The following is a 144,179-nucleotide window of genomic DNA, read 5'->3' on the forward strand; positions in this document are numbered from 1 at the left end:
TGTCTGAGTCCTAAATGACACCAGAGAGTTAGACAGTGTCTGAGTCTAAATGACACACCAGAGTTAGACAGTGTCTGAGTCCCAAAGGGAACCCTATTCCCTATATAGTGCACTACTTTAGACCAGAGCCCTATTCCTATATAGTGCACTACTTTAGACCAGAGCCCTATTCCCTATATAGTGCACTACTTTAGACCAGAGCCCTATTCCCTATATAGTGCACTACTTTAGACCAGAGCCCTATTCCCTATATAGTGCACTACTTTAGACCAGAGCCCTATTCCTATATAGTGCACTACTTTAGACCAGAGCCCTATTCCCTATATAGTGCACTACTTTAGACCAGAGCCCTATTCCCTATATAGTGCACTACTTTAGACCAGAGCCCTATTCCCTATACAGTGCACTACTTTAGACCAGAGCCCTATTCCCTATATAGTACACTACTTTAGTCTAGAACCCTATTCCCTATATAGTGCACTACTTTAGACCAGAGCCCTATTCCCTATATAGTACACTACTTTAGACCAGAGCCCTATTCCCTATATAGTACACTACTATAGACCAGAGCCCTATTCCCTATATAGTACACTACTATAGACCAGAGCCCTATTCCCTATATAGTGCACTACTTTAGACCAGATCCCTATATAGTGCACTACTTTAGACCAGAACCCTATGTAGTGCACTACTTTAGACCAGATCCCTACATAGTGCACTACTTTAGACCAGAACCCTATGTAGTGCACTACTTTAGACCAGAACCCTACGTACACTACTTTAGACCAGAACCCTACATAGTGCACTACTTTAGACCAGAGCCCTATTCCCTACATAGTGCACTACTATAGACCAGAGCCCTATTCCCTACATAGTGCACTACTTTAGACCAGAGCCCTATTCCCTATATAGTGCACTACTTTAGACCAGAGCCCTATTCCCTACATAGTGCACTACTATTCCATCTGTTGTAAACAGGAACAGATACTGATGAGACAGCATGTTACTCTGATGTGGGGTTTCAGCCGGGGTTTCAGTCACGTCAGATTTTCGCCGGTGTTTCAGTCACGTCAGATTGTAGCCGGGGTTTCAGTGACGTCAGATTGTAGCTGGGGGGTTTTATTCACGTCAGATTGTAGCCGGGGTTTTATTCACGTCAGATTGTAGCTGGGGTTTTATTCATGTCAGATTGTAGCTGGGGTTTCAGTCACGTCAGATTGTAGCTGGGGGGTTTATTCACGTCAGATTGTAGCTGGGTGGGGGTTTTATTCACGTCAGATTGTAGCCGGGGGTTTCAGTCACGTCAGATTGTAGCTGGGGGTTTTATTCACGTCAGATTGTAGTTTCAGTCACGTCAGGTAGCCGGGGTTTCAGTCACGTCAGATTGTAGCCGGGGTTTCAGTCACGTCAGATTGTAGCTGGGGTTTTATTCACGTCAGATTGTAGCTGGGGTTTTATTAATGTCAGATTGTAGCTGGGGTTTTCAGTCACGTCAGATTGTAGCTGGGGGGGTTTTATTCACGTCAGATTGTAGCTGGGGTTTCAGTCACGTCAGATTGTAGCTGGGGTTTATTCATGTCAGATTGTAGCTGGGGTTTCAGTCACGTCAGATTGTAGCCGGGGTTTTATTTACGTCAGATTGTCGCCGGTGTTTCAGTCACGTCAGATTGTAGCCGGGGTTTCAGTGACGTCAGATTGTAGCTGGGGTTTTATTCACGTCAGATTGTAGCTGGGGTTTCACCGACGTCAGATTGTAGCTGGGGTTTTATTCACGTCAGATTGTAGCTGTGGTTTTATTCATGTCAGATTGTAGCCGGGGTTTTATTCACGTCAGATTGTAGCTGGGGTTTCAGTCACGTCAGATTGTAGCTGGGGTTTCAGTCACGTCAGATTGTAGCTGGGGTTTATTCACGTCAGATTGTAGCCGGGGTTTCAGTCACGTCAGATTGTAGCTGGGGTTTTATTCACGTCAGATTGTAGCTGGGGTTTTATTCATGTCAGATTGTAGCTGGGGGTTTATTCACGTCAGATTGTAGCTGGGGGTTTCACCGACGTCAGATTGTAGCTGGGGTTTTATTCACGTCAGATTGTAGCTGGGGTTTTATTCACGTCAGATTGTAGCTGGGGTTTCAGTCACGTCAGATTGTAGCTGGGGTTTATTCATGTCAGATTGTAGCTGGGGTTTTATTCATGTCAGATTGTAGCCGGGGTTTCAGTCACGTCAGATTGTAGCTGGGGTTTCAGTCACGTCAGATTGTAGCTGGGGGTTTATTCATGTCAGATTGTAGCCAGATTGGGGGTTTATTCACGTCAGATTGTAGCTGGGTGGGGTTTTATTCACGTCAGATTGTAGCTGGGGTTTTATTCACATCAGATTGTAGCTGGGGTTTTATTCATGTCAGATTGTAGCTGGGGTGGGGTTATTCATGTCAGATTGTAGCTGGGGTTTTATTCACGTCAGATTGTAGCTGGGGTTTTCATGTCAGATTGTAGCTGGGGTTTCAGTCACGTCAGATTGTAGCTGGGGTTTCATTCACGTCAGATTGTAGCCGGGGTTTCAGTCACGTCAGATTGTAGCCGGGGTTTCAGTCACGTCAGATTGTAGCTGGGGTTTTATTCACGTCAGATTGTAGCTGGGGTTTTATTCACGTCAGATTGTAGTTTTTGAATAAATAGAGCTGAGACCAAACCCTTTAAACCGGGTCTGGACACGTGTTCAAAGTGCAGTCAATATATAGAATACTGGGACCTGACTCACCTCTCTCCACTGAGTGTCTCTGGCTCTGCTGTGGTCTTGGCCGTCTGCAACAGTCAAATAACAATCTCCATCACACAATATGCACTCAATAACTAACATATATTTAATACAGACGTCTCAGGAGAACAGACCTAGTTCTGCTCTGACATGTAGAATCTAACATATCTATAATACAGACGTCTCAGGAGAACAGTCCTAGTTCTGCTCTGACATGTAGAATCTAATATATCTATAATACAGACACCGACACGTCATTTAACAGACACTCTGGAGAGAGACCCTCCAGATAGACCAGAGTCCCTCCAGACAGGCCGGAGACCCTCCAGACAGACCAGAGACCCTCCAGACAGACCAGAGACCCTCCAGATAGACCAGAGACCCTCCAGACAGACCAGAGACCCTCCAGACAGACCAGAGACCCTCCAGACAGACCAGAGACCCTCCAGACAGACCAGAGACCCTCCAGACAGACCAGAGACCCTCCAGACAGACCAGAGACCCTCCAGACAGACCAGAAACCCTCCAGACAGACCAGAGACCCTCCAGATAGACCAGAGACCCTCCAGACAGACCAGAAACCTCCTGTCTTTTATGTGTGTTTATAAATATATCCGTGTGTGTGTGTGTGTTTACTGCCTTCCTGAAGACAAACAATGTATACGAAATGCTTCAGTCTGGTTTTAGACCCCATCATAGCACTGAGACGGCACTTGTGAAGGTGGTAAATGACATTTTAATGGCATCGGACCGAGGCTCTGCATCTGTCCTCGTGCTCCTAGACCTTAGTGCTGCTTTTGATACCATCGATCACCACATTCTTTTGGAGAGATTGGAAACCCAAATTGGTCTACACGGACAAGTTCTGGCCTGGTTTAGATCTTATCTGTCGGAAAGATATCAGTTTGTCTCTGTGAATGGTTTGTCCTCTGACAAATCAACTGTACATTTCGGTGTTCCTCAAGGTTCCGTTTTGGGACCACTATTGTTTTCACTATATATTTTACCTCTTGGGGATGTTATTCGAAAACATAATGTTAACTTTCACTGCTATGCGGATGACACACAGCTGTACATTTCAATGAAACATGGTGAAGCCCCAAAATTGCCCTTGCTAGAAGCATGTGTTTCAGACATAAGGAAGTGGATGGCTGCAAACTTTCTACTTTTAAACTCGGACAAAACAGAGATGCTTGTTCTAGGTCCCAAGAAACAAAGAGATCTTCTGTTGAATCTGACAATTAATCTTAATGGTTGTACAGTCGTCTCAAATAAAACTGTGAAGGACCTCGGCATTACTCTGGACCCTGATCTCTCTTTTGAAGAACATATCAAGACCATTTCAAGGACATCTTTTTTCCATCTACGTAACATTGCAAAAATCAGAAACTTTCTGTCCAAAAATGATGCAGAAAAATTAATCCATGCTTTTGTCACTTCTAGGTTAGACTACTGCAATGCTCTACTTTCCGGCTACCCGGATAAAGCACTAAATAAACTTCAGTTAGTACTAAATACGGCTGCTAGAATCCTGACTAGAACCAAAAATTTGATCATATTACTCCAGTGCGAGCCCCCTACACTGGCTTCCTGTCAAAGCAAGGGCTGATTTCAAGGTTTTACTGCTAACCTACAAAGCATTACATGGGCTTGCTCCTACCCATCTCTCTGATTTGGTCCTGCCGTACATACCTACACGTACGCTACGGTCACAAGACGCAGGCCTCCTAATAGTCCCTAGAATTTCTAAGCAAACAGCTGGAGGCAGGGCTTTCTCCTATAGAGCTCCATTTTTATGGAACGGTCTGCCTACCCATGTCAGAGACGCAAACTCGGTCTCAACCTTTAAGTCTTTACTGAAGACTCATCTCTTCAGTGGGTCATATGATTGAGTGTAGTCTGGCCCAGGAGTGGGAAGGTGAACGGAAAGGCTCTGGAGCAACGAACCGCCCTTGCTGTCTCTGCCTGGCCGGTTCCCCTCTTTCCACTGGGATTCTCTGCCTCTAACCCTATTACAGGGGCTGAGTCATTGGCTTACTGGGGCTCTCTCATGCCGTCCCTGGAAGGGGTGCGTCACCTGAGTGGGTTGATTCACTGATGTGGTCATCCTGTCTGGGTTGGCGCCCCCCCTTGGGTTGTGCCATGGCGGAGATCTTTGTGGGCTATACTCGGCCCTGTCTCAGGATGGTAAGTTGGTGGTTGAAGATATCCCTCTAGTGGTGTGGGGGCTGTGCTTTGGCAAAGTGGGTGGGGTTATATCCTTCCTGTTTGGCCCTGTCCGGGGTGTCCTCGGATGGGTCCACAGTGTCTCCTGACCCCTCCTGTCTCAGCCTCCAGTATTTATGCTGCAGTAGTTTATGTGTCGGGGCTAGGGTCAGTTTGTTATATCTGGAGTACTTCTCCTGTCCTATTCAGTGTCCTGTGTGAATCTAAGTGTGCGTTCTCTAATTCTCTCCTTCTCTCTCTCAGAGGACCTGAGCCCTAGGACCATGCCCCAGGATTACCTGACATGATGACTCCTTGCTGTCCCCAGTCCACCTGGCCGTGCTGCTGCTTCAGTTTCAACTGTTCTGCCTTCTTATTATTCGAACATGCTGATCATTTATGAACATTTGAACATCTTGGCCATGTTCTGTTATAATCTCCACCCGGCACAGCCAGAAGAGGACTGGCCACCCCACATAGCCTGGTTCCTCTCTAGGTTTCTTCCTAGGTTTTGGCCTTTCTAGGGAGTTTTTCCTAGCCACCGTGCTTCTACACCTGCATTGCTTGCTGTTTGGGGTTTTAGGCTGGGTTTCTGTACAGCACTTTGAGATATCAGCTGATGTACGAAGGGCTATATAAATACATTTGATTTGATTTGTTTGTATGTGTGTGCGTTTGTCCTACCTCGGAAGTCTCTGCGGTAGAGGTGTCTCCAGAGGGCCGGGTCTGTGGTGGTCTGGTGGAGGTGTCTGTTGACCGAGGAGAGGGCCAGGAGAGAGGAGACATCCAGCAGTCTCAGCACCCTCAGTAACAGCTCTGGAGGAAGGACTGGCAGGCCAAACACTGCTGGCAGGGCCATGGCTGTTATACCACCACCAGACAACAGGGGAGACAGAGAGTTACAACACTGCTGGCAGGATCATGGCTGTTATACCATCACCAGACAACAGGGGGAGACAGGGAGTAATGTATTTGACACATTGGTCATTAACGTTTGCTATTCAATGATTTTAAATGATTGCAGTGAGATCTGAGACCAATGTCATATTTCCAGATATTTCCTTCTTAATAACAGTAATCCATATCTACCTCACAGTACTATTTATTTCTTAGTAACAGTACTACATATCTACCTCACAGTACTATTTATTTCTTAGTAACAGTACTACATATCTACTTCACAGTACTATATATTTAATAACAGTACTATATATCTACATCCCAGTACTATATTTAATAACAGTACTATACATCTACATCCCAGTACTATATATTTAATAACAGTACTATATATCTACATCCCAGTACTATATATCTACATCCCAGAACTATATATCTACATCCCAGTATTATTTATTTAATAACAGTACTATATATCTACATCCCAGTACTATTTATATCTACATCCCAGTACTATATATTTAATAACAGTACTATATATCTACATCCCAGGACTATATATTTAATAACAGTACTATATATCTACATCCCAGTACTATATATCTACATCCCAGTACTATATATCTACATCCCAGTACTATATATCTACATCCCAGTACTATATATCTACATCCCAGTACTATATACCTACATCCCAGTACTATATATTTAATAACAGTACTATATATCTACATCCCAGTACTATATATCTACATCCCAGTACTATTTATTTAATAACAGTACTATATATCTACATCCCAGTACTATATATCTACATCCCAGTACTATTTATTTAATAACAGTACTATATATCTACATCCCAGTACTATATATTTAATAACAGTACTATATATCTACATCCCAGTACTATATATTTAATAACAGTACTATATATCTACATCCCAGTACTATATATTTAATAACAGTATTATATATCTACATCCCAGTACTATATATTTAATAACAGTACTATATATCTACATCCCAGAACTATATATCTACATCCCAGTACTATATATCTACATTACAGTACTATTTATTTAATAACAGTACTATATAGCTACATCCCAGTACTATATATCTACATCCCATTACTATATATCTACATCCCAGTACTATTTATTTAATAACAGTACTATATATCTACATCCCAGTACTATACATTTAATAACAGTACTATATGTCTACATCCCAGGACTATATATTTAATAACAGTACTATATATTTAATAACAGTACTATATATCTACATCCCAGTACTATATATTTAATAACAGTATTATATATCTACATCCCAGTACTATATATTTAATAACAGTACTATATATCTACATCCCAGAACTATATATCTACATCCCAGTACTATATATCTACATTACAGTACTATTTATTTAATAACAGTACTATATAGCTACATCCCAGTACTATATATCTACATCCCAGTACTATATATTTAATAACAGTACTATATATCTACATCCCAGTACTATATATTTAATAACAGTACTATACATCTACATCCCAGTACTATTTATTTAATAACAGTACTATATATCTACATCCCAGTACTATATATTTAATAACAGTACTATATATCTACATCCCAGTACTATATATTTAATAACAATACTATATATCTACATCCCAGAACTATATACCTACATCCCAGTACTATATATCTACATCCCAGTACTATATATCTACATCCCAGTACTATATATCTACATCCCAGTACTATTTATTTAATAACAGTACTATGTATCTACATCCCAGTACTATTTATTTAATAACAGTACTATACATCTACATCCCAGTACTATATATTTAATAACAGTACTATATATCTACATCCCAGTACTATTTATTTAATAACAGTACTATACATCTACATCCCAGTACTATATATTTAATAACAGTACTATATATCTACATCCCAGTACTATATATTTAATAACAGTACTATATATCTACATCCCAGTACTATATAGTTAATAACAGTACTATATATTTAATAACAGCACTAAATATCTACATCCCAGTACTGTATATCTACTGGTCTTTGAAGAACAGGACTATATATCTACATCCCAGTACCTTCTCTGGCTGAAGCTATCAGAGGATACACCAGCTGGTCTTTGAAGACCCGGGACAACTTCCTCAGCTCTGTGTAGACGGCCGCTGCACTGTCACCTGTGGATCAACACACAGAACAGACACTAAAACCTGGAACAGGACAGACAGAACAGACACTGTCACCTGTGGATCAACACACAGAACAGACACTGTCACCTGTGGATCAACACAAAGAACAGACACTGTCACCCGTGGATCAACACACTGAACAGACACTATCACCTGGAACAGGACAGACAGAACAGACACTATCACCTGGAACAGGACAGACAGAACAGACACTATCACCTGGAACAGAACAGACACTGTCACCTGGGACAGAACAGACAAAACAGACACTATCACCTGGGACAGAACAGACACTATCACCTGGAACAGAACAGACAGAACAGACACTGTCACCTGGAACAGAACAGACAGTGTCACCTGGAATAGAACAGACAGAACCGACACTGTCACCTGGAACAGAACAGACAGTGTCACCTGGAACAGTACAGACAGAACAGACACTATAACCTGGGACAGGACAGACACTATCACCTGGAACAGAACAGACACTGTCACCTGGAACAGAACAGACACTATCACCTGGAACAGAACAGACACTGTCACCTGGGACAGAACAGACACTGTCACCTGGGACAGAACAGACACTGTCACCTGGGACAGAACAGACACTGTCACCTGGGACAGAACAGACACTGTCACCTGGGACAGAACAGACACTGTCACCTGGGACAGAACAGACACTGTCACCTGGAACAGAACAGACACTATCACCTGGAACAGAACAGACACTGTCACCTGTGGATCAACACACAGAACAGACACCTGGAACAGTACAGACACTGTCACCTGTGGATCAACACACAGAACAGACACCTGGAACAGTACAGACACTGTCACCTGGAACAGAACAGACAGAACACACTAACCTGTCCACTGGTCAGTCACACTAACTTGTCCACTGGTCAGTCACACTAACCTGTCTACTGGTCAGTCACACTAACCTGTCCACTGGTCAGTCACCAGACACACTAACCTGTCCACTGGTCAGTCACACAAACCTGCCCACTGGTCAGTCACACCAACCTGTCCACTGGTCAGTCACACTAACCTGCCCACTGGTCAGTCACCAGACACACTAACCTGTCCACTGGTCAGTCACACTAACCTGTCCACTGGTCAGTCACACTAACCTGTCCACTGGTCAGTCACCAGACACACTAACCTGTCCACTGGTCAGTCACACAAACCTGCCCACTGGTCAGTCACACTAACCTGTCCACTGGTCAGTCACCAGACACACTAACCTGTCCACTGGTCAGTCACACAAACCTGCCCACTGGTCAGTCACACTAACCTGCCCACTGGTCAGTCCTAACCTGCCCACTGGTCAGTCACACTAACCTGCCCACTGGTCAGTCACACTAACCTGTCCACTGGTCAGTCACACTAACCTGCCCACTGGTCAGTCACCAGACACACTAACCTGTCCACTGGTCAGTCACACAAACCTGTCCACTGGTCAGTCACACTAACCTGCCCACTGGTCAGTCACCAGTCACACAGAACCTGTCCACTGGTCAGTCACACTAACCTGTCCACTGGTCAGTCACACTAACCTGTCCACTGGTCAGTGACACTAACCTGTCCACTGGTCAGTCACACTAACCTGTCCACTGGTCAGTCACCAGACACACTAACCTGTCCACTGGTCAGTCACACAAACCTGCCCACTGGTCAGTCACCAGTCACACAGAACCTGTCCACTGGTCAGTCACACTAACCTGTCCACTGGTCAGTCACACTAACCTGTCCACTGGTCAGTCACACTAACCTGTCCACTGGTCAGTCACACTAACCTGTCCACTGGTCAGTCACACTAACCTGTCCACTGGTCAGTCACACTAACCTGTCCACTGGTCAGTCACACTAACCTGTCCACTGGTCAGTCACACTAACCTGTCCACTGGTCAGTCACATAGGTGGAGGGTTTCAGCGACAGTTTCCTCACTGTGTCCACCTGCTGGTTCATCTTCAGGGTGGCTGCAGAGGGGAGCAATATACCGATGAATCAGGGGGGAGACCAATCAATAATGATAAGCAGAGATGGATCAAACATATAGCTATGTCAAAGACTGAGACTGCCTTCCAGATGGCCACTATAGAGCCCTTCCAGATGGTCCCCTATAGAGCCCTTCCAGATGGTCCCCTATAGAGCCCTTCCACATGGCCCCCTATAGAGCCCTTCTAGATGGTCCCCTATAGAGCCCTTCCAGATGGTCCCCTATAGAGCCCTTCCACATGGCCCCCTATAGAGCCCTACGGTCCTTCCAGATGGCCCCCTATAGAGCCCTACGGTCCTTCCAGATGGCCCCTATAGAGCCCTACGGTCCTTCCAGATGGCCCCCTATAGAGCCCTACGGTCCTTCCAGATGGCCCCTATAGAGCCCTACGGTCCTTCCAGATGGCCCCCTATAGAGCCCTACGGTCCTTCCAGATGGCCCCTATAGAGCCCTACGGTCCATCCAGATGGCACCTATAGAGCCCTACGGTCCTTCCAGATGGCCCCTATAGAGCCTACGGTCCTTCCAGATGGCCCCCTATAGAGCCCTACGGTCCTTCCAGATGGCCCCCTATAGAGCCCTACGGTCCTTCCAGATGGCCCCTATAGAGCCCTACGGTCCTTCCAGATGGCCCCCTATAGAGCCCTACGGTCCTTCCAGATGGCCCCTATAGAGTTCTATGGGGCTTCCAGATGGCCCCCTATAGAGCCCTTCCAGATGGCCCCCTATAGAGCCCTTCCAGATGGCCCCTATAGAGCCCTATGGTCCTTCCAGATGGCCCCTATAGAGCCCTTCCAGGTGGCCCCTATAGAGCCCTATGGTCCTTCCAGATGGCCCCCTATAGAGCCCTATGGTTCTTCCAGATGGCCCCTATAGAACCCTGTGGTCCTTCCAGATGGCCCCTATAGAGCCCTATGGTCCTTCCAGATGGCCCCTATAGAGCCCTTCCAGATGGCCCCTATAGAGCCCTATGGTCCTTCCAGATGGTCCCCTATAGAGCCCTTCCACATGGCCCCTATAGAGCCCTTCTAGATGGCCCCCTATAGAGCCCTTCCAGATGGCCCCCTATAGAGCCCTTCCACATGGCCCCTATAGAGCCCTTCCACATGGCCCCTATAGAGCCCTGCCACATGGCCCCTATAGAGCCCTTCCACATGGCCCCTATAGAGCCCTTCCAGATGGCCCCCATAGAGCCCTTCCAGATGGCCCCCTATAGAGCCCTATGGTCCTTCTAGATGGCCCCTTTAGAGCCCTTCCAGATGGCCCCCTATAGAGCCCTTCCAGATGGCCCCTATAGAGCCCTTCCACATGGCCCCTATAGAGCCCTTCCACATGGCCCCCTATAGAGCCCTTCCACATGGCCCCCTATAGAGCCCTTCCAGATGGCCCCTATAGAGCCCTTCCACATGGCCCCTATAGAGCCCTTCCACATGGCCCCCTATAGAGCCCTTCCACATGGCCCCCTATAGAGCCCTATGGTCCTTCTAGATGGCCCCCTATAGAGCCCTTCCAGATGGCCCCCTATAGAGCCCTTCCAGATGGCCCCCTATAGAGCCCTTCCAGATGGCCCCCTATAGAGCCCTTCCAGATGGCCCCCTATAGAGCCCTTCCAGATGGATAGAGCCCTTCCACATGGCCCCTATAGAGCCCTTCCACATGGCCCCTATAGAGCCCTTCTAGATGGCCCCCTATAGAGCCCTTCCAGATGGCCCCCTATAGAGCCCTTCCAGATGGCCCCCTATAGAGCCCTTCTAGATGGCCCCCTATAGAGCCCTTCCACATGGCCCCCTATAGAGCCCTTCTAGATGGCCCCCTATAGAGCCCTTCCAGATGGCCCCCTATAGAGCCCTTCCAGATGGCCCCCTATAGAGCCCTTCCACATGGCCCCTATAGAGCCCTTCCACATGGCCCCTATAGAGCCCTTCTAGATGGCCCCCTATAGAGCCCTTCCACATGGCCCCCTATAGAGCCCTTCCACATGGCCCCTATAGAGCCCTATGGCCCTTCCAGATGGCCCCTATAGAGCCCTTCCAGATGGCCCCCTATAGAGCCCTATGTTCCTTCTAGATGGCCCCTTTAGAGCCCTTCCAGATGGCCCCCTATAGAGCCCTTCCAGATGGCCCCCTATAGAGCCCTTCCAGATGGCCCCTATAGAGCCCTTCCAGATGGCCCCTATAGAGCCCTATGTTCCTTCTAGATGGCCCCTTTAGAGCCCTTCCAGATGGCCCCCTATAGAGCCCTTCCAGATGGCCCCCTATAGAGCCCTTCCAGATGGCCCCCTATAGAGCCCTTCCAGATGGCCCCCTATAGAGCCCTATGGTCCTTCTAGATGGCCCCTTTAGAGCCCTTCCAGATGGCCCCCTATAGAGCCCTTCCAGATGGCCCCCTATAGAGCCCTATGGTCCTTCTAGATGGCCCCTTTAGAGCCCTTCCAGATGGCCCCTATAGAGCCCTTCCAGATGGCCCCCTATAGAGCCCTATGGTCCCTGGTCAGAAGTAATAAACCCCATTTGGGACACAGCTTTGAGAAACAGTGAGACTGACCGTTGATAACCAGAACGGGTCCCATGGGGACAGCTAGGACCAAGGCCAGGCTGTCGTCACAGAGAGGATGGGCATACTGCAGTCTGTACAGCCCTCCTGGTGCCCTCCACCCAGCTGGCATCTCACCAGGACGCCCCTCAGAGCCCTACACACACACACACACACAATTTAGGGAATAGGGTTCTGGTCAACAGTAGTGCACTATGTAGGGACTAGGGTGCCATTTGGGATGCAAATCCCAGAGAGAATCTCAATTGCATACTCCTAGCGTCCTCTCTCCTCGCCTCCTTCTCAAACCCATTGGATGAGAAAGCCAGAGGTCCCTCCCACCTGACCTTCTCCTCCAATGGGTTTTGAGGAAGGAAGCAGAGAGGAATGCAAGGAGTATTCAATTGAGATTGTCCCCCCCAGTCTCCTGTAGAGGCTTACCTGACACAGGAAGCCAGTCTCCACCATCAGGAGGTGGACTGCCACCATCAGGGCATCACAGGTACTGCTGCTCTGAGCCTGGTGGTACAGAACCTCCAGGGAATGGGGTACCTTCCCTCCTTCTGCCTCCCCACACAGCATGGGCTCCCACACCCACTGACCTGCCTCTTCTTCCTGCTCCTCCTCCTCTCTGACCACTTCCCGTTGAGGCTCCGCCCCCTTGCTGGTGCTGGCCTGGATCAACAACACAAATCAGCATGGTGACTATCTGGTACTGAGAAGAAAGTCAACAGCAGTGTCCTATTAGAGTTATACAAAACTCACAGTAAAAGCATACGATTTACCGACACATTATATATACACACACACACACACACACACACATACATACATACATACATATTTACATACATACATACATACATACATATTTACATACATACATACATACATATTTACACATACATACATACATACATATTTACATACATACATACATACATATTTACATACATACATACATACATACATACATATTTACTTACATACATACATACATATTTACTTACATACATACATACATATTTACATACATACATACATAAAAATATCACATTTACATATTATTACATATTTACATAGTATTCAGACCCTTTACTCAGTACTTTACTTAATTTTTTTATTTATTTTTTTATTTCACCTTTATTTAGCCAGGTTGGCTAGTTGAGAACACCTTTATTTAACCAGGTAGGCTAGTTGAGAACACCTTTATTTAACCAGGTAGGCTAGTTGAGAACACCTTTATTTAACCAGGTAGGCTAGTTGAGAACACCTTTATTTAACCAGGTAGGCTAGTTGAGAACACCTTTATTTAACCAGGTAGGCTAGTTGAGAACACCTTTATTTAACCAGGTAGGCTAGTGGAGAACACCTTTATTTAACCAGGTAGGCCAGTTGAGAACACCTTTATTTAACCAGGTAGGCCAGTTGAGAACACCTTTATTTAACCAGGTAGGCCAGTTGAGAACACCTTTATTTAACCAGGTAGGCTAGTTGAGAACACCTTTATTTAACCAGGTAGACTAGTTGAGAACACCTTTATTTAACCAGGTAGGCCAGTTGAGAACACCTTTATTTAACCAGGTAGGCCAGTTGAGAACACCTTTATTTAACCAGGTAGGCCAGTTGAGAACACCTTTATTTAACCAGGTAGGCCAGTTGAGAACAAGTTCTCATTTGCAACTGCGACCTGGCCAAGATAAAGCATAGCAGTGTGAAAAGACACCAATCACCTTTGGCAGCGATTACAGCCTCGAGTCTTCTTGGGTATGACGCTACAAGCTTGGCACACCTGTATTTGGGGAGTTTCTCCCATTCTTCTCTGCAGATCCTCTCAAGCTCTGTCAGGTTGGATGAGGAGTGTTGCTGCACAGCTATTTTCAGGTCTCTCCAGAGATGTTCGATCGGGTTCAAGTCCGGGCTCTGGCTGGGCCACTCAAGGACATTGAGACTTGTCCCGAAGCCACACCTGCATTTTCTTGTCTGTGTGCTTTGGGTCGTTGTCCTGTTTGAAGGTGAACCTTCACCCCAGTCTGAGATCATGAGTGCCTTGGAGCCGGTTTCATTCAATGATCTCTCTGTACTTTGCTCTGTTCATATTTCCCTCAATCCTGACTCGTCTCCCAGGCCCTGCTGCTGAAAAACATCCCCACAGCATGATGCTGCTACCACCACGCTTCACTGTAGGGATGGTGCCAGGTTTCCTCCAGACGTTACGCTTGGCCTTCAGACCAAACAGTTCAATCTTGGTTTCATCAGACCAGAGAATCTTGTTCCTCATGGTCTAAGAGTCTTTAGGTGGCTTTTTGGCAAACTCCAAGTGGGCTGTCATGTTCCTTTTACTGAGGAGTGGCTTCCATCTGGCCACTCTACCATAAAGGCCTGATTGGTGGAGTGCTGCAGAGATGGTTGTCCTTCTGGAAGGTTGTCCCATCTCCCCAGAGATACTCTGGAGCTCTGTCAGAGTGACCATTGGGTTCTTGGTCAGCTCCTTGACCATGGCCCTGCTCGAGTCTTGGTGATTTCAAACATCTTCCATTTAAGAGTGATGGAGGCCACTGTGTTCTTGGGGACCTTCAAGGCTGCAGAAATGTTTTGGAAACCTTCCCCAGATCTGTGCCTCGACACAAACCTGTCTCGGAGCTCTACGGACAATTCATTCGACCTCATGGCTTGGTTTTTGCTCTGACATGCACTGTTAACTGAGGGACCTTATATAGACAGGTGTGTGCCTTTCCAAATCATGTCCAATCAATTGAATTTATGATAGGGGGAGAAAAATCTCAAGGATGATCAATGGAAACAGGATGCACCTGAGCTCAATTTTGAGTCTCATAGCAAAGGGTCTGAATACTTTTGTAAATAAGGTATGTTTTTTTATTTTTTTTAATAAATTTGCAAAAAATCCGAAAAAAATCTGTTTTCACGTTGTCATTATGGGGTATTGTGATGTCATTATGGGGTATTGTGATGTCATTATGGGGTATTGTGATGTCATTATGGGGTATTGTGTGTAGATTGAAGAGGGAAAAAATAATTGAATCAATTATAGAATAAGGTTGTAACTTAACAAAATGTGGAAAAAGTCAAGGGGTCTGAATACTTTTATTGTAATATACTACTACTATATTCTACTACTACTATACTGTAATATAATATACTGCTGGTGTTAGGAGATGAGGGCTCACCTCACTGGAGCGTTGGGCTGGTGGGTGTACAGCTTGGTACAGCCCAGGACTACTACTACTGATGCTGCTGTTGTTGCTGGGTGACTGGCGGGCTGAAGAGGCAAAGGCAGCAGAGGAAGCAGGGGAGCCTGAGGGCCAGCCTGGCTGGGCTGAGGGAGCAGGGGCAGCGGAGGGGGCAGAGGTGGCGGAGGGCACAGCCACAGATGGAGGCAAGATGACACAGACCAGGTCCCCAGTGACGATGCCACAAGAGGACAAAGTCTGACCAGAGTCAGATAGAAGATCTGAGCCATTCAGGGACAAGGTGAACTCTGTGTCTGGGCTGTGGGGGACAGAGGAGAGTTAGGATCTGAACCGTTCAGGGACACTCTGTGTCTGGGCTGTGGGGGACAAGGTGAACTCTGTGTCTGGGCTGTGGGGGACAGAGGAGAGTTAGGATCTGAACCGTTCAGGGACAAGGTGAACTCTGTGTCTGGGCTGTGGGGGACAGAGGAGAGTTAGGATCTGAACCGTTCAGGGACAAGGTGAACTCTGTGTCTGGGCTGTGGGGGACAGAGGAGAGTTAGGATCTGAACCTGGGCTTCAGGGACAAGGTGAACTCTGTGTCTGGGCTGTGGGGGACAGAGGAGAGTTAGGATCTGAACCGTTCAGGGACAAGGTGAACTCTGTGTCTGGGCTGTGTGTCTGGGGGGACAGAGGAGAGTTAGGATCTGAACCGTTCAGGGACAAGGTGAACTCTGTGTCTGGGCTGTGGGGGACAGAGGAGAGTTAGGATCTGAACCGTTCAGGGACAAGGTGAACTCTGTGTCTGGGCTGTGGGGGACAGAGGAGAGTTAATCAAATGTTTGCTTAACACAAACCATTGAGTTCTACGTTTAATAAACCATACAACTATGAACAATGACCTCTGAACAATTTACACAATACATTTAAAAATACCACATTTACTGGAAAAACTCCAGATGCAAAGTTTGGTTCCAGAATTACAGTAAAATCTCCCTTAGTTTTATTCTGTTAGCAATAAAACTAGTTTTTCCTCTAAAATTGTAAGTGGGCATTTTTAAAAGTCGTCCTTGTGCATGGAGTTGTATGGTTTGTTAAACTTTGAAATCAATGTTTTTTGTTCGGCAGACATTTTAGAGTGAAAATCTAAATCTAGTCTACCATGGAATTGCCCTTTAGCAACAGAAGGAGAAAGTGACTAACCTGAGGGACTAACTAACCTGAGGGACTAAGCTGAGGGTCTAACTAACCTGAGGGTCTAACTAACCTGAGGGACTAACCTGAGGGACTAACTAACCTGAGGGACTAACCTGAGGGACTAACTAACCTGAGGGACTAACTAACCAGAGGGACTAACTAACCTGAGGGACTAACCTGAGGGACTAACTGAAGGTCTAACTAACCTGAGGGACTAACTAACCTGAGGGACCTAACTAACCTGAGGGACTAACTAACCTGAGGGTCTAACTAACCTGAGGGACTAACTAACCTGAGGGACTAACTAACCTGAGGGACTAACTAACCTGAGGGTCTAACTAAACCTGAGGGACTAACTAACCTGAGGGACTAACTAACCTGAGGGTCTAACTAACCTGAGGGACTAACTAACCTGAGGGACTAACTAACCTGAGGGACTAACTAACCTGAGGGACTAACTAACCTGAGGGACTAACTAACCTGAGGGGAGGGACTAACTAACCTGAGGGACTAACTAACCTGAGGGACTAACTAACCTGAGGGTCTAACTAACCTGAGGGACTAACTAACCTGAGGGACTAACTAACCTGAGGGTCTAACTGAGGGACTAACTAACCTGAGGGACTAACTAACCTGAGGGTCTAACTAACCTGAGGGACTAACTAACCTGAGGGTCTAACTAACCTGAGGGACTAACTAACCTGAGGGTCTAACTAACCTGAGGGTCTAACTAACCTGAGGGACTAACCTGAGGGACTAACTAACCTGAGGGACTAACCTGAGGGACTAACTAACCTGAGAGACTAACCTGAGGGACTAACTAACCTGAGGGTCTAACTAACCTGAGGGACTAACTAACCTGAGGGACTAACTAACCTGAGGGACTAACTAACCTGAGGGACTAACTAACCTGAGGGACTAACCTGAGGGACTAACTAACCTGAGGGACTAACCTGAGGGACCTGAGGGTCTAACTAACCTGAGGGACTAAACCTGAGGGACTAACTAACCTGAGGGACTAACTAACCTGAGGGACTAACTAACCTGAGGGACTAACTAACCTGAGGACTAACTAACCTGAGGGTCTAACTAACCTGAGGGTAACTAACCTAACTAACCTGAGGGACTAACTAACCTGAGGGTCTAACTAACCTGAGGGTCTAACTAACCTGAGGGTCTAACTAACCTGAGGGTCTAACTAACCTGAGGGTCTAACTAACCTGAGGGACTAACTAACCTGAGGGACTAACTAACCTGAGGGACTAACTAACCTGAGGGTCTAACTAACCTGAGGGACTAACTAACCTGAGGGACTAACTAACCTAACTAACCTGAGGGACTAAACCTGAGGGTCTAACTAACCTGAGGGACTAACTAACCTGAGGGACTAACTAACCTGGGACTAACCTGAGGGACTAAGACTAACCTGAGGGTCTAACTAACCTGAGGGTCTAACTAACCTGAGGGACTAACTAACCTGAGGGACTAACTAACCTGAGGGACTAACTAACCTGAGGACTAACTAACCTGAGGGACTAACCTGAGGGACTAACTAACCTGAGGGACCTAACTAACCTGAGGGACTAACTAACCCTGAGGGACTAACCTGAGGGACTAACTAACCTGAGGGAGGGACTAACTAACCTGAGAGACTAACTAACCTGAGGCCATGTGAAGGCAGAAGGATCTCTCTGATTTGAACTAACCTGAGCTCTGTCAGAGTGGGCTCCTCTCCCTCCAGCTTCACCGGGCTGGTCTGCTTGTTTATCCTCACACGTAGTTTCATGCTTAGGAGAGAGAGACCGACGGACAGGGAGGAGAGAGAGAGAGAGAGAGACAGAGACAGAGAGAGAGGAGACAGACGGAGAGAGAGAGACCGATGGGACAGGGAGAGAGAGAGAGACAGAGAGAGAGAGAGAGATGGGACAGGGAGAGAGAGAGAGAGAGAGAGAGAGAGAGAGAGAGAGAGAGAGAGAGACCAGTGAGGGAGAGAGAGAGAGACCGATGGGACAGGGTTAGGTAACCAACACACAGAACACGATCAGACATTTTAAGGACACAAATTCAATCATTCAGACCCAATTGTGGTCTTCTCTCCCTGGTTCATCATGAATCATTACGGTCATCTTCCAAAACACCCTTTCACAAAGCGCCCAACTTTCTGAGCAGGATGTCAGTTTTCACAATGAAGTAGAAAACCCTTGGCAACGTCACCTCTTTACAGTAGAAACACAATGCTAGCTGGAATTCATTCACTTTCATTTCTTGCCAACTGTGTTTTTAAGAAAGACTGAATTATGAAAGTAAAACGGTAACATTCATCAGTGTAACAATCTAACGTTATAGCAGGTACACTGGCCTAGAAATTCATACAGTATACAGATACGTTTCATTATGCACAGCACACTTCTGGTATGATGGTGTTAATCTAGCTAGAACAATACAAACCTACATGTAGAAGAGCAGCTAGCTGGTTAACCTACCTGGTAGCTAGCTAGCCAGCAGCATTTCACTTACTTTAGTTTAGTTGTTGTCTCTTGTTATTAACTTATTGCAAGCCTTAATCATGTCACACCATACAGTTCATGTTAACTAAAGAGGTCTTAATTGCAAGTAGAGATAGTTTAAGATTTCCACGTATTACAATCGAGAAGATAGAAGAGGCTTTGACAGAAGCTAGATGGTCAACAACTGTTATCAAATAGTTGACTGCAACTACGGAAAGAGATTAGCGTTCTGACTTCAACTACGGACTTCAAACGGAAAGAGATTAGCGTTCTGACTTCAACTACGGAAAGAGATTAGCGTTCTGACTTCAACTACGGAAAGAGATTAGCGTTCTGACTTCAACTACGGAAAGAGATTAGCGTTCTGACTTCAACTACGGAAATAGATTAGCGTTCTGACTTCAACTACGGAAAGAGATTAGCGTTCTGACTTCAACTACGGAAAGAGATTAGCGTTCTGACTTCAACTACGGAAATAGATTAGCGTTCTGACTTCAACTACGGAAAGAGATTAGCGTTCTGACTTCAACTACGGAAATAGATTAGCGTTCTGACTTCAACTACGGAAAGTCAAAAAAGACTAATATAGGAAAATAATAACCACAAATGTTTTCAAAAAATAAAACTTTGCTAGGATATTAGGGAACATGTATTTGTTAGACACGACTATAATATGGTGTGATCCAATATCAATATTTTAATCCATTCAAAAATAAACGCGATAAATTTAAAAACATTTACAGCTGCGTCATTATTCAGGTTTCCAAAAACGCGTTTTGTACGGACGCCTCTGAGTTGCCGTAGTTGTAGTTTGTTGGTTCAGAACAGAATCAGACACTGCTGAAATATAAGTGAAATAAACAGCTAGCTACATAATCATATCATGAGTCGATCGTACAATGACGAGTTACAATATTTGGACAAGATTGACAAGAACTGCTGGCGAATCAAGAAAGGTTTCGTCCCAAATATGCAGGTGATTAAGCTAAAACGAACTTATATGGAATGAATTAACGTTAGCACATGTCCGTAGTTTGATAGCTTCAGACGTGGCTTGCTTACTATCCAGCTTGACTCTGTTATTGTTGCTCTTGTCTTTTGTATGTAGATACGGTGTAAGAGCATAGTAGCTCCATAAGCTATCTAATTTAGCTAACCTAATATGACGTATGGACTTGACAGCTCATCAAATCCTTCCCATCTCTTTCCAGGTGGAAGGAGTGTTTTACGTCAACGAGTCCTTGGAGAAGCTGATGTTTGAGGAGCTGCGTAACGCGTGTAAAGGAGGAGGTAGACAACAACAACAACACACATGATGCCATGTTAACAGACAAGCCCGCTCCTGTATTGTTTTCCCCGTTGATTTGACTGATTTGGTTGTTGTTGTTGTTGTTGTTGTTGTTGTTGTTGTTGTTGTTGTTGTCGTCAGGTTTTGGTGGGTTTCTCCCTGCCATGAAACAGATTGGAAACGTTGCAGCTCTGCCGGGTATAGTCCATGTAAGTAGATGTCTGGTCCGGATCAGTCCTTAACACAAGTCAGTGGAGATGACGCTGACAACCGTTATCTAACGAGCTATAAACTGACATATTGACACTCTGTAATATCTCACCGGGGCTGTTTTCCCCAGATACATATTTAGCCTTGTCACGGACTAACAAGCACTTTCAATGGAGATTCTCCAATGAGTTTGCTTGTCAGTCCAGGATTTCTCTTAACCTGTGTCCAGGAAACAAGGCCTAATAGTGTCCCCAAACCTCTCTCTCTCTCCCTCAGAGGTCCATCGGCCTGCCAGACTGCCACTCGGGGTATGGGTTCGCCATCGGAAACATGGCTGCCTTCGACATGAGCGACCCCAACGCTGTCGTATCCCCAGGTACAGAGGATACACACAGTCCAACAGGCTGTCCTGTCTAATCTCTGGTGTGGGTTTTGACATTGTGTGTGTGTGTGTGTGTGTGTGTGTGTGTGTGTGTGTGTGTGTGTGTGTGTGTGTGTGTGTGTGTGTGTGAGCTAGGTGGTGTGGGGTTTGATATTAACTGTGGAGTGCGTCTACTAAGGACCAACCTAGACGAGGGAGACGTCCAGCCTGTCAAGGAGCAGCTGGCTCAGGCCCTGTTTGACCACATCCCTGTAGGAGTCGGCTCCAAGGGAGTCATCCCTATGACCGCCAAGTAAGGAGGCACCAATACCCTGCTGCACCAATACACCAATACCCTGCTGTCTACAGGCACCAATACACCAATACCCTGCTGTCTACAGACACCAATACCCTGCTGTCTACAGGCACCAATACACCAATACCCTGCTGTCTACAGACACCAATACCCTGCTGTCTACAGACACCAATACACCAATACCCTGCTGTCTACAGGCACCAATACACCAATACCCTGCTGTCTACAGACACCAATACCCTGCTGTCTACAGACACCAATACACCAATACCCTGCTGTCTACAGACACCAACCCTGCTGTCTACACCAATACACCAATACCCTGCTGTCTACAGGCACCAATACACCAATACCCTGCTGTCTACAGACACCAATACCCTGCTGTCTACAGACAATACACCAATACCCTGCTGTCTACAGACACCAATACACCAATACTGTCTACAGACACCAATACCCTGCTGTCTACAGACACCAATACCCTGCTGTCTACAGACACCAATACACCAATACCCCTGTCTACAGCTGTCTACAGACACCAATACACCAATACCCTGCTGTCTGCAGACACCAATACCCTGCTGTCTACAGACACCAATACACCAATACCCTGCTGTCTACAGACCCTGCTGTCTACAGACACCAATACCCTGCTGTCTACAGACACCAATACCCTGCTGTCTACAGACACCAATACACCAATACCCTGCTGTCTACAGACACCCTGCTGTCCAATACTGTCCAATACCCTGCTGTCTACAGACACCAATACACCAATACCCTGCTGTCTACAGACACCAATACACCAATACCCTGCTGTCTGCAGATACCCATACCCTGCTGTCTGCAGACACCAATACACCAATACCCTGCTGTCTACAGACACCAATACACCAATACCCTGCTGTCTACAGGCACCAACCCTGCTGTCTACACCAATACCCTGCTGTCTACAGACACCAACTGTCTACAGACACCAATACCCTGCTGTCTACAGACACCAATACACCAATACCCTGCTGTCTACAGGCACCAATACACCAATACCCTGCTGTCTACAGACACCAATACCCTGCTGTCTACAGACACCAATACACCAATACCCTGCTGTCTACAGACACCATACCCTGCTGTCTGCAGACACCAATACCCTGCTGTCTGCAGACACCAATACCCTGTTGTCTACAGACACCAATACCCTGCTGTCTACAGACACCAATACCCTGCTGTCTACAGACACCAATACCCTGCTGTCTACAGACACCAATACCCTACTGTCTACAGACACCAATACCCTACTGTCTACAGACACCAATACCCTGCTGTCTACAGACACACCAATACCCTGCTGTCTACAGACACCAATACCCTGCTGTCTACAGACACCAATACCCTGCTGTCTACAGACACCAATACCCTGCTGTCTACAGACCTCCATACCCTGCTGTCTACAGACACCAATACACCAATACCCTGCTGTCTACAGACACCAATACCCTGCTGTCTACAGACACCAGTATAGATGGGAATGGACTGGTCCCTGAGAGAAGGCTGTCTGTTACAGGGATCTAGAGGAGGCTCTAGAGATGAGAGTGGACTGGTCCCTGAGAGAAGGCTGTGTAGAGACTGATAACCTGGTGTCTGTTACAGGGATCTAGAGGAGGCTCTAGAGATGGGAGTGGACTGGTCCCTGAGAGAAGGCTATGCCTGGGCAGAGGATAAGGAGCACTGTGAGGAGTATGGCAGGATGCTGCAGGCCGACCCCAACAAGGTCTCCTCCAAGGCCAAGAAGAGAGGCCTGCCTCAGGTAACACCACTCCCTAACTAAACCTGACCCCCAACAAGGTCTCCTCCAAGGCCAAGAAGAGGGAACCACTACGCTGAGATCCAGGTGGTGGATGAGATCTATAATGACCTGTCCTTATTCCAGCTGGGTACTCTGGGGGCAGGGAACCACTACGCTGAGATCCAGGTGGTGGATGAGATCTATAATGATCTGTCCTTATTCCAGCTAGGTACTCTGGGGGCAGGGAACCACTACGCTGAGATCCAGGTGGTGGATGAGATCTATAATGACTATGCTGCTAAGAAGATGGGCATCGACCACAAGGGCCAGGTGTGTGTGATGATCCACAGTGGCAGCAGGGGGCTGGGCCACCAGGTGGCGACAGGTAGGACTCTCTACCCATGTTGGAAATATTGTCTGTAACGTGGTCTCCTGTCTGCGTTGCTGCACGGTGTATTGGTTCTTGTCTTGGTCAGGTTGTTGTTGTTATTGATGTGTTTTTCAATGACTTACCTGGTTAAATAAAGGGAAAAATATACATTGAGGGGAAAAAAATAATTGATCCATTTTAGAATAAGACTGTTACGTTACGGCTTTGTTCTAAAATGGATTAAATAAATACACATAAATACACTACCCCATAAACATAAATACACTACCCCATAAACATAAATACACTACCCCATAAACATAAATACACTACCCCATAAACATAAATACACTACCCCATAAACATAAATACAACCCCATAAACATAAATACACTACCCCATAAACATAAATAAACATAAATACACTACCCCATAAACATAAATACACTACCCCATAAACATAAATACACTACCCATAAACATAAAACATAAATACACTACCCCATAAACATAAATACACTACCCCATAAACATAAATACACTACCCCATAAACATAAATACACTACCCCATAAACATAAATACACTACCCCATAAACATAAATACCATAAACATAAATACACTACCCCATAAACATAAATACACTACCCCATAAACATAAATACACTACCCCATAAACATAAATACACTACCCCATAAACATAAATACACTACCCCATAAACATAAATACACTACCCCATAAACATAAATACACTACCCCATAAACATAAATACACTACCCCATAAACATAAATACACTACCCCCCCATAAACATACCCCATAAACATAAATACACTACCCCATAAACATAAATACACTACCCCATAAACATAAATACACTACCCCATAAACATAAATACACTACCCCATAAACATAAATACACTACCCCATAAACATAAATACACTACCCCATAAACATAAATACACTACCCCATAAACATAAATACACTACCCCATAAACATAAATACACTACCCCATAAACATAAATACACATAAATACACCCCATAAACATAAATACACTACCCCATAAACATAAATACACTACCCCATAAACATAAATACACTACCCCATAAACATAAATACACTACCCCATAAACATAAATACACTACCCCATAAACATAAATATAAATACACTACCCCATAAACATAAATACACTACCCCATAAACATAAATACACTACCCCATAAACATAAATACACTACTACCCCCATAAATAAACATAAATACACTACCCCATAAACATAAATACACTACCCCATAAACATAAATACACTACCCCATAAACATAAATATACTACCCCATAAACATAAATATACTACCCCATAAACATAAATACACTACCCCATAAGGGAAAACGGTTTATTAGGAAAACGGATACCTTACATAAGTATTCAGACCCTTTGCTGTGAGACTTGACATTGAGCTCAGGTGCTTCCTGTTTCCATTGAGCTCAGGTGCTTCCTGTTTCCATTGAGCTCAGGTGCTTCCTGTTTCCATTGATCATCCTTGAAATGTTTCTACAATTTGATTGGAGTCCACCTGTCATAAATGACATTGATTGGACATTGATTGGACATGATTTGGAAAGGCACACACCTGTCTATATATAAGGTCCCACAGTTGACAGTGCATGTCAGAGCAAAAACCAAGCCATGAGGTCGAAGGAAATCTCTGTAGAGCTCCGAGACAGAATTGTGTCGAGGCACAGATCTGGGGAAGGGTACCAAAACATGTCTGCAGCATTGAAGGTTCTCATCAACACAGTGGCCTCCATCATTCTTAAATGGAAGAAGTTTGGAACGACCAAGAAGACTCTTCCTAGAGCTGGTCACCTGGCCAAACTGAGCAATCGGGGGAGATGGGCCTTGGTCAGGGAGGTGACCAAGAACCCGATGGTCACTCTGGCAGAGCTCCAGAGTTCCTCTGTGGAGATGGGACAACCTTCCAGAAGGACAACCATCTCTGCAGAACCCCACCAATCAGGCCTTTATGGTAGAGTGGCCAGACGGAAGCCACTCCTCAGTAAAAAGACACATGACGGCCCGCTATGAGTTTTCCTGAAGGCACCTAAAGGACTCAGACCATGAGAAACAAGATTCTCTGGTCTGATGAAACCAAGATTGGACTCTTGGCCTGAATGCCAAGCGTCATGTCTGGAGGAAACCTGGCACCATCCCTACGGTGAAGCGTGGTGGCAGCATCATGCTGTGGGGATGTTTTTCAGCAGCAGGGCCTGGGAGACTAGTCAGGATCGAGGGAAAGATGAACAGAACAAATTACAGAGAGATCCTTGATGAAAACCTACTCAGGACCTCAGACTGGTGGGGGGGGTGGGCGCAAAGGTTCACCTTCCAACAGGACAACGACCCTAAGCGCACAGCCAAGACAACAGAGGAGTGGCTTTAGGACAAGTCTCTGAATGTCCTTGAATGGCCCAGCCAGAGCCTGGACTTGAACCTGATCTGAACATCTCTGGAGAGACCTGAAAATAGCTGTGCAGCAACGCTCCCCATCCAACCTGACAGAGCTTGAGAGGATCTGCAGAGAAGAATGGGAGAAACTCCCCAAATACAGGTATACCAAGCTTGTAGCGTCATACCCAAGAAGACTCAAGGCTGTAATCACTGCATAAGGTGCTTCAACAAAGTACTGAATTAAGGGTCTGAGTACTTTGGTAAATGTGATACCAGTTTTTTATAAATTAGCAAAAACCTTTTTACTTTGTCATTATGGGGCACTGTGTGCAGATTGTGGGGGGGGACATTTTAGAATAAGTCACGTAACAAAATGTGGAAAAAGTCAAGGGGTCTGAATACTTCCTGAAGCCACTGAAGAAAAACCCTTGAATGATTAGGGGTCCTAACATTTGACTGGTACTGTATATGTTCTGGTAGATGCCCTGGTTGCCATGGAGAAGGCGATGAAGCGAGACAAGATCCAGGTGAACGATCGTCAGCTGGCGTGCGCCCGTATCTTTTCAGAGGAGGGACAAGACTACCTGAAAGGAATGGCCGCCGCCGGCAACTATGCCTGGGTCAACCGTTCCTCTATGACCTTCCTCACACGACAGGTAACTGACCCTACCTGAGACAGGTAACTGACCCTACCTGAGACAGGTAACTGACCCTACCTGAGACGGGTAACTGACCCTACCTGAGACAGGTAACTGACCCTACCTGAGACAGGTAACTGACCCTACCTGAGACAGGTAACTGACCCTACCTGAGACAGGTAACTGACCCTACCTGAGACAGGTAACTGACCCTACCTGAGACAGGTAACTGACCCTACCTGAGACAGGTAACTGACCCTACCTGAGACAGGTAACTGACCCTACCTGAGACAGGTAACTGACCCTACCTGAGACAGGTAACTGACCCTAACTGAGACAGGTAACTGACCCTACCTGAGACAGGTAACTGACCCTACCTGAGACAGGTAACTGACCCTACCTGAGACAGGTAACTGACCCTACCTGAGACAGGTAACTGACCCCCTGAGACAGGTAACTGACCCTACCTGAGACAGGTAACTGACCTGAGACAGGTAACTGACCCTACCTGAGACGGGTAACTGACCCTACCTGACCCTACCTGAGACGGGTAACTGACCCTAACTGACCGCACCTGAGACGGGTAACTGACCCTAACTGACCGCACCTGAGACGGGTAACTGACCCTAACGGGTAACCGCACCTGAGACGGGTAACTGACCCTAACTGACCGCACCTGAGACGGGTAACTGACCGCACCTGAGACGGGTAACTGACCCTAACTGACCGCACCTGAGACGGGTAACTGACCGCACCTGAGACGGGTAACTGACCGCACCTGAGACGGGTAACTGACCGCACCTGAGACGGGTAACTGACCCCACCTGAGACGGGTAACTGACCCCACCTGAGACGGGTAACTGACCCCACCTGAGACGGGTAACTGACCCCACCTGAGACGGGTAACTGACCGCACCTGAGACGGGTAACTGACCGCACCTGAGACGGGTAACTGACCGCACCTGAGACGGGTAACTGACCGCACCTGAGACGGGTAACTGACCCCACCTGAGACGGGTAACTGACCACTCCAGTGTGACTTCTCCGTGTCTCTGTCTCCTCCAGGCGTTTGCCAAGGTGTTCACCACCACTCCTGATGACCTGGATATGCATGTGATCTATGACGTGTCTCATAACATCGCCAAGGTGGAGGAACACATGGTGGATGGGAAACAGAAGACTCTACTGCTGCATCGCAAGGGATCCACCCGGGCCTTCCCTCCACACCACCCCCTCATCCCTGTAGACTACCAGGTACCCCCCTCTCATCCCTGTAGACTACCAGGTACCCCCTCTCATCCCTGTAGACTACCAGGTACCCCCTCTCATCCCTGTAGACTACCAGGTACCCCCCTCTCATCCCTGTAGACTACCAGGTACCCCCTCTCATCCCTGTAGACTACCAGGCACCCCCTCTCATCCCTGTAGACTACCAGGCACCCCCTCTCATCCCTGTAGACTACCAGGTACCCCCCTCTCATCCCTGTAGACTACCAGGTACCCCCTCTCATCCCTGTAGACTACCAGGTACCCCCCCTCATCCCTGTAGACTACCAGGTACCACCCCCTCATCCCTGTAGACTACCAGGTACCACCCCCTCATCCCTGTAGACTACCAGGTACCCCCCCCTCATCCCTGTCGACTACCAGGTACCCCCCCTCATCCCTGTAGACTACCAGGTACCCCCCTCTCATCCCTGTAGACTACCAGGTACCACCTCCTCATCCCTCCCTAGACTACCAGGTACCACCCCCTCATCCCTGTAGACTACCAGGTAACCCCCCCTCTCATCCCTGTAGACTACCAGGTACCACCCCCTCATCCCTGTAGACTACCAGGTACCCCCCTCCTCTCATCCCTGTAGACTACCAGGTGCCCTCCCTCATCCCTGTAGACTACCAGGTACCCCCCCCTCATCCCTGTAGACTACCAGGTACCCCCCTCATCCCTGTAGACTACCAGGTGCCCTCCCTCATCCCTGTAGACTACCAGGTACCACCCCTCATCCCTGTAGACTACCAGGTACCCCCTCCTACCAGGTCATCCCTGTAGACTACCAGGTGCCCTCCCTCATCCCTGTAGACTACCAGGTACCCCCCCCTCATCCCTGTAGACTACCAGGTGCCCTCCCTCATCCCTGTAGACTACCAGGTGCCCTCCCTCATCCCTGTAGACTACCAGGTACCCACCCCTCATCCCTGTAGACTACCAGGTACCCCCCTCTCATCCCTGTAGACTACCAGGTACCCCCCCCCTCTCATCCCTGTAGACTACCAGGTACCCCCCCTCATCCCTGTAGACTACCAGGTGCCCCCCTCATCCCTGTAGACTACCAGGTACCCCCTCTCATCCCTGTAGACTACCAGGTACCCCCCCCTCATCCCTGTAGACTACCAGGTACCCCCCCTCATCCCTGTAGACTACCAGGTACCCCCCCCTCATCCCTGTAGACTACCAGGTACCCCCCCCCTCTCATCCCTGTAGACTACCAGGTGCCCACCCTCATCCCTGTAGACTACCAGGTACCCCCCCCTCATCCCTGTAGACTACCAGGTACCCCCCCCTCTCATCCCTGTAGACTACCAGGTGCCCTCCCTCATCCCTGTAGACTACCAGGTGCCCCCCCTCATCCCTGTAGACTACCAGGTACCCCCCCCTCATCCCTGTAGACTACCAGGTGCCCCCCTCATCCCTGTAGACTACCAGGGCACCCCTCTCATCCCTGTAGACTACCAGGTACCCCCCCTCATCCCTGTAGACTACCAGGTACCCCCCCTCATCCCTGTAGACTACCAGGTACCCCCCCCTCTCATCCCTGTAGACTACCAGGTGCCCTCCCTCATCCCTGTAGACTACCAGGTACCCCCCCCTCTCATCCCTGTAGACTACCAGGTGCCCTCCCTCATCCCTGTAGACTACCAGGTGCCCCCCCTCATCCCTGTAGACTACCAGGTACCCCCTCCTCTCATCCCTGTAGACTACCAGGTGCCCTCCCTCATCCCTGTAGACTACCAGGTACCCCCCCCCTCATCCCTGTAGACTACCAGGTGCCCTCCCTCATCCCTGTAGACTACCAGGTGCCCTCCCTCATCCCTGTAGACTACCAGGTACCCCCCTCTCATCCCTGTAGACTACCAGGTACCCCCTCCCTCATCCCTGTAGACTACCAGGTGCCCCCCCTCATCCCTGTAGACTACCAGGTGCCCCCCTCATCCCTGTAGACTACCAGGTGCCCTCCCTCATCCCTGTAGACTACCAGGTGCCCCCCTCATCCCTGTAGACTACCAGGTACCCCCCCCTCATCCCTGTAGACTACCAGGTGCCCCCCTCATCCCTGTAGACTACCAGGTGCCCCCCTCATCCCTGTAGACTACCAGGTGCCCTCCCTCATCCCCTACCAGGTCTCATCCCTGTAGACTACCAGGTGCCCTCCCTCATCCCTGTAGACTACCAGGTACCCCCTCTCATCCCTGTAGACTACCAGGTGCCCCCCCTCATCCCTGTAGACTACCAGGTGCCCTCCCTCATCCCTGTAGACTACCAGGTGCCCCCCTCATCCCTGTAGACTACCAGGTGCCCTCCCTCATCCCTGTAGACTACCAGGTGCCCTCATCCCTGTAGACACCAGGTGCCCTCCTCATCCCTGTAGACTACCAGGTCCCTCATCCCCCCCTCATCCCTGTAGACTACCAGGTGCCCCCCCTCATCCCTGTAGACTACCAGGTGCCCTCCCTCATCCCCAGGTACCCCTCATCCCTGTAGACTACCAGGTGCCCCCCTCATCCCTGTAGACTACCAGGTACCCCCTCTCATCCCTGTAGACTACCAGGTGCCCACCCCTCATCCCTGTAGACTACCAGGTACCACCCCTCATCCCTGTAGACTACCAGGTACCACCCTCTCATCCCTGTAGACTACCAGGTACCCCCTCTCATCCCTGTAGACTACCAGGTACCCCCCTCTCATCCCTGTAGACTACCAGGTGCCCACCCTCATCCCTGTAGACTACCAGGTGCCCACCCTCATCCCTGTAGACTACCTTAATCCATATAACCGTAATCCATATCTGCTTTAGGGCCAATCTAACAGCCCTATGTGGCTCTGGCCCTAAAGTAGTGCCCTATATAGGGAGGGCCCTAAAGTAGTGCCATTTTGATGCAGAAACTGTTTTTAAAATGCTTCCTGTTTCTGGTCCAATCAGCTGACAGGCCAGCCGGTGTTGATCGGGGGCACGATGGGCACCTGCAGTTACGTCCTGACGGGCACGGAACAGGGCATGACGGAGACATTCGGCACCACCTGCCACGGCGCGGTAAGGCTTTACTACACCTCTGTCGCTTTACTACACCTCTGTCGCTTTACTGCACATCTCTGTCGCTTTACTACACATCTCTGTCGCTTTACTACACATCTCTGTCGCTTTACTACACATCTCTGTCGCTTTACTACACCCCTCTGTCGCTTTACTGCACCGCTCTGTCGCTTTACTACACCTCTCTGTCGCTTTACTACACCTCTCTGTCGCTTTACTACACCTCTCTGTCGCTTTACTATACCTCTCTGTCGCTTTACTATACCTCTCTGTCGCTTTACTATACCTCTCTGTCGCTTTACTATACCTCTCTGTCGCTTTACTACACCTCTCTGTCGCTTTACTGCACCTCTCTGTCGCTTTACTGCACCTCTCTGTCGCTGTGTTCCTAGGTATGTCCATACTATAACAAGTAGTAACAATGGACTGCATCCATCTGTTCATTATCAAGAACATGTTTTATCTTTTACTCAACATTGAACTCTTGTCTCCAGGGTCGGGCTCTGTCTCGGGCCAAATCCCGCAGGAACATCGACTTCCAGGACGTGTTGGACAAGCTGGCAGACAAGGGTATCGCCATCAGGGTGGCTTCGCCCAAACTAGTCATGGAAGAGGTAGGCTTCGCTTCGCCCAAACTAGTCAAGGAAGAGGTAGGCTTTGCTTCGCCCAGACTAGTCATGGAAGGGGTAGGCTTTGCTTCGCCCAAACTAGTCATGGAAGAGGTAGGCTTCGCCCAAACTAGTCATGGAGGTAGGCTTCGCCCAAACTAGTCATGGAGGAGGTAGGCTTCACCCAAACTAGTCATGGAAGAAGTAGGCTTCGCCCAAACTAGTCATGGAGGAGGTAGGCTTCGCTTCGCCCAAGCTAGTCATGGAAGGGGTAGGCTTCGCCCAAGCTAGTCATGGAAGGGGTAGGCTTCGCCCAAGCTAGTCATGGAAGGGGTAGGCTTCGCCCAAACTAGTCATGGAAGGGGTAGGCTTCGCCCAAACTAGTCATGGAAGGGGTAGGCTTCGCCCAAACTAGTCATGGAAGGGGTAGGCGCCCAGACCAGTCACTAGTCATGGAAGGGGTAGGCTTCGCCCAAACTAGTCATGGAGGGGGTGGAAGGCTTCGCCCAGACTAGTCATGTTATAGCTACAGTGGGGGGTCAGGAAGGGGGGTCGCCCAGACTAGTCATGCTATAGCTACAGTGGGGGGGTGGAAGGCTTCGCCCAGACTAGTCACAGTGGGGGGTCGTGGACATGTTATAGCATGCTATAGCTACAGTGGGGGGGTCGTGGAAGGGGTAGGCTTCGCCCAGACTAGTCATGCTATAGCTACAGTGGGGGGGGGGGTCGTGGAAGGGGTAGGCTTCGCCCAGACTAGTCATGCTATAGCTACAGTGGGGGGGTCGTGGAAGGGGTAGGCTTCGCCCAGACTAGTCATGCTATAGCTACAGTGGGGGGTCAGTGGGGGTCGTGGAAGGGGTAGGCTTCGCCCAGACTAGTCATGCTATAGCTACAGTGGGGGGGTCGTGGAAGGGGGGGGTCATGTGGAAGTGGGGGGGTGGAAGGGGTTCGCCCAGACTAGTCATGCTATAGCTACAGTGCTATAGCTACAGGGGGTCGTGGAAGGGGTAGGCTTCGCCCAGACTAGTCATGCTATAGCTACAGTGGGGGGTCGTGGAAGGGGTAGGCTTCGCCCAGACTAGTCATGCTATAGCTACAGTGGGGGGGTCGTGGAAGGGGTAGGCTTCGCCCAGACTAGTCATGCTATAGCACAGTGGGGTCGTGGAAGGGGTAGGCTTCGCCCAGACTAGTCATGCTATAGCTACAGTGGGGGGTCGTGGAAGGGGGGTAGGCTTCGCCCAGACTAGTCATGCTATAGCTACAGTGGGGGGGTCGTGGAAGGGGTAGGCTTCGCCCAGACTAGTCATGCTATAGCTACAGTGGGGGGTCGTGGAAGGGGTAGGCTTCGCCCAGACTAGTCATGCTATAGCTACAGTGGGGGGGTCGTGGAAGGGGTAGGCTTCGCCCAGACTAGTCATGCTATAGCTACAGTGGGGGGGGGTCGTGGAAGGCCCAGACTAGGCTTATAGCCCAGACTAGTCATGCTATAGCTACAGGGGGGGGTCGCCCAGTAGTCATGCTATAGACAGTAGGGGGTCGTGGGGGTAGGCTTCGCCCAGACTAGTCATGCTATAGCTACAGGGGTGGGGGGGTCGTGGAAGGGGTAGGCTTCGCCCAGACTAGTCATGCTATAGCTACAGTGGGGGTCGTGGAAGGGGTAGGCTTCGCCCAGACTAGTCATGCTATAGCTACAGTGGGGGGGGGCCCAGACTAGTCATGCTATAGCTACAGTGGGGGGTCGTGGAAGGGGTAGGCTTCGCCCAGACTAGTCATGCTATAGCTACAGTGGGGGGTCGTGGAAGGGGTAGGCTTCGCCCAGACTAGTCATGCTATAGCTACAGTGGGGGGGTCGTGGAAGGGGTAGGCTTCGCCCAGACTAGTCATGCTATAGCTACAGTGGGGGGTCGTGGAAGGGGTAGGCTTCGCCCAGACTAGTCATGCTATAGCTACAGTGGGGGGGGTCGTGGAAGGGGTAGGCTTCGCCCAGACTAGTCATGCTATAGCTACAGTGGGGGGTCGTGGAAGGGGTAGGCTTCGCCCAGACTAGTCATGCTATAGCCCAGACGTGGAAGTCATGCCCAGACTAGTCTAGCACAGTGGGGGGGTCGTGGAAGGGGTAGGCTTCGCCCAGACTAGTCATGCTATAGCTACAGTGGGGGGTCGTGGAAGGGGTAGGCTTCGCCCAGACTAGTCATGCTATAGCTACAGTGGGGGGTCGTGGCTTCGCCCAGACTAGTCATGGTACAGTGGGGGGCGTGGAAGGGGTAGGCTTCGCCCAGACTAGTCATGCTATAGCTACAGTGGGGGGTCGTGGAAGGGGTAGGCTTCGCCCAGACTAGTCATGCTATAGCTACAGTGGGGGGGGGGGTCGTGGAAGGGGTAGGCTTCGCCCAGACTAGTCATGCTATAGCTACAGTGGGGGGTCGTGGAAGGGGTAGGCTTCGCCCAGACTAGTCATGCTATAGCTACAGTGGGGGGTCGTGGAAGGGGTAGGCTTCGCCCAGACTAGTCATGCTATAGCTACAGTGGGGGTCGTGGAAGGGGTAGGCTTCGCCCAGACTAGTCATGCTATAGCTCGCCCAGACAGTATAGCTACAGTGGGGGGTCGTGGAAGGGGTAGGCTTCGCCCAGACTAGTCATGCTATAGCTACAGTGGGGGGGTCGTGGAAGGGGTAGGCTTCGCCCAGACTAGTCATGCTATAGCTACAGTGGGGGGGTCGTGGGGGGTCGTGGAGTGGGGGGGTAGGCTTCGCCCAGACTAGTCATGTTATAGCTACAGTCGTGGAAGGGGGGGTCGTGGAAGTGGGGGGGTAGGCTTCACCCAGACTAGTCATGCTATAGCTACAGTGGGGGGGGTCGTGGAAGGGGTAGGCTTCGCCCAGACTAGTCATGCTATAGCTACAGTGGGGGGGTCGTGGAAGGGGTAGGCTTCGCCCAGACTAGTCATGCTATAGCTAGTCATGCTTCGCCCAGACTAGTCATGCTATAGCTACAGTGGGGGGGTCGTGGAAGGGGTAGGCTTCGCCCAGACTAGTCATGCTATAGCTACAGTGGGGGGGTCGTGGAGGGGGGCCCAGACTAGTCATGCTATAGCTACAGTGGGGGGGGGTCGTGGAAGGGGTAGGCTTCGCCCAGACTAGTCATGCTATAGCTACAGTGGGGGGGTCGTGGAAGGGGTAGGCTTCGCCCAGACTAGTCATGCTATAGCTACAGTGGGGGGGTCGTGGAAGGGGTAGGCTTCGCCCAGACTAGTCATGCTATAGCTACAGTGGGGGGGTCGTGGAAGGGGTAGGCTTCGCCCAGACTAGTCATGCTATAGCTACAGTGGGGGGTCGTGGAAGGGGTAGGCTTCGCCCAGACTAGTCATGCTATAGCTACAGTGGGGGGGTCGTGGAAGGGGTAGGCTTCGCCCAGACTAGTCATGCTATAGCTACAGTGGGGGGGGTCGTGGAAGGGGTAGGCTTCGCCCAGACTAGTCATGCTATAGCTACAGTGGGGGGTCGTGGAAGGGGTAGGCTTCGCCCAGACTAGTCATGTTATAGCTACAGTGGGGGGTCGTGGAAGACAGACTAGTCATGCTATAGCTACAGTGGGGGGGTCGTGGAAGGGGTAGGCTTCGCCCAGACTAGTCATGCTATAGCTACAGTGGGGGGGGGGTCGTGGAAGGGGTAGGCTTCGCCCAGACTAGTCATGCTATAGCTACAGTGGGGGGGTCGTGGAAGGGGTAGGCTTCGCCCAGACTAGTCATGCTATAGCTACAGTGGGGGGGGTCGTGGAAGGGGTAGGCTTCGCCCAGACTAGTCATGCTATAGCTACAGTGGGGGGGGTCGTGGAAGGGGTAGGCTTCGCCCAGACTAGTCATGCTATAGCTACAGTGGGGGGGGTCGTGGAAGGGGTAGGCTTCGCCCAGACTAGTCATGCTATAGCTACAGTGGGGGGGGTCGTGGAAGGGGTAGGCTTCGCCCAGACTAGTCATGCTATAGCTACAGTGGGGGGTCGTGGAAGGGGTAGGCTTCGCCCAGACTAGTCATGCTATAGCTACAGTGGGGGGTCGTGGAAGGGGTAGGCTTCGCCCAGACTACAGTGGGGGGTCGTGGAAGGGGTAGTCAGACTAGTCATGCTATAGCTACAGTGGGGGGTCGTGGAAGGGGTAGGGGGGGGTCGTGGAAGGGGTAGGCTTCGCCCAGACTAGTCATGCTATAGCTACAGTGGGGGGTCGTGGAAGGGGTAGGCTTCGCCCAGACTAGTCATGCTATAGCTACAGTGGGGGGTCGTGGAAGGGGTAGGCTTCGCCCAGACTAGTCATGCTATAGCTACAGTGGGGGGTCGTGGAAGGGGTAGGCTTCGCCCAGACTAGTCATGCTATAGCTACAGTGGGGGGTCGTGGAAGGGGTAGGCTTCGCCCAGACTAGTCATGCTATAGCTACAGTGGGGGGTCGTGGAAGGGGTAGGCTTCGCCCAGACTAGTCATGCTATAGCTACAGTGGGGGGGGTCGTGGCTATTGTTATAAAGGCTAACAGTATTTTGTTACCATTTCTAGGCTCCGGAGTCGTACAAAAACGTGTGTGATGTCGTCAACACGTGTCACGATGCTGGAATCAGCAAGAAAGCCATCAAACTACGACCCATCGCTGTGATCAAGGGATAAGGCTGCACCACTCTGCTAGTGACGGCATTGGCCATGGCACTCCCTCCAGGAGCCAATCACCAGGCAGAGAGCTGGCGGAGGAGCCAATGGGGAAGTGTCTGACTGCGAGTGAGCATGTCCGTCTTCAAAGACTGACTTGACAAGGGATCGGTTTCCTCCGCTCCACTTCCTGTTTATGACCAGTATGATTTTTTTGACATGGGGGGGGTGATTTGTCCGTTGAGTGATCAATTTAATTGGACCAGATGGGCTCTTTAATATTGTAAAGTTTGAGAGGATGAAGTGTCTTGGGTTTACGGTTCATTCATGGCAAAATCCCTGTGGAATATAACCTTGAGATTCAGGTCAACCACAGATAATAAAATACAAGACGACAGATTTAATGCCTGGTAGTCACTTAGTTCCAACATCTCAAGACAACAAACACTAAAGCTTCACATGGTGAGATGGTTTGGGATCTCGATTCTCTGACCAGATTGATTTCCCTCACTACCTCTCACCCATTGGTAGGAGAAACCCTGGTGTCTGGATTAGTAAACACTTAATGTTGTTTTGATGAACCAATAAAGATACTCATGAAGACAGATTAATACAGGATGTAGATGTGTGGTGTTTCCTTCTCCAGTCCGCCAAAAGTTTGACTGCCTTCAGTCTCCCCTCCACAACCGGTCCTGGTTCTGGGTGGCCAGATGTGATCAGTTCTGTTTTTCCAACAACACATTTAGATCCAGTCTGGATCATCTTTATTTAAATCCATGTTGCATCATATATCCATTAGTCTGGTCTGGAGGTAAGCTGTCTGGGATCATATCTGAATATCCATTAGTCTGGTCTGGGGTAAGTCTGTCTGGGATCATATCTGAATATCCATTAGTCTGGTCTATAGGTAAGCTGTCTGGGATCATATCTGAATATCCATTAGTCTGGTGAGGTAAGCTGTCTGGGATCATATCTGAATATCCATTAGTCTGGTCTGTAGGTAAGCTGTCTGGGATCATATCTGAATATCCATTAGTCTGGTCTGTAGGTAAGCTGTCTGGGATCATATCTGAATATCCATTAGTCTGGTGAGGTAAGCTGTCTGGGATCATATCCATTAGTCTGGTCTGTAGGTAAGCTGTCTGGGATCATATCCATTAGTCTGGTCTGTAGGTAAGCTGTCTGGGATCATATCTGAATATCCATTAGTCTGGTCTGTAGGTAAGCTGTCTGGGATCATATCCATTAGTCTGGTCTGTAGGTAAGCTGTCTGGGATCATATCTGAATATCCATTAGTCTGGTCTGTAGGTAAGCTGTCTGGGATCATATCCATTAGTCTGGTCTGGAGGTAAGCTGTCTGGGATCATTTCTGAATATCCATTAGTCTGGTCTGGTGAGGTAAGCTGTCTGTGATAATTTCTGAATATCCATTAGTCTGGTCTGGAGGTAAGCTGTCTGGGATCATATCCATTAGTCTGGTCTGGTGAGGTAAGCTGTCTGGGATCATTTCTGAATATCCATTAGTCTGGTCTGGAGGTAAGCTGTCTGGGATCATTTCTGAATATCCATTAGTCTGGTCTGGAGGTAAGCTGTCTGGGATCATATCCATTAGTCTGGTCTGGTGAGGTAAGCTGTCTGTGATCATATCCATTAGTCTGGTCTGGAGGTAAGCTGTCTGGGATCATTTTAAGGGAGAATGTAATTGGCATGCCGACTGTAGGAATGTCCACCAGGGCTGTTTCCATAAGCTGCATCCAACGTCGTTTTAGTGAGTGAATTTGGGAGACTGTCCAACCGGCCTCAACTGCAGGTGAAACCACGCCAGCCCAGGTGCTCTACATCCGATTTCTTCACCTGCGGGATCGCGTGAGGGGGGGTGCTGAGGAGTATTTCTGTCTGTAATGAAGCCCTTTTGTCGGGACAACTCATTCTGAGTGGGGGCCCTCCCAGGCCCACCCATGGCTACGCCCCTGCCCAGTCATGGGAATGCCATAGATTACATTCTAATGAATTTATTTCATTAAATGAACTGTAACGGAGTTTAAATCATTGACATGTTTGTTCAGTATATATTTAACAGGCAGGTTAGCATTACCAAACACATTTCCTCAGTGGTCAAGCTGAATTGTGAGTAACAGTTGGGTATAAAATGCTGTTGGTTATAGTCAGTCCTATGGATCATGCTGCTCACACCTTTAATGATGACACAGACTCACCTTTAATATTACATATGTCAAAACAACAAACAACAACTAACCATCAAACTAATTTATTTACATCCCAACATATTATTCCTTCTTTACAATAAAACGTAATATTTACATTTTGATCCACTGTTAATTCCTTCTGGAAGTGACGGTGTCGTAACGACCACCGGGGTAAACACCTCCCTAGTCAGTCTGGTCCAGAGTTCTCCTGTTGAGGGCAGAGTGGATGACTTCACTCAGTCACACCCCCCCTGAGGGGACTGAGGGCAGAGTGGATGACTTCACTCAGTCACACCCCCCCTGAGGGCAGAGTGGATGACTTCACTCAGTCACACCCCCCTGAGGGGACTGAGGGCAGAGTGGATGACTTCACTCAGTCACACCCCCCTGAGGGGACTGAGGGCAGAGTGGATGACTTCACTCAGTCACACCCCCTCAGGGGACTGAGGGCAGAGTGCACATGACTTCACCAGTCACACCCCCCCCTATAGGGGACTGAGGGCAGTACAGCTGGATGACTGATATTGTCTGATTTTTTTTTAGATCACAAACCAGGTCCCTTTCTGAGGGGACTGAGGGCAGAGTGGATGACTTCATTCAGGGCACACCCCTTTCTGAGGGGACTGAGGGCAGAGTGGATGACTTCACTCAGTCAGGGCAGGTCCCTGTCTGAGGGCAGAGTGGAGAACCTTATTCAGGGCAGGTCCTATTCTGTCTGAGGGGAGGGCAGAGTGGATGAACCTTCACTCAGGGCAGGTCCTATTCTTTCTGAGGGGACTGAGGGGAGAGGATGAACCTCAGTCAGGGCAGGTCCTATTCCCTATATAGTGCACTGTTGCCCAGGGCCCTGATAGTGGAACCTCGTTCTGGGCAGGTCCTATTCCAGGGGACTGGGGGTAGAGGAGAACCTGTTCAGGCAGGTCCTATTCTTTCTGAGGGGACTGGGGTAGAGGAGAACCTCATTCAGGGCAGGTCCTATTCTTTCTGAGGGGACTGAGGGTAGAGGAGAACCTCGTTCAGGGCAGGTCCTATTCTTTCTGAGGGGACTGAGGGTAGAGGAGAACCTCGTTCAGGGCAGGTCCTAGTCTTTCTGAGGGGACTGAGGGTAGAGGAGAACCTATTCAGGGCAGGTCCTATTCTTTCTGAGGGGACTGAGGGTAGAGGAGAACCTCGTTCAGGGCAGGTCCTAGTCTTTCTGAGGGGACTGGGGGTAGAGGAGAACCTCGTTCAGGGCAGGTCCTATTCTGTCTGAGGGCTGAGAGAGGAGAACCTTATTCAGGGCAGGTCCTATTCTGTCTGAGGGGGTAGAGGAGAACCTCGTTCAGGGCAGGTCCTATTCTTTCTGAGGGGACTGGGGGTAGAGGAGAACCTCGTTCAGGGCAGGTCCTATTCTTTCTGAGGGGACAGGGGGTAGAGGAGAACCTTATTCAGGGCAGGTCCTATTCTGTCTGAGGGGACTGGGGGTAGAGGAGAACCTCGTTCAGGGCAGGTCCTATTCTTTCTGAGGGGACTGGGGGTAGAGGAGAACCTCGTTCAGGGCAGGTCCTATTCTTTCTGAGGGGACTTATTCAGGGCAGGTCCTATTCTGTCTGAGGGTAGAGGAGAACCTCGTTCAGGGCAGGTCCTAGTCTTTCTGAGGGGACAGGGGTAGAGGAGAACCTCGTTCAGGGCAGGTCCTATTCTTTCTGAGGGGACAGAGGGTAGAGGAGAACCTCGTTCAGGGCAGGTCCTATTCTTTCTGAGGGGACTGAGGGTAGAGGAGAACCTCGTTCAGGGCAGGTCCTAGTCTTTCTGAGGGGACTGAGGGTAGAGGAGAACCTCGTTCAGGGCAGGTCCTAGTCTTTCTGAGGGGACTGAGGGTAGAGGAGAACCTCGTTCAGGGCAGGTCCTAGTCTTTCTGAGGGGACTGGGGGTAGAGGAGAACCTCGTTCAGGGCAGGTCCTATTCTGTCTGAGGGTAGAGGAGAACCTCATTCAGGGCAGGTCCTATTCTGTCTGAGGGGACTGGGGGTAGAGGAGAACCTCGTTCAGGGCAGGTCCTATTCTTTCTGAGGGGACTGGGGTAGAGGAGAACCTCATTCAGGGCAGGTCCTATTCTTTCTGAGGGGACAGGGGTAGAGGAGAACCTCGTTCAGGGCAGGTCCTATTCTTTCTGAGGGGACTGGGGGTAGAGGAGAACCTCGTTCAGGGCAGGTCCTATTCTTTCTGAGGGGACTGAGGGTAGAGGAGAACCTCGTTCAGGGCAGGTCCTAGTCTTTCTGAGGGGACTGAGGGTAGAGGAGAACCTCGTTCAGGGCAGGTCCTAGTCTTTCTGAGGGGACTGGGGGTAGAGGAGAACCTCGTTCAGGGCAGGTCCTATTCTGTCTGAGGGTAGAGGAGAACCTTATTCAGGGCAGGTCCTATTCTGTCTGAGGGGACTGGGGGTAGAGGAGAACCTCGTTCAGGGCAGGTCCTATTCTTTCTGAGGGGACTGGGGGTAGAGGAGAACCTCATTCAGGGCAGGTCCTATTCTTTCTGAGGGGACTGGGGGTAGAGGAGAACCTTATTCAGGGCAGGTCCTATTCTGTCTGAGGGGACTGGGGGTAGAGGAGAACCTCGTTCAGGGCAGGTCCTATTCTTTCTGAGGGGACTGGGGGTAGAGGAGAACCTCGTTCAGGGCAGGTCCTATTCTTTCTGAGGGGACTGGGGGTAGAGGAGAACCTCGTTCAGGGCAGGTCCTATTCTTTCTGAGGGGACTGGGGGTAGAGGAGAACCTCGTTCAGGGCAGGTCCTATTCTGTCTGAGGGGACTGGGGGTAGAGAACCTCATTCAGGGCAGGTCCAATTCTTTCTGAGGGGACTGAGGGTAGAGGAGAACCTCGTTCAGGGCAGGTCCTATTCTGTCTGAGGGGACTGGGGGTAGAGGAGAACCTTGTTCAGGGCAGGTCCTATTCTGTCTGAGGGGACTGAGGGTAGAAGAGAACCTTGTTCAGGGCAGGTCCTATTCTGTCTGAGGGGACTGGGGGTAGAGGAGAACCTTGTTCAGGGCTTGAGTTCATAAAGAATATCTGATCTAGTCCGACCTCTTATAACATCCTCCATCAGCACTCCTACCGAAACACCATGAATAGAGGCCCTGACGTTCAGGGCATCCTGACAATGTTCTGAGGGGCAGGGGTACCTGACAATGTTCTGAGGGGCAGGGGTACCTGACGTTCTGAGGGACAGGGGTACCTGACAATGTTCTGAGGGACAGGGGCACCTGACAACGTTCTGAGGGACAACGTTCTGAGGGACAACCTGACAACGTTCTGAGGGACAGGGGTACCTGACAACGTTCTGAGGGACAGGGGTACCTGACAACGTTCTGAGGGACAGGGGGGTACCTGACAACGTTCTGAGGGACAACCTGACAACGTTCTGAGGGACAGGGGTACCTGACAACGTTCTGAGGGACAACCTGACAACGTTCTGAGGGACAGGGGTACCTGACAACGTTCTGAGGGACAGGGGTACCTGACAACGTTCTGAGGGACAGGGGTACCTGACAACTGGAACAGAAGGTAAAGTAAATGCAGAATAAACCAGAGGTCTGTCCTGTCTGTCCTCCACCATTACAGAGTTCACGTCAAACTAAAACACATCCTACCCCAACCATCCCATTTCTTCCACAACAGGAAAAATCTAGAAAAATCTGTCAAGCCAGCCCTTTTATTTAGTCCATCAACTCATTGACAGGGCAAAGAGAAACAAAACCTCCACGTTCAACCACTCAAATGAAAGACATCTTGAAAAAAAATACATGTTTATAAACAAATAAATCCTAATCGTTAGATTGTGTTCAGGTCATTGTTGGATCATTACCAACAGACAGATGAGGCCTCAGGCCTGTTCAAGGATACTTGGTATTCTACTATGGAAGCCTCGTTCCATAAGCCTTCCTCTATACTCTAGTTTACTTCCTGTCTTGCAGAGAATCCAACCAATCACATCTTCACTTGACCAGGGTATTACCCCAGATGGAGAGCACGTCCTTGATTGGGCCTGGATCAGTGGAGGGGGGTGTGGTCATCCCAGTGAAAGCCTCCTTGACCACTCGTGTCGTTGTGTCTTGGCTCCGTTCCCTCCCACGTGGACAGGATGGGCGGGGTTATGCAGTTACCTTCAGAAGTGCTAAGGCCGCTCCTTTGCTAAGCTCTCCGTCTTTAAGATCTCTCTCCGTCTTTAAGATCTCTCTCCGTCTTTAAGATCTCTCTCCGTCTTTAAGATCTCTCTCCGTCTTTAAGATCTCTCTCCGTCCGTCTCTCTCTCTGTCCGTCTCTCTCTCTGTCCGGCTGTCCGTAGTACTATCTCACTACCAGTCTTCTCTTAGTTTCCAGTGTCCTCTCTCAATCCTTCCAGCTCGGTTCGTATTTACAGTTTGGCTCGCTGAAAGAAAGCCTGTGGAGAGAGAAAGAGACGAGAGAGAGAGATGAGAGGCAGACAGAGGAGAGACGAGAGAGATGAGATTCAGACAGAGAGAGAGACGAGAGAGATGAGAGGCAGACAGAGAGAGAGACGAGAGAGATGAGAGGCAGACAGAGAGAGAGACGAGAGAGATGAGAGGCAGACAGAGAGAGAGATGAGAGGCAGACAGAGAGAGAGACGAGAGGCAGACAGAGAGAGAGATGAGAGGCAGACAGAGAGAGAGATGAGAGGCAGACAGAGAGAGAGACGAGAGGCAGACAGAGAGACGAGAGGCAGACAGAGACTCTTGTCAGATGTCACTGCTAGTCTCAAGACACAGGCGACAGAGTGGAGATGTTTCCAAGGCAACAACCAGCTGACTACGTACCTTCATGTAGTTTTTGAGGACCTTGGCGTCTGGCTGCTGAAGCACTTGACACACTTCCTGTGACAGGAAGAGGAGGAGGAGTGTTACAGAACTAGGGAACAGGTTACATTTCCGTGCTCGCTTCAGCTGTGATTTGTATGGTTATCCGACAGTGGTACCTGTGTGATGTCAGGTGACACCTGTAGAGAAGGGAGGTACTCCTGTTGAAGGTACTGGATAAACTCCGGACCCTGCCGAACAGGAAGTACAAAACATGACGACAAACACCATGTCAGCCGTGCATTCATTCAGGTCCAAGTTCAAGATAGATCAGGTTCTCAACCAGACGAGCACAACGGAAAGGAAAACCAAACTGGAGCTTACCCTTCTGAGATGAATCATTTTCAACGTCAGAGCACACTCTGACAACGTCTGGAGGAAGAACAACAAAACAAGTTTTGTGAAATGAGTCCAAACGTCTAGGATGTAGAGAGACGTGTCTGATAAATCTGGTTCCAGGTACTCACCAGGACGGTCTGAGCGTCTGTGAGATCAAAGGATGGTTTGAGAGGAGCCAGGAAGCATGCTGGGACGATGTGTTTATAGATGAAGTCTGGGAAACCAGCCATACCGTCTTTACCTCCTGAAGGACAAAACATCAAAATCAGTCTCGGTTCAAAACGTCTCACTTTTACACCAGGGGTGTATTCATTAGTGCAAACCGTAGAAAAAAGGTTTTACAGTGAAAACAAGAGTTTCTGTCTGGATAAATTCAGCAAGGTCCCTGCCCGTTTCAGCACAAAAGGTTTCCAGTGAACACAAACCAGTCCAAGACAAAAAACAAACTAATATCGGCTGGTTATGTTTCCAAAACAAACTAATATCTGCTGGTTATGTTTCCAGAACAACTTTTCCCATCTGTCCCCACAGTCCATTTCTGTTTGGAAGGATCCACAGCAGCAAGACAGGTGGTTGGATACGGAGGGAGGATACGGAGGGAGGGAGGGAGGATACGGAGGGAGGGAGGGACGGTGGTTGGATACAGAGGGAGGATACGGAGGGAGGGAGGGACGGTGGTTGGATACAGAGGGAGGATACGGAGGGAGGGAGGGACGGTGGTTGGATACGGAGGGAGGATACGGAGGGAGGGAGGGAGGGAGGGAGGGAGGGACGGTGGTTGGATACGGAGGGAGGGAGAGACGGTGGTTGGAGGGAGGGGGAGGGTGGATACGGAGGGAGGGTACGGAGGGAGGGAGGGACGGTGGTTGGATACGGAGGGAGGGTACGGAGGGAGGGAGGGATGGTGGTTGGATACAGAGGGAGGGTACGGAGGGAGGGAGGGACGGTGGTTGGATACGGAGGGAGGATACGGAGGGAGGGAGGGACGGTGGTTGGATACGGAGGGAGGGACGGTGGTTGGATACGGAGGGAGGATACGGAGGGAGGGGGACGGTGGTTGGATACGGAGGGAGGGAGGGACGGTGGTTGGATACGGAGGGAGGATACGGAGGGAGGGAGGACGGTGGTTGGATATGGAGGGAGGGAGGGACGGTGGTTGGATACGGAGGGAGGGAGGGACGGTGGTTGGATACGGAGGGAGGATACGGAGGGAGGGAGGGACGGTGGTTGGATAAGGTGGGAGGATACGGAGGGACGGAGGGTGGTTGGATACGGAGGGAGGGACGGTGGTTGGATACGGAGGGAGGGAGGGACGGAGGTTGGATACGGAGGGACGGAGGGTGGTTGGATACGGAGGGACGGAGGGTGGTTGGATACGGAGGGACGGAGGGTGGTTGGATACGGAGGGAGGGTGGGTGGTTGGATACGGAGGGAGGGAGGGACGGTGGTTGGATACGGAGGGAGGGAGGGACGGTGGTTGGATACGGAGGGAGGGAGGGACGGTGGTTGGATACGGAGGGAGAGTGGTTGGATACGGAGGGACGGTGGTTGGATACGGAGGGAGGCACGGTGGTTGGATACGGAGGGAGGCACGGTGGTTGGATACGGAGGGAGGCACGGTGGTTGGATACGGAGGGACGGTGGTTCTCACCCCAGAGTTCCACCAGCTTGGACAAGATGATGAAGCAGGTCTTCTGGGCGATGGGGTCGGGGAAGTCGACAGCTCCCTGGATGATGGTGAACAGAACCCGCTCTACGTTCTCAACACCTGAGGAGGAACCACACACTTAGAACCACACAACAAACATTTATAGCTGAGGAACCACACACACTTAAAACCCTGGAGAACCAAACAAATATTTATAGCTGAGGAATCACACACACTTAGAACCCACTTAATGTTCTCAACACCTGGGTAACAGAACACACACGCAGAACCCTGGAGAACCACAGTACACACTGAGCAGCAGCTCACCCTGGTTGGCCAGGACTTCGTTCATCCCACTGGAGGTTATCGTCTGTATGAAGGTGAAGTAGCTTCTACGTAACATTTGTTTCTCCAGAGCTGCTGCCTGGTCGTTGTCCTCAGCAGGTCGACACAACACCTCAAAGATGGCCAGGACCAGAGGCATGAACACCTGCTGCAGGAACGGAGACACCTGGTCCTGGAGAGGAGAGAGACAGAGAGGACCAGAGACATGAACACCTGCTGGTCCTGGAGAGAAGAGAGACACCTGGTCCTGGAGAGGAGAGAGACAGAGAACACCCTGGTCCTGGAGAGGAGAGAGACAGAGACATGAACACCTGCTGCAGGAACAGAGACACCTGGTCCTGGAGAGAGAGACAGAGACACCTGGTCCTGGAGGACCAGAGACAGAGACACCTGCTGGACACCTGGAGAGGAGAGAGACACCTGGAGAGGAGAGAGACAGAGAACACCTGGAGAGGAGAGAGACAGAGACACCTGGTCCTGGAGAGGAGACAGACAGAGACATGAACACCTGCTGCAGGAACAGAGACACCTGGTCCTGGAGAGAGAGACACCTGGTCCTGGAGAGGAGAGAGACAGAGACACCTGGTCCTGGAGAGGAGAGGCAGAGACACCTGGTCCTGGAGAGAGAGAGACAGAGACACCTGAACCTGCTGCAGGAACAGAGACACCTGGTCCTGGGAATGGGGACATTGACTAGACACCTGGTCCTGGAGACCCTAAACCACCTGGTCCAGGGAATGGGGACATTATTTTCGCTAACCCTAAACCTTTTAGCTGGCCTGTTAGCAGTCAGTCCTCTACCATAGATATTTGGTAAGGGCCGGTTTCCTGGACAGATGAATCTTAGTCGTGGACTAAAACCCTTCCTATGGAGATCCTACCTTAGTCCAGGAAACCAGCCCCATGTCCTCTAACTGTGTAGCAGGTCCCTGGTTACCTTGAACTTAGCGGTGATCTGACTGATGAGGGGTATGAACTCCTGCAGGTCCCTGGTTACCTTGAACTTAGCGGTGATCTGACTGATGAGGGGTATGAACTCCTGCAGGTCCTTGGCCTCGCAGTCCTTCAGCATGTGTTCCGATGCCGCAGGGACGAAGGGCAGGACCTCTTCCTCGAGACAGATGATCATGCGGTGGAGGAAGGAGCGGACAGCGCTACGCAGAGACCCCCTTTGGACAGGACAGCTCAGTGCAGGCAGGAAGGTCTGCAGACAGTCTCTGTAGACTTCAGTACATCCACACTGCTTCACTGTCTGCTTGTTGCTGAACGCCTTACTGGTACGACTAGAGGGGGGGGGGAGAGAGACGGAGGGAGGGGAGAGAGAGAGAGGGGGAGAGAGAGAGAGAGAGGGGGGGGAGAGAGAGAGGGAGAGAGAGGGGAGAGAGGAGAGAGAAAGAGGGAGAGAGGAGGGGAGGGGAGGGGGAGAGAGAGGGGGAGGGAGGAGAGAGAGAGAGAGAGAGAGAGAGAGAGAGAGAGAGAGAGGGAGGGAGAGAGAGAGCGAGAGAGAGAGAGAGAGGGAGGAGAGAGAGAGAGAGAGAGAGAGAGAGAGAGAGATAAAGAGGGAGAGAGGGAGGGAGAGGGGGAAGGAGAGGGAGGGAGGGATGTAGTATTCTTAGCAGGAACAGAACTTGTAAACCCAGAGAGAAGAGTGCTGAGTGATTAGTGGTTTTTGAGGTTCGGTTTCAGGTCTATAAATAACTAGTCAATGTTTTATGCATTATGTGGGTTGAATGCTGTAACAGAATGAAATAAATGGCCATTACTGCTCATCACTTATTAACCATTTATTCACATGACTTTAAGACACACGACATGACCAGGCATTATCTCTGAAGACTACATGACCAGACATTATCTCTGGAGACTACATGACCAGGCATTATCTCTGGAGACTACATGACCAGGCATTATCTCTGGAGACTACATGACCAGGCATTATCTCTGAAGACTACATGACCAGGCATTATCTCTGGAGACTACATGACCAGGCATTATCTCTGAAGACTACATGACCAGACATTATCTCTGGAGACTACATGACCAGACATTATCTCTGAAGACTACATGACCAGACATTATCTCTGAAGACTACATGACCAGACATTATCTCTGGAGACTACATGACCAGACATTATCTCTGAAGACTACATGACCAGACATTATCTCTGAAGACATGACCAGACATTACTGGAGACTACATGACCAGGCATTATCATTATCTCTGAAGACTACATGACCAGGCATTATCTCTGGAGACTACATGACCAGGCATTATCTCTGAAGACTACATGACCAGACATTATCTCTGAAGACTACATGACCAGGCATTATCTCTGAAGACATTATCTCTGAAGACTACATGACCAGACATTATCTCTCTACATGACCAGAAGACTACATGACCAGGCATTACTGAAGACTACATGACCAGACATTATCTCTGAAGACTACTGTACATGACCAGACATTATCTCTGAAGACTACTGTACATGACCAGACATTATCTCTGGAGACTACATGACCAGACATTATCTCTGACATGACATTATCTCTGAAGACTACTGTACATGACCAGACATTATCTCTGAAGACTACTGTACATGACCAGACATTATCTCTGAAGACTACTGTACATGACCAGACATTATCTCTGAAGACTACTGTACATGACCAGACATTATCTCTGAAGACTACTGTACATGACCAGACATTATCTCTGGAGACTACATGACCAGACATTATCTCTGAAGACTACTGTACATGACCAGACATTATCTCTGAAGACTACTGTACATGACCAGACATTATCTCTGAAGACTACTGTACATGACCAGACATTATCTCTGAAGACTACTGTACATGACCAGACATTATCTCTGAAGACTACTGTACATGACCAGACATTATCTCTGAAGACTACTGTACATGACCAGACATTATCTCTGAAGACTACTGTACATGACCAAAAGTATGTGGACACCTGGTCTTCCAACAACTCAGTGTTGGTATATCAGGGTTAGTGTTGGTATATCAGGGTTAGTGTTGGTATATCAGGGTTAGTGTTGGTATATCAGGGTTAGTGTTGGTATATCAGGGTTAGTGTTGGTATATCAGGGTTAGTGTTGGTATATCAGGGTTAGTGTTGGTATATCAGGGTTAGTGTTGGTATATCAGGGTTAGTGTTGGTATATCAGGGTTAGTGTTGGTATATCAGGGTTAGTGTTGGTATATCAGTGTTGGTATATCAGGGTTAGTGTTGGTATATCAGTGTTGGTATATCAGGGTTAGTGTTGGTATATCAGTGTTGGTTATCAGGGAGTTGGTATATCAGGGTGGTAGTGTTGGTATATCAGGGTTAGTGTTGGTATATCAGGTTAGAGTTTGGATATTTACCTAGCGAAGCCAACAGCGTGACTCAGACAGTCGGCCAGCGCAGCCTGCCTCTCCTCCTCCCTCTCAGAGGCCAGTTTGGCCAGCAGCAGACGGAAGGCGTCGGTCAACGGGGTCAGCAGGGATCTCATCAGAGCCTGCTTCCTCTCGGCGGGACTCTCTCCGTGGACGATCAACACCCCCGCCGTCTCAAATATAAACAGCTGGTCATCGCTGGTCAGCAGCGCAGGGAAACCGTTCTCCTGAGGCACATATGGGGAGGGGAATGAAGGTCAGTACAGGGGAGGGTAATGTATGGAGGGAATGAAGGTCAGGACAGAGGGAGGGTAATTTATGGAGGGGAATGAAGGTCAGGACAGAGGGAGGGGAATGAAGGTCAGTACAGAGGAGGGTAATGTATGGAGGGGAATGAAGGTCAGTACAGAGGGAGGGTAATGTATGGAGGGGAATGAAGGTCAGTACAGAGGGAGGGTAATGTTGCTAACCTTTACGATAGCAAATTTCAATTTACAAAAAAAAAAAAAATGACGTTTTCGTCTTTTGAGCTTCTAGTCATGAAATCTATGCAGCCTACTCAATCACTTTTCATAGCTACTGTTTACAGGCCTCCTGGGCCATATACAGCGTTCCTCACTGAGTTCCCTGAATTCCTATCGGACCTTGTAGTCATAGCAGATAATATTCTAATCTTTGGTGACTTTAATATTCACATGGAAAAGTCCACAGACCCACTCCAAAAGGCTTTCGGAGCCATCATCGACTCAGTGGGTTTTGTCATGTCTCTGGACATGTCTCTGGACCCACTCACTGTCACAGTCATACGCTGGACCTAGTTTTGTCCCATGGAATAAATGTTGTGGATCTTAATGTTTTTCCTCATAATCCTGGACTATCGGACCACCATTTTATTACGTTTGCAATTGCAACAAATAATCTGCTCAGACCCCAACCAAGGAACATCAAAAGTCGGGCTATAAAACAAAGATTCTTTGATGTCCTTCCAGACTCCCTCTGTCTACCCAAGGACGCCAGAGGACAAAAATCAGTTAACCACCTAACTGAGGAACTCAATTTAACCTTGCGCAATACCGTCGATGCAGTTGCACCCCTAAAAACTAAAAACATTTCTCATAAGAAACTAGCTCCCGGTACACAGAAAATACCCGAGCTCTGAAGCAAGCTTCCAGAAAATTGGAACGGAAATGGCGCCACACCAAACTGGAAGTCTTCCGACTAGCTTGGAAAGACAGTACCGGGCAGTATCGAAGAGCCCTTACTGCTGCTCGATCATCCTATTTTTCAAACTTAATTGAGGAAAATAAGAACAATCCGAAATGTATTTTTGATACTGTCGCAAAGCTAACTAAAAAGCAGCATTCCCCAAGAGAGGATGACTTTCACTTCAGCAGTGATAAATTCATGAACTTCTTTGAGGAAAAGATTATGATTATTAGAAAGCAAATTATGGACTCCTCTTTAAATCTGCGTATTCCTTCAAAGCTCAGTTGTCCTGAGTCTGCACAACTCTCCCAGGACCTAGGATCAAGAGAGACGCTCAAGTGTTTTAGACATATATCTCTTGACACAATGATGAAAATAATCATGGCCTCGAAACCTTCAAGCTGCATACTGGACCCTATTCCAACTAAACTACTGAAAGAGCTGCTTCCTGTGCTTGGCCCTTCTATGTTGAACATAATAAGCGTCTCTCTATCCACCGGATGTGTACCAAACTCACTAAAAGTGGCAGTAATAAAGCCTCTCTTGAAAAAGCCAAACTATCGGCCTATAACGAATCTCCCATTCCTCTCAAAATTTTTAGAGAAAGCTGTTGCGCAGCAACTCACTGCCTTCCTGAAGACAAACAATGTATATACGAAATGCTTCAGTCTGGTTTTAGACCCCATCATAGCACTGAGACGGCACTTGTGAAGGTGGTAAATGACATTTTAATGGCATCGGACCGAGGCTCTGCATCTGTCCTCATGCTCCTAGACCTTAGTGCTGCTTTTGATACCATCGATCACCGCATTCTTTTGGAGAGATTGGAAACCCAAATTGGTCTACACGGACAAGTTCTGGCCTGGTTTAGATCTTATCTGTCGGAAAGATATCAGTTTGTCTCTGTGAATGGTTTGTCCTCTGACAAATCAACTGTAAATTTCGGTGTTCCTCAAGGTTCCGTTTTGGGACCACTATTGTTTTCACGATATATTTTACCTCTTGGGGATGTTATTCGAAAACATAATGTTAACTTTCACTGCTATGCGGATGACACACAGCTGTACATTTCAATGAAACATGGTGAAGCCCTAAAATTGCCCTCGCTAGAAGCATGTGTTTCAGACATAAGGAAGTGGATGGCTGCAAACTTTCTACTTTTAAACTTGGACAAAACAGAGATGCTTGTTCTAGGTCCCAAGAAACAAAGAGATCTTCTGTTGAATCTGACAATTAATCTTAATGGTTGTACAGTCGTCTCAAATAAAACTGTGAAGGGCCTCGGCGTTACTCTGGACCCTGATCTCTCTTTTGAAGAACATATCAAGACCATTTCAAGGACAGCTTTTTTCCATCTACATAACATTGCAAAAATCAGAAACTTTCTGTCCAAAAATGATGCAGAAAAATTAATCCATGCTTTTGTCACTTCTAGGTTAGACTACTGCAATGCTCTACTTTCCGGCTACCCGGATAAAGCACTAAATAAACTTCAGTTGGTGCTAAATACGGCTGCTAGAATCCTGACTAGAACCAAAAAATGTGATCATATTACTCCAGTGCTAGCTCTCTACACTGGCTTCCTGTCAAAGCAAGGGCTGATTTCAAGGTTTTACTGCTAACCTACAAAGCATTACATGGGCTTGCTCCTACCTATCTCTCTGATTTGGTCCTGCCGTACATACCTACACGTACGCTACGGTCACAAGACGCAGGCCTCCTAATTGTCCCTAGAATTTCTAAGCAAACAGCTGGAGGCAGGGCTTTCTCCTATAGAGCTTCATTTTTATGGAACGGTCTGCCTACCCATGTCAGAGACGCAAACTCGGTCTCAACCTTTAAGTCTTTACTGAAGACTCATCTCTTCAGTGGGTCATATGATTGAGTGTAGTCTGGCCCAGGAGTGGGAAGGTGAACGGAAAGGCTCTGGAGCAACGAACCGCCCTTGCTGTCTCTGCCTGGCCGGTTCCCCTCTTTCCACTGGGATTCTCTGCCTCTAACCCTATTACAGGGGCTGAGTCACTGGCTTACTGGGGCTCTCTCATGTCGTCCCTGGAAGGGGTGCGTCACCTGAGTGGGTTGATTCACTGATGTGGTCATCCTGTCTGGGTTGGCGCCCCCTTGGGTTGTGCCGTGGCGGAGATCTTTGTGGGCTATACTCAGCCTTGTCTCAGGATGGTAAGTTGGTGGTTGAAGATATCCCTCTAGTGGTGTGGGGGCTGTGCTTTGGCAAAGTGGGTGCGGTTATATCCTTCCTGTTTGGCCCTGTCCGGGGGTGTCCTCGGATGGGGCCACAGTGTCTCCTGACCCCTCCTGTCTCAGCCTCCAGTATTTATGCTGCAGTAGTTTATGTGTCAGGGGGCTAGGGTTAGTTTGTTATATCTGGAGTACCTTTCCTGTCCTATTCGGTGTCCTGTGTGAATCTAAGTGTGTTCTCTAATTCTCTCTTTCTCTCTCAGAGGACCTGAGCCCTAGGACCATGCCCCAGGACTACCTGACATGATGACTCCTTGCTGTCCCCAGTCCACCTGGCCGTGCTGCTGCTCCAGTTTCAACTGACCTGGGCCCTGGGACCATGCCCCGGGACTGCCTGACATGATGATTCCTTGCTGTCCCCAGTCCACCTGACCGTGCTGCTGCTCCAGTTTCAACTGTTCTGCCTTATTATTATATGACCATGCTGGTCATTTTATGAACATTTGAACATCTTGGCCATGAGGACTGGCCACCCCACATAGTCTGGTTTCTTCCTAGGTTTTGGCCTTTCTAGGGAGTTTTTCCTAGCCACCGTGCTTCTACACCTGCATTGCTTGCTGTTTGGGGTTTTAGGCTGGGTTTCTGTACAGCACTTTGAGATATCAGCTGATGTACGAAGGGCTATATAAATACATTTGATTTGATTTAATGTATGGAGGGGAATGAAGGTCAGTACAGGGGGAGGGTAGAGGGTAATGTGAAGAGGATAATGTATGAGGGGAGAGGTAACTTACAGGAGGAGCTCCAGCAGGTCTGTAGAGGGTAATGTGTAGAGGGTAATGTGTAGAGGGTAATGTATAGAGGTGACTTACAGGAGGTGCTAGCTCAGCAGGTCTGTAGAGGGTAATCTGTAGAGGGTAATGTATAGAGGTGACTTACAGGAGGTGCTAGCTCCAGCAGGTCTGTAGAGGGTAATGTGTAGAGGGTAATGTATAGAGGTGACTTACAGGAGGTGCTAGCTCCAGCAGGTCTGTAGAGGGTAATGTGTAGAGGGTAATGTATAGAGGTGACTTACAGGAGGTGCTAGCTCCAGCAGGTCTGTAGAGGGTAATGTGTAGAGGGTAATGTGTAGAGGGTAATGTGTAGAGGTAACTTACAGGAGGTGCTAGCTCCAGCAGGTCCTGTATCCTGGACAGGATGTCTTCAATGAAGGAGTTCATGTGTTTACTGGCAACAGAGTAAACAACAGAGGACAGGGTTGGGGTCAAACACAAAGAACCTTTGAGAACTATTACTGTAAACAGAGGACAGGGTTGGGGTCAAACACAAAGAACCTTCTAGAACTATTACTGTAAACAGAGGACAGGGTTGGGGTCAAACACAAAGAACCTTCTAGAACTATTACTGTAAACAGAGGACAGGGTTGGGGTCAAACACAAAGAACCTTCTAGAACTATTACTGTAAACAGAGGACAGGGTTGGGGTCAAACACAAAGAACCTTCTAGAACTATTACTGTAAACAGAGGACAGGGTTGGGGTCAAACACAAAGAACCTTCTAGAACTATTACTGTAAACAGAGGACAGGGTTGGGGTCAATCACAAAGAACCTTCTAGAACTATTACTGTAAACAGAGGACAGGGTTGGGGTCAAACACAAAGAACCTTCTAGAACTATTACTGTAAACAGAGGACAGGGTTGGGGTCAAACACAAAGAACCTTCTAGAACTATTACTGTAAACAGAGGACAGGGTTGGGGTCAAACACAAAGAACCTTCTAGAACTATTACTGTAAACAGAGGACAGGGTTGGGGTCAAACACAAAGAACCTTCTAGAACTATTACTGTAAACAGAGGACAGGGTTGGGGTCAAACACAAAGAACCTTCTAGAACTATTACTGTAAACAGAGGACAGGGTTGGGGTCAAACACAAAGAACCTTATAGAACTATTACTGTAAACAGAGGACAGGGTTGGGGTCAATCACAAAGAACCTTCTAGAACTATTACTGTAAACAGAGGACAAGGTTGGGGTCAAACAAAGAACCTTCTAGAACTATTACTGTAAACAGAGGACAGGGTTGAGGTCAATCACAAAGAACCTTCTAGAACTATTACTGTAAACAGAGGACAGGGTTGGGGTCAAACACAAAGAACCTTCTAGAACTATTACTGTAAACAGAGGACAGGGTTGGGGTCAAACACAAAGAACCTTCTAGAACTATTACTGTAAACAGAGGACAGGGTTGGGGTCAATCACAAAGAACCTTCTAGAACTATTACTGTAAACAGAGGACAGGGTTGGGGTCAAACACAAAGAACCTTCTAGAACTATTACTGTAAACAGAGGACAGGGTTGGGGTCAAACACAAAGAACCTTCTAGAACTATTACTGTAAACAGAGGACAGGGTTAGGGTCAATCACAAAGAACCTTCTAGAACTATATAATATATAATGACATGTCCTGCTTTCTGGTGATCTGGTGTTGACTAACAGGACAAGGTACAACCAGTCTGCTGATAATACTGGTCCTGTGACCCAATAGGTACCCTGTTATATAGTAGTGTACTATATAGTTAATAGGGCTCTGGTCTAAAGTAGTGTACTATATAGGGAATAGGGCCCTGGTCTATAGTAGTGTACTATATAGGGAATAGGGCTCTGGTCTAAAGTAGTGCACTATATAGGGAATAGGGCCCTGGTCTATAGTAGTGTACTATATAGGGAATAGGGCTCTGGTCTAAAGTAGTGTACTATATAGGGAATAGGGTCTGGTCTAAAGTAGTGTACTATATAGGGAATAGGGCCTTCTAGGTCTATAGAATAGTGTACTGGTCTATAGTAGGAATAGGGTCTGGTCTATAGTAACACTATATAGGGAATAGGGCCTGGTCTAAAGTATATAGGGAATACTATAGTAGTGGGAATAGGGCTCTGGTCTATAGTAGTGTACTATATAGGGAATAGGGCCCTGGTCTGTAGTAGTGCACTATATAGGGAATAGGGGCCCATTGGGAACACCAAGGTAATGCGTGCTTAGTGACGGTGCAGATGGACTTACTGCAGTGTCTTGACGAACCGTGAGAAGAGGTAGGCCACTCTGCTACGGACCTTAGGACTGCTGTGTCTCAGACCCCGATGGTCCAGAAAGGACATCTACAGGGACACAGAAACACACTGATACAAAACCTCCCCTTTAACCAGGGGTCCACTGTCCCTCTCCTCAACACTGATACAAAACCTCCCCTTTATCCAGGGGTCCACTGTCCCTCAACACTGATACAAAACCTCCCCTTTATCCAGGGGTCCACTGTCCCTCTCCTCAACACTGATACAAAACCTCCCCTTTATCCAGGGGTCCACTGTCCCTCTCCTCTCCTCAACACTGATACAAAACCTCCCCTTTAACCAGGGGTCCACTGTCCCTCTCAACACTGATACAAAACCTCCCCTTTATCCAGGGGTCCACTGTCCCTCTCCTCAACACTGATACAAAACCTCCCCTTTAACCAGGGGTCCACTGTCCCTCTCCTCAACACTGATACAAAACCTCCCCTTTAACCAGGGGTCCACTGTCCCACTCCTCAACACTGATACAAAACCTCCCCTTTATCCAGGGGTCCACTGTCCCTCAACACTGATACAAAACCTCCCCTTTAACCAGGGGTCCACTGTCCCTCTCATCAACACTGATACAAAACCTCCCCTTTTATCCAGGGGTCCACTCAACACTGATACAAAACCTCCCCTTTAACCAGGGGTCCACTGTCCCTCTCCTCTCCTCAACACTGATACAAAACCTCCCCTTTAACCAGGGGTCCACTGTCCCTCTCCTCAACACTGATACAAACCCTCCCCTTTAAACAGGGGTCCACTGTCCCTTTCCTCTCCTCAACACTGATACAAAACCTCCCCTTTATCCAGGGGTCCACTGTCCCTCAACACTGATACAAAACCTCCCCTTTATCCAGGGGTCCACTGTCCCTCTCCTCAACACTGATACAAAACCTCCCCTTTATCCAGGGGTCCACTGTCCCTCTCCTCTCCTCTGATACAAAACCTCCCCTTTATCCAGGGGTCCACTGTCCCTCTCCTATCAACACTGATACAAAACCTCCCCTTTAACCAGGGGTCCACTGTCCCTCTCATCAACACTGATACAACACCTCCCCTTTAACCAGGGGTCCACTCTCCCTCTCCTCAACACTGATACAACACCTCCCCTTTAACCAGGGGTCCACTCTCCCTCTCCTCAACACTGATACAAAACCTCCCCTTTATCCAGGGGTCCGCTGTCCCTCTCCTCAACACTGATACAAAACCTCCCCTTTAACCAGGGGTTCGCTGTCCCTCTACTCAACACTGATACAAAACCTCCCCTTTATCCAGGGGTCCACTGTCCCTCTCATCAACACTGATACAAAACCTCCCCTTTAACCAGGGGTCCACTGTCCCTCTCCTCAACACTGATACAAAACCTCCCCTTTAACCAGGGGTCCACTGTCCCACTCCTCAACACTGATACAAAACCTCCCCTTTAACCAGGGGTCCACTGTCCCACTCCTCAACACTGATACAAAACCTCCCCTTTATCCAGGGGTCCACTGTCCCACTCCTCAACACTGATACAAAACCTCCCCTTTATCCAGGGGTCCACTGTCCCTCAACACTGATACAAAACCTCCCCTTTATCCAGGGGTCCACTGTCCCTCTCATCAACACTGATACAAAACCTCCCCTTTATCCAGGGGTCCACTGTCCCTCTCCTCAACACTGATACAAAACCTCCCCTTTAACCAGGGGTCCACTGTCCCCTCCTCTCAACACTGATACAAAACCTCCCCTTTATCCAGGGGTCCACTGTCCCTCTCCTCCACACTGATACAAAACCTCCCCTTTAACCAGGGGTCCACTGTCCCTCCCTCTCCTCAACACTGATACAAAACCTCCCCTTTAACCAGGGGTCCACTGTCCCTCTCCTCTCAACACTGATACAAAACCTCCCCTTTATCCAGGGGTCCACTGTCCCTCTACTCAACACTGATACAAAACCTCCCCTTTAACCAGGGGTCCACTGTCCCTCTCCTCAACACTGATACAAAACCTCCCCTTTAACCAGGGGTCCACTGTCCCTCTCCTCAACACTGATACAAAACCTCCCCTTTAACCAGGGGTCCACTGTCCCTCTCATCAACACTGATACAAAACCTCCCCTTTATCCAGGGGTCCACTGTCCCTCTCCTCACTCCACACTGATACAAAACCTCCCCTTTAACCAGGGGTCCACTGTCCCTCTCCTCAACACTGTGAAGACACGATGTTAAAAGGTAGAGTTCATTGATTCAGCGACTGCGCTAGGACAGACAGTCTAGTACTGCAGAACTAACTGAGCTAGGACAGACAGTCTAGTACTGCAGAACTAACTGAGCTAGGACAGACAGTCTAGTACTGTGGTAACCACTGAGACCAGGAGACCAGCTGAGGAGACAGGCTGGCAGAACTAACTGAGCTAGGACAGACAGTCTAGTACTGCAGAACTAACTGAGCTAGGACAGACAGTCTAGTACTGCAGAACTAACTGAGCTAGGACAGACAGTCTAGTACTGCAGAACTAACTGAGCTAGGACAGACAGTCTAGTACTGCAGAACTAACCAGGACAGACAGTCTAGTACTGCAGAACTAACTGAGCTAGGACAGACAGTCTAGTACTGCAGAACTAACTGAGCTAGGACAGACAGTCTAGTACTGCAGAACTAACTGAGCTAGGACAGACAGTCTAGTACTGCAGAACTAACTGAGCTAGGACAGACAGTCTAGTACTGCAGAACTAACTGAGCTAGGCAGACAGTCTAGTACTGCAGAACTAACTGAGCTAGGGCAGACAGTCTAGTACTGCAGAACTAACTGAGCTAGGGCAGACAGTCTAGTACTGCAGAACTAACTGAGCTAGGCAGACAGTCTAGTACTGCAGAACTAACTGAGCAGGGCAGACAGTCTAGTACTGCAGAACTAACTGAGCTAGGACAGACAGTCTAGTACTGCAGAACTAACTGAGCTAGGACAGACAGTCTAGTACTGCAGAACTAACGAGCTAGGACAGACAGTCTAGTACTGCAGAACTAACTGAGCTAGGACAGACAGTCTAGTACTGCAGAACTAACTGAGCTAGGACAGACAGTCTAGTACTGCAGAACTAACTGAGCTAGGACAGACAGTCTAGTACTGCAGAACTAACTGAGCTAGGACAGACAGTCTAGTACTGCAGAACTAACCGAGCTAGGACAGACAGTCTAGTACTGCAGAACTAACCGAGCTAGGACAGACAGTCTAGTACTGCAGAACTAACCGAGCTAGGACAGACAGTCTAGTACTGCAGAACTAACCGAGCTAGGACAGACAGTCTAGTACTGCAGAACTAACCGAGCTAGGACAGACAGTCTAGTACTGCAGAACTAACCGAGCTAGGACAGACAGTCTAGTAGTCTGCAGAACTAACTGAGCTAGGACAGACAGTCTAGTACTGCAGAACTAACTGAGCTAGGACAGACAGTCTAGTACTGCAGAACTAACTGAGCTAGGACAGACAGTCTAGTACTGCAGAACTAACCGAGCTAGGACAGACAGTCTAGTACTGCAGAACTAACCGAGCTAGGACAGACAGTCTAGTACTGCAGAACTAACCAGGACAGACAGTCTAGTACTGCAGAACTAACTGAGCTAGGACAGACAGTCTAGTACTGCAGAACTAACCAGGACAGACAGTCTAGTACTGCAGAACTAACCAGGACATTAGGAATGTGCTGCGGCTCAACCAGGAAGAACTTGTCGTAACGAACCACCGTCTCGAAGAACTCCAGCGACACAGACGTGTGTTGGTAACCACTGAGACCAGAGGAGACCAGCTGAGGAGACAGGGAGAACACAGGATATGATGTCAGACATTAGAAACAACAGACTGTGTGTTGGTAACCACTGAGACCAGAGGAGACCAGCTGAGGAGACAGGGAGAACACAGGATATGATGTCAGACATTAGAAACAACAGACTGTGTGTTGGTAACCACTGAGACCAGAGGAGACCAGCTGAGGAGACAGGGAGAACACAGGATATGATGTCAGACATTAGAAACAACAGACTGTGTGTTGGTAACCACTGAGACCAGAGGAGACCAGCTGAGGAGACGGGGAGAACACAGGATATGATGTCAGACATTAGAAACAACAGACTGTGTGTTGGTAACCACTGAGACCAGAGGAGACCAGCTGAGGAGACAGGGAGAACACAGGATATGATGTCAGACATTAGAAACAACAGACTGTGTGTTGGTAACCACTGAGACCAGAGGAGACCAGCTGAGGAGACGGGGAGAACACAGGATATGATGTCAGACATCAGGATCAGGGGTTGTCAGTGGACTGGACCCTGGGTCGTCTTGGCTGTGTGTAACTCACCGTTCTCATCATATCCTGCAGGGCGGAGGTCTTGGCCGTGTCACCAGAGAAGTGAGCCCCGTGAGACGCAGGCAGAGCCTCTCCTAGCATGTACAGCAGCCTGATGGCCACCTCCACCTCCATGAAGGACGCCGTCTGCCACCGCCTGAGACACACAATCAGGATCAATACACGCTTCTTCACAACAGGCGTTTAAAACAAGGGACAAAGTTAGGAAATACGGTGGACATCGGGGAACAAAACAAGATGGAGTCTTACTGTATGGTGTTGTTGAAGACTCTGCCTACAGCTTCCAGGAGCAGGTCAGGAGACACCTGAGCCAGGCGATCCAACAGCATCTTCAACTGTTTCCTGTACTCTACAAACATCGCTTCATCCTCCCCCTGAGACAGAGAGAAGGAGAGAGAGAAGAGAGAGAGAGAGAGAGAGAGAGAGAGAGAGAGAGAGAGAGAGAGAGAGAGAGAGAGAGAGAGAGAGAGAGAGAGAGAGAGAGAGAGAGAGAGAGAGAGAGAGAGAGAGAGAGAGAGAGAGAGAGAGAGAGAGAGAGAGAGAGAGAGAGAGAGAGAGAGAGAGAGAGAGAGAGAGAGAGAGAGAGAGAGAGAGAGAGAGAGAGAGAGAGAGAGAGAGAGAGGAGAGAGAAGGAGAGAGAGAGAGAGAGAGAGAAGGAGAGAAGAGAGAGAGGAGAGAGAGAAGGAGAGAGAGAGGAGAGAGAGAGAGAGGAGAGAGAGAAGGAGACGGAGAGACAGAGAGAGAGAGAAGGAGAGACAGAGAGAGAGAGAAGGAGAGACAGAGAGAGAGAGAAGGAGAGACAGAGAGGGGAGAGAGAGAGAGGGGGGAAGAGATGGACAGAGGAAGATGGAGACAGTGAGTAATGAAAATGCTGTTCAACTCCCCCCACAATTTAAAACTCACTCAGAGTTTTTACCTCGTTGTCAAAGTTGTACTCTTCATCATAAGTTAGTTTCTTCATGACGGCCAACATGATGTCCTGGTGAGACAGAGTCAACATACTGGATACAGTGAGGGAAAAACGTATTTGATCCCCTGCTGATTTTCTATGTTTGCCAACTGACAAAGAAATGATCAGTCTGTAATTTTAATGGTTTATTTGAACAGGGAGAGACAGAATAACAAACAACAAATAACGCATGTCAAAAATATTATAAATTGATTTGCATTTTATTTCCATACTGGATATATCTGCTCACAAGATGACAGATGGACAGACTCTAGAAAAGGTTTTAAAATCTAGTGGCTGGTTTCCCCAGACACAGAGTAATTATATTCCTGGAATACAATAAAATAAACATCTTTTTAGTCCAGAACTAGGACTCATCTGTGTCTGGGAAACCAGCCCAAAGAGTTCCTGATGAAATCGCACCTCAACGTGAGTCTTCTGTTGGTCTGTCAGCAGCGGAAACTAGAGGAGAGAGACAACAGAATGTTCTCATTATGACACAACAGAATGTTCTCATTATGACACAACAGAATGCTCTCATTATGACACAACAGAATGCTCTCATTATGACACAACAGAATGTTCTCATTATGACACAACAGAATGTTCTCATTATGACACAACAGAATGTTCTCATTATGACACAACAGAATGTTCTCATTATGACACAACAGAATGTTCTCATTATGACACAACAGAATGTTCTCATTATGACACAACAGAATGTTCTCATTATGACACAACAGAATGTTCTCATTATGACACAACAGAATGTTCTCATTATGACACAACAGAATGTTCTCATTATGACACACGCCAGAATGCTCTCGACACGCCAGAATGAATGCTCTCATTATGAGACACGCCAGAATCTCATTATGAGACACGCCAGAATGTTCTCATTATGACACGCCAGAATGTTCTCATTATGACACAACAGAATGCTCTCATTATGACACACGCCAGAATGCTCTCATTATGAGACACGCCAGAATGCTCTCATTATGAGACACGCCAGAATGCTCTCATTATGAGACACGCCAGAATGCTCTCAATGCCAGAATGCTCTCATTATGAGACACGCCAGAATGCTCTCATTATGAGACACGCCAGAATGCTCTCATTATGAGACACGCCAGAATGTTCTCATTATGAGACACGCCAGAAATCATTATGAGACACGCCAGAATGCTCTCATTATGAGACACGCCAGAATGCTCTCATTATGAGACACGCCAGAATGTTCTCATTATCTCATTATGAGACACGCCAGAATGCTCTCATTATGAGACACGCCAGAATGCTCTCATTATGAGCCAGAATGCTCTCATTATGAGACACGCCAGAATGCTCTCATTATGAGACACGCCAGAATGTTCTCATTATGAGACACGCCAGAATGCTCTCATTATGAGACACGCCAGAATGCTCTCATTATGAGACACGCCAGAATGCTCTCATTATGAGACACGCCAGAATGCTCTCATTATGAGACACGCCAGAATGCTCTCATTATGAGACACGCCAGAATGCTCTCATTATGAGACACGCCAGAATGTTCTCATTATGAGAGACAACCACAGGCCTTTTAATACAACGCAGTGGGCTATTCCAGACAGCAGGATGATGATAAACACACACCTCTAAATGTTCTGCATCATTTGGAAAGTTAACCTTGAATGTGTTGTTGGTTTGTAAAGTCAATTATACCACGGCCATTTCCAAGTCTATATTTGTTGTAAATGTAGAATAATTCAGACAGTTAATCAGCTAATCCATTGCTGTCTCTTCCTGGAACAGGGGGGGTAATGCTAATGATTGGGGTCAGTTAGTGTGGACAGTTTTCTCCACCTTGTCTGAGTCCCAGTACTCTTCAATGGCCTCCTGTCCTCCTCTCCCTACCTGAGGCATGTGACTCTGCCACTCGGACCCCTTGAGGAAGATTAAGCAGATGAACACAAGTTTACGTCACGTCACCATGCCAACCGGACCCTATTGAGGACGCTGTCACATGACAGTGGTCTGAGGGGCTACTCCACACCCGTTCTAGAGATTATATTTCTATGGTTACCATCCTGTCTGGTAAAGATACATCTAGAGTGTCTCCCTCTCCTGTCTAGTAAAGATACATCTAGAGTGTAGAGTGTCTCCTCCTGTCTAGTAAAGATACATCTAGAGTGACTCCCTCTCCTGTCTGGTAAAGATACATCTAGTGTCTCCCTCTCCTGTCTGGTAAAGATACATCTAGAGTGTCTCCCTCTCCTGTCTGGTAAAGATACATCTAGTGTCTCCCTCTCCTGTCTAGTAAAGATACATCTAGAGTGTCTCCCTCTCCTGTCTAGTAAAGATACATCTAGAGTGTCTCCCTCTCCTGTCTAGTAAAGATACATCTAGAGTGTCTCCCTCTCCTGTCTGGTAAAGATACATCTAGAGTGTAGAGTGTCTCCCTGTCCTGTCTGGTAAAGATACATCTAGAGTGTAGAGTGTCTCCCTGTCCTGTCTGGTAAAGATACATCTAGAGTGACTCCCTCTCCTGTCTGGTAAAGAGTCATCTAGAGTGACTCCCTCTCCTGTCTGGTAAAGATACATCTAGAGTGACTCCCTCTCCTGTCTGGTAAAGATACATCTAGAGTGTCTCCCTCTCCTGTCTGGTAAAGATACATCTAGAGTGTCTCCCTCTCCTGTCTGGTAAAGATACATCTAGAGTGTCTCCCTCTCCTGTCTGGTAAAGATACATCTAGAGTGTCTCCCTCTCCCTTCATAGTGCACTACATTTGACCAGAGGCCTGGATGGAATAAGGTGCCATAGAGAATAGGGAGCCATATTCCCATAGGCCTCTGGTCAGATGTAGTGCACATAGAGAATAGGGAGCCATATTCCCATAGGCCTCTGGTCAGATGTAGTGCACATAGAGAATAGGGAGCCATATTCCCATAGGCCTCTGGTCAGATGTAGTGTACTTAGAGAATAGGGAGCCATATTCCCATAGGCCTCTGGTCAGATGTAGTGTACTTAGAGAATAGGGAGCCATATTCCCATAGGCCTCTGGTCAGATGTAGTGTACTTAGAGAATAGGGAGCCATATTCCCATAGACCTCTGGTCAGATGTAGTGCACATAGAGAATAGGGAGCCATATCCCCATAGACCTCTGGTCAGATGTAGTGCACATAGAGAATAGGGAGCCATATTCCCATAGGCCTCTGGTCAGATGTAGTGTACTTAGAGAATAGGGAGCCATATTCCCATAGGCCTCTGGTCAGGGCCATAGACCTCTGGTCAGATGTAGTGCCATAGAGAAGGCCTCTGGTCAGATGTAGTGCACATATTCCCATAGACCTCTGGTCAGATGTAGTGCACATAGAGAATAGGGAGCCATATTCCCATAGGCCTCTGGTCAGATGTAGTGCACATAGAGAATAGGGAGCCATATTCCCATAGACCTCTGGTCAGATGTAGTGCACATAGAGAATAGGGAGCCATATTCCCAACTAGCAGGGTGTATCTCACCTGTTTGAGTACGTTCAGGTAGTCGTAGCAGAAGCCTACGATGTTGGCTGAGATGTCATCGTCGTCGTGGACCAGCAGCTGGAGGAGCAGAGGAACCTTGGTCTCGAGGGCACGCAGCGCCTCGGCGGCTGCCTTCACGTCGCCCCCCTTGGCCAGTTTGGTCCAGCTCAGTACCAGAGACTGGCCCATCCCGTTCACCAGTCTGGAGAACTTAGCCAGGAAGTCCACATCCTCCTCCTGATGGAGCCAAGACAGGAAACCTGGAGGGGGGGGCTTTTCAGGTATAAACAGGAAACAGTTTCACATCCATTCAGGAAGTAGAGGTGAGGAGGAAGAGGAAATGGAGCCTTTGGCCTTTTGTTGGACTGTGGGAAATGGAGTAGCGATTGTGTGTGTGTGTGTGTGTGTGTTATGTGTGTGTGTGTGTTATGTGTGTGTTGTGTGTGTGTGTTATGTGGTGTGTGTGTGTTATGTGTGTGTGTTATGTGTGTGTGTGTGTGTTATGTGTGTGTATGTATGTGTGTGTGTGTGTTATGTGTGTGTGTGTGTGTGTGTTATGTGTGTGTGTGTGTTATGTGTGTGGTGTGTGTGTGTGTTATGTGGTGTGTGTGTTATGTGTGTGTGTGTTATGTGGTGTGTGTGTGTGTGTGTGTGTGTGTGTTATGTGTGTGTGTGTTATGTGTGTGTGTGTGTTATGTGTGTGTGTGTGTGTGTGTGTGTGTGTTATGTGTGTGTGTGTTATGTGTGTGTGTATGTGTATGTGTTGTGTTATGGTGTGTACATATGTATGTATGTGTATGTGTGTGTGTGTGTGTTATGTGTGTGTGTTATGTGTGTGTGTGTATGTATGTGTGTGGTGTGTGTGTGTGTTATGTGTGTGTCTGTTATGTGGTGTGTGTGTTGTGTGTGTGTGTGTTATGTGTGTGTCTGTTATGTGTGTGTGTGTGTGTATGTGTTGTGTATGTGTGTGTATATATGTATGTATGTGTTATGTGTGTGTCTGTTATGTGGTGTGTGTGTTGTGTGTGTGTGTGTTATGTGGTTTGTGTGTGTGTGTGTTATGTGGTGTGTGTGTGTATGTGTTGTGTTATGGTGTCTGTGTGTGTCCACCTACCTGGTCCACGTTGAAGAAGCCAGCCGACTGCAGGACCTGACAGAGGGACTCGACCAGCTTGGTCTTGTCTGTCGGGTCCATTCCTTTATTGACAATCTCAAACAGACAGTCACACGCCTCCTCTCTCAGGTCCTCCACAGACATCTGACTCAGCAGCAGGTTCACAAACCTGGAGGGACAGGAACACACTGGTTAAACACTGGTCCAGGACCAGTCATCTGATCTAGTCTCTGGTTCATAAACCTGGAGGGAGAGAAACAGACTGGTTAAACACTGGTCCAGGACCAGTCATCTGATCTAGTGTCTGGTTCATAAACCTGGAGGGAGAGGAACACACTGGTTAAACACTGGTCCAGGACCAGTCATCTGATCGAGGGTCTGGTTCATAAACCTGGAGGGAGAGGAACACACTGGTTAAACACTGGTCCAGGACCATTCATCTGATCTAGTGTCTGGTTCATAAACCTGGAGGGAGAGGAACACACTGGTTAAACACTGGTCCAGGACCAGTCATCTGCTCTAGTGTCTGGTTCATAAACCTGGAGGGAGAGGAACACACTGGTTAAACACTGGTCCAGGACCAGTCATCTGATCTAGTGTCTGGTTCATAAACCTGGAGGGAGAGGAACACACTGGTTAAACACTGGTCCAGGACCAGTCATCTGATCTAGTGTCTGGTTCATAAACCTGGAGGGAGAGGAACACACTGGTTAAACACTGGTCCAGGACCAGTCATCTGATCTAGTCTCTGGTTCATAAACCTGGAGGGAGAGGGACAGACTGGTCCAGGACCAGTCATCTGATCTAGTGTCTGGTTCATAAACCTGGAGGGAGAGGAACACACTGGTTAAACACTGGTCCAGGACCAGTCATCTGATCTAGTGTCTGGTTCATAAACCTGGAGGGAGAGGAACACACTGGTTAAACACTGGTCCAGGACCAGTCATCTGATCTAGTGTCTGGTTCATAAACCTGGAGGGAGAGGAACACACTGGTTAAACACTGGTCCAGGACCAGTCATCTGCTCTAGTGTCTGGTTCATAAACCTGGAGGGAGAGGAACACACTGGTTAAACACTGGTCCAGGACCAGTCATCTGATCTAGTGTCTGGTTCATAAACCTGGAGTCTGGTTCATAAACCTGGAGAGGACAGACTGGTCCAGGACCAGTCATCTGATCTAGTGTCTGGTTCATAAACCTGGAGGGGAGAGGAACACACTGGTGGTCCAGGACCAACACTGGTGGAGGGAGAGGAACACACTGGTTAAACACTGGTCCAGGACCAGTCATCTGATCTAGTGTCTGGTTCATAAACCTGGAGGGAGAGGAACAGACTGGTCCAGGACCAGTCATCTGATCGAGGGTCTGGTTCATAAACCTGGAGGGAGAGGAACAGACTGGTCCAGGACCAGTCATCTGATCGAGGGTCTGGTTCATAAACCTGGAGGGAGAGGAACACACTGGTTAAACACTGGTCCAGGACCAGTCATCTGATCTAGTGTCTGGTTCATAAACCTGGAGGGAGAGGAACACACTGGTTAAACACTGGTCCAGGACCAGTCATCTGATCTAGTCTCTGGTTCATAAACCTGGAGGGAGAGGAACACACTGGTTAAACACTGGTCCAGGACCAGTCATCTGATCTAGTCTCTGGTTCATAAACCTGGAGGGAGAGGAACAGACTGGTCCAGGACCAGTCATCTGATCTAGTGTCTGGTTCATAAACCTGGAGGGAGAGGAACACACTGGTTAAACACTGGTCCAGGACCAGTCATCTAGTGTCTGGTTCATAAACCTGGAGGGAGTCCAGGAACACACTGGTTTAAACACTGGTCCAGGACCAGTCATCTGATCTAGTCTCTGGTTCATAAACCTGGAGGGAGAGGAACAGACTGGTCCAGGACCAGTCATCTGATCTAGTGTCTGGTTCATAAACCTGGAGGGAGAGGAACACACTGGTTAAACACTGGTCCAGGACCAGTCATCTGATCTAGTCTCTGGTTCATAAACCTGGAGGGAGAGGAACAGACTGGTCCAGGACCAGTCATCTGATCTAGTGTCTGGTTCATAAACCTGGAGGGAGAGGAACACACTGGTTAAACACTGGTCCAGGACCAGTCATCTGATCTAGTGTCTGGTTCATAAACCTGGAGGGAGAGGAACAGACTGGTCCAGGACCAGTCATCTGATCGAGGGTCTGGTTCATAAACCTGGAGGGAGAGGAACACACTGGTTAAACACTGGTCCAGGACCAGTCATCTGATCTAGTGTCTGGTTCATAAACCTGGAGGGAGAGGAACACACTGGTTAAACACTGGTCCAGGACCAGTCATCTGATCTAGTGTCTGGTTCATAAACCTGGAGGGAGAGGAACACACTGGTTAAACACTGGTCCAGGACCAGTCATCTGATCTAGTGTCTGGTTCATAAACCTGGACTGGTCCAGGAGAGAACACAGGTCTGGTTAAACACTGGTCCAGGACCAGTCATCTGATCTAGTCTCTGGTTCATAAACCTGGAGGGAGAGAAACAGACTGGTTAAACACTGGTCCAGGACCAGTCATCTGATCGAGGGTCTGGTTCATAAACCTGGAGGGAGAGGAACACACTGGTTAAACACTGGTCCAGGACCAGTCATCTGATCGAGGGTCTGGTTCATAAACCTGGAGGGAGAGGAACAGACTGGTCCAGGACCAGTCATCTGATCTAGTGTCTGGTTCATAAACCTGGAGGGAGAGGAACACAGGTTAAACACTGGTCCAGGACCAGTCATCTGATCTAGTGTCTGGTTCATAAACCTGGAGGGAGAGGAACACACTGGTTAAACACTGGTCCAGGACCAGTCATCTGATCTAGTGTCTGGTTCATAAACCTGGAGGGAGAGGAACACACTGGTTAAACACTGGTCCAGGACCAGTCATCTGATCGCAAAATTTCTAGACAACCCGTTTTCGCTTTGTCATTATGGGGGTATTGTGATGTCACTATGGGGGTATTGTGATGTCACTATGGGGGTATTGTGATGTCACTATGGGGGTATTGTGATGTCACTATGGGGGTATTGTGATGTCACTATGGGGTATTGTGATGTCACTATGGGGTATTGTGATGTCACTATGGGGTATTGTGATGTCACTATGGGGTATTGTGATGTCACTATGGGGTATTGTGTGTAGATTGATGAGGAAAAAAATAATTAAAATTGGTTACTAGATATTATCTAGCGTGTCCTGCGTTGCATATAATCTGACTGAGCATACAAGCATACAAGTATCTAAGTATCTGACTGAGCGGTAGTAGGCAGAAGGAGGCGCGTAAACATTCATTCAAACAGCACTTTCGTGCGTTTTGCCAGCAGCTCTTCGTTGTGCGTCAAGCATTGCGCTGTTTATGACTTCGAACCTATCAACTCCCGAGATGAGGCTGGTGTAACCAGAGTGAAATGGCTAGCTAGCGTTTCAAACGTCCTCGCTCTGAGCCTTCTAGTAGTTGTTCCCCTTGCTCTGCATGGGTAATGCTGCTTCGATGGTGGCTGTTGTCGTTGTGTTGCTGGTTCGAGCCCAGGGAGGAGCGAGGAGAGGGGCGGAAGCTATACTGTTACACTGGCAAGACTAAAGTGCCTACAAGACATCCAATAATCAAAGGTTAATGAAATACAAATGGTATAGAGGGAAATAGTCCTACAATTCCTATAATAACTACAACCTAAAACTTCTTACCTGGGAATATTGAAGACTCATGTTGAAAGGAACCACCAGCTTTCATATGTTCTCATGTTCTGAGCAAGGAACTGAAACGTTAGCTTTCTTACATGACACATATTGCACTTTTACTTTCTTCTCCAACACTTTGTTTTTACATTATTTAAACCAAATTGAACATGTTTCATTATTTACTTGAGGCTAAATTGATTTTATTGATGTATTATATTAAGTTAAAATAAGTGTTCATTCAGTATTGTTGTAATTGTCATTATTACAAATACATTAACATAAAATATATATTTTTATATAAAATATAAAAATGGGCCGATTAATCGGTTTCGGTTTTTTTGATCCTCCAATAATCGGTATCGGCGTTGGAAAATCCTAATCGGTCGACCTCTAGAATATACCCATGTTCCCCCATATATCTTAATGTAATTACATGAAAATAACTGGCAGATTATTACTCAAAAGGCGAAATCCATTAACACCAAGATAATGGAGTTCATTCCCCTTGACAATCAATAGTTCTCTGTCGTGGGTGATGTTGGCTTTCGCGGACTGGTCGAGCACCGGTACACACTACCAAGTGTGATATTTTTCAGATGTTGCCTTAGAGAATGAAACGACTGACCACACAGACATACACTGACCACACAGACAGCCACTGACCACACACTGACCACAGACACTGACCACAGAGACAGCCACTGACCACACAGACAGCCACTGACCACACAGACTGACCACAGACGGACGTACCTGTCGTTGGCGATGAGGTTGAGGTCTATCCAGGAGACGTATGCCCCCACTACCTCCAGACATTGACAGGTGATCTCAGGGTGAGACTGCTGATAGGCCCCGAGGATCTGGTACCAGGACTCAACCAGGCTGGGGATGACCTGCTCCCTCATACCATCCTTTATTAATGTGTTCCTACGAACCTCCTAGAGAGAAGAGAGGAGGGAGGGGAGAGAGAGAGGAGGGGAGAGAGGAGGGAGGGGAGAGAGAGAGGGAGAGAGTTGAGGGGAGAGAGAGAGAAGAGAGGAGGGAGGGGAGAGAGAGAGAAGAGTTAGAGACTGGGGATGCTCCCTCATACCATCCTTTATTAATGTGTTCCTACGAACCTCCTAGAGAGAAGAGAAGGAGAGAAAAAGAGAGAGAGAAGAGAAGGAGAGAAAAAGAGAGAGAAGAGAAGGAGAGAAAAAGAGAGGAGAGAAGGAGAGAAAAAGAGAGAGAAGAGAAGGAGAGAAAAAGAGAGAGAAGAGAGAGAGAAAAAGAGGACACCCTCAGTGTCCTCTTACCTCAGGGGAGAGCAGGATGTCTCTGTCCACCACCTCAGTGTCCTCTTACCTCAGGGTAGTGCAGGATGTCTCTGTCCACCACCTCAGTGTCCTCTTACCTCAGGGGAGTGCAGGATGTCTCTGTCCACCACCTCAGTGTCCTCTTACCTCAGGGGAGTGCAGGATGTCTCTGTCCACCACCTCAGTGTCCTCTTACCTCAGGGTAGTGCAGGATGTCTCTGTCCACCACCTGTGTCCTCTTACCTCAGGGGAGAGCAGGATGTCTCTGTCCACCACCTCAGCGTCCTCTTACCTCAGGGTAGTGCAGGATGTCTCTGTCCACCACCTCAGTGTCCTCTTACCTCAGGGGAGTGCAGGATGTCTCTGTCCACCACCTCAGCGTCCTCTTACCTCAGGGTAGTGCAGGATGTCTCTGTCTACCACCTCAGTGTCCTCTTACCTCAGGGGAGTGCAGGATGTCTCTGTCCACCACCTCAGCGTCGATAGCCATCAGTGTTCTGAGGTAGACGTCGACCCCATGTGGGTTCAGGCCCACTAGAGACAGCAGGTCGAAGAAGAACTTGGGCCAGTGGGTCAGGTACTCCATCACGAAGGTCAGAGCAAACACCTGGGCTGCCTTGTTACGGATGAACGGCTTCTCTGGTTGGGAGTTCATTAACTGGAGAGGAGGAGGAAGGGGGAGGAAGAGGAGGAGGAGGAAGGGGGAAGAAGAGGAGGAGGGGAGGAGGAAGAAGAGAAGGAAGAAGATGAAGAGGAGGAGGGGAGGATTGTCGGGATAGCAGAGAAGGAGAATATTATATTGAAATTAATTTTCTAATACAATTTTTCAATTCAGGTGTGGAAAAGTCAACTTCATGACTGTATAAAAACGTGTAACTAACGACAGCTCAAGTAACAAATAGAGTTGTTGATGAAATGTGTAACTAACAACAGCTCAAGTAACAAATAGAGTTGTTGATGAAATGTGTAACTAACGACAGCTCAAGTAACAAATAGAGTTGTTGATGAAATGTGCTGCGTTGTTGTGACAGGTTGACTAAGTGACAGAGAAGCCCCACCTGACCCTGCAGCCACTTCATCAGGGTTTCTCTGATCAGCTGTTGCTGGGCAGGACTGAGCCCTCCATGTCTGGGACAAAACACAACACAAAGTCACTTTCTGTTCAGGACTAGTTCTTAGAGGAATGCTGCTGACAGAGACACATGTACATGGTTTTCAGTCAGATGTTAGTAAGACACGTGACAGTACTTTAATGCCCTACTGTGAAAGCATGAGAAAAGGTGACAGTACTTTAATGCCCTACTGTGAAAGCATGAGAAAAGGTGACAGTACTGTAATGCCCTACTGTGAAAGCATGGGAAAAGGTGACAGTACTTTAATGCCCTACTGTGAAAGCATGAGAAAAGGTGACAGTACTTTAATGCCCTACTGTGAAAGCATGGGAAAAGGTGACAGTACTTTAATGCCCTACTGTGAAAGCATGAGAAAAGGTGACAGTACTTTAATGCCCTACTGTGAAAGCATGAGAAAAGGTGACAGTACTTTAATGCCCTACTGTGAAAGCATGAGAAAAGGTGACAGTACTTTAATGCCCTACTGTGAAAGCATGGGAAAAGGTGACAGTACTTTAATGCCCTACTGTGAAAGCATGAGAAAAGGTGACAGCATTAGCTGTTATCTGGAGTCAATGGGATTGGAGGAACAGTCAACCTATTATCACAGACTTCCTAATTCATCATCTATCAGACTAGTGGCAGGATGACAGCTGACAGAGGCACTTCCTCTCCCCCCCTCCTCCTCCACCCTCTCTCCACCTCCTCCACCTCTCCTCCCCTCTGTTCCTGGAGTCAATGGGATTGGAGGAACCTCCTCCATTCCTCTCCTTCCCCCTCCTCCTCCCCCCTCTCTCCACCTCTCCTTCCCCCCTCCTCCTCCACCCCTCCTCCTCCACCTCTCCTCCACCCTCTCTCCACCTCCTCCACCTCTCCTTCTCCCCCCTCCACCCTCTCTCCACCTCTCCTTCCCCTCCTCTCACCTGTACTTGATCTGGTGCTCCAGGACTTGGAAACAGAAGAACTTCACATGGTCGTCACTGAGAGAGGGATTAATAAAGATATTACAATTCAACACAGGGTCGTCACTGAGAGAGGGATTAATAAAGTTATTACAATACAACACAGGGTCGTCACAGAGAGAGGGATTAATAAAGATATTACAATACAACACAGGGTCGTCACTGAGAGAGGGATTAATAAAGATATTACAATACAACACAGGGCCGTCACTGAGGGATTAATAAAGATACTACAATACAATATATGGTCTGGGAGACCAGAGTCCAGAGAAGGAGCAACAGGGAGACCAGAGAAGGACTAACAGGGAGACCAGAGTAGGACCAACAGGGAGACCAGAGTAGGACCAACAGGGAGACCAGAGTAGGACTAACAGGGAGACCAGAGTAGGACCAACAGGGAGACCAGAGAAGGACCAACAGGGAGACCAGAGTAGGACTAACAGGGAGACCAGAGTAGGACCAACAGGGAGACCAGAGTAGTAGGACCAACAGGGGAGACCAGTAGGACCAACAGAGTAGGACCAACAGGGAGACCAGAGTAGGACCAACAGGGAGACCAGAGTAGGACCAACAGGGAGACCAGAGTAGGACCAACAGGGAGACCAGAGTAGGACCAACAGGGAGACCAGAGTAGGACTAACAGGGAGACCAGAGTAGGACCAACAGGGAGACCAGAGTAGGACCAACAGGGAGACCAAGCAGTAGAACAGGTTGGAATCTGAAACCTCCCAGGTGTGACTAGAAGGATACTGTACCGTCTCTAATCAGAATCATACCAACTAATGGGTCTCACCTGTAAATGCCTTTAGCCAGGGCCTCTGCACACACCTCCCAGGCATCCTGGGACTCCTTCAACTGCTCAAAATACACCATCGCCTGAGGAGGAGAACCAGAAGCAGAGAGAGAGAGAACCAGAAGCAGAGAGAGAGAACCAGAAGCAGAGAGAGAACCAGAAGCAGAGAGAAACAGAAGCAGAGAGAGAGAAACAGAAGCAGAGAGAGAACCAGAAGCAGAGAGAGAGAACCAGAAGCAGAGAGAAACAGAAGCAGAGAGAGAGAAACAGAAGCAGAGAGAGAACCAGAAGCAGAGAGAGAAACAGAAGCAGAGAGAGAGAAACAGAAGCAGAGAGAGAAACAGAAGCAGAGAGAGAGAACCAGAAGCAGAGAGAGAGAACCAGAAGCAGAGAGAGAGAACCAGAAGCAGAGAGAGAGAAACAGAAGCAGAGAGAGAGAAACAGAAGCAGAGAGAGAGAAACAGAAGCAGAGAGAGAGAAACAGAAGCAGAGAGAGAAACAGAAGCAGAGAGAGAGAAACAGAAGCAGAGAGAGAACCAGAAGCAGAGAGACAACCCCCAGAAGCAGAGAGAGAAACAGAAGCAGAGAGAGAAACAGAAGCAGAGAGAGAAACAGAAGCTTCTGAATCAGAAACATAACTACCCCATTCTGCAGCCAGAGAGAAACAGAAGCAGCAGAGCCAGAAACCCCAGAACAGCCAGCCAGACAGAAACCCCCATAAACCCCATTCTACAGCCAGAAGCAACAAACCCCCAGAACCCCAGCCAGCCACACAAACCCCCAGAACCCCATTCTGAGCCAGAAACAAACCCCCATAACTACCCCAACAGCCAGCAGAGAGAAACAGAAGCCCCATAAACCCCAGAGAGACACAAACAGAAGCAGAGAGAGAAACAGAAGCAGAGAGAGAAACAGAAACCCCAGAGAGAGAAACAGAAGCAGAGAGAGAAGCCAGCCAGAAAACCCCCATAACACCCCATTCTGAAGCCAGCCACACAAACCCCATAACTACCCCATTCTGCAGCCAGCCAGCAACACAACCCCCATAACTACCCCATTCTACAGCCAGCCACACAAAACCCCCATAACTACCCCATTCTGCAGCCAGCCACACAAACCCCATAACTACCCCATTATGCAGCCAGCCACACAAACCCCCATAACTACCCCATTCTGCAGCCAGCCACAAACCCCCATAACTACCCCATTCTGCAGCCAGCCCACAAACCCCCATAACTACCCCATTCTACAGCCAGCCACACAAACCCCCATAACTACCCCATTCTGCAGCCAGCCACACAAACCCCCATAACTACCCCATTCTGCAGCCAGCCAGCCACAAAACCCCCATAACTACCCCATTCTGTAGCCAGCCACACAACCCCCATAACTACCCCATTCTACAGCCAGCCAGCCACACAACCCCCATAACTACCCCATTCTACAGCCAGCCACACAAACCCCCATAACTACCCCATTCTGCAGCCAGCCAGCCACACAAACCCCCATAACTACCCCATTCTACAGCCAGCCAGCCAGCCAGCCACACACCCCCAACCCCCATAACCCCCTAACCCCATTCTGCAGCCAGCCACACAAACCCCATAACTACCCCATTCTACAGCCAGCCAGCCACACAACCCCCATAACTACCCCATTCTACAGCCAGCCAGCCACACAAACCCCATAACTACCCCATTCTACAGCCAGCCAGCCACAATACACCCCCATAACTACCCCATTCTACAGCCAGCCAGCCACACAAACCCCATAACTACCCCATTCTACAGCCAGCCACACAAACCCCATAACTACCCCATTATGCAGCCAGCCACACAAACCCCCATAACTACCCCATTATGCAGCCAGCCACACAAACCCCCATAACTACCCCATTATGCAGCCAGCCACACAACCCCCATAACTACCCCATTCTACAGCCAGCCACACAACTACCCCCCATAACTACCCCATTCTACAGCCAGCCATAACAACACTCGTGCTGACAGCGGAGAGGGAACAAGTTAGGTCCGTCCTCTACAAGCACATGAATGAACTGCACACACACACACACACACACACACGCACACACACACACACACACACACACAAACAGTGTAATGAGACTTACCTTCTGCCTATAGCAGGCATCTGCGTTAGGGTTGAGCCCCAGCAGGGCCTGCTCGTCCATGTTGATGATGGAGACAGACTGGCAGGCCATGAGAAGGTTTTCTGTTGCTGCCCTCCGCTGTAGTTTCACTGTCTTCTGTTGCTGCCCTCCGGCAGGCCAGGCACATCTACACACAACAAAAATAACATCAACAATAATAATTAGGGCTGGGAATTGCCAGGGACCTCACAATACGATATCACGAAACGTAGGTGCCAATATGATGTGTATTGCGATTCTCCATATGCATTGAGATTCTATATATATAAACTGTGATTCGATACTGTAATTTTATTGCAATTTGATGTTCAAACATATCGCTCACCAATATGTCTAATGCAGAGCGACAAGAAAACAAGCTTTTGTAAAAATAAATACAAAAACAAATTTTCTCCCCAATTTCGTGATATCCAAATTGGTAGGTGCAGTCTTGTCCCATTGCTGCAACTCCCGTACGGACTCAGGAGAGGCGAAGGTCGAGAGCCGTGCGTCCTCCGAAACACGACCCTGCCAAGCCGCACTGCTTCTTGACACACTGCTTGCTTAACCCAGAAGCCAGCCGCACCAATGTGTTGGAGGAAAAACTGCCAGCCGCACCAATGTGTCGGAGGAAATATCTTCCAGCTGGCGACCGAAGTCAGCTTACAGGCACCTGGCCCGCCACAAGGAGTCGCTAGAGCACGAACGGGACAAGGGAATCCTGGCCCGCCACAAGGAGTCTAGAGCGCGAACGGGACAAGGACATCCTGGCCCGCCACAAGGAGTCTAGACGAACGGGACAAGGACATCCTGGCCCGCCACAAGGAGTCTAGAGCGCGAACGGGACAAGGGCATCCTGGGACAAGGAGTCAGCGCGAACGGGACAAGGACATCCTGGCCGCCACAAGGAGTCTAGAGCGCGAACGGGACAAGGACATCCTGGCCCGCCACAAGGAGTCTAGAGCGCGAACGGGACAAGGGCATCCTGGCCCGCCACAAGGAGTCTAGAGCGCGAACGGGACAAGGACATCCTGGCCTGCCACAAGGAGTCGCTAGAGCGCGAACGGGACAAGGACATCCGGGCCCGCCACAAGGAGTCTAGAGCACGAACGGGACAAGGACATCCTGGCCCGCCACAAGGAGTCGCTAGAGCGCGAACGGGACAAGGATATCCTGGCCCGCCACAAGGAGTCTAGAGCGCGAACGGGACAAGGACATCCTGGCCCGCCACAAGGAGTCGCTAGAGCGCGAACGGGACAAGGACATCCTGGCCCGCCACAAGGAGTCTAGAGCGCGAACGGGACAAGGACATCCTGGCCGGCCAAACCCTTCCCTAACCCGGACAACGCTGGGCCAATTGTGCGTCGCCTCATAAGGTCTCCCGGTCACGGCCGGCTGTGACACAGCCTGGGATCGAACCCGGGTCTGTAATGATGCCACAAGCAATGCGATGCGTACCTTAGACCGCCGCGCAACTCTGGAGGCCCGAGAACTAGTTTTGATCAGTCATGGAACTAAAAAAAGTTCTGAAAACAAAATGTCTCCCCATTTAAAAAGACAGAACAAAATGGAAACAAACTGCAGTTTTGGTGCAGGTACAGACTAACGCAGAACTACACTGTGATATCATCCAAAATAAATATCCTGATATGTAACTATCAACCCCCATCACTAATAATAATGATTTGAAAGTCTGAGAATTTACTGAACACTTATGGACACACACACACACACATACACACACACACACGTTACCAACCACAACAACACAAGGAAGAAGAATGATGATGACAATGTGGAAGTCTGCCAGATCTGAAACCCATTATAATCTATGGAATACATTCAAATCCACCTGTTTACCAAACGGCAGGTATGATGAGTAGATAAAGTATGGATAAAATAACCACTGTAACTTTATAGAGCATAGCACAGAGCTAGTCTCCACTTCTTAGCATAGAGCCAGTCTCCACTTCTTAGCATAGAGCCAGTCTCCACTTCTTAGCATAGAGCTAGTCTCCACTTCTTAGCATAGAGCCAGTCTCCACTTCTTAGCATAGAGCTAGTCTCCACTTCTTAGCATAGAGCTAGTCTCCACTTCTTAGCACAGAGCTAGTCTCCACTTCTTAGCATAGAGCCAGTCTCCACTTCTTAGCATAGAGCTAGTCTCCACTTCTTAGCACAGAGCTAGTCTCCACTTCTTAGCATAGAGCCAGTCTCCACTTCTTAGCACAGAGCTAGTCTCCACTTCATAGCACAGAGCTAGTCTCCACTTCTTAGCACAGAGCCAGTCTCCACTTCTTAGCACAGAGCTAGTCTCCACTTCTTAGCATAGAGCCAGTCTCCACTTCTTAGCACAGAGCCAGTCTCCACTTCTTAGCACAGAGCTAGTCTCCACTTCTTAGCATAGAGCCAGTCTCCACTTCTTAGCATAGAGCCAGTCTCCACTTCTTAGCATAGAGCCAGTCTCCACTTCTTAGCACAGAGCCAGTCTCCACTTCTTAGCACAGAGCCAGTCTCCACTTCTTAGCATAGAGCCAGTCTCCACTTCATAGCATAGAGCCAGTCTCCACTTCTTAGCACAGAGCTAGTCTCCACTTCTTAGCACAGAGCTAGTCTCCACTTCTTAGCATAGTCTCCACTTCTTAGCACAGAGCTAGTCTCCACTTCTTAGCATAGAGCCAGTCTCCACTTCTTAGCACAGAGCTAGTCTCCACTTCTTAGCACAGAGCTAGTCTCCACTTCTTAGCATAGTCTCCACTTCTTAGCACAGAGCTAGTCTCCACTTCTTAGCACAGAGCTAGTCTCCACTTCTTAGTCTCCACAGAGCTAGTCTCCACTTCTTAGCACAGAGCTAGTCTCCACTTCTTAGCACAGAGCTAGTCTCCACTTCTTAGCACAGAGCTAGTCTCCACTTCTTAGCACAGAGCTAGTCTCCACTTCTTAGCATAGTCTCCACTTCTTAGCACAGAGCTAGTCTCCACTTCTTAGCATAGAGCTAGTCTCTACTTCTTAGCACAGAGCTAGTCTCCACTTCTTAGCACAGAGCTAGTCTCCACTTCTTAGCATAGTCTCCACTTCTTAGCACAGAGCTAGTCTCCACTTCTTAGCACAGAGCTAGTCTCCACTTCTTAGCACAGAGCTAGTCTCCACTTCTTAGCACAGAGCTAGTCTCCACTTCTTAGCACAGAGCCAGTCTCCACTTCTTAGCATAGAGCCAGTCTCCACTTCTTAGCACAGAGCTAGTCTCCACTTCTTAGCATAGAGCCAGTCTCCACTTCTTAGCATAGAGCCAGTCTCCACTTCTTAGCATAGAGCCAGTCTCCACTTCTTAGCATAGAGCCAGTCTCCACTTCTTAGCATAGAGCCAGTCTCCACTTCTTAGCATAGAGCCAGTCTCCACTTCTTAGCATAGAGCCAGTCTCCACTTCTTAGCACAGAGCTAGTCTCCACTTCTTAGCACAGAGCTAGTCTCCACTTCTTAGCATAGAGCCAGTCTCCACTTCTTAGCACAGAGCTAGTCTCCACTCCTTAGCACAGAGCTAGTCTCCACTTCTTAGCACAGAGCTAGTCTCCACTTCTTAGCATAGAGCCAGTCTCCACTCCTTAGCATAGAGCTAGTCTCCACTTCTTAACTAGTGGTGCTTTTGAGTTCCATTGTGTGATTGAGTCATTGACTCAGTGGCAGCTGACCAGCATGCCCAGGACAGCTGCACAACAGTAGCTAACGAGCACAGCAGTGTAGTGACCTGCATGGCACTGCGAGTGTCATTGTGTGTGTGTGGCTAATATTGTTTCACACACACACACAGACAAAGAGAGTAACGCTGAGTCAACAGAAACACGTAGGTGTTGATGGGAGGGCCAGACAGACCCTGGAACTGGGACAGACCCTGGAACTGGGACAGACCCTGGAACTGGGACAGACCCTGGAACTGGGACAGACCCTGGAACTGGGACAGACCCTGGAACTGGGACAGACCCTGGAACTGGCCTCTCCACTCTACATAATGAACAATACCCGGCGGCTAACCCCAGTTCCCCATAGAGCCAGTCTCCCCGGCTAACCCCAGTTCCCTTCTTAGCATAGCGGCTAACCCCAGTTCCCCTGCTGTACCCGGCGGCTAACCCCAGTTCCCCTGAGCCGGCTAACCCCAGTTCCCCCAGCGGCTAACCCCAGTTCCCCTGCTGTACCCAGGAGCTAACCCCAGTTCCCCTGCTGTACCCAGTAGCTAACCCCAGTTCCCCTGCTGCACCCAGTAGCTAACCCCAGTTCCCCTGCTGTACCCAGTGGCTAACCCCAGTTCCCCACACGGCTAACCCCAGTTCCCCTGCTGTACCCAGTAGCTAACCCCAGTTCCCCTGCTGTACCCAGGAGCTAACCCCAGTTCCCCTGCTGTACCCAGAGCTAACACCAGTTCCCCTGCTGTACCCAGAGCTAACCCCAGTTCCCCTGGGCTAACCCCAGTTCCCCTGCTGTACCCAGGAGCTAACACCAGTTCCCCTGCTGTACCCAGTAGCTAACCCAGTTCCCCTGTGGCTAACCCCAGTTCCCCTGCTAACCCCAGTTGTACCCAGGAGCTAACCCCAGTTCCCCTGCTGTACCCAGGAGCTAACCCCAGTTCCCCTGCTGTACCCAGGAGCTAACCCCAGTTCCCCTGCTGTACCCAGGAGCTAACCCCAGTTCCCCTGCTGTACCCAGTAGCTAACCCCAGTTCCCCTGCGGCTAACCCCAGTTAACCCCCCCTGCTGTACCCAGGGCTAACCCCAGTTCCCCTGCTGTACCCAGGAGCTAACCCCAGTTCCCCCTGTACCCAGTAGCTAACACCAGTTCCCCTGCTGTACCCAGGAGCTAACCCCAGTTCCCCTGCTGTACCCAGTAGCTAACCCCAGTTCCCCTGTGGCTAACCCCAGTTCCCCTGCTGTACCCAGGAGCTAACCCCAGTTCCCCCTGTACCCAGGAGCTAACCCCAGTTCCCCTGCTGTTAGCTAACCCCAGTTCCCCTAACCCCAGTTCCCCTGCTGTACCCAGGAGTTTAACCCCAGTTCCCCTGCTGTACCCAGTAGCTAACCCCAGTTCCCCTGCTGTACCCAGCAGCTAACCCCAGTTCCCCTGCTGTACCCAGGAGCTAACCCCAGTTCCCCTGCTGTACCCAGGAGTTAACCCCAGTTCCCCTGCTGTACCCAGTAACTAACAGTTACACAACACATAGCTAGCATGATGCAACATGGACTCAATATTTCTAATCAGTTAAGTACACAGATATCATAACAGGTGCAGCGAATGTTTGTGTTTCTAGTTCCAACAGTACAGTAATAAAATGTTTGTGTTTCTAGTTCCAACAGTACAGTAATAAAATGTTTCTAGTTCCAACAGTACAGTAATAAAATGTTTCTAGTTCCAACAGTACAGTAATAAAATGTTTCTAGTTCCAACAGTACAGTAATAAAATGTTTCTAGTTCCAACAGTACAGTAATAAAATGTTTCTAGTTCCAACAGTACAGTAATAAAATGTTTCTAGTTCCAACAGTACAGTAATAAAATGTTTCTAGTTCCAACAGTAGTAATAAAATGTTTCTAGTTCCAACAGTACAGTAATATATAAAGTTTGTGTTTCTATCATGTTTCTAACTCCAACAGTGCAGTAATATATAATGTTTCTAGTTCCTACAGTAATATATAATGTTTGTGTTTCTAGTTCCAACAGTACAGTAATATAATGTTTCTAGCTCCAACAGTACAGTAATATATAATGTTTGTGTTTCTAGCTCCAACAGTACAGTAATATATAATGTTTGTGTTTCTAGTACCAACAGTACAGTAATACCTAACAATACACACAAATCCCTAAATTAATCAGAACGAGCAATGTCAGAGTCTGTAATAAAAATATTTATAAGGGTGTGTTTAAAAAATGTAATTAAAAAAATATATAATAATAATAAAAATCACCTTTATTTAACCAGGTAGGCTAGTAGAGAACACCTTTATTTAACCAGGTAGGCCAGTTGAGAACACCTTTATTTAACCAGGTAGGCTAGTTGAGAACACCTTTATTTAACCAGGTAGGCCAGTTGAGAACACCTTTATTTAACCAGGTAGGCCAGTTGAGAACACCTTTATTTAACCAGGTAGGCTAGTTGAGAACACCTTTATTTAACCAGGTAGGCTAGTGGAGAACAAGCTCTCAATTACAATTGCGACATGGCCAAGATAAAGCAAAGCAGTGCGACACAGACAACAACAACAGAGTTACACACGTGGACCACACAGTTACACACGTGGACCACACAGTTACACACGTGGACCACACAGTTACACACGTGGACCACACAGTTACACACGTGGACCACACAGTTACACACGTGGACCACACAGAGTTACACACGTGGACCACACAGAGTTACACACATGGACCACACAGAGTTACACACATGGACCACACAGAGTACCGGGTGGTAGCGGGGTAGAGTACCGGGTGGTAGCAGGGTAGAGTACTGGGCGGAGACTAGTGGTGACTAACAGTCTGATGGCCTGGAGATAGAAGCTGTTGTTCAGTTTCTCTGTCCCAGCTTCGATGCACATGTACTGTCTCCACCTTCTAGATGGTAGAGGGGAGAACAGGCAGTGGCTCGGGTCCTTGATGATCTAGATGGTAGAGGGGAGAACAGGCAGTGGCTCGGGTCCTTGATGATCTTCTAGATGGTAGAGGGGAGAACAGGCAGTGGCTCGGGTCCTTGATGATCTTCTAGATGGTAGAGGGGAGAACAGGCAGTGGCTCGGGTCCTTGATGATCTTCTAGATGGTAGAGGGGAGAACAGGCAGTGGCTCGGGTCCTTGATGATCTTCTAGATGGTAGAGGGGAGAACAGGCAGTGGCTCGGGTCCTTGATGATCTTCTAGATGGTAGAGGGGAGAACAGGCAGTGGCTCGGGTCCTTGATGATCTTCTAGATGGTAGAGGGGAGAACAGGCAGTGGCTCGGGTCCTTGATGATCTTCTAGATGGTAGAGGGGAGAACAGGCAGTGGCTCGGGTCCTTGATGATCTTCTAGATGGTAGAGGGGAGAACAGGCAGTGGCTCGGGTCCTTGATGATCTTCTAGATGGTAGAGGGGAGAACAGGCAGTGGCTCGGGTCCTTGATGATCTTCTAGATGGTAGAGGGGAGAACAGGCAGTGGCTCGGGTGGCTGAGGTGCTTGATGATCAAATCAAAATGTTATTTGTAACATGCGCCGAATACAAACAGGTGTAGACCGTACTGTGAAATGTTTACTGACAAGCCCTTAACCACCGAGCGGTTGCCATACCAGGCAGTGATGCAACCGGTCAGGATGTTCTAATACACGTTTTACGTAGTTATTACACATTGATGAGACGATCCCTCGTATTTCATATATCACAACGATCCATCGTTGCTATGATGCTGGTCAAATTGTCTCGCGCACCTACAGTGCTGGTCGTTTAAAAAAAGCTAGCTAGCTCATGGAGGCAAACAATGTTCTTCCCCCAAAACATAGAAAAACAACCATCTGTTTCAGTAGCTATAGATATCTGGCTAACTATCAAGCTAGGTGTCATCATCTAAAATAACTAACAGGCAGTTCTTATTTGATTAATGGTGGTCGGACCCATCTATGTGAAGCTAGCCACAATAAGGATTTAGCCACAATTAGTGGACTTTGCGGTTTGCCTTCAAAATAAAAGCATGGCATAATTCTACTATTTGTATTAATTTGCATCACTGTCAATGACATACTTTTATTTTGAAGGCAAACTGCAAATTCCACTATTGTGCCTAATCCTTATTGTGGCTAGCTTCACATCACATAACCCGGTCCGGTCGAGCCTCACTAGCCAGATGAAGCTAGCTGGCTGTTTATAACATTAGCTTTGGCCAACAGGGTTAAGTAGCTGACTAGCTATTTATTTTCATGAACTGAATTTCAATAGGCGAACAACAAGTGGCAACCTAGCTAATACTTACTCACAAGGATCCCTAAATCATTGCTTAGAATAATAAAAGTGACAGCAGTTTCTACTGGTCATAGTTTTCAGGCTGGTTGTATTGGTGCTAGCTAGGTACCAAGCTAAAGCTAGCTAGGTACCAAGCTAAAGCTAGCTAGGTACTAAGCTAAAGCTAGCTAGGTACTAAGCTAAAAGCTAGGTACTAGCTAAAGCTAGCTAGGTACTAAGCTAAAGCTAGCTAGGTACTAAGCTAAAGCTAGCGACCCCAGAAGTTGCGGTTGAACAGATGATGCTTTATTACCAACGCGGTATTGTAAACACGTCGTTCATGGCCGGTGTTGCAGACCTCTGTACCGCTTTGACAGAGCTACTGTATCTACTGTACTGTGTTGCAGACTTCTTTGTACAGCTTTGACAGAACGACTGTATCTACTGTACTGTGTTGCAGACTTCTTTGTACAGATTTGACAGAGCTACTGTATCTACTATACTGTGTTGCAGACTTCTTTGTACCGCTTTGACAGAGCTACTGTATCTACTATACTGTGTTGCAGACTTCTTTGTACAGATTTGACAGAGCTACTGTATCTACTATACTGTGTTGCAGACTTCTTTGTACAGCTTTCACAGAGCTACTGTATCTACTATACTGTGTTGCAGACTTCTTTGTACAGATTTGACAGAGCTACTGTATCTCTTTGACACGCAAAGACCCAAACGGCGTTTCATAGTATGTCGTGAAGCTAATAGCAGTGACACTATTACTGTGTAACTCTGGTAAGGCAACATCTGAAAAATATCACACTTGGTAGTGTGTACCGGGGCTCCACCAGTCCGCGAAAGCCAACATCACCCACGACAGAGAACTATTGATTGTCAAGGGGAATGAACTCCATTATCTTGGTGTTAATGGTTTTCGACCTTTTGAATTGTCTCGGTGAAATTCTTATTCTTTCAAATGACTGCTGGACTTGTCTGCTGTGTGGATCGAGCAGTCAACATTGTGGGCTAGGTTAGGAATGCCATTTTGCACGTTTGCAAAATTCTACTTGGCGTCATTATATCTTCTTTATGCACGTTAGCTTTGACATCGGTTTTGCACATCAGCGTTAAACTAGACATCTGGACAATATTTTTTTTCACCTTTATTTAACCAGGTAGGCAAGTTGAGAACAAGTTCTCATTTACAATTGCGACCTGGCCAAGATAAAGCAAAGCAGTTCGACAGATACAACGACACAGAGTTACACATGGAGTAAAACAAACATACAGTCAATAATACAGTATAAACAAGTCTATATACAATGTGAGCAAATGAGGTGAGAAGGGAGGTAAAGGCAAAAAAGGCCATGGTGGCAAAGTAAATACAATATAGCAAGTAAAACACTGGAATGGTAGTTTTGCAATGGAAGAATGTGCAAAGTAGAAATAAAAATAATGGGGTGCAACGGAGCAAAATAAATAAATAAATTAAAATTAAATACAGTTGGGAAAGAGGTAGCTGTTTGGGCTAAATTATAGGTGGGCTATGTAAAGGTGCAGTAATCTGTGAGCTGCTCTGACAGTTGGTGCTTAAAGCTAGTGAGGGAGATAAGTGTTTCCAGTTTCAGAGATTTTTGTAGTTCGTTCCAGTCATTGGCAGCAGAGAACTGGAAGGAGAGGCGGCCAAAGAAAGAATTGGTTTTGGGGGTGACTAGAGAGATATACCTGCTGGAGCGTGTGCTACAGGGGGGAGATGCTATGGTGACCAGCGAGCTGAGATAAGGGGGGACTTTACCTAGCAGGGTCTTGTAGATGACATGGAGCCAGTGGGTTTGGCGACGAGTATGAAGCGAGGGCCAGCCAACGAGAGCGTACAGGTTGCAATGGTGGGTAGTATATGGGGCTTTGGTGACAAAACGGATTGCACTGTGATAGACTGCATACAATTTGTTGAGTAGGGTATTGGAGGCTATTTTGTAAATGACATCGCCAAAGTCGAGGATTGGTAGGATGGTCAGTTTTACAAGGGTATGTTTGGCAGCATGAGTGAAGGATGCTTTGTTGCGAAATAGGAAGCCAATTCTAGATTTAACTTTGGATTGGAGATGTTTGATATGGGTCTGGAAGGAGAGTTTACAGTCTAACCAGACACCTAAGTATTTGTAGTTGTCCACGTATTCTAAGTCAGAGCCGTCCAGAGTAGTGATGTTGGACAGGCGGGTAGGTGCAGGTAGCGATCGGTTGAAGAGCATGCATTTAGTTTTACTTGTATTTAAGAGCAATTGGAGGCCACGGAAGGAGAGTTGTATGGCATTGAAGCTTGCCTGGAGGGTTGTTAACACAGTGTCAAAAGAAGGGCCAGAAGTATACAGAATGGTGTCGTCTGCGTAGAGGTGGATCAGAGACTCACCAGCAGCAAGAGCGACCTCATCGATGTATACAGAGAAGAGAGTCGGTCCAAGAATTGAACCCTGTGGTACCCCCATAGAGACTGCCAGAGGTCCGGACAGCAGACCCTCCGATTTGACACACTGAACTCTATCAGAGAAGTAGTTGGTGAACCAGGCGAGGCAATCATTTGAGAAACCAAGGCTGTCGAGTCTGCCGATGAGGATGTGGTGATTGACAGAGTCGAAAGCCTTGGCCAGATCAATGAATACGGCTGCACAGTAATGTTTCTTATCGATGGCGGTTAAGATATCGTTTAGGACCTTGAGCGTGGCTGAGGTGCACCCATGACCAGCTCTGAAACCAGATTGCATAGCAGAGAAGGTATGGTGAGATTCGAAATGGTCGGTAATCTGTTTGTTGACTTGGCTTTCGAAGACCTTAGAAAGGCACGGTAGGATGGATATAGGTCTGTAGCAGTTTGGGTCAAGAGTGTCCCCCCTTTGAAGAGGGGGATGACCGCAGCTGCTTTCCAATCTTTGGGAATCTCAGACGACACGAAAGAGGTTGAACAGGCTAGTAATAGGGGTGGCAACAATTTTGGCAGATAATTTTAGAAAGAAAGGGTCCAGATAGTCTAGCCCAGCTGATTTGTAGGGGTCCAGATTTTGCAGCTCTTTCAGAACATCAGCTGAATGGATTTGGGAGAAGGAGAAATGGGGAAGGCTTGGGCGAGTGAATATGAATGTTGAGTGAATGTTGGCATTTTTAGCTAATATCGCCCGATTACGATATGTTACGATCGTGCCTCCCTAATGGCAACTGCTCGGCATCTGACCATAAAGCGCTAGAGGGTAGTGTGTACGGCCCAGTAAATCACTGGGGCCAAGCTTCCTGCCATCCAGGACCTATATAATAAGCGGTGTCAGAGGAAGGCCCAAAAATTGTCAAAGACTCCAGTCACCCAAGTCATAGACTGTTCTCTCTGCTACCGCACAGCAAGCAGTACCAGAGCGCCAAGTCTAGGACCAAGAGGCTCCTTAACAGCGTCTACCCCCCCAAGCCACAAGACTGATGAACAATTAATCAGACTATTTACACCACCATTTGTTTTTACACTGCTGCTACTCACTGTTTATTATCTATGAATAGTCACTTCAGCCTCATTATTGTTATGCAATTTTCTTGTGTTACTTTTTGATTTTATTTAATACTTTAGTTTATTTAGGAAATAATCTTAACTCTGTTTCTTGAACTGCATTGTTGTTTAAGGGCTTGTAAGTAAACATTTCACGATGAGGTCTACTACACCTGTTGTATTCGGCGCATGTGACAAATAAAAATGGATTTGCTGTTGATGTCCTGGAAGGCAGGCAGTGTGCCCGCGGTGATGACCACACCACCTTCTGGAGAGCCCTGCGGTTGAGGACGGTGCAGGTGCCGTACCAGGCGGTGATACAGCCCGACAGACAGGAAGCTCTCAATGGCGCATCAGTAAAAGAATGTGAGGATCTTACGGGCCACGCCTAATTTCTTCAGCCTCCTGGAGGTTGAAGAGGCAGTCGTTGTGCCTTCTTCACCACATTGTCTGTGTGAATGGATCATTTCAGGTTGTCAGTGATGTGCATGCTGAGGAACTTGAAACATTTTCACCCTCTCCACTGTGGCCCATCGATGTGGATGGGGGTGTGATCTCTCTGTTGTCTCCTGAAGTCCACAATCAGCTCCTTCCGTTATGTTGAGGTAAGAGGTTATTGTCCTGGCACCACTCCGCCAGGGCCCTCCCCTCCTCCCTGTAGGCTGTCTTGTCATTGTTGGTAAATCAGCACTACCACTGTTGTGTCATCAGCAAACTTGATGATTGAGTTGGAGACGTGCACAGCCAAGCAGTACAGGAGGGAATCCAGCACCCAGTTACATAGGGCAGGGCTCAGAACCAGGACCCCGAGCTCAGTGATGAGCTTGGAGGGCACTATGGTGTTGAAAGCTGGGCTGTAGTCGATGAACAGCATTCTTACATAGGTATTCATCTTGTCCAGATGGGATAGGGCAGTGTGCATGCGACGGCAATTGAGTCATCTGTTGGGGCGGCACACAAATTGTAGAGGGTCTAGGGATTCAGGTAAGGTGATCCTTAACTAGTGGGTCTAGGGCTTCAGGTAAGGTGATCCTTAACTAGTGGGTCTAGGGCTTCGGGTAAGATGATATGATCCTTAACTAGTGGGTCTAGGGCTTCAGGTAAGACGATGTGATCCTTAACTAGTGGGTCTAGGGCTTCAGGTAAGACGATGTGATCCTTAACTAGTGGGCTTAGGGCCTCGGGTAAGATTATATGATCCTTAACTAGTGGGTTTAGGGCTTCGGGTAAGGTGATGTGATCCTTAACTAGTGGGCTTAGGGCCTCGGGTAAGATGATATAATCCTTAACTGGCGTCAAAGCACTTCAGGGTGACAGAAGTGAGTGCAGTGGGGCGATGGTCATTTAGTTCAGGTACTTTTGCCTTCTTGGGTAAAGGAACAATGGTGGACATCTTGAAGTAAGTGGGGAAGGGAGAGACTGAATCCGTCCGTAAACACTCCAGCCAGCTGGTCTACACATGCTCTGAGGACGCGGGATGCTGTCTGGGCCGGCAGCCTTGCGAGGGCTAATAAACTATTTTGTCTTAGATGCCTGTTACCTAGTATTGACTAACGTTAACTAGCTAGCGGCTGGACAGTGGCCACCGAAATACCGACTGGCCGTCTGGTCAGCCACTCCTCATATAAAGTTGCCCTTGTGTATTGTGCTGGCTTGGTCGCATAACGTTAGCTGGATATCTAACTAGTTTCGTTTAAATGAAACAAGGTAACAACGTTAAATGCAGGTTTTTATACTTTATACTTGTATTAACAAAACGTCACAACATCAAATTAACGTTAGAGCTACGGTAGACTGTTTTTCCTCCGGTATCATCAGCACACGTTTACCGCACATTGAGCCACCATAACGCTCCCGGTGAAAGACTCCCGAGGCCCGTTGAACAAAGTCAATTCAGAAGTAAACCGATATTTTATAATATCTCACCTTATTGCTATACTTTCATCTTCATCGTCTCCGTCCGTCAGTACATCCCTAAATCGTCAGGAATTACCCAAAAAAGCACTTCTAGTTTGTCTGTTTAGCTCAGCTAAGGGTTCAGAGCAGGAATTTCAGGAGTCGATTTCTTGCGGCGTGTCGATTCAACGGAACGGGAAACGTCACATTTTCGTTGGGGTCATGACCACAGGAAGAAGTTCTCCCCCACAAATTATTTTATTTTCAATAAAACGTTTTTTAAATAAACGTAATTTCCATCACGACAAGTCTGTGGCTAGATATATGTTTTTTTCGGGGAATCCCTCTTCTGATAACAATTCCATAAATGTTTTGAAAGGGAATATTGGACTATTCTGACAGATTGATTAGATAAATCTTATTGATGAGATATGAGGTGGTTCTACTCCTTCTACTCTCTGATACAGTCAAAGATTGACTGTCGTTGACAATGTCGAAGATACTGATAAAATTATAGCTTAAAATATAAATAAACGTTCATAAAACATTTTTTAAATTGGGTTATTACAGCTTATAAACGCTCTGGACGGCGAACCAATCAGAGGAATTAAAGCGTTTGATCCCGCCCCTTTTTGTACTTCACATCCGGAGTCTCCGCCCTACTACTTCCTCTTTCCCAGTTCGCAGTCAGCGAGAGACACCATGAAGGCGTCTGGCACAGTATGTAAAATAGTTTATTCAACCTTTTTAAATCACAGAAAGCCAGTTATATAGACAGATTTGAGCACATATTGCTTCAATCGTTTGAATTATGTAGTCACATGATGCTAAATCGATATAAATAGTTCCATTTTTTCGGCTTTAAAAAACTGAAGCCTCCGCGGCTGTAACATGGCGTCCACGTTTGAGATTTTGGACCATGTGGGCCCATAGAGAAACAATGCAGCTAGTTAGGAAAATATGTGGCAACAGTGAACCAAACAAATATGCCCGTCTTATGTATTTAGTCACCTCTCTCCAAACAAGTTGTTTTCTGTACACTAATTCTCAAAGTGTGTTAAAATGTCCGCGAAGTGCTAACTAACATGTATCTAGTAGCCTAGATTGCTAACTTTAGTAAGCTAGTTGCCACATACCAGGCCGCGTTGCTAGTCGGCGAACTTGGCCAGTTAGCGAATACAAATACACCTCGTAGCTAATTATCCTCTCCAGACACATGTTAGCAGCCCATCCTGTTTCTCAATCCCGAAACAAGTAATTAGTTGGGTTGTTAACTGGAAGTAGTTGTTAGCTATAGCTAGCTAGTGTCATTCAGAAGTGTAAAATATCAAAGTTAGCAGGCTAAGATTGGCTGGCTACCAAGCTAAAGACATTGCGCCTGGTACATGAAGCAAACGTAATGTTGACATCCTTGCAGTTGACTGTAGATAATGTCATGCATTGTATTCATTTAATTTAGATTTACGAATTGCAATGCACCCTAACCCAAAGGCCATATCAAATAAATGGTATGATCTTGTCAGGTGTGCTAAAATCGACATGATGTACCTTGTCGCCTTTCTCTGATGCTGATGTGCCGTTGAAAGTGAATCCAAGGTTCAACATTTTAATACATATGTGTCTTAACCAGTATCCATCATAGTCTTTAAGTTAGCAACTGGTACCTATGGACAACCTGTATTCGCCTATGGACATTGTATTGCACGTTACTCACATTTCTTCCTCTCCTGCTCCATCCACACAGCTTAGGGAGTACAAAGTCGTTGGGCGCCTCCTGCCCTCGGTTAAGAACCCCACCCCTCCTCTCTACCGCATGAGGATCTTCGCTCCTAACCATGTGGTGGCCAAGTCTCGCTTCTGGTACTTTGTCTCCCAGCTGAGGAAGATGAAGAAGGCCAACGGAGAGACAGTCTACTGTGGTCTGGTAGGTAGCACAGGGGACAGGGTGGGCTCATTGGTGTGATGGGGGAAACAAATCAACTGCAAATATTCACCAGTATTGAGTGCATATGTTTAATGTGTTTTCTATTTACTGAGATTTCATTATGTGCAAATAAACTATTATGGAAATGGATGGCATCAGTGGTCTGGCTGGAAGTTAGTATTACTGTTGCACACACAACCGTGAAGTATTTTAAAGACACTGCCCTTTAAAGAGAGATTACAGGAGAAAATAAACTGTTGATGTGTTTGACCGGTATTTTTTTTTTTTTTTTACATACAAATCTATCGCTGCATCGTTTGTCTGTCGGTCCTCTCCTGTTGAAATGAGACGTTTTCAGGGTAAACATGAGTAAATGCTATGCATGTACACCAGTGTTGTCACGATACCTGAATTTAGACTTAGCTACCTGCTTCAGTTTCAGGATACGCAATATCAAAACGATGCCACAACCAAAACAATGGCACCTGATCCAGATGGAGGAACTCAGCTACTGTTCTGTATCTTGAGTTTTTATTTTATTTAGTTTCTTTTTACTTTAACCTTTATTTCAGTTAAAGAACAAATTCTTATTTTCAATGACGGCCTACCGGGGGAACAGTTGGTTAACTGCCTGTTCAGGGCAGAACGACAGATTTGTACCATGTCAGCTCTGGGGTTTGAACTTGCAACCTTCCGGTTACTAGTCCAACGCTCTAACCGCTAGGCTACGCTGCCGCGTTATTTACAGTGACGGCCAAACCCGGACGATGCCGGGCCAATTGTGTTATGGGTGACGCACAATGAATCAATCATACATTTGATTTGATTTGATTGTTCTTTTTGTAGATAGAAACTCAATGTTAATAATTGACTTGAACATTTCTAGATAAACTAATTAAATGGAGATGTAGACCAGGTCTTATTCACAGTACAGGGGAATGCGGACCAACTCTTCATATAATTAATTAAAATGCCTTTTTTCACTAGAAACAGCAGTTTTTTTTTAAACCGATGTGTTTCTGCTGCATTGAGAAACCGTTTGACAGAATGTAACCAAATCATTGGACCGATTTTTGTATCGGGAAAAGTAGATAATTTTCAGTATACCGTGCAGCCCTAACGTCCCTCTGCCATTTATGTATAAGTCAGGTTAAACCTTACAGTATGAGACAACTTCCTGTCTGCCAATTAGGTGTCGGGCAGGAAGTTGTCTCATTCTATAAGGTTGAACCTTGTCTAATGAACTGTTATTTCCCCCCACCTCTCTCAGGTGCACGAGAAGACCCCCCTGAAGGTGAAGAACTTTGGCATCTGGTTGCGTTACGACTCCCGTAGTGGAACCCACAACATGTACCGAGAATACAGAGACCTGACCACCTCTGCAGCCGTCACCCAGTGCTGTGAGTATGTCCCAGTGTGGCCCCATGTCATGCTGTCTGTCTGACAGTCTGGAGAACACTGGGTTTAACCCATTGATGCATTGGACAGCCATTTTTAAGATCTGTGATCATTATTAGACGGTTCCTCATGAGATGTTTAGGGAAACAGCTTGTAGCTGCTGTAGATCATCCCAGGAGAACGGAAAGTGAATTTAGAGTTAACGGTGTAAATGTTGAGTTGGCACATAAACCCAACGTGCGTTGTCTCTGTGTGTTGGGTTTGGGCGCTATGAAGATGTACATGTGGTTTCTGTACCATTTATTTAACTAGGCAAGTCGGATAAGAACAAATTCTTATTACAATGACGGCCTCCCGGGGGGAACAGTGGGTTAACTGCCTTGTTCCGGGGCAGAACAACAGATTTCTTTTACCTTGTCAGCTCAGGGATTCGGTGTAGCAACCTTTCGGTTACTGGCCCAACACTCTAACCACTAGGCTACCTGCCGCCTCATTCTGGAGTATACAGTATTATCGGAATTGTACCGAAGGTGCCCTATCCCCCCCCTAAAACCTGGGACGCAGAAGACAATTTCGGCAACCAGGATCTTGATTATCTCTGCTGTAACCAAGAAGCTTGACTTTGCCATCTAACACTTAGTTAGGAAGTTAGCAAACCAAATGTCATTTACTCAGTACATCTTAGTTAGCAAACCAAATGTCATTTACTCAGTACATCTTAGTTAGCAAACCAAATGTCATTTACTCAGTACATCTTAGTTAGCAAACCAAATGTCATTTACTCAGTACATCTTAGTTAGCAAACCAAATGTCATTTACTCAGTACATCTTAGTTAGCAAACCAAATGTCATTTACTCAGTACATCTTAGTTAGCAAACCAAATGTCATTTACTCAGTACATCTTAGTTAGCAAACCAAATGTCATTTACTCAGTACATCTTAGTTATTAGCAAGCCAGATGCAGAGCTGGAGATGGCTCACAGGCCTACTGTGAGTGATCTTGTCGTGTCAGAAATCAAACCATCAGAACCCCCCAAGTGTCCGCTCAGCAGGCCCGAAAGTTATTCTGATGTTGTGTCTGTGTGTTCTCCAGATCGTGATATGGGTGCTCGCCATCGTGCCCGCGCCCACTCCATCCACATCATGAAGGTCCAGGAGATCGCTGCCAATAAATGCCGCAGACCTGCCATCAAGCAGTTCCACGTAAGTCCACTCACATCGCATTTCATCCACCGAGGCCAGACTGTTCTCTGTGCTACGGTACCGGGTCTAGGTCAGACTGTTCTCTGTGCTACGGTACCGGGTCTAGGTCAGACTGTTCTCTGTGCTACGGTACCGGGTCTAGGTCAGACTGTTCTCTGTGCTATGGTTCTGGGTCTAGGTCAGACTTCTCTGTGCTACGGTACCGGGTCTAGGTCAGACTGTTCTCTGTGCTACGGTACCGGGTCTAGGTCAGACTGTTCTCTGTGCTACGGCACGCGGTCTAGGTCAGACTGTTCTCTGTGCTACGGCACGCGGTCTAGGTCAGACTGTTCTCTGTGCTACAGCACGCAGTCTAGGTCAGACTGTAGTCTGTGCTACGGTACCGGGTCTAGGTCAGACTGTTCTCTGCACCAAGTCTAGGTCCAAGAGGGTCCTTAACAGCTTCTTACCCCCAAGACTGCTGAGCACACTGCTGCTACTCACTGTTTATTATCTATGCATAGTCACTTTACCACTACCTACATGTACATAGTACCTCAACTAACCTGTACCCCCGCACATTGACTAGGTACTGGTACCCCCTGTATATAGCCTCGGTATTGTTATTTTGTTTATTTCATTTCACTGTTCGACACGTGACAAATACAATTTGATTTAAATCCCCGCATTGGCTAGGTGAAAAATCTGCCGTTGTGCCCTTGAGCAAGACACTTAACCCCATACGCTCCTATAAGTTGCTCTGGAGAAAAGAGCGTCTGCTAAATGACTCCAGTGTGAATGGTATTGTGAGCGTATCGTAATGCCAGGTTGTATTGTGTCTTGCTGTTTTAACTGAGTGATGTGCCGCGGGTCTCTGGCGCTGTGTTGGTCCGCTCCGGATATAAAACCTGCCAGACAAAACACCAGATTCCTCTTCCAGATTTAATGTTCCTGGTCTTAAAACCTGGTGTGTTTTTGAATCTGGCTACATGCTGATGCTACCGCCTGTAAAATTAGTATGGTGTTGTAATTTCAATGGCAAAACTGTTTTCTCCCTAGTTATCTAATTTCTACTTGATTTTAAAATTATTGTAGTTATAACTGTAGGTTTCTGCTGTTCAAATAAACCCAGCTAGTGTTAGCATGGCGGCTGTGTGCCTTGTTATCTTAATGGAAACGCTAGGGAGCTCAGACGCAATCGTTGAACGTTGTTGTTCAGTTATTGTATCTTAGCGCCTCCTGTGAGTGTGTGTGGCGCTCCTTTTCGTTTAAGTGTTCTTCTCCGACTAACCAGCACCTCGCCTCATTTTTTCTGCCCGTCAGATGAAATGACAGCATGTCTTTGCCTAAAACATCTCCTCTTGTCCTCAGGACTCCAAGATCAAGTTCCCCCTGCCCCACAGGGTCCTGCGTCGTCAACACAAGCCCCGCTTCACCACCAAGAGACCAAACACCTTCTTCTAAAGGAAATAACCTCTGTTTTCACTTTGTGCGGGACAATAAAATTTCTAATTGTAGAAAAGAAGCCATTTTGTTTTTGAGTTTAATTTTGTACATGTTTGGCTAAGAATTGGTTTTGTGATACTTCCGGCACATTTGAAGTGAATGAAAGGCCTAGTTTCTCTGAGTCATGAGTTGGATTGCATCATGCTTTGCAGGAGGGGGGGGTTGTCAGTGGATATTATGTGAAAAGTTATTAGTTAATGTTCAGAAATGTGAAGAGAGAACATGTGGACCATCGCCACAGATTTGTTACAAAACAGCCCCTAATTATGGCTTTATAATGACCATTTAGAAAGATTATGTGTTGCATATGAGTGCTGATCAATATATGAAAGATAAAAGTTACCACATAATAACATGGTTGGCTCATCTGGACCACATGTAGGTTGTAATATGCAGTGGGCTGGAAGAGGCCATTTTAACCCCCCTTTTTCCATTAGAAGCTCACATTTTAGGAGTTCTTGCATTTTGTTCTGAGATGACATAGTTTCACACCACTGATATTTGTGAAGAAACCATACCCATAACATTAGTTACCCATAACATTAGTTACCATTAACATTAGTTACCCATAACATGTAGTTACCCATAACATTTAGTTACCCATAACATTAGTTACCCATAACATGTAGTTACCCATAACATTAGTTACCCCTAACATTAGTTACCCATAACAGGTATGTTTGCTGTGTATTTAAATGCTTCATATTCTAAATGTGTTTTGTGGCACACACGCGCCTTCCACATGTTCATTTCCTGTAAGTTGGCGCCATCTCGTGGCTCGAGCGCGTGGTTGTCTGGGATACCGCGGTCACCGATGTTTTACTGTCACGACGGGGATTTCGGTAAAGGTTAAATACCTGGCAAAGCTTCGGGTAAATTTGGTAACCGTCAATTCGGTAATTTACGCGAGCAGGAAAATGTATTCTCAATTCGGTAAAATGAGCCGTGGAAAGTTATTCTCCATTGAATTTGTGTTAAACTTCACATGGGACGCGCTTTCATGTCTTCCATTCGCGGATGAGAGTAAATCTGAGGTAAATATTTTGTTTGCTCAACTCAATAGACCTTAAGTCCAATGTCACATCACACGTTATGTCCGGTGTCAGTTTTGTTTCATTCTAACGTGCTTTTAGGTTGTTGGCTAATGTGTCAGACATGTAGGCTGACTTGCAATATGAATGGAGACATTTTCAACAATCTCATGTGGGTAACGGAGGCCTACGGATATCGGTGACCGGTCAATGCCCAGACATGCTAAAGGCATACGGTGTTGTCAGAGAAGAGAGGAGAACACACATTGTTGCTCAGTGACAGATGAAATGTAACACCAGTATTAATACCAGTTTAATACAGGTTTCAGGTGGCATGGTCCTGACAGATCCCCTTGGAAAGCCCTTCTGAAACAAAAGTAAGGTCATGGATCAGAAAACCAGTCAGTATCTGGTGTGATCAGAAAACCAGTCAGTATCTGGTGTGATCAGAAAACCAGTCAGTATCTGGTGTGATCAGAAAACCAGTCAGTATCTGGTGTGATCAGAAAACCAGTCAGTATCTGGTGTGATCAGAAAACCGGTCAGTATCTGGTGTGGTGTGAACCGGTCAGTATCTGGTGTGATCAGTATCTGGTGTGATCAAAACCGGTCAGTATCTGGTGTGATCAGAAAACCGGTCAGTATCTGGTGTGATCAGAAAACCAGTCACTATCTGGTGTGACCACCATTTGTCTCATGCAGCGTGACACGTCTCCTTCGCATTGAGTTGATCAGGCTGTTGATTGTGGAATGTCCCACTCCTCTTCAATGGCTGCGCCAAGTTGCTGGATATGGGCAGGAACTGGAACACGCTGTTGTACACGTTTATCCCAGACATGCTCAATGGGTGACGTGTCTGGTGAGTATGCAGGCCATGGAAGAACTGGGAAATTTTCAGCTTCCAGTAATTGTGTACAGATCCTTGCAACATTATCATGCTGAAACATGAGGTGATGGAGGATGAATGGCACGACAATGGGCCTCAGGATTTCATCACGGAATCTTTGGGCGTTCAAATTGCCATTGATAAAATGCAATTGTGTTCATTGTCTGTAACTTATGCCTACCCATAACCCCACCGCCACCATGGGGCACTCTGTTCACAACGTTGACATCAGCAAACCGCTTACCCACACGATGCCATCCACACTGTCTGCCATCTGCCCGGTACAGTTGAAACCGGGATTCATCAGTGAAGAGCACACTTCTCCAGCGAGGCCAGTGGCCATTGAAGGGCACGCAGATGAACTGACGGTTGCTGGCTGACTGTACCAGAAATTATTTTGTTGTGCAAACCCACAATTTCATCAGCTATCTGGGTGGCAGGTCGATCCCGCAGGTAAAGAAGCCGGATGTGGGGCTCCTGGGCTGGCGTGGTTACATGTGGTCTGTGGTTGTGAGGCCAGTTGGATGTTCTGCCAAATTCTCTAAATCGTTGGAGGCGGCTTATGGTAGAGAAATTAACATTCGATTATCAGGCAACATCTCTGGTGGACATTGCTGCAGTCAGCATACCAATTGCACGCTCCCTCAAAACTTGAGACATCTGTGGCGTTGTGTTGTGTGACAAAACTGCACATTTTAGAGTGGCTTTTTATTGTCCCCAGCACAAGGTGCACCTGTGTAATGATCATGCTGTTTAATCAGCTTCTTGATAAGCCACACCTGTCAGGTGGATGGATTATCTTGGCAAAGGAGAAATGCTCACTAACAGGGATGTAAACAAATTTGTGCCGAAAAATTGAGGAATACGCTTTTTGTGCGTATGGAATATTTCTGGGATTTTTTATTTCAGCTCATGAAACATGGGACCGACACTTTTACCTGTTCAATTTCTATTTTAGTTTAGTGTATGTGTCACCAAACCGTGTTGACGTTCCTTTTTCAAATAGCGCTTCTCCCTGTCAATGTGGGAGGAGGTCTGTTACTCCATCACCCTGTCAGTGTGGGAGGAGGTCTGTTACTCCATCACCCTGTCAGTGTGGGAGGAGGTCTGTTACTCCATCACCCTGTCAGTGTGGGAGGAGGTCTGTTACTCCTTCTCCCTGTCAGTGTGGGAGGAGGTCTGTTACTCCTTCACCCTGTCAGTGTGGGAGGAGGTCTGTTACTCCATCACCCTGTCAGTGTGGGAGGAGGTCTGTTACTCCTTCACCCTGTCAGTGTGGGAGGAGGTCTGTTACTCCTTCACCCTGTCAGTGTGGGAGGAGGTCTGTTACTCCTTCACCCTGTCAGTGTGGGAGGAGGTCTGTTACTCCTTCTCCCTGTCAGTGTGGGAGGAGGTCTGTTACTCCTTCACCCTGTCAGTGTGGGAGGAGGTCTGTTACTCCTTCACCCTGTCAGTGTGGGAGGAGGTCTGTTACTCCTTCACCCTGTCAGTGTGGAGGAGGTCTGTTATGGCCTCCTTCACCCTGTCAGTGTGGGAGGAGGTCTGTTACTCCTTCACCCTGTCAGTGTGGGAGGAGGTCTGTTACTCCTTCACCCTGTCAGTGTGGGAGGAGGTCTGTTACTCCTTCACCCTGTCAGTGTGGGAGGAGGTCTGTTGAAAACTCCATCACCCTGTCAGTGTGGGAGGAGGTCTGTTACTCCTTCACCCTGTCAGTGTGGGAGGAGGTCTGTTACTCCTTCACCCTGTCAGTGTGGGAGGAGGTCTGTTACTCCTTCACCCTGTCAGTGTGGGAGGAGGTCTTTACTCCTTCACCCTGTCAGTGTGGGAGTGAGGTCTGTTACTCCTTCACCCTGTCAGTGTGGGAGGATGTCTGTTACTCCTTCACCCTGTCAGTGTGGGAGGAGGTCTGTTACTCCTTCACCCTGTCAGTGTGGGAGGAGGTCTGTTACTCCTTCACCCTGTCAGTGTGGGAGGAGGTCTGTTACTCCATCACCCTGTCAGTGTGGGAGGAGGTCTGTTACTCCTTCACCCTGTCAGTGTGGGAGGAGGTATGTTACTCCTTCACCCTGTCAGTGTGGGAGGAGGTCTGTTACTCCTTCACCCTGTCAGTGTGGGAGGAGATCTGTTACTCCTTCACCCTGTCAGTGTTGGAGGAGGTCTGTTACTCCTTCACCCTGTCAGTGTGGGAGGAGTTCTGCTGTTTATCCTGTATCAGAGCAACCATCAGGAGGTGGAGCCAAACTGCCTCCCAAATGGCCTCCTAATCCCATGGGCCCTGGTCTACAGTGTGGCACTATATAGGGAATAGGGTGCAAGGGCCCTGGTCAACAGTAGGGCACTATTAGGGGATAGGATGCCATATGGGACAGCGTATTGGCCTCGGTGTGGACTTCTTTCGACTGCTCTAAAAATCACACTCAGTTTGTTTAAAACATTTTCGAAGCTGAAACTGATTCTCTATTTTTCTCTGTTGTTGACTGAAGCCTGTTTATTTAAAGGCTTTTTAAACCAGATCCATGAGACCTTGTTGAAAACCAATCCACTCACACCAACTCATTTTGATCGGCTACGTTTCCCACAGCCTGGTGAGGGGGGGCAGGTAGGACGAGGCCAGAGAGTGAGACTACGTCTGCCTTGGCAGGATATCCTTTGAAACAATAATCCCGGGTAATTTCTCTGGTAGGGAGCGGCCCTCCGTTCATCTAATCTACCAGATGTTTCCCACGCTACTTTGAGATGAGGGCACAGTGATTTCCCTGCTGGGTAGCAGTCCGACTCCGGGCAGCTGAACCTCTCTCTCTCTCGCTGTCTCTCTCTCTCTCTCTCGCTGTCTCTCTCTCTCTCTCTCTCTCTTTCCGGCTCTCTCTCTCTCTCTCTCTCTCTCTCTCTCTCTCTCCTCTCTCTCTCTGTCTCTCTCGCTGTCTCGGTCTGTCTGTGTTTGAAATACGTCAGACAGTGTTTCCAAACCCTCACCTGGAATATTGATGACTAGACTCATGGCTCTCTGTCCTCCTGGACTGTTACTGAGATGATGTCCTGTACTTGGCCCAGCAGTCTGGCCATAGATTTAGGGGTCAGGCTGGTCTGTAGACTTAGTCTAATCAGCAGTCTGGCCATAGATTTAGGGGTCTGGCTGGTCTGTAGACTTAGTCTAATCAGCAGTCTGGCCATAGACTTAGGGGTCTGGCTGGTCTGTAGACTTAGTCTAATCAGCAGTCTGGCCATAGACTTAGGGGTCTGGCTGGTCTGTAGACGGTGTCTAATCAGCAATAGACTGTAACAGCAGCAGACAGTGTAGAACCCAAAGCCCAGCATTTTCCTCTGAATCATAGACGACAGAAATTACGATTTGTGCATTACACTACAGCACAAGGAACTTACACAGTCATTGGCTCGTTATAGTCTATTCCAGATTGATGTCAGTTGGCTTGAGTTGAGGCGTATGAATACAGAGACACGGACTGAGGTGAAGTGCCCTTAAGTACTGGTAACCGAGCAGAACAGTGGAGTGGTTCGGTCTGACACGTCTGTGGTGGGGTCTACTTAAATGGGTCACGCAAATCAAATCAAATGTATTTATATTTATAGAGACCTTTTTTTCTTTTTTTTTACATCAGCAGATGTCAGAAAGCGCTTATACAGGAACCCAGCCTAAAAACCCCAAACAGCAAGCAATGTAGAAGCTCCTGTCCTGTCACCCCTAGCAACACCGTAGTACCGCCTCTGGTTCTCCTCTCCTGTCCTCTCCTTTTCTCAGTAGTCTGTTCCCAGTTCTCCACTAATTATTTATCCGGTCCTGTTTTCCCAACCAGCGGGAATGACCGGCTCCCTCAGAATTCCAGCCAGTTTGGAAATTGGATCAAGCGTCCGCCAGAGGCCTTTGTGTGCTCAGCTTCCTGCCTGTCAAAATAAGAGTAGTTTATTTGTCCGTAGAGGTGCTTTACAGAAACCTTTTATAGCTACATTAGAGAATGTTGGCCTTCCTGTCAGCCCAGATACAGTATGTTGGTTAACCTGTCTAACTCTTCACTGCTGTCTGCCTGTCAGCCCAGATACAGTATGTTGGTTAACCTGCCTGTCAGTCCTGATACAGTATGTTGGTTAACCTGCCTGTCAGTCCTGATACAGTATGTTGGTTAACCTGTCTAACTCTTCACTGCTGTCTGCCTGTCAGCCCAGATACAGTATGTTGGTTAACCTGCCTGTCAGTCCTGATACAGTATGTTGGTTAACCTGCCTGTCAGTCCTGATACAGTATGTTGGTTAACCTGCCTGTCAGTCCTGATACAGTATGTTGGTTAACCTGTCTAACTCTTCACTGCTGTCTGCCTGTCAGCCCAGATACAGTATGTTGGTTAACCTGCCTGTCAGCCCTGATACAGTATGTTGGTTAACCTGTCTAACTCTTCACTACTGTCTGCCTGTCAGTCCAGATACATTATGTTGTTTAAACCTGCCTGTCAGTCCAGATACATTATGTTGTTTAAACCTGCCTGTCAGTCCAGATACATTATGTTGTTTAAACCTGCCTAACCCTCATTTGTATCCTAAGATTGTCTTGAACAAAATGTTTAAATATTCGGTGTATTCCTGCTTGGTGAACATATACTCAAATTGCAATGTATTTTGAAAACCGTGTGCTAGACCAGGGATCATCAACTAGATTAAAACTTCAACAGGATCGGTGGGTCCCCTGAGGGATGGTTGAGCTAACGTAGGCTAATGAGATTAGCATGAGGTTGAGCTAACGTAGGCTAATGAGATTAGCATGAGGTTGAGCTAACGTAGGCTAATGAGATTAGCATGAGGTTGAGCTAACGTAGGCTAATGAGATTAGCATGAGGTTGAGCTAACGTAGGCTAATGTGATTAGCATGAGGTTGAGCTAACGTAGGCTAATGAGATTAGCATGACGTAGGCTAATGAGATTAGCATGAGGTAACGTAGGCTAATGTGATTAGCATGAGGTTGAGCTAACGTAGGCTAATGAGATTAGCATGAGGTTGAGCTAACGTAGGCTAATGTGATTAGCATGAGGTTGAGCTAACGTAGGCTAATGAGATTAGCATGAGGTTGAGCTAACGTAGGCTAATGAGATTAGCATGAGGTTGAGCTAATGTAGGCTAATGTGATTAGCATGAGGTTGAGCTAACGTAGGCTAATGAGATTAGCAACAAGAACATTTCCCAGGACATAGACATATCCGATATTGGCAGAAAGCTTACATTCTTGTTCATCTAACTGCACTGTCCAATGTACAGTAGCTATTATTGTGAAATAATACCATGCTATTTTTTGAGGAGAGTGAACAGTTACGAACTTAAAGTTATTAATAAACAAATTAGGCACATTTGGGCAGTCTTGATACAAAATTTTGAACAGAAATACAAATACACTGCTGCCATCTAGTGGCAAAAAATTGCACCTGGGCTGGAATAATACATTATGGCCTTTCTCTTGCATTTCAAAGATGATGGTACAAAAAAATACCAAAAAACTGTTGTTTTTTTCTTTGTATTCTCTTTTACCAGATCTAATGTGTTTTATTCTCCTACATTCCTTTCACATTTCCACAAACTTCAAAGTGTTTCCTTTCAAATGGTACCAATAATATGCATATCCTTGCTTCAGGGCCTGAGATACAGGCAGTTAGATTTGGGTATGTCATTTTAGGGTCGAAAATGGGAAAAAAAACGGGGCGGATCTTTAAGAAGACCAATTTTGTCTTGAGTGGATGGTCAGGGGGCCGGAATATAATTAGAAATATCTGTCGACATCAAATTCACCGCAAAATGACCAAACAGACTAGAACATAATAGTTTTAGACCTTGCTTATATACGATCACATGTACAGTATCTCTCTGTTATGTGTGGGAATACTGTATCACATGTACAGTATCTGTGTTATGTGTGGGAATACTGTATCACATGTACAGTATCTCTCTGTTATGTGTGGGAATACTGTATCACATGTACAGTATCTCTCTGTTATGTGTGGGAATACTGTATCACATGTACAGTATCTCTCTGTTATGTGTGGGAATACTGTATCACATGTACAGTATCTCTGTTATGTGTGGGAATACTGTATCACATGTACAGTATCTCTGTTATGTGTGGGAATACTGTATCACATGTACAGTATCTCTGTTATGTGTGGGAATACTGTATCACATGTACAGTATCTCTGTTATGTGTGGGAATACTGTATCACATGTACAGTATCTCTGTTATGTGTGGGAATACTGTATCACATGTACAGTATCTCTGTTATGTGTGGGAATACTGTATCACATGTTATCTCTGTTATGTGTGGGAATACTGTATCACATGTACAGTATCTCTGTTATGTGTGGGAATACTGTATCACATGTACAGTATCTCTGTTATGTGTGGGAATACTGTATCACATGTACAGTATCTCTGTTATGTGTGGGAATACTGTATCACATGTACAGTATCTCTGTTATGTACAGTATCACATGTACAGTATCTCTGTTATGTGTGGGAATACTGTATCACATGTACAGTATCTCTCTGTTATGTGTGGGAATACTGTATCACATGTACAGTATCTCTGTTATGTGTGGGAATACTGTATCACATGTACAGTATCTCTGTTAAAATACTGTATCACATGTACAGTATCTCTGTTATGTGTGGGAATACTGTATCACATGTACAGTATCTCTGTTATGTGTGGGAATACTGTATCACATGTACAGTATCTCTGTTATGTGTGGGAATACTGTATCACATGTACAGTATCTCTCTGTTATGTGTGGGAATACTGTATCACATGTACAGTACATGTATGGGAATACTGTATCACATGTACAGTATCTCTCTGTTATGTGTGGGAATACTGTATCACATGTACAGTATCTCTCTGTTATGTTGGGAATACTGTATCACATGTACAGTATCTCTCTGTTATGTTGGGAATACTGTATCACATGTACAGTATCTCTCTGTTATGTTGTGGGAATACTGTATCACATGTACAGTATCTCTGTTGTTATTGGGAATACTGTATCACATGTACAGTATCTCTCTGTTATGTGTTGGGAATACTGTATCACATGTACAGTTGTTTGTGGGAATACTGTATCACATGTACAGTATCTCTCTGTTATGTTGGGAATACTGTATCACATGTACAGTTTCTGTTATGTCCTCACATGTACAGTATCTCTCTGTTATGTGTGGGAATAGGTATCACCAGTATCTCTCTGTTATGGTGGGAATACTGTATCACATGTACAGTATCTCTCTGTTTTGGGAATACTGTATCACAGGTATCTCTCTGAGAATACTGTATCACATGTACAGTATCTCTGTTATGTGTGGGAATATGTATCACATGTACAGTATCTCTCTGTTATGTGTGGGAATACTGTATCACATGTACAGTATCTCTCTGTTATGTGTGGGAATACTGTATCACATGTACAGTATCTCTCTGTTATGTGTGGGAATACTGTATCACATGTACAGTATCTCTCTTTAATGGGAATACTGTATCACATGTACAGTATCTTGTTATGTTGGGAATACTGTATCACATGTACAGTATCTCTCTGTTATGTGTGGGAATACTGTATCACATGTACAGTATCTCTCTGTTATGTGTGGGAATACTGTATCACATGTACAGTATCTCTCTGTTATGTGTGGGAAACTGTTCACATGTACAGTATCTCTGTTATGTGTGGGAATACTGTATCACATGTACAGGGTTACTGTATCACATGTACAGTATCTCTCTGTTATGTGTGGGAATACTGTATCACATGTACAGTATCTCTCTGTTATGTGTGGGAATACTGTATCACATGTACAGTATCTCTCTGTTATGTGTGGGAATACTGTATCACATGTACAGTATCTCTCTGTTATGTGTGGGAATACTGTATCACATGTACAGTATCTCTCTGTTATGTGTGGGAATACTGTATCACATGTACAGTATCTCTCTGTTATGTGTGGGAATACTGTATCACATGTACAGTATCTCTCTGTTATGTGTGGGAATACTGTATCACATGTACAGTATCTCTCATGTTGGGAATACTGTATCACATGTACAGTATCTCTCTGTTATGTGGGGAATACTTATCACATGTACAGTATCTCTCTGTTATGTGTGGGAATACTGTATCACATGTACAGTATCTCTCTGTTATGTGTGGGAATACTGTATCACATGTACAGTATCTCTCTGTTGTGTTGTCTTATCACATGACATACTGCATGTGGGAATACTGTATCACATGTACAGTATCTCTCTGTTATACAGACAGTGTTATGGGAATACTGTATTACAGTATCTCTCTGTTATGTGTGGGAATACTGTATCACACAGTATCTCTCTGTTTGGGAATAATCACATGTACAGTATCTCTCTGTTATGATGTGGGAATACTGTATCACATGTACAGTATCTCTCTGTTATGTGTGGGAATACTGTATCACATGTACAGTATCTCTGTTATGTGTGGGAATAAAATGTTATCTCTGTTATGTGTGGGAATACTGTATCACATGTACAGTATCTCTGTTATGGGTGGGAATACTGTATCACATGTACAGTATCTCTCTGTTATGTGTGGGAATACTGTATCACATGTACAGTATCTCTTGGGAATACTGTATCACATGTACAGTATCTCTCTGTTATGTGTGGGAATACTGTATCACATGTACAGTATCTCTCTGTTATGTGTGGGAATACTGTATCACATGTACAGTATCTCTCTGTTATGTGTGGGAATACTGTATCACATGTACAGTATCTCTCTGTTATGTGTGGGAATACTGTATCACATGTACAGTATCTCTCTGTTATGTGTGGGAATACTGTATCACATGTACAGTATCTCTGTTATGTGTGGGAATACTGTATCACATGTACAGTATCTCTCTGTTATGTGTGGGAATACTGTATCACATGTACAGTATCTCTCTGTTATGTGTGGGAATACTGTATCACATGTACAGTATCTCTCTGTTATGTGTGGGAATACTGTATCACATGTACAGTATCTCTCTGTTATGTGTGGGAATACTGTATCACATGTACAGTATCTCTCTGTTATGTGTGGGAATACTGTATCACATGTACAGTATCTCTCTGTTATGTGTGGGAATACTGTAGAACACATTTTAAAAAATTAACATCAATTGGAGCTGATTTTCTGTTTTTACAGTCTATGTCCAACAATATTTTAAAAATCTATTATTTTTCTCAGAAAACTTGGGGTGGCCAAATAAAATGACTTGCATGCCTCCAGTTAGGGAACCCTGTACTAGGCACACGGTAATGAGAGAGAGTGGTGGGACTTTGTCTTTGGGAACTATGTTATACCAATTTATACCAGGGTTGGTTATGGAAGTTATACCAGGGTTGTTATGGTTGGTTATGGAAGTTATACCAGGGTTGTTTTGGTTGGTTATGGAGTTTATACCAGGGTTGTTTTGGTTGGTTATGGAGTTTATACCAGGGTTGTTTTGGTTGGTTATGGAAGTTATACCAGGGTTGTTTTGGTTGGTTATGGAGTTTATACCAGGGTTGTTTTGGTTGGTTATGGAAGTTATACCAGGGTTGTTTTGGTTGGTTATGGAAGTTATACCAGGGTTGTTTTGGTTGGTTATGGAAGTTATACCAGGGTTGTTTTGGTTGGTTATGGAAGTTATACCAGGGTTGTTTTGGTTGGTTATGGAGTTTATACCAGGGATGTTTTGGTTGGTTGGATGTTCCAGCTTAGAGAGCTGTCTTGCAGTCGTCCTCCCGTCTCTGCCCAGCCGTCCCCACAGTGTTTGAATCATTACATCAACACGACCCTGCGTGTGTACGTGTGTGCGTGTGTGTGACAGAGAGAGAGAGAGTGTGTGAGAGAGAGTGTGTAGTGTATGTGTGTCTCTACTCCTGCTTAAGGTCTCTCAGCCCCTCAGCTGAGAGACAGGGGTTGTCTTAACTCATAGACAGGGGTTGTCTTAACTCATAGACAGGGGTTGTCTTAACTCAGAGACAGAGAGACAGGGGTTGTCTTAACTCATAGACAGAGAGACAGGGGTTGTCTTAACTCATAGACAGAGACAGGGGTTGTCTTAACTCATAGACAGAGACACAGGGGTTGTCTTAACTCATAGACAGGGGTTGTCTTAACTCATAGATAGAGAGACAGGGGTTGTCTTAACTCATAGACAGAGACAGGGGTTGTCTTAACTCAGAGACAGGGGTTGTCTTAACTCAGAGACAGGGGTTGTCTTAACTCATAGACAGAGAGACAGGGGTTGTCTTAACTCAGAGACAGAGACAGGGGTTGTCTTAACTCATAGACAGAGACAGGGGTTGTCTTAACTCAGAGACAGGGGTTGTCTTAACTCATAGACAGAGACAGGGGTTGTCTTAACTCATAGACAGAGACAGGGGTTGTCTTAACTCATAGACAGAGACAGGGGTTGTCTTAACTCATAGACAGAGACAGGGGTTGTCTTAACTCAGAGACAGAGACAGGGGTTGTCTTCACTCATAGACAGAGACAGGGGTTGTCTTAGACTCATAGACAGGGGTTGTCTTAGCTCATAGACAGAGAGACAGGGGTTGTCTTAGCTCATAGACAGAGAGACAGGGGTTGTCTTAGCTCATAGACAGAGAGACAGGGGTTGTCATCACTCATAGACAGGGGTTGTCTTAACTCATAGACAGAGACAGGGGTTGTCTTAACTCATAGACAGAGAGACAGGGGTTGTCATCACTCATAGACAGGGGTTGTCTTAGCTCATAGACAGAAAGACAGGGGTTGTCTTAACTCATAGACAGACAGGGTTGTCTTAAGAGACAGGGGTTGTCTTAGACTCAGAGACAGGGGTTGTCTTAACTCAGAGACAGACAGAGACAGGGGTTGTGTAACTCATAGACTCATAGACAGGGGTTGTCTTAGCTCATAGACAGAGAGACAGGGGTTGTCTTAGCTCATAGACAGAGAGACAGGGGTTGTCTTAACTCATAGACAGAGACAGGGGTTGTCTTAACTCAGAGACAGAGAGACAGGGGTTGTCTTAACTCATAGACAGGGGTTGTCTTAACTCAGAGACAGAGACAGGGGTTGTCTTAACTCAGAGACAGGGGTTGTCTTAACTCATAGAGAGAGACAGGGGTTGACTCATAGACAGAGACAGGGGTTGTCTTAGCTCATAGACAGAGAGACAGGGGTTGTCTTAACTCAGACAGAGAGACAGGGGTTGTCTTAACTCATAGATAGAGACAGGGGTTGTCTTAACTCAGAGACAGGGGTTGTCTTAACTCAGAGACAGAGAGACAGGGGTTGTCTTAACTCATAGACAGGGGTTGTCTTAACTCAGAGACAGAGGTAGGGGTTGTCTTAACTCAGATATAGGGGTTGTCTTAACTCAGATATAGGGGTTGTCTTAACTCATAGATAGAGACAGGGGTTGTCTTAACTCATAGATAGAGAGACAGGGGTTGTCTAGAGACAGAGACAGGGTTGTCTTAACTCAGAGACAGGGGTTGTCTTAACTCAGAGACAGGGGTTGTCTTAACTCGAGAGACAGGGGTTGTCTTAACTCATAGACAGAGACAGGGGTTGTCTTAACTCAGAGACAGGGGTTGTCTTAACTCAGAGAGACAGGGGTTGTCTTAACTCATAGGGGTTGTCTTAACAGAGACAGGGGTTGTCTTAACTCAGAGTCTTAACTCAGAGACAGAGACAGGGGTTGTCTTAACTCATAGACAGAGACAGGGGTTGTCTTAACTCAGAGACAGAGACAGGGGTTGTCTTAACTCAGAGACAGGGGTTGTCTTAACTCTCTTAGAGACAGGGGTTGTCTTAACTCATAGACAGAGAGACAGGGGTTGTCTTAACTCAGACAGAGACAGGGGTTGACAGAGAGACATAGACAGAGGGGTTGTCTTAACTCATAGACAGACAGGGGTTGTCTTAACTCATAGACAGAGACAGGGGTTGTCTTAACTCATAGACAGAGACAGGGGTTGTCTTAACTCATAGACAGAGACAGGGGTTGTCTTAACTCATAGACAGAGACAGGGGTTGTCTTAGACAAGGGGTTGTCTAACTCATAGACAGAGACAGGGGTTGTCTTAACTCATAGACAGAGACAGGGGTTGTCTTAACTCATAGACAGAGACAGGGGTTGTCTTACTCATAGACAGAGACAGGGGTTGTCTTAACTCATAGACAGAGAGACAGGGGTTGTCTTAACTCACTCAGAGACAGGGGTTGTCTTAGCTCTAGACAGAGACAGGGTTGTCTCACTCATAGACAGAGACAGGGGTTGTCTTAACTCATAGACAGAGACAGGGGTTGTCTTAACTCATAGACAGAGAGACACAGAGAGACAGGGGTTGTCTTAACTCATAGAGAGACAGGGGTTGTCTTAACTCATAGACAGGGGTTGTCTTAACTCATAGACACAGGGGTTGTCTTAACTCATAGACAGAGACAGGGGTTGTCTTAACTCATAGACAGAGACAGGGGTTGTCTTAACTCATAGACAGAGACAGGGGTTGTCTTAACTCATAGACAGAGACAGGGGTTGTCTTAACTCAGAGACAGGGGTTGTCTTAACTCATAGACAGAGACAGGGGTTGTCTTAACTCAGAGACAGAGACAGGGGTTGTCTTAACTCATAGACAGAGACAGGGGTTGTCTTAACTCATAGACAGGGGTTGTCTTAACTCAGAGACAGGGGTTGTCTTAACTCAGAGACAGGGGTTGTCTTAACTCAGAGACAGAGACAGGGGTTGTCTTAACTCAGAGACAGAGAGACAGGGGTTGTCTTAACTCATAGACAGAGAGACAGGGGTTGTCTTCACTCATAGACAGAGACAGGGGTTGTCTTAACTCAGAGACAGGGGTTGTCTTCACTCATAGACAGAGACAGAGGTTGTCTTAACTCAGACAGAGACAGGGGTTGTCTTCACTCATAGACAGAGACAGGGGTTGTCTTCACTCATAGACAGCTTGCCAGCATATGGACTCCAGGGATGACATCTCTGTCAATAGTCAAAGCCAAAGGAGGCCATTTACTTAGGCATGCCATGAGAGGGGGGAGGCCCGATGGGTTCTGACTGGGTCATATAAGGCCTGGCGGGTTCTGACTGGGTCAATGGGGTCGTGCTCTCTGTATGAGGCCATCGTGATCATTGCTGCTGTACTTTAATAGTTTTTACAGGAATCAAGTCAAGACACTGCTGTCTGTCTGCTGTCTGGTACCCAGAAATCCCTGCAACATTGACCACTCTTTTGACCAGTGAATAATGGTGAAGTGGTGTATGGTGGACAGTAACAGAGGAGAGGAGGTGCAGGACAGTAATCAGTCTGTCCCTGGAGGAGATGCAGGACAGTACTCAGTCTGTTCCTGGAGGAGGTGCAGGACAGTAATCAGTCTGTCCCTGGAGGAGGTTCAGGACAGTAATCAGTCTGTCCCTGGAAGGAGGTGCTGGATAGTAATCAGTCTGTCCCTAGAGCAGGAGCTGGACAGTAATCAATCTGTCCCTAGAGGAGGTGCTGGACAGTAATCAGTCTGTCCCTAGAGGAGGTGCTGGACAGTAATTAGTCTGTCCTTAGAGGTGGTGTTGGACAGTAATCACACTGTCCCTAGAGGAGGTGCTGGACAGTAATCACACTGTCCCTAGAGGAGGTGCTGGTCAGTAATCAGTCTGTCCCTAGAGGAGGTGCTGGACAGTAATAAGTCTGTCCCTGGAGGAGGTATTGGACAGTAATCACACTGTCCCTAGAGGAGGTGCTGGACAGTAATCAGTCTGTCCCTAGAGGAGGTCTTGGACAGTAATCACACTGTCCCAGAGGAGGTGCTGGACAGTAATCAGTCTGTCCCTGGAGGAGGTGTTGGACAGTAATCACACTGTCCCTAAGAGGAGGTGCTGGTCAGTAATCAGTCTGTCCCTGGAGGAGGTGCTGGACAGTAATAAGTCTGTCCCTGGAGGAGGTGTTGGACAGTAATCACACTGTCCCTAGAGGAGGTGCTGGACAGTAATCAGTCTGTTCCTGGAGGAGGTGCTGGACTCAGTTATCAGTCTGTCCCTAGAGGAGGTGCTGGACAGTAATAAGTCTGTCCCTGGAGGAGGCGTTGGACAGTAATCACACTGTCCCTAGAGGAGGTGCTGGACAGTAATCAGTCTGTCCCTGGAGGAGGTGCTGGTCAGTAATCACACTGTCCCTAGAGGAGGTGCTGGACAGTAATCAGTCTGTCCCTGGAGGAGGTGCTGGTCAGTAATCAGTCTGTCCCTGGAGGAGGTGCTGGACAGTAATCAGTCTGTCCCTAGAGGAGGTGCTGGACATTAATACGTTTTGTCCCTGGAGGAGGTGCTGGACAGTAATCAGTCTGTCCCTGGAGGAGGTGCTGGTCAGTAATCAGTCTGTCCCTGGAGGAGGTGCTGGACAGTAATCAGTCTGTCCCTAGAGAGGTGCTGGACATTAATCACGTTTTGTCCCTAGAGGAGGAGCTGGACAGTAATCAGTCTGTCCCTAGAGGAGGTGCTGGACAGTAATCAGTCTGTCCTTAGAGGAGGTGCTGGACAGTAATCAGTCTGTCCCTAGAGGAGGTGCTGGACAGTAATCAGTCTGTCCCTAGAGGAGGTGCTGGACAGTAATTAGTCTGTCCTTAGAGGTGGTGTTGGACAGTAATCACACTGTCCCTAGAGGAGGGTGCTGGACAGTAACAGAGGATAGGTGCTGGACAGTAATCACACTGTCCCTAGAGGAGGTGCAGGACAGTAATAAGTCTGTCCCTGGAGGAGGTGTTGGACAGTAATCACACTGTCCCTAGAGGAGGTGCTGGACAGTAATCAGTCTGTCCCTAGAGGAGGTGTTGGACAGTAATCACACTGTCCCTAGAGGAGGTGCTGGACCGTAATCAGTCTGTCCCTGGAGGAGGTGTTGGACAGTAATCACACTGTGTCCCTAGAGGAGGTGCTGGTCAGTAATCAGTCTGTCCCTGGAGGAGGTGCTGGACAGTAATAAGTCTATCCCTGGAGGAGGTGCTGGATAGTAATCAGTCTGTCCCTAGAGCAGGTGCTGGACAGTAATCAGTCTGTCCCTAGAGGAGGTGCTGGACAGTAATCAGTCTGTCCCTGGAGGAGGTGCTGGATAGTAATCAGTCTGTCCCTAGAGCAGGAGCTGGACAGTAATCAGTCTGTCCCTAGAGGAGGTGCTGGACAGTAATCAGTCTGTCCCTGGAGGAGATGCTGGTCAGTAATCAGTCTGTCCCTGGAGGAGGTGTTGGACAGTAATCACACTGTCCCTAGAGGAGGTGCAGGACAGTAATAAGTCTGTCCCTGGAGGAGGTGCTGGTCAGTAATCCGTCTGTCCCTAGAGAAGGTGTTGGACAGTAATCAGCCTGTCCCTAGAGGAGGTGCTGGACAGTAATCAGTCTGTCCCTAGAGGAGGTGCTGGACAGTAATTAGTCTGTCCTTAGAGGTGGTGTTGGACAGTAATTGTCTGTCCCTAGAGGAGGTGCTGGACAGTAACAGAGGATAGGTGCTGGACAGTAATCACACTGTCCCTAGAGGAGGTGCAGGACAGAAATAAGTCTGTCCCTGGAGGAGGTGCAGGACAGTAATCAGTCTGTTCCTGGAGGAGGTGCTGGATAGTAATCAGTCTGTCCCTAGAGGAGGTGCTGGACAGTAATCAGTCTGTCCCTGGAGGAGGCGTTGGACAGTAATCACACTGTCCCTAGAGGAGGTGCTGGACAGTAATCAGTCTGTCCCTGGAGGAGGTGCTGGTCAGTAATCAGTCTGTCCCTGGAGGAGGTGTTGGACAGTAATCACACTGTCCCTAGAGGATGTGCTGGACAGTAATCACACTGTCCCTAGAGGAGGTGCAGGACAGTAATCAGTCTGTCCCTGGAGGAGGTGTTGGACAGTAATCACACTGTCCCTAGAGGAGGTGCTGGACAGTAATCAGTCTGTCCCTAGAGGAGGTGTTGGACAGTAATCACACTGTCCCTAGAGGAGGTGCTGGACAGTAATCAGTCTGTCCCTAGAGGAGGTGTTGGACAGTAATCACACTGTCCCTAGAGCAGGAGCTGGACAGTAATCAGTCTGTCCCTGGAGGAGGTGCTGGTCAGTAATCAGTCTGTCCCTGGAGGAGGTGCTGGACAGTAATCAGTCTGTCCCTGGAGGAGGTGCTGGACAGTAATCAGTCTGTCCCTAGAGGAGGTGCTGGACAGTAATCAGTCTGTCCCTGGAGGAGGTGTTGGACAGTAATCACACTGTCCCTAGAGGAGGTGCTGGACAGTAATCAGTCTGTCCCTGGAGGAGGTGCTGGTCAGTAATCAGTCTGTCCCTGGAGGAGGTGCTGGACAGTAATCAGTCTGTCCCTAGAGGAGGTGTTGGACAGTAATCACACTGTCCCTAGAGCAGGAGCTGGACAGTAATCAGTCTGTCCCTGGAGGAGGTGCTGGTCACTCAGTAATCAGTCTGTCCCTGGAGGAGGTGCTGGACAGTAATCAGTCTGTCCCTGGAGGAGGTGCAGGACAGTAATCAGTCTGTCCCTGGAGGAGGTGCTGGACTCAGTAATCAGTCTGTCCCTAGAGCAGGAGCTGGACAGTAATCAGTCTGTCCCTAGAGGAGGTGCTGGACAGTAATAAGTCTGTCCCTGGAGGAGGTGTTGGACAGTAATCACACTGTCCCTAGAGGAGGTGCTGGACAGTAATCAGTCTGTCCCTGGAGGAGGTGCTGGTCAGTAATCCGTCTGTCCCTAGAGAAGGTGTTGGACAGTAATCAGTCTGTCCCTAGAGGAGGTGCTGGACAGTAATCAGTCTGTCCTTAGAGGAGGTGCTGGACAGTAATCAGTCTGTCCCTAGAGGAGGTGCTGGACAGTAATTAGTCTGTCCTTAGAGGTGGTGTTGGACAGTAATCACACTGTCCCTAGAGGAGGTGCTGGACAGTAACAGAGGATAGGTGCTGGACAGTAATCACACTGTCCCTAGAGGAGGTGCAGGACAGTAATAAGTCTGTCCCTGGAGGAGGTGCAGGACAGTAATCAGTCTGTTCCTGGAGGAGGTGCTGGATAGTAATCAGTCTGTCCCTAGAGGAGGTGCTGGACAGTAATCAGTCTGTCCCTGGAGGAGGTGCTGGACAGTAATCAGTCTGTCCCTAGAGGAGGTGCTGGACAGTAATAAGTCTGTCCCTGGAGGAGGTGTTGGACAGTAATCACACTGTCCCTAGAGGAGGTGCTGGACAGTAATCAGTCTGTTCCTGGAGGAGGTGCTGGATAGTAATCAGTCTGTCCCTAGAGGAGGTGCTGGACAGTAATCAGTCTGTCCTTAGAGGAGGTGCTGGACAGTAATAAGTCTGTCCCTGGAGGAGGCGTTGGACAGTAATCACACTGTCCCTAGAGGAGGTGCTGGACAGTAATCAGTCTGTCCCTGGAGGAGGTGCTGGTCAGTAATCAGTCTGTCCCTGGAGGAGGTGCTGGACAGTAATCAGTCTGTCCCTAGAGGAGGTGCTGGTCAGTAATCAGTCTGTCCCTGGAGGAGGTGCTGGACAGTAATCAGTCTGTCCCTAGAGGAGGTGCTGGACATTAATACGTTTTGTCCCTGGAGGAGGTGCTGGACAGTAATCAGTCTGTCCCTGGAGGAGGTGCTGGTCAGTAATCAGTCTGTCCCTGGAGGAGGTGCTGGACAGTAATCAGTCTGTCCCTAGAGGAGGTGCTGGACATTAATACGTTTTGTCCCTAGAGGAGGAGCTGGACAGTAATCAGTCTGTCCCTAGAGGAGGTGCTGGACAGTAATCAGTCTGTCCTAGAGGAGGTGCTGGACAGTAATCAGTCTGTCCCTAGAGGAGGTGCTGGACAGTAATCAGTCTGTCCCTAGAGGAGGTGCTGGACAGTAATTAGTCTGTCCTTAGAGGTGGTGTTGGACAGTAATCACACTGTCCCTAGAGGAGGTGCTGGACAGTAACAGAGGATAGGTGTTGGACAGTAATCACACTGTCCCTAGAGGAGGTGCAGGACAGTAATAAGTCTGTCCCTGGAGGAGGTGTTGGACAGTAATCACACTGTCCCTAGAGGAGGTGCTGGACAGTAATCAGTCTGTCCCTAGAGGAGGTGTTGGACAGTAATCACACTGTCCCTAGAGGAGGTGCTGGACAGTAATCAGTCTGTCCCTGGAGGATGTGTTGGACAGTAATCACACTGTCCCTAGAGGAGGTGCTGGTCAGTAATCAGTCTGTCCCTGGAGGAGGTGCTGGACAGTAATAAGTCTATCCCTGGAGGAGGTGTTGGACAGTAATCACACTGTCCCTAGAGGAGGTGCTGGACAGTAATCAGTCTGTCCCTAGAGGAGGCGTTGGACAGTAATCACACTGTCCCTAGAGCAGGAGCTGGACAGTAATCAGTCTGTCCCTGGAGGAGGTGCTGGATAGTAATCAGTCTGTCCCTAGAGCAGGAGCTGGACAGTAATCAGTCTGTCCCTGGAGGAGGTGCTGGTCAGTAATCAGTCTGTCCCTGGAGGAGGTGCTGGACAGTAATCAGTCTGTCCCTGGAGGAGGTGCAGGACAGTAATCAGTCTGTCCCTGGAGGAGGTGCTGGTCAGTAATCAGTCTGTCCCTGGAGGAGGTGCTGGACAGTAATCAGTCTGTCCCTAGAGGAGGTGTTGGACAGTCATCACACTGTCCCTAGAGCAGGAGCTGGACAGTAATCAGTCTGTCCCTGGAGGAGGTGCTGGTCAGTAATCAGTCTGTCCCTGGAGGAGGTGCTGGACAGTAATCAGTCTGTCCCTGGAGGAGGTGCAGGACAGTAATCAGTCTGTCCCTGGAGGAGGTGCTGGATAGTAATCAGTCTGTCCCTAGAGCAGGAGCTGGACAGTAATCAGTCTGTCCCTAGAGGAGGTGCTGGACAGTAATAAGTCTGTCCCTGGAGGAGGTGTTGGACAGTAATCACACTGTCCCTAGAGGAGGTGCTGGACAGTAATCAGTCTGTCCCTGGAGGAGGTGCTGGTCAGTAATCCGTCTGTCCCTAGAGAAGGTGCTGGACAGTAATCAGCCTGTCCCTAGAGGAGGTGCTGGACAGTAATCAGTCTGTCCCTAGAGGAGGTGCTGGACAGTAATTAGTCTGTCCTGGAGAGGTGGTGTTGGACAGTAATCACACTGTCCCTAGAGGAGGTGCTGGACAGTAACAGAGGATAGGTGCTGGACAGTAATCACACTGTCCCTAGAGGAGGTGCAGGACAGAAATAAGTCTGTCCCTGGAGGAGGTGCTGGACAGTAATCAGTCTGTCCCTGGAGGAGGTGCTGGATAGTAATCAGTCTGTCCCTAGAGGAGGTGCTGGACAGTAATCAGTCTGTCCCTGGAGGAGGTGTTGGACAGTAATCACACTGTCCCTAGAGGAGGTGCTGGACAGTAATCAGTCTGTCCCTGGAGGAGGTGCTGGTCAGTAATCAGTCTGTCCCTGGAGGAGGTGTTGGACAGTAATCACACTGTCCCTAGAGGATGTGCTGGACAGTAATCACACTGTCCCTAGAGGAGGTGCAGGACAGTAATAAGTCTGTCCCTGGAGGAGGTGTTGGACAGTAATCACACTGTCCCTAGAGGAGGTGCTGGACAGTAATCAGTCTGTCCCTAGAGGAGGTGTTGGACAGTAATCACACTGTCCCTAGAGGAGGTGCTGGACAGTAATCAGTCTGTCCCTGGAGGAGGTGCTGGTCAGTAATCAGTCTGTCCCTGGAGGAGGTGCTGGACAGTAATCACAGTCTGTCCCTAGAGGAGGTGCTGGACAGTAATCAGTCTGTCCCTGGAGGAGGTGCTGGTCAGTAATCAGTCTGTCCCTAGAGAAGGTGTTGGACAGTAATCAGTCTGTCCCTAGAGGAGGTGCTGGACAGTAATCAGTCTGTCCCTGGAGGAGGTGTTGGACAGTAATCACACTGTCCCTAGAGGAGGTGCTGGACAGTAATCAGTCTGTCCCTGGAGGAGGTGTTGGACAGTAATCACACTGTCCCTAGAGGAGGTGCTGGACAGTAATCAGTCTGTCCCTGGAGGAGGTGTTGGACAGTAATCACACTGTCCCTAGAGGAGGTGCTGGTCAGTAATCAGTCTGTCCCTGGAGGAGGTGCTGGACAGTAATACGTCTGTCCCTAGAGGAGGTGTTGGACAGTAATCACACTGTCCCTAGAGGAGGTGCTGGACAGTAATCAGTCTGTCCCTAGAGGAGGTGTTGGACAGTAATCACACTGTCTCTAGAGGAGGTGCTGGACAGTAATCAGTCTGTCCCTGGAGGAGGTGCTGGTCAGTAATCAGTCTGTCCCTGGAGGAGGTGCAGGACAGTAATCAGTCTGTCCCTAGAGGAGGTGTTGGACAGTAATCACACTGTCCCTAGAGCAGGAGCTGGACAGTAATCAGTCTGTCCCTGGAGGAGGTGCTGGTCAGTAATCAGTCTGTCCCTGGAGGAGGTGCTGGACAGTAATCAGTCTGTCCCTGGAGGAGGTGCTGGACAGTAATCAGTCTGTCCCTGGAGGAGGTGCTGGACAGTAATCAGTCTGTCCCTAGAGCAGGAGCTGGACAGTAATCAGTCTGTCCCTAGAGGAGGTGCTGGACAGTAATAAGTCTGTCCCTGGAGGAGGTGCTGGACAGTAATCACACTGTCCCTAGAGGAGATGCTGGAACGTAATCAGTCTGTCCTTAGAGGAGGTGCTGGACAGTAATCAGTCTGTCCCTAGAAGGAGGTGCTGGACAGTAATCAGTCTGTCCCTAGAGGAGGTGCTGGACAGTAATCAGTCTGTCCCTAGAGGAGGTGCTGGACAGTAATCAGTCTGTCCCTAGAGGAGGTGCTGGACAGTAATTAGTCTGTCCTTAGAGGTGGTGTTGGACAGTAATCACACTGTCCCTAGAGGAGGTGCTGGACAGTAACAGAGGATAGGTGCTGGACAGTAATCACACTGTCCCTAGAGGAGGTGCAGGACAGTAATAAGTCTGTCCTTGGAGGAGGTGCAGGACAGTAATCAGTCTGTTCCTGGAGGAGGTGCTGGATAGTAATCAGTCTGTCCCTAGAGGAGGTGCTGGACAGTAATCAGTCTGTCCCTAGAGGAGGTGTTGGACAGTAATCACACTGTCCCTAGAGGATGTGCTGGACAGTAATCAGTCTGTCCCTAGAGGATGTGTTGGACAGTAATCACACTGTCCCTAGAGGAGGTGCTGGTCAGTAATCAGTCTGTCCCTGGAGGAGGTGTTGGACAGTCATCACACTGTCCCTAGAGCAGGAGCTGGACAGTAATCAGTCTGTCCCTGGAGGAGGTGCTGGTCAGTAATCAGTCTGTCCCTGGAGGAGGTGCTGGACAGTAATCAGTCTGTCCCTGGAGGAGGTGCAGGACAGTAATCAGTCTGTCCCTGGAGGAGGTGCTGGATAGTAATCAGTCTGTCCCTAGAGCAGGAGCTGGACAGTAATCAGTCTGTCCCTAGAGGAGGTGCTGGACAGTAATAAGTCTGTCCCTGGAGGAGGTGTTGGACAGTAATCACACTGTCCCTAGAGGAGGTGCTGGACAGTAATCAGTCTGTCCCTGGAGGAGGTGCTGGTCAGTAATCCGTCTGTCCCTAGAGAAGGTGTTGGACAGTAATCAGCCTGTCCCTAGAGGAGGTGCTGGACAGTAATCAGTCTGTCCCTAGAGGAGGTGCTGGACAGTAATTAGTCTGTCCTTAGAGGTGGTGTTGGACAGTAATCACACTGTCCCTAGAGGAGGTGCTGGACAGTAACAGAGGATAGGTGCTGGACAGTAATCACACTGTCCCTAGAGGAGGTGCAGGACAGAAATAAGTCTGTCCCTGGAGGAGGTGCAGGACAGTAATCAGTCTGTTCCTGGAGGAGGTGCTGGATAGTAATCAGTCTGTCCCTAGAGGAGGTGCTGGACAGTAATCAGTCTGTCCCTGGAGGAGGCGTTGGACAGTAATCACACTGTCCCTAGAGGAGGTGCTGGACAGTAATCAGTCTGTCCCTGGAGGAGGTGCTGGTCAGTAATCAGTCTGTCCCTGGAGGAGGTGTTGGACAGTAATCACACTGTCCCTAGAGGATGTGCTGGACAGTAATCACACTGTCCCTAGAGGAGGTGCAGGACAGTAATAAGTCTGTCCCTGGAGGAGGTGTTGGACAGTAATCACACTGTCCCTAGAGGAGGTGCTGGACAGTAATCAGTCTGTCCCTGGAGGAGGTGCTGGACAGTAATAAGTCTGTCCCTGGAGGAGGTGTTGGACAGTAATCACACTTCCCTAGAGGAGGTGCTGGACAGTAATCAGTCTGTCCCTGGAGGAGGTGCTGGACAGTAATCAGTCTGTCCCTAGAGAAGGTGCTGGACAGTAATCAGTCTGTCCCTAGAGGAGGTGCTGGACAGTAATCAGTCTGTCCCTGGAGGAGGTGTTGGACAGTAATCACACTGTCCCTAGAGGAGGTGCTGGTCAGTAATCAGTCTGTCCCTGAGGAGGTGTTGGACAGTAATCACACTGTCCCTAGAGGAGGTGCTGGACAGTAATCAGTCTGTCCCTAGAGGAGGTGTTGGACAGTAATCACACTGTCCCTAGAGGAGGTGCTGGTCAGTAATCAGTCTGTCCCTGGAGGAGGTGCTGGACAGTAATAAGTCTATCCCTGGAGGAGGTGTTGGACAGTAATCACACTGTCCCTAGAGGAGGTGCTGGACAGTAATCAGTCTGTCCCTAGAGGAGGTGTTGGACAGTAATCACACTGTCACTAGAGCAGGAGCTGGACAGTAATCAGTCTGTCCCTGGAGGAGGTGCTGGTCAGTAATCAGTCTGTCCCTGGAGGAGGTGCTGGACAGTAATCAGTCTGTCCCTGGAGGAGGTGCTGGATAGTAATCAGTCTGTCCCTAGAGCAGGAGCTGGACAGTAATCAGTCTGTCCCTGGAGGAGGTGTTGGACAGTAATCACACTGTCCCTAGAGGAGGTGCTGGACAGTAATCAGTCTGTCCCTGGAGGAGGTGCTGGTCAGTAATCAGTCTGTCCCTGGAGGGGTGCTGGACAGTAATCAGTCTGTCCCTAGAGGAGGTGTTGGACAGTAATCACACTGTCCCTAGAGCAGGAGCTGGACAGTAATCAGTCTGTCCCTGGAGGAGGTGCTGGGTAATCAGTCTGTCCCTAGGAGGTGCTGGACAGTAATCAGTCTGTCCCTGGAGGAGGTGCAGGACAGTAATCAGTCTGTCCCTGGAGGAGGTGCTGGATAGTAATCAGTCTGTCCCTAGAGCAGGAGCTGGACAGTAATCAGTCTGTCCCTAGAGGAGGTGCTGGACAGTAATAAGTCTGTCCCTGGAGGAGGTGTTGGACAGTAATCACACTGTCCCTAGAGGAGGTGCTGGACAGTAATCAGTCTGTCCCTGGAGGAGGTGCTGGTCAGGTCTGTCCCTAGAGAAGGTGTTGGACAGTAATCAGTCTGTCCCTAGAGGAGGTGCTGGACAGTAATCAGTCTGTCCCTAGAGGAGGTGCTGGACAGTAATCAGTCTGTCCCTAGAGGAGGTGCTGGACAGTAATTAGTCTGTCCTTAGAGGTGGTGTTGGACAGTAATCACACTGTCCCTAGAGGAGGTGCTGGACAGTAACAGAGGATAGGTGCTGGACAGTAATCACACTGTCCCTAGAGGAGGTGCAGGACAGTAATAAGTCTGTCCCTGGAGGAGGTGCAGGACAGTAATCAGTCTGTTCCTGGAGGAGGTGCTGGATAGTAATCAGTCTGTCCCTAGAGGAGGAGCTGGACAGTAATCAGTCTGTCCCTGGAGGAGGTGTTGGACAGTAATCACACTGTCCCTAGAGGAGGTGCTGGACAGTAATCAGTCTGTCCCTGGAGGAGGTGCTGGTCAGTAATCAGTCTGTCCCTGGAGGAGGTGCTGGACAGTAATCAGTCTGTCCCTAGAGGAGGTGTTGGACAGTCATCACACTGTCCCTAGAGCAGGAGCTGGACAGTAATCAGTCTGTCCCTGGAGGAGGTGCTGGACAGTAATCAGTCTGTCCCTGGAGGAGGTGCTGGACAGTAATCAGTCTGTCCCTGGAGGAGGTGCAGGACAGTAATCAGTCTGTCCCTGGAGGAGGTGCTGGATAGTAATCAGTCTGTCCCTAGAGCAGGAGCTGGACAGTAATCAGTCTGTCCCTAGAGGAGGTGCTGGACAGTAATAAGTCTGTCCCTGGAGGAGGTGCTGGACAGTAATCACACTGTCCCTAGAGGAGGTGCTGGACAGTAATCAGTCTGTCCCTGGAGGAGGTGCTGGTCAGTAATCAGTCTGTCCCTAGAGAAGGTGTTGGACAGTAATCAGCCTGTCCCTAGAGGAGGTGCTGGACAGTAATCAGTCTGTCCCTAGAGGAGGTGCTGGACAGTAATTAGTCTGTCCTTAGAGGTGGTGTTGGACAGTAATCACACTGTCCCTAGAGGAGGTGCTGGACAGTAACAGAGGATAGGTGCTGGACAGTAATCACACTGTCCCTAGAGGAGGTGCAGGACAGAAATAAGTCTGTCCCTGGAGGAGGTGCAGGACAGTAATCAGTCTGTTCCTGGAGGAGGTGCTGGATAGTAATCAGTCTGTCCCTAGAGGAGGTGCTGGACAGTAATCAGTCTGTCCCTGGAGGAGGTGTTGGACAGTAATCACACTGTCCCTAGAGGAGGTGCTGGACAGTAATCAGTCTGTCCCTGGAGGAGGTGCTGGTCAGTAATCAGTCTGTCCCTGGAGGAGGTGTTGGACAGTAATCACACTGTCCCTAGAGGAGGTGCTGGACAGTAATCAGTCTGTCCCTAGAGGAGGTGCTGGACAGTAATAAGTCTGTCCCTGGAGGAGGTATTGGACAGTAATCACACTGTCCCTAGAGGAGGTGCTGGACAGTAATCAGTCTGTCCTTAGAGGAGGTGCTGGACAGTAATAAGTCTGTCCCTGGAGGAGGCGTTGGACAGTAATCACACTGTCCCTAGAGGAGGTGCTGGACAGTAATCAGTCTGTCCCTGGAGGAGGTGCTGGTCAGTAATCAGTCTGTCCCTGGAGGAGGTGTTGGACAGTAATCAGTCTGTCCCTAGAGGAGGTGCTGGACAGTAATACGTCTGTCCCTAGAGGAGGTGTTGGACAGTAATCACACTGTCCCTAGAGGAGGTGCTGGACAGTAATCAGTCTGTCCCTAGAGGAGGTGTTGGACAGTAATCACACTGTCTCTAGAGGAGGTGCTGGACAGTAATCAGTCTGTCCCTAGAGGAGGTGTTGGACAGTAATCACACTGTCCCTAGAGGAGGTGCTGGGTAATCAGTCTGTCCCTGGAGGAGGTGCTGGACAGTAATAAGTCTATCCCTGGAGGAGGTGTTGGACAGTAATCACACTGTCCCTAGAGGAGGTGCTGGACAGTAATCAGTCTGTCCCTAGAGGAGGCGTTGGACAGTAATCACACTGTCACTAGAGCAGGAGCTGGACAGTAATCAGTCTGTCCCTGGAGGAGGTGCTGGTCAGTAATCAGTCTGTCCCTGGAGGAGGTGCTGGACAGTAATCAGTCTGTCCCTGGAGGAGGTGCTGGATAGTAATCAGTCTGTCCCTAGAGCAGGAGCTGGACAGTAATCAGTCTGTCCCTGGAGGAGGTGTTGGACAGTAATCACACTGTCCCTAGAGGAGGTGCTGGACAGTAATCAGTCTGTCCCTGGAGGAGGTGCTGGTCAGTAATCAGTCTGTCCCTGGAGGGGTGCTGGACAGTAATCAGTCTGTCCCTAGAGGAGGTGTTGGACAGTAATCACACTGTCCCTAGAGCAGGAGCTGGACAGTAATCAGTCTGTCCCTGGAGGAGGTGCTGGTCAGTAATCAGTCTGTCCCTGGAGGAGGTGCTGGACAGTAATCAGTCTGTCCCTGGAGGAGGTGCAGGACAGTAATCAGTCTGTCCCTGGAGGAGGTGCTGGATAGTAATCAGTCTGTCCCTAGAGCAGGAGCTGGACAGTAATCAGTCTGTCCCTAGAGGAGGTGCTGGACAGTAATAAGTCTGTCCCTGGAGGAGGTGTTGGACAGTAATCACACTGTCCCTAGAGGAGGTGCTGGACAGTAATCAGTCTGTCCCTGGAGGAGGTGCTGGTCAGTAATCCGTCTGTCCCTAGAGAAGGTGTTGGACAGTAATCAGTCTGTCCCTAGAGGAGGTGCTGGACAGTAGTCAGTCTGTCCTTAGAGGAGGTGCTGGACAGTAATCAGTCTGTCCCTAGAGGAGGTGCTGGACAGTAATTAGTCTGTCCTTAGAGGTGGTGTTGGACAGTAATCACACTGTCCCTAGAGGAGGTGCTGGACAGTAACAGAGGATAGGTGCTGGACAGTAATCACACTGTCCCTAGAGGAGGTGCAGGACAGTAATAAGTCTGTCCCTGGAGGAGGTGCAGGACAGTAATCAGTCTGTTCCCTGGAGGAGGTGCTGGATAGTAATCAGTCTGTCCCTAGAGGAGGTGCTGGACAGTAATCAGTCTGTCCCTGGAGGAGGTGCTGGCCAGAGTCTGTCCCTAGAGAAGGTGTTGGACAGTAATCAGTCTGTCCCTAGAGGAGGTGCTGGACAGTAATCAGTCTGTCCCTGGAGGAGGTGTTGGACAGTAATCACACTGTCCCTAGAGGAGGTGCTGGTCAGTAATCAGTCTGTCCCTGGAGGAGGTGTTGGACAGTAATCACACTGTCCCTAGAGGAGGTGCTGGACAGTAATCAGTCTGTCCCTAGAGGAGGTGTTGGACAGTAATCAGTCTGTCCCTAGAGGAGGTGCTGGTCAGTAATCAGTCTGTCCCTGGAGGAGGTGCTGGACAGTAATAAGTCTATCCCTGGAGGAGGTGTTGGACAGTAATCACACTGTCCCTAGAGGAGGTGCTGGACAGTAATCAGTCTGTCCCTAGAGGAGGTGTTGGACAGTAATCACACTGTCCCTAGAGCAGGAGCTGGACAGTAATCAGTCTGTCCCTGGAGGGTGCTGGTCAGTAATCAGTCTGTCCCTGGAGGAGGTGCTGGACAGTAATCAGTCTGTCCCTCTGTCCCTAGAGGAGGTGCTGGACAGTAATCAGTCTGTCCCTAGAGGAGGTGTTGGACAGTAATCACACTGTCTCTAGAGGAGGTGCTGGACAGTAATCAGTCTGTCCCTGGAGGAGGTGCTGGTCAGTAATCAGTCTGTCCCTGGAGGAGGTGCAGGACAGTAATCAGTCTGTCCCTAGAGGAGGTGTTGGACAGTAATCACACTGTCCCTAGAGGAGGTGCTGGACAGTAATCAGTCTGTCCCTGGAGGAGGTGCTGGACAGTTATCAGTCTGTCCCTAGAGGAGGTGCTGGACATTAATACGTTTTGTCCCTGGAGGAGGTGCTGGACAGTAATCAGTCTGTCCCTGGAGGAGGTGCTGGACAGTAATCAGTCTGTCCCTGGAGGAGGTGCTGGACAGTAATCACACTGTCCCTAGAGGAGGTGCTGGACAGTAATCAGTCTGTCCCTAGAGGAGGTGTTGGACAGTAATCACACTGTCCCTAGAGGAGGTGCTGGACAGTAATCAGTCTGTCCCTGGAGGAGGTGCTGGTCAGTAATCAGTCTGTCCCTGGAGGAGGTGCTGGACAGTAATCAGTCTGTCCCTGGAGGAGGTGCTGGATAGTAATCAGTCTGTCCCTAGAGCAGGAGCTGGACAGTAATCAGTCTGTCCCTGGAGGAGGTGTTGGACAGTAATCACACTGTCCCTAGAGGAGGTGCTGGACAGTAATCAGTCTGTCCCTGGAGGAGGTGCTGGTCAGTAATCAGTCTGTCCCTGGAGGGGGTGCTGGACAGTAATCAGTCTGTCCCTAGATGAGGTGCTGGATAGTAATCAGTCTGTCCCTAGAGCAGGAGCTGGACAGTAATCAGTCTGTCCCTGGAGGAGGTGCTGGTCAGTAATCAGTCTGTCCCTGGAGGAGGTGCTGGACAGTAATCAGTCTGTCCCTGGAGGAGGTGCAGGACAGTAATCAGTCTGTTCCTGGAGGAGGTGCTGGATAGTAATCAGTCTGTCCCTAGAGGAGGTGCTGGACAGTAATCAGTCTGTCCTTAGAGGAGGTGCTGGACAGTAATAAGTCTGTCCCTGGAGGAGGCGTTGGACAGTAATCACACTGTCCCTAGAGGAGGTGCTGGACAGTAATCAGTCTGTCCCTGGAGGAGGTGCTGGTCAGTAATCAGTCTGTCCCTAGAGAAGGTGCTGGTAACAGTCTGTAAGGTGCTGGACAGTCAGTCTGTCCCTAGAGGAGGTGCTGGACAGTAATCAGTCTGTCCCTAGAGGAGGTGCTGGACAGTAATTAGTCTGTCCTTAGAGGTGGTGTTGGACAGTAATCACACTGTCCCTAGAGGAGGTGCTGGACAGTAACAGAGGATAGGTGCTGGACAGTAATCACACTGTCCCTAGAGGAGGTGCAGGACAGTAATAAGTCTGTCCCTGGAGGAGGTGCAGGACAGTAATCAGTCTGTTCCTGGAGGAGGTGCAGGACAGTAATCAGTCTGTCCCTAGAGGAGGTGCTGGACAGTAATCAGTCTGTCCTTAGAGTAGGTGCTGGACAGTAATCAGTCTGTCCCTAGAGGAGGTGCTGGACAGTAATCAGTCTGTCCCTGGAGGAGATGCTGGTCAGTAATCAGTCTGTCCCTGGAGGAGGTGTTGGACAGTAATCACACTGTCCCTAGAGGAGGTGCAGGACAGTAATAAGTCTGTCCCTGGAGGAGGTGTTGGACAGTAATCACACTGTCCCTAGAGGAGGTGCTGGACAGTAATCAGTCTGTCCCTAGAGGAGGTGTTGGACAGTAATCACACTGTCCCTAGAGGAGGTGCTGGACAGTAATCAGTCTGTCCCTGGAGGAGGTGCTGGACAGTAATAAGTCTATCCCTGGAGGAGGTGTTGGACAGTAATCACACTGTCCCTAGAGGAGGTGCTGGACAGTAATCAGTCTGTCCCTAGAGGAGGCGTTGGACAGTAATCACACTGTCACTAGAGCAGGAGCTGGACAGTAATCAGTCTGTCCCTGGAGGAGGTGCTGGTCAGTAATCAGTCTGTCCCTGGAGGAGGTGCTGGACAGTAATCAGTCTGTCCCTGGAGGAGGTGCTGGATAGTAATCAGTCTGTCCCTAGAGCAGGAGCTGGACAGTAATCAGTCTGTCCCTGGAGGAGGTGTTGGGTAATCACACTGTCCCTAGAGGAGGTGCTGGACAGTAATCAGTCTGTCCCTGGAGGAGGTGCTGGTCAGTAATCAGTCTGTCCCTGGAGGAGGTGCTGGACAGTAATCAGTCTGTCCCTAGAGGAGGTGTTGGACAGTAATCACACTGTCCCTAGAGCAGGAGCTGGACAGTAATCAGTCTGTCCCTGGAGGAGGTGCTGGTCAGTAATCAGTCTGTCCCTGGAGGAGGTGCTGGACAGTAATCAGTCTGTCCCTGGAGGAGGTGCAGGACAGTAATCAGTCTGTCCCTGGAGGAGGTGCTGGATAGTAATCAGTCTGTCCCTAGAGCAGGAGCTGGACAGTAATCAGTCTGTCCCTAGAGGAGGTGCTGGACAGTAATAAGTCTGTCCCTGGAGGAGGTGTTGGACAGTAATCACACTGTCCCTAGAGGAGGTGCTGGACAGTAATCAGTCTGTCCCTGGAGGAGGTGCTGGTCAGTAATCCGTCTGTCCCTAGAGGTGTTGGACAGTAATCAGTCTGTCCCTAGAGGAGGTGCTGGACAGTAATCAGTCTGTCCCTAGAGGAGGTGCTGGACAGTAATCAGTCTGTCCCTAGAGGAGGTGCTGGACAGTAATTAGTCTGTCCTTAGAGGTGGTGTTGGACAGTAATCACACTGTCCCTAGAGGAGGTGCTGGACAGTAACAGAGGATAGGTGCTGGACAGTAATCACACTGTCCCTAGAGGAGGTGCAGGACAGTAATAAGTCTGTCCCTGGAGGAGGTGCAGGACAGTAATCAGTCTGTTCCCCTGGAGGAGGTGCTGGTAATCAGTAATCAGTCTGTCCCTAGAGGAGGTGCTGGACAGTAATCAGTCTGTCCCTGGAGGAGGTGTTGGACAGTAATCACACTGTCCCTAGAGGAGGTGCTGGACAGTAATCAGTCTGTCCCTGGAGGAGGTGCTGGACAGTAATCAGTCTGTCCCTGGAGGAGGTGTTGGACAGTAATCACACTGTCCCTAGAGGAGGAGCTGGACAGTAATCAGTCTGTCCCTGGAGGAGGTGCTGGACAGTAATCAGTCTGTCCCTAGAGGAGGTGCTGGACAGTAATCAGTCTGTCCTAGAGGAGGTGCTGGACAGTAATCAGTCTGTCCCTGGAGGAGGCGTTGGACAGTAATCACACTGTCCCTAGAGGAGGTGCTGGACAGTAATCAGTCTGTCCCTGGAGGAGGTGCTGGTCAGTAATCACACTGTCCCTAGAGGAGGTGCTGGACAGTAATCAGTCTGTCCCTGGAGGAGGTGCTGGTCAGTAATCAGTCTGTCCCTGGAGGAGGTGCTGGACAGTAATCAGTCTGTCCCTGGAGGAGGTGCTGGACAGTAATCAGTCTGTCCCTGGAGGAGGTGCTGGACAGTAATCAGTCTGTCCCTAGAGGAGGTGCTGGACATTAATACGTTTTGTCCCTGGAGGAGGTGCTGGACAGTAATCACACTGTCCCTAGAGGAGGTGCTGGACAGTAATCAGTCTGTCCCTAGAGGAGGTGCTGGACAGTAATCAGTCTGTCCCTAGAGGAGGTGCTGGACAGTAATCAGTCTGTCCCTAGAGGAGGTGCTGGACAGTAATTAGTCTGTCCTTAGAGGTGGTGTTGGACAGTAATCACACTGTCCCTAGAGGAGGTGCTGGACAGTAACAGAGGATAGGTGCTGGACAGTAATCACACTGTCCCTAGAGGAGGTGCTGGACAGTAATCAGTCTGTCCCTAGAGGAGGTGTTGGACAGTAATCACACTGTCCCTAGAGCAGGAGCTGGACAGTAATCAGTCTGTCCCTAGAGGAGGTGTTGGACAGTAATCACACTGTCCCTAGAGGAGGTGCTGGACCGTAATCAGTCTGTCCCTGGAGGAGGTGTTGGACAGTAATCACACTGTCCCTAGAGGAGGTGCTGGTCAGTAATCAGTCTGTCCCTGGAGGAGGTGCTGGACAGTAATAAGTCTATCCCTGGAGGAGGTGTTGGACAGTAATCACACTGTCCCTAGAGGAGGTGCTGGACAGTAATCAGTCTGTCCCTAGAGGAGGCGTTGGACAGTAATCACACTGTCCCTAGAGCAGGAGCTGGACAGTAATCAGTCTGTCCCTGGAGGAGGTGCTGGTCAGTAATCAGTCTGTCCCTGGAGGAGGTGCTGGACAGTAATCAGTCTGTCCCTGGAGGAGGTGCTGGATAGTAATCAGTCTGTCCCTAGAGCAGGAGCTGGACAGTAATCAGTCTGTCCCTAGAGGAGGTGCTGGACAGTAATCAGTCTGTCCCTGGAGGAGGTGCTGGTCAGTAATCAGTCTGTCCCTGGAGGAGGTGTTGGACAGTAATCAGTCTGTCCCTGGAGGAGGTGCTGGTCAGTAATCAGTCTGTCCCTGGAGGAGGTGCTCAGTAATCAGTCTGTCCCTAGAGGAGGTGTTGGACAGTCATCACACTGTCCCTAGAGCAGGAGCTGGACAGTAATCAGTCTGTCCCTGGAGGAGGTGCTGGTCAGTAATCAGTCTGTCCCTGGAGGAGGTGCTGGACAGTAATCAGTCTGTCCCTGGAGGAGGTGCAGGACAGTAATCAGTCTGTCCCTGGAGGAGGTGCTGGATAGTAATCAGTCTGTCCCTAGAGCAGGAGCTGGACAGTAATCAGTCTGTCCCTAGAGGAGGTGCTGGACAGTAATAAGTCTGTCCCTGGAGGAGGTGTTGGACAGTAATCACACTGTCCCTAGAGGAGGTGCTGGACAGTAATCAGTCTGTCCCTGGAGGAGGTGCTGGTCAGTAATCCGTCTGTCCCTAGAGAAGGTGTTGGACAGTAATCAGCCTGTCCCTAGAGGAGGTGCTGGACAGTAATCAGTCTGTCCCTAGAGGAGGTGCTGGACAGTAATTAGTCTGTCCTTAGAGGTGGTGTTGGACAGTAATCACACTGTCCCTAGAGGAGGTGCTGGACAGTAACAGAGGATAGGTGCTGGACAGTAATCACACTGTCCCTAGAGGAGGTGCAGGACAGAAATAAGTCTGTCCCTGGAGGAGGTGCAGGACAGTAATCAGTCTGTTCCTGGAGGAGGTGCTGGATAGTAATCAGTCTGTCCCTAGAGGAGGTGCTGGACAGTAATCAGTCTGTCCCTGGAGGAGGCGTTGGACAGTAATCACACTGTCCCTAGAGGAGGTGCTGGACAGTAATCAGTCTGTCCCTGGAGGAGGTGCTGGTCAGTAATCAGTCTGTCCCTGGAGGAGGTGTTGGACAGTAATCACACTGTCCTAGAGGATGTGCTGGACAGTAATCAGTCTGTCCCTGGAGGAGGTGCTGGTCAGTAATCAGTCTGTCCCTGGAGGAGGTGTTGGACAGTAATCACACTGTCCCTAGAGGAGGTGCTGGACAGTAATCAGTCTGTCCCTAGAGGAGGTGTTGGACAGTAATCACACTGTCCCTAGAGCAGGAGCTGGACAGTAATCAGTCTGTCCCTAGAGGAGGTGCTGGACAGTAATAAGTCTGTCCCTGGAGGAGGTGTTGGACAGTAATCACACTGTCCCTAGAGGAGGTGCTGGACAGTAATCAGTCTGTCCCTGGAGGAGGTGCTGGTCAGTAATCCGTCTGTCCCTAGAGGAGGTGCTGGACAGTAATCAGTCTGTCCCTAGAGGAGGTGTTGGACAGTAATCACACTGTCCCTAGAGGATGTGCTGGACAGTAATCAGTCTGTCCCTAGAGGATGTGTTGGACAGTAATCACACTGTCCCTAGAGGAGGTGCTGGTCAGTAATCAGTCTGTCCCTGGAGGAGGTGCTGGACAGTAATAAGTCTATCCCTGGAGGAGGTGTTGGACAGTAATCACACTGTCCCTAGAGGAGGTGCTGGACAGTAATCAGTCTGTCCCTAGAGGAGGCGTTGGACAGTAATCACACTGTCCCTAGAGCAGGAGCTGGACAGTAATCAGTCTGTCCCTGGAGGAGGTGCTGGTCAGTAATCAGTCTGTCCCTGGAGGAGGTGCTGGACAGTAATCAGTCTGTCCCTGGAGGAGGTGCTGGATAGTAATCAGTCTGTCCCTAGAGGAGGAGCTGGACAGTAATCAGTCTGTCCCTGGAGGAGGTGTTGGACAGTAATCACACTGTCCCTAGAGGAGGTGCTGGACAGTAATCAGTCTGTCCCTGGAGGAGGTGCTGGACAGTAATCAGTCTGTCCCTAGAGGAGGTGTTGGACAGTAATCACACTGTCCCTAGAGCAGGAGCTGGACAGTAATCAGTCTGTCCCTGGAGGAGGTGCTGGTCAGTAATCAGTCTGTCCCTGGAGGAGGTGCTGGACAGTAATCAGTCTGTCCCTGGAGGAGGTGCAGGACAGTAATCAGTCTGTCCCTGGAGGAGGTGCTGGATAGTAATGTCTGTCCCTAGAGCAGGAGCTGGACAGTAATCAGTCTGTCCCTAGAGGAGGTGCTGGACAGTAATAAGTCTGTCCCTGGAGGAGGTGTTGGACAGTAATCACACTGTCCCTAGAGGAGGTGCTGGACAGTAATCAGTCTGTCCCTGGAGGAGGTGCTGGTCAGTAATCCGTCTGTCCCTAGAGAAGGTGTTGGACAGTAATCAGTCTGTCCCTAGAGGAGGTGCTGGACAGTAGTCAGTCTGTCCTTAGAGGAGGTGCTGGACAGTAATCAGTCTGTCCCTAGAGGAGGTGCTGGACAGTAATTAGTCTGTCCTTAGAGGTGGTGTTGGACAGTAATCACACTGTCCCTAGAGGAGGTGCTGGACAGTAACAGAGGATAGGTGCTGGACAGTAATCACACTGTCCCTAGAGGAGGTGCAGGACAGTAATAAGTCTGTCCCTGGAGGAGGTGCAGGACAGTAATCAGTCTGTCCCTAGAGGAGGTGCTGGACAGTAATCAGTCTGTCCTTAGAGTAGGTGCTGGACAGTAATAAATCTGTCCCTGGAGGAGGCGTTGGACAGTAATCACACTGTCCCTAGAGGAGGTGCTGGACAGTAATCAGTCTGTCCCTGGAGGAGGTGCTGGTCAGTAATCAGTCTGTCCCTGGAGGAGGTGTTGGACAGTAATCACACTGTCCCTAGAGGATGTGCTGGACAGTAATCACACTGTCCCTAGAGGAGGTGCAGGACAGTAATAAGTCTGTCCCTGGAGGAGGTGTTGGACAGTAATCACACTGTCCCTAGAGGAGGTGCTGGACAGTAATCAGTCTGTCCCTAGAGGAGGTGTTGGACAGTAATCACACTGTCCCTAGAGGAGGTGCTGGACAGTAATCAGTCTGTCCCTGGAGGAGGTGCTGGACAGTAATAAGTCTATCCCTGTAGGAGGTGCTGGACAGTAATCACACTGTCCCTAGAGGAGGTGCTGGACAGTAATCTGTCTGTCCCTGAGCTGGACAGTAATCAGTCTGTCCCTGGAGGTGCTGGACAGTAATAAGTCTGTCCCTGAGGAGGTGTTGGACAGTAATCACACTGTCCCTAGAGGAGGTGCTGGACAGTAATCAGTCTGTCCCTAGAGGAGGTGTTGGACAGTAATCACACTGTCCCTAGAGGAGGTGCTGGACAGTAATCAGTCTGTCCCTGGAGGAGGTGCTGGTCAGTAATCAGTCTGTCCCTGGAGGAGGTGCTGGACAGTAATCAGTCTGTCCCTAGAGGAGGTGCTGGACAGTAATTAGTCTGTCCTTAGAGGAGGTGTTGGACAGTAATCACACTGTCCCGAGAGGAGGTGCTGGACAGTAACAGAGGATAGGTGCTGGACAGTAATCTGTCTGTCCCTAGAGCAGGAGCTGGACAGTAATCAGTCTGTCCCTAGAGGAGGTGCTGGACAGTAATAAGTCTGTCCCTGGAGGACTGGACAGTAATCACACTGTCCCTAGAGGAGGTGCTGGACAGTAATCAGTCTGTCCCTGGAGGAGGTGCTGGACAGTTATCAGTCTGTCCCTAGAGGAGGTGCTGGACATTAATACGTTTTGTCCCTGGAGGAGGTGCTGGACAGTATCACACTGTCCCTAGAGGAGATGCTGGACAGTAATCAGTCTGTCCCTAGAGGAGGGGCTGGACAGTAATTAGTCTGTCCTTAGAGGAGGTGTTGGACAGTAATCACACTGTCCCTAGAGGAGGTGCTGGACAGTAACAGAGGATAGGTGCTGGACAGTAATCAGTCTGTCCCTAGAGGAGGTGCTGGACAGTAATCAGTCTGTCCCTAGAGGAGGTGCAGGACAGTAATCAGTCTGTCCCTAGAGGAGGTGCTGGACAGTAATCAGTCTGTCCCTAGAGGAGGTGTTGAACAGTAATCAGTCTGTCCCTGGCGGAGGTGCTGGACAGTAATTCGTCTGTCCTTAGAGGAGGTGTTGGACAGTAATCACACTGTCCCTAGAGGAGGTGCTCGACAGTAACAGAGGAGAGGTGCTGGACAGTAATCAGTCTGTCCCTAGATGAGGAGCTTAACAGTAATCAGTCTGTCCCTAGATGAGGAGCTGAACAGTAATCAGTCTGTCCCTAGATGAGGAGCTGAACAGTAATCAGTTTGTCCCATAATTTTGGTTCACATAGGATGTAACTGTACATCTAACATGGTGATCAACGTTGACACTATATTACATGAGTTTTATGGAAATGTGATGTGGACTCTCTTGTGTTTGGCTTGCTCATATGACATATTTATTCTAATCCTCAATGTCTCATCTTTCAAAATCCGTTGAGTTCTCTACATTTACAGCATTTCCCCACTCAGACAACAAAACGTGCAAAAGTTAACCAATCAGCAGGAGGGATGAGGGCAACTTGAAGTTCAGAACAGCTGTCAATCAAATCCCCCATACCGCACTGTGAAGCACAGGGCCACGGAGTGAGGGTGGACCCTAATCAGTGATGTTGTTGTGATTGATTTCAGGGAATTATAGCTTCACTAATAAAAAGATAGTTATTGATCGATCGATTGATTGATGATTATTATGGAACTCCACAGCTAGTGTGAGATGGTGAGTTGAGGGATATCAGCAGGACAAGACAAAACACACCGTTCATACAACCAGACAGGACGACAGTCAGTTCATACAACCAGACAGGACGACAGTCAGTTCATACAACCAGACAGGACGACAGTCAGTTCATACAACCAGACAGGATGACAGTCAGTTCATTCAACCAGACAGGACGACAGTCAGTTCATACAACCAGACAGGACGACAGTCAGTTCATACAACCAGACAGGACGACAGTCAGTTCATACAACCAGACAGGATGACAGTCAGTTCATTCAACCAGACAGGACGACAGTCAGTTCATACAACCAGACAGGACGACAGTCCGTTCATACAACCAGACAGGATATCAGTCAGTTCATACAACCAGACAGGACGACAGTCAGTTCATACAACCAGACAGGACGACAGTCAGTTCATTCAACCAGACAGGATATCAGTCAGTTCATACAACCAGACAGGATATCAGTCAGTTCATACAACCAGACAGGATATCAGTCAGTTCATACAACTAGACAGGACGACAGTCAGTTCATACAACCAGACAGGACGATGGTCAGTTCATACAACCAGACAGGATGACAGTCAGTTCATACAACCAGACAGGATGACAGTCAGTTCATACAACCAGACAGGATATCAGTCAGTTCATACAACCAGACAGGACGACAGTCAGTTCATACAACCAGACAGGACGACAGTCAGTTCATACAACCAGACAGGACAATGGTCAGTTCATACAACCAGACAGGACGACAGTCAGTTCATTCAACCAGACAGGATAACAGTCAGTTCATACAACCAGACAGGATATCAGTCAGTTCATACAACCAGACAGGATGACAGTCAGTTCATACAACCAGACAGGATATCAGTCAGTTCATACAACCAGACAGGTCGACAGTCAGTTCATACAACCAGACAGGACGACAGTCAGTTCATACAACCAGACAGGACAATGGTCAGTTCATACAACCAGACAGGACGACAGTCAGTTCATTCAACCAGACAGGATAACAGTCAGTTCATACAACCAGACAGGATATCAGTCAGTTCATACAACCAGACAGGACGACAGTCAGTTCATACAACCAGACAGGATATCAGTCAGTTCATACAACCAGACAGGTCGACAGTCAGTTCATACAACCAGACAGGATGACAGTCAGTTCATACAACCAGACAGGATATCAGTCAGTTCATACAACCAGACAGGACGACAGTCAGTTCATACAACCAGACAGGACGACAGTCAGTTCATACAACCAGACAGGACAATGGTCAGTTCATACAACCAGACAGGACGACAGTCAGTTCATACAACCAGACAGGATATCAGTCAGTTCATACAACCAGACAGGACGACAGTCAGTTCATACAACCAGACAGGACGACAGTCAGTTCATACAACCAGACAGGACAATGGTCAGTTCATACAACCAGACAGGACGACAGTCAGTTCATTCAACCAGACAGGATAACAGTCAGTTCATACAACCAGACAGGATATCAGTCAGTTCATACAACCAGACAGGATGACAGTCAGTTCATACAACCAGACAGGATATCAGTCAGTTCATACAACCAGACAGGTCGACAGTCAGTTCATACAACCAGACAGGACGACAGTCAGTTCATACAACCAGACAGGACAATGGTCAGTTCATACAACCAGACAGGACGACAGTCAGTTCATTCAACCAGACAGGATAACAGTCAGTTCATACAACCAGACAGGATATCAGTCAGTTCATACAACCAGACAGGACGACAGTCAGTTCATACAACCAGACAGGATATCAGTCAGTTCATACAACCAGACAGGTCGACAGTCAGTTCATACAACCAGACAGGACGACAGTCAGTTCATACAACCAGACAGGATGACAGTCAGTTCATACAACCAGACAGGATATCAGTCAGTTCATACAACCAGACAGGATATCAGTCAGTTCATACAACCAGACAGGACGACAGTCAGTTCATACAACCAGACAGGACGACAGTCAGTTCATACAACCAGACAGGATATCAGTCAGTTCATACAACCAGACAGGTCGACAGTCAGTTCATACAACCAGACAGGACGACAGTCAGTTCATACAACCAGACAGGATGACAGTCAGTTCATACAACCAGACAGGATATCAGTCAGTTCATACAACCAGACAGGATATCAGTCAGTTCATACAACCAGACAGGACGACAGTCAGTTCATACAACCAGACAGGACGACAGTCAGTTCATACAACCAGACAGGATATCAGTCAGTTCATACAACCAGACAGGATATCAGTCAGTTCATACAACCAGACAGGGAACAGTCAGTTCATACAACCAGACAGGACGACAGTCAGTTCATACAACCAGACAGGATGACAGTCAGTTCATACAACCAGACAGGATATCAGTCAGTTCATACAACCAGACAGGACGACAGTCAGTTCATACAACCAGACAGGATGACAGTCAGTTCATACAACCAGACAGGATATCAGTCAGTTCATACAACCAGACAGGACGACAGTCAGTTCATACAACCAGACAGGACGACAGTCAGTTCATACAACCAGACAGGATATCAGTCAGTTCATACAACCAGACAGGACGATGGTCAGTTCATACAACCAGACAGGACAATGGTCAGTTCATACAACCAGACAGGACGACAGTCAGTTCATTCAACCAGACAGGATAACAGTCAGTTCATACAACCAGACAGGATATCAGTCAGTTCATACAACCAGACAGGACGACAGTCAGTTCATACAACCAGACAGGATATCAGTCAGTTCATACAACCAGACAGGTCGACAGTCAGTTCATACAACCAGACAGGACGACAGTCAGTTCATTCAACCAGACAGGATGACAGTCAGTTCATACAACCAGACAGGATATCAGTCAGTTCATACAACCAGACAGGATATCAGTCAGTTCATACAACCAGACAGGACGACAGTCAGTTCATACAACCAGACAGGACGACAGTCAGTTCATACAACCAGACAGGACGACAGTCAGTTCATTCAACCAGACAGGATATCAGTCAGTTCATACAACCAGACAGGATGACAGTCAGTTCATACAACCAGACAGGATGACAGTCAGTTCATACAACCAGACAGGACGACAGTCAGTTCATTCAACCAGACAGGACAACAGTCAGTTCATACAACCAGACATGACGACAGTCAATTCATACAACCAGACAGGATGACAGTCAGTTCATACAACCAGACAGGATATCAGTCAGTTCATACAACCAGACAGGATATCAGTCAGTTCATACAACTAGACAGGACGACAGTCAGTTCATACAACCAGACAGGACGACAGTCAGTTCATACAACCAGACAGGACGACAGTCAGTTCATTCAACCAGACAGGACGACAGTCAGTTCATACAACCAGACAGGACGACAGTCCGTTCATACAACCAGACATGATATCAGTCAGTTCATACAACCAGACAGGATATCAGTCAGTTCATACAACCAGACAGGACGACAGTCAGTTCATTCAACCAGACAGGATGACAGTCAGTTCATACAACCAGACAGGATATCAGTCAGTTCATACAACCAGACAGGATATCAGTCAGTTCATACAACTAGACAGGACGACAGTCAGTTCATACAACCAGACAGGATGATGGTCAGTTCATACAACCAGACAGGATGACAGTCAGTTCATACAACCAGACAGGATGACAGTCAGTTCATACAACCAGACAGGATATCAGTCAGTTCATACAACCAGACAGGATGACAGTCAGTTCATACACCTAGACAGGATATCAGTCAGTTCATACAACCAGACAGGACGACAGTCAGTTCATACAACCAGACAGGACGACAGTCAGTTCATACAACCAGACAGGACAATGGTCAGTTCATACAACCAGACAGGACGACAGTCAGTTCATTCAACCAGACAGGATAACAGTCAGTTCATACAACCAGACAGGATATCAGTCAGTTCATACAACCAGACAGGACGACAGTCAGTTCATACAACCAGACAGGATATCAGTCAGTTCATACAACCAGACAGGTCGACAGTCAGTTCATACAACCAGACAGGACGACAGTCAGTTCATACAACCAGACAGGATGACAGTCAGTTCATACAACCAGACAGGATATCAGTCAGTTCATACAACCAGACAGGATATCAGTCAGTTCATACAACCAGACAGGACGACAGTCAGTTCATACAACCAGACAGGACGACAGTCAGTTCATACAACCAGACAGGATATCAGTCAGTTCATACAACCAGACAGGATATCAGTCAGTTCATACAACCAGACAGGACGACAGTCGGTTCATACAACCAGACAGGACGACAGTCAGTTCATACAACCAGACAGGACGACAGTCAGTTCATTCAACCAGACATGATAATAGTCAGTTCATACAACCAGACAGGATGACAGTCAGTTCATACAACCAGACAGGATGACAGTCAGTTCATACAACCAGACAGGATATCAGTCAGTTCATACAACCAGACAGGATATCAGTCAGTTCATACAACCAGACAGGACGACAGTCAGTTCATACAACCAAACAGGACGACAGTCAGTTCATACAACCAGACAGGAAGACAGTCAGTTCATACAACCAGACAGGATGACAGTCAGTTCATACAACCAGACAGGATATCAGTCAGTTCATACAACCAGACAGGATATCAGTCAGTTCATACAACCAGACAGGATATCAGTCAGTTCATACAACCAGACAGGATATCAGTCAGTTCATACAACCAGACAGGACGATGGTCAGTTCATACAACCAGACAGGACGATGGTCAGTTCATACAACCAGACAGGACGACAGTCAGTTCATACAACCAGACAGGATATCAGTCAGTTCATACAACCAGACAGGATATCAGTCAGTTCATACAACCAGACAGGATATCAGTCAGTTCATATAACCAGACAGGACGACAGTCAGTTCATACAACCAGACAGGATATCAGTCAGTTCATACAACCAGACAGGATATCAGTCAGTTCATACAACCAGACAGGACGACAGTCAGTTCATACAACCAGACAGGACGACAGTCAGTTCATACAACCAGACAGGACGACAGTCAGTTCATTCAACCAGACAGGATATCAGTCAGTTCATACAACCAGACAGGATGACAGTCAGTTCATACAACCAGACAGGATGACAGTCAGTTCATACAACCAGACAGGATATCAGTCAGTTCATACAACCAGACAGGATATCAGTCAGTTCATACAACCAGACAGGACGACAGTCAGTTCATACAACCAGACAGGATATCAGTCAGTTCATACAACCAGACAGGACGACAGTCAGTTCATTCAACCAGACAGGACGACAGTCAGTTCATACAACCAGACATGACGACAGTCAGTTCATACAACCAGACAGGATGACAGTCAGTTCATACAACCAGACAGGATATCAGTCAGTTCATACAACCAGACAGGATATCAGTCAGTTCATACAACTAGACAGGACGACAGTCAGTTCTTACAACCAGACAGGACGATGGTCAGTTCATACAACCAGACAGGATGACAGTCAGTTCATACAACCAGACAGGATGACAGTCAGTTCATACAACCAGACAGGATATCAGTCAGTTCATACAACCAGACAGGATGACAGTCAGTTCATACACCTAGACAGGATATCAGTCAGTTCATACAACCAGACAGGACGACAGTCAGTTCATACAACCAGACAGGATATCAGTCAGTTCATACAACCAGACAGGACGACAGTCAGTTCATACAACCAGACAGGATATCAGTCAGTTCATACAACCAGACAGGTCGACAGTCAGTTCATACAACCAGACAGGACGACAGTCAGTTCATACAACCAGACAGGATGACAGTCAGTTCATACAACCAGACAGGATATCAGTCAGTTCATACAACCAGACAGGATATCAGTCAGTTCATACAACCAGACAGGACGACAGTCAGTTCATACAACCAGACAGGACGACAGTCAGTTCATACAACCAGACAGGACGACAGTCAGTTCATTCAACCAGACAGGATATCAGTCAGTTCATACAACCAGACAGGATGACAGTCAGTTCATACAACCAGACAGGATGACAGTCAGTTCATACAACCAGACAGGACGACAGTCAGTTCATTCAACCAGACAGGACAACAGTCAGTTCATACAACCAGACATGACGACAGTCAATTCATACAACCAGACAGGATGACAGTCAGTTCATACAACCAGACAGGATATCAGTCAGTTCATACAACCAGACAGGATATCAGTCAGTTCATACAACTAGACAGGACGACAGTCAGTTCATACAACCAGACAGGACGACAGTCAGTTCATACAACCAGACAGGACGACAGTCAGTTCATTCAACCAGACAGGACGACAGTCAGTTCATACAACCAGACAGGACGACAGTCCGTTCATACAACCAGACATGATATCAGTCAGTTCATACAACCAGACAGGATATCAGTCAGTTCATACAACCAGACAGGACGACAGTCAGTTCATTCAACCAGACAGGATGACAGTCAGTTCATACAACCAGACAGGATATCAGTCAGTTCATACAACCAGACAGGATATCAGTCAGTTCATACAACTAGACAGGACGACAGTCAGTTCATACAACCAGACAGGATGATGGTCAGTTCATACAACCAGACAGGATGACAGTCAGTTCATACAACCAGACAGGATGACAGTCAGTTCATACAACCAGACAGGATATCAGTCAGTTCATACAACCAGACAGGATGACAGTCAGTTCATACACCTAGACAGGATATCAGTCAGTTCATACAACCAGACAGGACGACAGTCAGTTCATACAACCAGACAGGACGACAGTCAGTTCATACAACCAGACAGGACAATGGTCAGTTCATACAACCAGACAGGACGACAGTCAGTTCATTCAACCAGACAGGATAACAGTCAGTTCATACAACCAGACAGGATATCAGTCAGTTCATACAACCAGACAGGACGACAGTCAGTTCATACAACCAGACAGGATATCAGTCAGTTCATACAACCAGACAGGTCGACAGTCAGTTCATACAACCAGACAGGACGACAGTCAGTTCATACAACCAGACAGGATGACAGTCAGTTCATACAACCAGACAGGATATCAGTCAGTTCATACAACCAGACAGGATATCAGTCAGTTCATACAACCAGACAGGACGACAGTCAGTTCATACAACCAGACAGGACGACAGTCAGTTCATTCAACCAGACAGGATATCAGTCAGTTCATACAACCAGACAGGATATCAGTCAGTTCATACAACCAGACAGGACGACAGTCAGTTCATACAACCAGACAGGACGCCAGTCAGTTCATACAACCAGACAGGACGACAGTCAGTTCATTCAACCAGACAGGATAATAGTCAGTTCATACAACCAGACAGGATGACAGTCAGTTCATACAACCAGACAGGATGACAGTCAGTTCATACAACCAGACAGGATATCAGTCAGTTCATACAACCAGACAGGATATCAGTCAGTTCATACAACCAGACAGGACGACAGTCAGTTCATACAACCAAACAGGACGACAGTCAGTTCATACAACCAGACAGGAAGACAGTCAGTTCATACAACCAGACAGGATGACAGTCAGTTCATACAACCAGACAGGATATCAGTCAGTTCATACAACCAGACAGGATATCAGTCAGTTCATACAACCAGACAGGATATCAGTCAGTTCATACAACCAGACAGGATATCAGTCAGTTCATACAACCAGACAGGACGATGGTCAGTTCATACAACCAGACAGGACGATGGTCAGTTCATACAACCAGACAGGACGACAGTCAGTTCATACAACCAGACAGGATATCAGTCAGTTCATACAACCAGACAGGATATCAGTCAGTTCATACAACCAGACAGGATATCAGTCAGTTCATATAACCAGACAGGACGACAGTCAGTTCATACAACCAGACAGGATATCAGTCAGTTCATACAACCAGACAGGATATCAGTCAGTTCATACAACCAGACAGGACGACAGTCAGTTCATACAACCAGACAGGACGATGGTCAGTTCATACAACCAGACAGGATGACAGTCAGTTCATACAACCAGACAGGATGACAGTCAGTTCATACAACCAGACAGGATATCAGTCAGTTCATACAACCAGACAGGATGACAGTCAGTTCATACACCTAGACAGGATATCAGTCAGTTCATACAACCAGACAGGACGACAGTCAGTTCATACAACCAGACAGGATATCAGTCAGTTCATACAACCAGACAGGACGACAGTCAGTTCATACAACCAGACAGGATATCAGTCAGTTCATACAACCAGACAGGTCGACAGTCAGTTCATACAACCAGACAGGACGACAGTCAGTTCATACAACCAGACAGGATGACAGTCAGTTCATACAACCAGACAGGATATCAGTCAGTTCATACAACCAGACAGGATATCAGTCAGTTCATACAACCAGACAGGACGACAGTCAGTTCATACAACCAGACAGGACGACAGTCAGTTCATACAACCAGACAGGACGACAGTCAGTTCATTCAACCAGACAGGATATCAGTCAGTTCATACAACCAGACAGGATGACAGTCAGTTCATACAACCAGACAGGATGACAGTCAGTTCATACAACCAGACAGGACGACAGTCAGTTCATTCAACCAGACAGGACAACAGTCAGTTCATACAACCAGACATGACGACAGTCAATTCATACAACCAGACAGGATGACAGTCAGTTCATACAACCAGACAGGATATCAGTCAGTTCATACAACCAGACAGGATATCAGTCAGTTCATACAACTAGACAGGACGACAGTCAGTTCATACAACCAGACAGGACGACAGTCAGTTCATACAACCAGACAGGACGACAGTCAGTTCATTCAACCAGACAGGACGACAGTCAGTTCATACAACCAGACAGGACGACAGTCCGTTCATACAACCAGACATGATATCAGTCAGTTCATACAACCAGACAGGATATCAGTCAGTTCATACAACCAGACAGGACGACAGTCAGTTCATTCAACCAGACAGGATGACAGTCAGTTCATACAACCAGACAGGATATCAGTCAGTTCATACAACCAGACAGGATATCAGTCAGTTCATACAACTAGACAGGACGACAGTCAGTTCATACAACCAGACAGGATGATGGTCAGTTCATACAACCAGACAGGATGACAGTCAGTTCATACAACCAGACAGGATGACAGTCAGTTCATACAACCAGACAGGATATCAGTCAGTTCATACAACCAGACAGGATGACAGTCAGTTCATACACCTAGACAGGATATCAGTCAGTTCATACAACCAGACAGGACGACAGTCAGTTCATACAACCAGACAGGACGACAGTCAGTTCATACAACCAGACAGGACAATGGTCAGTTCATACAACCAGACAGGACGACAGTCAGTTCATTCAACCAGACAGGATAACAGTCAGTTCATACAACCAGACAGGATATCAGTCAGTTCATACAACCAGACAGGACGACAGTCAGTTCATACAACCAGACAGGATATCAGTCAGTTCATACAACCAGACAGGTCGACAGTCAGTTCATACAACCAGACAGGACGACAGTCAGTTCATACAACCAGACAGGATGACAGTCAGTTCATACAACCAGACAGGATATCAGTCAGTTCATACAACCAGACAGGATATCAGTCAGTTCATACAACCAGACAGGACGACAGTCAGTTCATACAACCAGACAGGACGACAGTCAGTTCATACAACCAGACAGGATATCAGTCAGTTCATACAACCAGACAGGATATCAGTCAGTTCATACAACCAGACAGGATGACAGTCGGTTCATACAACCAGACAGGACGACAGTCAGTTCATACAACCAGACAGGACGACAGTCAGTTCATTCAACCAGACATGATAATAGTCAGTTCATACAACCAGACAGGATGACAGTCAGTTCATACAACCAGACAGGATGACAGTCAGTTCATACAACCAGACAGGATATCAGTCAGTTCATACAACCAGACAGGATATCAGTCAGTTCATACAACCAGACAGGACGACAGTCAGTTCATACAACCAAACAGGACGACAGTCAGTTCATACAACCAGACAGGAAGACAGTCAGTTCATACAACCAGACAGGATGACAGTCAGTTCATACAACCAGACAGGATATCAGTCAGTTCATACAACCAGACAGGATATCAGTCAGTTCATACAACCAGACAGGATATCAGTCAGTTCATACAACCAGACAGGATATCAGTCAGTTCATACAACCAGACAGGACGATGGTCAGTTCATACAACCAGACAGGACGATGGTCAGTTCATACAACCAGACAGGACGACAGTCAGTTCATACAACCAGACAGGATATCAGTCAGTTCATACAACCAGACAGGATATCAGTCAGTTCATACAACCAGACAGGATATCAGTCAGTTCATATAACCAGACAGGACGACAGTCAGTTCATACAACCAGACAGGATATCAGTCAGTTCATACAACCAGACAGGATATCAGTCAGTTCATACAACCAGACAGGTCGACAGTCAGTTCATACAACCAGACAGGACGACAGTCAGTTCATACAACCAGACAGGACGACAGTCAGTTCATTCAACCAGACAGGATATCAGTCAGTTCATACAACCAGACAGGACGACAGTCAGTTCATTCAACCAGACAGGATATCAGTCAGTTTATACAACCAGACAGGATATCAGTCAGTTCATACAACCAGACAGGATATCAGTCAGTTCATACAACCAGACAGGACGACAGTCAGTTCATACAACCAGACAGGATATCAGTCAGTTCATACAACCAGACAGGACGACAGTCAGTTCATTCAACCAGACAGGACGACAGTCAGTTCATACAACCAGACAGGACGACAGTCAGTTCATACAACCAGACAGGATGACAGTCAGTTCATACAACCAGACAGGATATCAGTCAGTTCATACAACCAGA

General features: G+C 48.0%; 4 protein-coding genes, 1 long non-coding RNA gene and 1 other non-coding gene across 26 annotated transcripts; 3 read left to right on the forward strand and 3 right to left on the reverse strand.

Annotated features, from left to right (window-relative positions):
* Positions 1–2,758: 2,758 nt before the first annotated feature.
* Positions 2,759–19,765, reverse strand: fbxo7 (F-box protein 7; the record flags this gene model as incomplete). Of its 2 annotated transcripts, none has more annotated exon segments than XM_042316282.1 (9): positions 2,759–2,802; positions 5,645–5,821; positions 7,993–8,088; positions 9,997–10,080; positions 12,645–12,789; positions 13,074–13,307; positions 15,821–16,142; positions 18,682–18,807; positions 19,538–19,765. In XM_042316282.1, coding segments are annotated over 8 exon segments (1,227 nt in total), but the record flags the coding sequence as incomplete, so codon positions are not given.
* Positions 19,766–20,312: 547 nt separating this feature from the next.
* On the forward strand, positions 20,313–37,118 carry rtcb (RNA 2',3'-cyclic phosphate and 5'-OH ligase). Of its 2 annotated transcripts, none has more exons than XM_042316284.1 (12): positions 20,313–20,503; positions 20,739–20,817; positions 20,957–21,024; positions 21,302–21,401; positions 21,543–21,699; positions 23,353–23,509; positions 23,633–23,873; positions 26,801–26,976; positions 28,024–28,212; positions 31,161–31,271; positions 31,766–31,885; positions 36,421–37,118. In XM_042316284.1, exons 1-12 carry the CDS (start codon positions 20,411–20,413, stop codon positions 36,526–36,528), a joined length of 1,599 nt encoding a protein of 532 aa, XP_042172218.1. In that variant the 5' UTR covers positions 20,313–20,410; the 3' UTR covers positions 36,529–37,118. The 2 variants fall into 2 exon arrangements, with proteins under 2 accessions (XP_042172218.1, XP_042172220.1); XM_042316286.1 differs by having other exon boundaries at positions 20,314–20,503; positions 23,714–23,873.
* A 1,643-nt stretch (positions 37,119–38,761) lies between these two features.
* On the reverse strand, positions 38,762–39,134 carry LOC121845279. The gene is made up of 2 exons (XR_006082486.1): positions 39,099–39,134; positions 38,762–39,015 (listed from the first exon to the last, which is right to left on the reverse strand). It is a non-coding gene; the product is annotated as an uncharacterized LOC121845279 (long non-coding RNA).
* A 570-nt stretch (positions 39,135–39,704) lies between these two features.
* xpot (exportin, tRNA (nuclear export receptor for tRNAs)) lies at positions 39,705–89,350 on the reverse strand. 19 transcript variants are annotated; one of them, XM_042316298.1, is made up of 31 exons: positions 89,161–89,350; positions 75,745–75,910; positions 73,614–73,696; positions 72,782–72,838; positions 71,805–71,874; positions 71,186–71,404; positions 70,205–70,389; positions 65,739–65,907; positions 64,625–64,861; positions 62,967–63,047; positions 61,539–61,577; positions 61,083–61,145; positions 60,416–60,540; positions 60,158–60,302; positions 59,489–59,608; positions 55,767–55,861; positions 53,862–53,931; positions 49,291–49,529; positions 46,835–47,180; positions 45,880–46,069; positions 45,556–45,672; positions 44,033–44,148; positions 43,890–43,937; positions 43,685–43,756; positions 43,527–43,583; positions 42,079–43,132; positions 41,415–42,048; positions 40,841–41,052; positions 40,375–40,683; positions 40,032–40,243; positions 39,705–39,832 (listed from the first exon to the last, which is right to left on the reverse strand). In XM_042316298.1, the coding sequence occupies exons 2-26, from the start codon at positions 75,832–75,834 to the stop codon at positions 43,106–43,108; spliced, it is 3,060 nt and encodes a 1,019-aa protein (XP_042172232.1). In that variant the 5' UTR covers positions 75,835–75,910; positions 89,161–89,350; the 3' UTR covers positions 39,705–39,832; positions 40,032–40,243; positions 40,375–40,683; positions 40,841–41,052; positions 41,415–42,048; positions 42,079–43,105. The 19 variants fall into 19 exon arrangements, with proteins under 19 accessions (XP_042172232.1, XP_042172234.1, XP_042172230.1 ...); XM_042316300.1 differs by lacking the exon at positions 39,705–39,832 and having other exon boundaries at positions 39,859–40,243; positions 41,415–42,020; positions 42,079–42,180; positions 42,237–43,132; XM_042316296.1 differs by lacking the exon at positions 39,705–39,832 and having other exon boundaries at positions 39,859–40,243; positions 42,079–42,180; positions 42,237–43,132.
* A 383-nt stretch (positions 89,351–89,733) lies between these two features.
* On the forward strand, positions 89,734–95,160 carry rpl18a (ribosomal protein L18a). Its single transcript, XM_042316307.1, has 5 exons — positions 89,734–89,850; positions 90,875–91,054; positions 92,325–92,454; positions 93,547–93,656; positions 95,007–95,160. Exons 1-5 carry the CDS (start codon positions 89,833–89,835, stop codon positions 95,097–95,099), a joined length of 531 nt encoding a protein of 176 aa, XP_042172241.1. The 5' UTR covers positions 89,734–89,832; the 3' UTR covers positions 95,100–95,160.
* Positions 90,603–90,737, forward strand: LOC112251884. The gene has a single exon (XR_002953752.1). It is a non-coding gene; the product is annotated as a small nucleolar RNA SNORA68 (small nucleolar RNA).
* Positions 95,161–144,179: the final 49,019 nt, after the last annotated feature.

This window comes from Oncorhynchus tshawytscha, unplaced genomic scaffold (assembly GCF_018296145.1).
Source record: "Oncorhynchus tshawytscha isolate Ot180627B unplaced genomic scaffold, Otsh_v2.0 Un_contig_3229_pilon_pilon, whole genome shotgun sequence".
Taxonomy (NCBI): domain Eukaryota; kingdom Metazoa; phylum Chordata; class Actinopteri; order Salmoniformes; family Salmonidae; genus Oncorhynchus; species Oncorhynchus tshawytscha.

Coding starts and splice junctions, on each gene's coding strand:
- rtcb (XM_042316284.1), top strand. CDS start 20,411: ATGAGTCGATCGTACAATGACGAGTTACAATATTTGGACAAGATTGAC. Junction 21,025..21,301: donor CTCTGCCGGGTATAGTCCAT/GTAAGTAGATGT, acceptor TCTCTCCCTCAG/AGGTCCATCGGCCTGCCAGA. Junction 21,402..21,542: donor CAACGCTGTCGTATCCCCAG/GTACAGAGGATA, acceptor TGTGTGAGCTAG/GTGGTGTGGGGTTTGATATT.
- xpot (XM_042316298.1), bottom strand. CDS start 75,834: ATGGCCTGCCAGTCTGTCTCCATCATCAACATGGACGAGCAGGCCCTG. Junction 72,839..73,613: donor CTGGCTAAAGGCATTTACAG/GTGAGACCCATT, acceptor TCCCTCTCTCAG/TGACGACCATGTGAAGTTCT. Junction 63,048..64,624: donor ACCTGAACGTACTCAAACAG/GTGAGATACACC, acceptor ATCTTCCTCAAG/GGGTCCGAGTGGCAGAGTCA.
- rpl18a (XM_042316307.1), top strand. Junction 91,055..92,324: donor AGACAGTCTACTGTGGTCTG/GTAGGTAGCACA, acceptor CACCTCTCTCAG/GTGCACGAGAAGACCCCCCT. Junction 92,455..93,546: donor TGCAGCCGTCACCCAGTGCT/GTGAGTATGTCC, acceptor TGTGTTCTCCAG/ATCGTGATATGGGTGCTCGC.